The sequence below is a fragment of the Neofelis nebulosa genome, chromosome 3 (assembly GCF_028018385.1).
Source record: "Neofelis nebulosa isolate mNeoNeb1 chromosome 3, mNeoNeb1.pri, whole genome shotgun sequence".
NCBI classification, from domain to species: domain Eukaryota; kingdom Metazoa; phylum Chordata; class Mammalia; order Carnivora; family Felidae; genus Neofelis; species Neofelis nebulosa.
In genome coordinates this window covers 120,186,022-120,330,200 of record NC_080784.1, presented here as the reverse complement: position 1 = coordinate 120,330,200, position 144,179 = coordinate 120,186,022, and the positions used below count along the sequence as shown (strand labels likewise).

The 144,179-nt window shown below is 36.0% G+C and overlaps 1 protein-coding gene and 1 pseudogene across 1 annotated transcript; one reads left to right on the top strand and one right to left on the bottom strand.

The window, feature by feature from the left end:
* Window positions 1-43,091: 43,091 nt before the first annotated feature.
* On the bottom strand, window positions 43,092-138,477 carry TACR3 (tachykinin receptor 3). Its single transcript, XM_058721764.1, has 5 exons — window positions 137,173-138,477; window positions 98,746-98,934; window positions 95,979-96,129; window positions 50,252-50,448; window positions 43,092-47,627 (listed from the first exon to the last, which is right to left on the bottom strand). The coding sequence occupies exons 1-5, from the start codon at window positions 137,718-137,720 to the stop codon at window positions 47,315-47,317; spliced, it is 1,398 nt and encodes a 465-aa protein (XP_058577747.1). The 5' UTR covers window positions 137,721-138,477; the 3' UTR covers window positions 43,092-47,314.
* Window positions 138,478-141,670: 3,193 nt separating this feature from the next.
* LOC131506155 (translationally-controlled tumor protein-like) lies at window positions 141,671-142,330 on the top strand (annotated as a pseudogene).
* The last annotated feature ends 1,849 nt before the right edge of the window (window positions 142,331-144,179 follow it).

Here is a 144,179-nt window from a genome sequence, read left to right as displayed (position 1 = left end):
TCTATCCCAGTGGGATTTGCTTTGACAAATAAAGAGATAACATGTATGAAGCACTTAGCATTGTACTTGGCATATAGTAAGCACTTGTTATTTATTTTTTATGGTTTTATTTATCTCTATTTTATTCTTTATTTTTTTCAAATTTTTATTTAACTTCTAGTTAGTTAACATATAGTGTAATATTGGTTTCAAGAGTAGAATTTAGTGATTCATCACTTACATGTAACACTTGGTGCTTATCACAACTGCTTCCTTAATACCCATCACTTACTCTTGTTAAATTGGTTGGTTCTTCTCCTTCCCCATACATGCAACAATGTGCAATCACATTCGATGACCAGTTGTTCAAGTGGAAAAGAACGGCGTAATAGATTTCTGATCAATTTAATGAGTACAGTGAACAATACTAAAAGTTTAGCTACAAAGATATAGCAAAGAAGCTTGCTTTTGGCAACAACTGGGTATTTAAAAAGAATATTTTGGTAAAATCATGGAATTCCTACAGCTCAATTATGAGTAAGAAGCAAAGTATAATTTCTGTTGCTGTTTATGTATTAAAGAGGTACTCTCATATAATTAATTAAATTATAACACATATTTGTATGGTTGTACCAATGGCTTGATTTATCACAGCTTTTATTTTTGAGGGATTATCAGAACAATAAAGGCACTTTTAACTATAACTTAAACTGTTCCAGGAATACCCATTAGTAGAAATAGTGTGAGAATGAAAAGATACATTTCTTCTTACAACTCAGCCAAAGAAGCATTTTACTGTAAGACTTCATCTCAAGAATTCCTGTGGCTTCAATTTTCTTCTATATCTACCACATTCAAATGTTTATTTCTAGCTGAAATCTCTTTTCTGAGCTCTATACCTATATAACTGCATACCTAATAAACATCCTCTCCTTGAATTATTCACATGCACCTTAAACTTAATCTGTGTAAAATGGAACTCATGATCTTGCTTTTTATAGTTGCTCTTCCCTGTCTTAACAAGTTTCATGACCATTGCCATTCAGTTGCTCCAACTGGAAACTTATGAGATACCACTGACTTTCCCTCTCCTTTCGATCTGTCACTTACTTCTAATTCTTGTGTGGGTTATAAGGCTCTGCATAAAACATCCCTTTCCAATATTTCCAGGTAGAATAGACTAAACTACTCTGACAAATAGACCCATAGCCTTAAGAGTTCAAATTTATTTCTCAATCTTATAAGAGTCCAGGGTTGATGTTCCAGGTGAACAGGTGTTCTGCTCCACATTGGGACCCAGGCTGATAATCTCAGCAATCTTTAATACTTGTCTTCCAAGGCTGTTCTTGACATTGCCTGACAGTCATACTGAAGGAAGAAAAAAGAGGATAAAAGGCAGGCATGGGGTATTTTATGGGTAAGGTATCAAAGTGGAACACAATTTCACTGTCACACCAATGGAAAGAACTTAGCCACATATCACACTTCATTGCGAGGGAGGTTGGGAAATGTGATGAGCTGGACACTCACATATCCAATAACTATGGAAGAATTGGAGAAGAACTTTGGTGAATCACTAGCAGTCTCAGCTCCATTTATTGTTCTTTCCTTCTTCCTTCCCTATGGTCCAGAGACACTGAGTTTTAGTTTCTTGATTGTTCTTTTCTTCCCTGAGAGTTTTGCTCTTGCCATTCTCTCTGCTTTATATGTATTCATCATTTTCTTCACAGCTTAAAGTTATTATTCAGTCCTAAGAATATGTTATGTTCCTATGAAAAGTTGTTGTCTCCTTTGTAACACTAGGAGAACTTGTAATCACTTTAATGACTGTCTGTCACATTAGAGTATAAGTCTCAGGAGTAGAGGAACTGTCAGTCTTGTTCTTCACTGAATCCCCAGGATCTGGCACAGAGCAGATGCTTAGTAAATATTTTTTAAATGCATACATGGATGGATGAATGGATGGGTGAGTTAGTACAAATACAGGTAAACTTAGAGATGAATGGGAAATAAACTGATACAACTCCAGTGTGAGTGAAGCCTTTGGTTTTCTCTATAAATGCTATCTGTAAAAGCAGGGTAGGTATTTGCAGAAAGAAAAATTGAGGATATTGATACCATTTTGGATATATCTACAAAGAAAAATGATGAAGGGAAATTAATGAGAAAAAAAATAATTGTTGAACAATGTTGAATATTTAATTGTGATTGAAAACCATAGCTCTGTAGTGGTAACTAACCATTATTATTTTCTCTGGCATCTTTTAGTTTCAGAGAAAATGCATTTTGGTATAAGTTTAGCGCTTTACACGATAAGGAAACTGAAGATCAGAAAAATTTAAGTAAATGGCCCGAGGACGTACAATTACCAATCAGAGGAGCTTTGGTTTATACCCAGTCTGTCAGAATTCCAGGATAGGGATTGACAAAGCAGGCTGGAAGAAGTGAATGTGACAGGAAACTAACAGTGCTGGGGAGTGTCTTTGAAGTATGGTTCCTAGGGTCACTTGAGTAAAGAAGGTCTCATGGAAGTTTAATCAGAAAAGGAATAGATAGTGGTAGAGGTATAAAGATAGGTGTGCAAATTATATTTTCAAATCTCAGATCCGAAAATGAATTTGGGAAGATAATGAGACCTGGAATAGAGACTTTAAGTGTTTTGTCAAAGCGGAATGAGAGTGAGGTTTGTTAGATGGCTGTCCACAAGGATATTGTTTTTCAGAATAATGACTCTGTGGAAAGGCTATAATCCAGATACCAAAGTCCTTGATGAATGTGGCATAAAGAAGTGGCATAAATGACGGTGATAATGACAAGGAGCACAGAGCATAGTTTAATTTTCAAGGGCTCACACAAAGAGGGGTTTTTGGATGAGTATCAAATGTAGTGAGAATGAAATGTAATGAGAACAAATACTGAGGAGTAAGATGAACATACATCCTCACTATAAAATGCAGGGAGAATTAACAGTTTCTTTTAAGGACTTATTGAGCAAAATTATATCATTATAGGAGAGCCAGGTTATAGTTAGGGCTAAGAGGTGGAGGAAACTATCAAAGTCATAGAGAAGTTTCTTTGAAATGGGATGAGATTCAATGGGGTTCCAGTGAAAAGATGTAGAAGTAGAATCAGCAAGAGAATGATAGCTCTGAGAAGGAGAAGATATAAATTAGAGGGAAGGTTTGAAATGTGGATTATAGATCAAGGGCACTAGAAAGGCAAGAAATACAGAGGAAGATGGAACATACTTGAAAGTAACTAGCCTCAGGGTTCCAGCTGGGCTTTGATGGAAGTTGTATTCTTGCTGCTACATATCTGGATACAAGCATTCCTGGGAGCTGAAGAACAAGAGATGGATTGTAATATAATATTAAGGAATCCAGAATGAGAAAAAACTTGTATAAAAATGTGAATTAAATTTTAAGTGGAATTAAAATTTAAAAGGGCATGGGAAGTTTGAAGGAAAAATAAGAAAAAAACCCATCTATTTTATAAATTTATCTTTTGTGTTACTCATTGACTTTACAGTGATCAAGGTGGCCTTAATGTTCTCCTCAGCTAGGCAAAATTTAAGGCAGGGTTCTTTCTGTCTCTATGCCCCTCCCTCTCACCCCCGGCCCTTACAGAATCTACACCCTAGAGGACCTTCCCTTCCCTTTTCTTAGAGCATTCAATTTAGAACACTTGTAATTATAAATTCTTCCTCTGCTCCTTTGAGATGTAAATATTTATTATTTTTTTTTGCTATTTTTCTTCACTTTTAAAAAATTTTTACTATTGAGCTATAGTTTGACATACAATGTTATATTAGTTTTAGGTGAACAATATAGTGATTCAACTACTTTATATATTAGTACTCACTATGATAAGTGTAGTTACTGTCACCATACAATGTTAATTATAATATTATTGACAAGATTCCCTATGCTGTATTTTTCATCTCTGTGACTTACTTATTTTATAACTTGAAGATTGTACCTCTTAATCCCTTTCACCTATTTTGCCCATCCCCAACCCCTTTCTCCTCTGGCAAACACCATTTTGTTCTTTATATTTATGAGTCTGTTTCTGCTGTTTGTTTTTTTAGGTTCCACGTATAAGTGAAATCATATGGTATTTTTCTTTCTCTGACTTACTCTACTTACATTAATACCCTCCAGGTACATTCATGTTGTGTAAATGACAAGATCTCACTTTTTTTTATGGCTGAGAAATATTTCATTCTCTCTCTATATCCAATCTTCTTTATCCATTAATCTATTGATGGACACTTGGGCTGCTTTCATTATCTTGGCTATTGTAAACAATGCTGCAGTAAACACAGGGGTGCATATATCTTTTCAAATTAGTGTTTTCACTTTCTTTGGATAAATAACCTGGTAGTGGAATTACTGGATCATATGGTCATTGTGTTTTTAATTTTTTGAGGAACCTCCATACTCCTTTCTGCAATGGCTTTACATGTATATTTACATTCCCACCAACACTGCATGAGGGTTCCCTTTCCTTTACATCCTTGTCAACACTTATTTCTTCTCTTTTTGATACCAGCCATTCTGACTGGTGTGAAGTGATTCTCATTATAGTTTTGGTTTGCATTTCTCTGATGATGAGTGATGTTAAGCATATTTTCATGTGTATGTTGGCCATCTGTGTGTCTTCTTTGGAAACATGTCTGTTCAGTTCCTCTACCCATTTTTTAATTGGATTGTTGTGGGTCTTTTGGTGATAAATTGTGTCAGTTCTTTCTTTCTCCCTCCCTCCCTTCCTTCCTTTCTCTTCTAAGATTTTATTTAAATTCAAGTTAATTAACATATAATGTAATATCGGTTTCAGTACTAGAATTTAGATTCATCACTTACATATAACGCCCAGTGCTCATTACAAGGGCCCTCCTTAATACTCATCACCCTTTTAGCCCATTCCCCACCTACCTCCCCTCCAGCAACCCTCAGTTTGTTCTCTATAGTTAAGCATCTCTTATGGTTTGCCTCTCTCTCTGGTTTTATCTTTTTTTCCGTCCTTTCCTCCATGTTCATCTCTTTTGTTTCTTAAATTCCACGTAAGAGTGAAATCATGTGGTATTTGCTTTTCTCTGACTGACTTATTTCACTTAACATAATACACTTTCTAGTTCCATCTACATCATCGCAAATGGCATGATTTCTTTCTTTTTGATGGCTGAGTAATATTCCATTATATACGTATCTAATTTATCCACATCTAATTTTTCCATTCATCAGTCAGTGGATATTTGGCTTTCAATAATTTGGCTATTGTTGATAGTGCTGCTATAAACATTGGGGTGCATGTGCCCCTTGAAATCAGCATTTTTATATCCTTTGGATAAATACTAAGTCGTGTCATTGCTGGATCATAAAGTAGTTCTATTTTTAACTTTTTGAGGAAATTCCACACTATTTTCGAGTGGCTTCACCAGTTTGCATTCCCACCAACAGTGTAAGAGGGTTCCCCTTTCTCTGCTTCCTCCACAATGTCTGTTGTTACCTGAGTTGTTAATTTTAGCCATTCTGACAGGTGTAAGATGGTATTTCATTGTGGTTTTAATTTGTATTTCCCTGATGCTGAGTGATACTGAGCATTTTTTCATGAGTCTGTTAGCCATTTGTATGTAAGTTGTATAAGTTCTTTATATATTTTGGATATTAACCTCTTATCAGATATATCATTTGCAAATAACTTCTTACATTCAGTGGGTTGTCTCTTTATTTCCTTTGCTGTGCAAAAGCTTTTATTTTGGTGTAGTCACAATGCTTTATTTTTCTTTTGTTCCCCTCGCCTAAGGAGGTGTAAATCTTTTTAAATGCCTGTTGCCAGTTTTGACAGTACCAGAACTATCTTATTCAAGGACCTGGGAGCCATTTCTCTGAAATGTAATCATTACAGAAGATGGCGCCCCCATCTCCTCCTCTCTGTAGGAAGGTGGGTGCCTAATTTCAGTGCATACTTTTCTGCAAGTTATAAAACTGTCTCTTATCATGAAGAGAAGAAAAAGTTTGCTTTTTCTTTTGGTGAGATCCACTGGCAGACACCGATGACCAGTGTTTTCCCTCTCACCATGCTAAAAAATGGCCCCACCCTTTGTTTCAGGGGGTTGAGCACAGACTGACTTCTAATCTCTCATCCTTGTTACAATGCACTTAACTAAAGTCTTCCTTAGTTGTTTAATTTTGTTTGCTGGAATTTTTTCTTTGGCGGTAGCTTATAAATTGTTTCTGTCATTACTCTAAACACTGACTTTTGAAAAGTAGACAGTTTCTTAACCAAGGGCAGGGAAAAACAACTCAACATATCTTAGGAGATTTGATCGCTCAAAGAAAAGTTTCCAAGCCTGCTAGAATTTCTGGAAGCTATTTTCACAGGAAAACAGGGTATGTATGTATTCAAGTAAGCTTCTTTTCCTGGGCATGTAAGAACGCCACAGAATACTTACTTACAAAGTCAAGAATAGACGTTTGCCTTTGGATTACCAGTATTGACCTTCCACCATTCAGTGAGTCATCTAATGGGATGATTACACCTTCCCCCAAGTCGGTCTCTAAGAAATTTTGTTGCTTTGCCAGTGGACACCACTAATGATGCGTTATTTCTTTTACAAATCACCCTCACCTTTATGCTTTTCCATAAATGACAAATCAGGTATTTCGCCACTGCTTGACTGTGACAGCCTTTACCCTGTTTATAGAAGCAAAGTTTAGGGTAATGTATGTTAGAAAATTTATCAAAAGTGTGCTCAATGAGATTGGAGATGGTTACATTAGGAAGCTTCTTGGAATCCTTGTCTTGGGACTTTTGAAAGTGTGATTTCGATATTTTATAGGTCATAAGCGCTAGTAAAACAACTTTCATCAATGGATGTTAATTTTCTTCTCAAATGTTTTCTTCCATTGAGATTATATATATATATATATATATATATATATGTACTAGATATTAATTAGGGAAATGATTTAATCATCAAATATTTGTGAACATGTAAGTAGTACTATTATATTGATATGAACCTTGTCCTTAAAGAAATAATAATCATAATAACAACAATACCTATGAAAGAATGACTATACATTATGTTGTGCTAAGTGCTTTACACATATTATTTAACTTGCACAACAGATACTTGAATCACACACACACACACACACACACACACACACACACATTATATAATATATTGATATTTTTCCAGTAAGAAAGCTGAGGCTTAAAGAGGTCATGTAAGTCACCTAAGTTTACATAACTAGGAAGGAAAGGCTGAAAACACAGGTCTATTTGATGAAAAGTTGGGCTCTACATAATACTGCCTACCTGGGGTTTATATTTGAGATACAATGAATAAAGAGATAAATAAGTATTTCTGTTTCTACTTTAGAGTATGTGCTTTTGCTTTCCCAGCTTTGGATCATTAATGCTCCATCAGCCAGGTGCAGCATTACCATCATCTGACAAGTGGGAGTCCTGGAGGTCAGGGTGCTTGGGATAAGAGCATTACTCACTTGGCTCCCATGCTTCCATCGGTAAGAGTGAAGAGGAGGCCTCACAAATCCAAGATTCTAGTCTCTTCCACTGCAGACAATTGTAAACTCCATGAGTTTTTTCCCTTCTTCAATTTAGCTCGAAGAGGAGGCTAGACACCCATTGCCCTCTCGCTCAAGAGGCAACCACCATAATGCTCTCTACTTATACGGATTTTTTTCATTTTTTATGCAGCTTGAAGTTGTCAAAGGACCTGTTTGCATAGCTCTTATTACGTTTGATGTGCTTCTCATAATGATTCATCCATTTTATCCAGCTTTGAGACATCAGCTGAAATGTCAAGATAGCAGGAAAAGGTCTATTCTATATCTTAATGCACTTCAGTTGTAAATCTGTTCCACCTTCTCGTCTAAATATACAACCGTGCTTAATTTCCACTTCATTTTCTTTAAATATAAATAATTCACAAAGGGAAAAACTGGAAAAGAAAAGATAAAAAAGAGATTAGAATACAAACTCACACTAAGGCAAAACAAACCAAATTTAAAGCTAAGCCTGTCAGTCTGTATGACTAAAATGTCACAGAACTGGATAAATGTCTAAGAATAAAGGATTAGGTTATAATCTTTAAAAGCCATTGAGATATTATTTTAATTGTTTTTTAATCCTTTCTATCTTTTTCTATCTTTTGTTCTACAGGGTTGAGTTTTATAGAATTCTCCCACAAACCAGAGAGATTAATGTACTCGGAGAAGCTAAAAAATCAAACTCTGGTGTGATCTCCCTAGGAAACCATTTGGAGCAAGCTACTGGTCTGTTCTACCCTAACTGAGAGGGTTTTTTTGTTTTTTTTTGTTTTTTTTTGTTTTTTTTTTTGTAGGGAAACATGAGGGTCAATTTCTAAAGCAAGTCTGATTCAAACTTATTTGAGGGGCACCTGGGGGCTCAATCGGTTGAGCATCCGAATTTGGCTCAGGTCATGATCTCCCAGTCCGTGGGTTCCAGCCCTACCTCGGGCTCTGTGCTGACAGCTGGAGCCTGGAGCCTGCTTCAGATTCGGTGTCTCCCTCTCTCTCTGCCCCTCCCCCTCTTGCACTGTCTCTCTCTCTCTGTCAAAAATAAACATTAAAAAAATTTTAAATCTATTTGAGAACATTAGCTGCTTTTGATTCTCTTCAGACTCAAAATGAACTCAAAAAGCATTTATTTTCTCTGTAACTGCCTTTAGGTTTATAATATTTCTATTCTGGTCTTCCCAGTGTCCTGCGAGCATGACTACACAGGACAATGGGCCCCAATTAGGACTACGTGACACTGATGTCTGCATCCATTTGGGATGAGATTTTGACTACTCTGTGTGTGAGCACAAGTTTATTTCTCTTGCATAAATAGCCAGGAGTGGGATTAGTACGTGTGTTTTAACTTTTCATAAAGTTGCAAACTGTTTTCCAGAGTGGCTAAGCCTCATGCATATCCTCTGTTACTTGGATTTTTTTCTCTGTACCAGTCATATGCTGATAACCAGGACCTCCCAAGAATAAAAGAATTATGTTAATAAGGACTATGCTGGCAGTGGGATGGAATTAGGAAGAAACAGCTTTCCAGAAGTGAGTTCCTTAAGCTGCAAGCAGTATAGCTGTGGAATGTATACATCCCTGATTTTCAAGTTAGTCCAGACTTCAGGTAGGGACATAGTCACAGTGTTCAACATCCAAAAGAATGATGCGAAATTTCCTTTTATAATAATAAATAGCACAAGAAGTGTCATCAAGTTCCATGTATTGTTTTTGTTGTTATTCCTGTGTAAGAGTATATTGTTTTTTAATTTAATGCCTCAAGGCTTGGTTCAAGATCCCACCATACATATTTAGCAATAATTAGGGTTTATCTTGGGATTTATTAACCCAAAGCATTAAAAATTTGTAATTATAGAAGTATGCGTCATTTATAACAGTGTTGCTTTGCATGGAGATCCTTTCATTCAAATTAATTAACGTATGTATAATGTTCAACAGTTTTACTCAAATTAATTAACATATGTATAATGTTCAACAGTTTTACCATACAAAAAGCTGTTTGGTAATTACCTCCTCTCATAGGAGAAGAAACATTTTGGCTCAACGTTACTTCTCCCTGGGAATCCTTTAGCTCTGGAGGTCTTAAGATGCCCAACATGAGGTCTAGAGAAATGAGAACTGAGTACCAGTTGTTTGAGTTGTGCTCTCATCTATGGGAAAATGTTGATAATGATTTCTGATAATCTGCCGATTAGAGTTTAAGGCACAAACTCAAGGCCATCAGCATCCTTAAACCTTTTACTTGTTTTTACCGCAATTTTCTCCCAATTCACTATGTTTATTTGAGGCTTCAAATCACTTTGTTCTTGTTGCACTGATGCCTTCCCCCCTTCTCTCTGGTACATTCCTTATTTACCATGTTTGAGGGCAGAGCCCAAGTGAAGCTTCACAGTGAAGCTTCCAGTAGCTCCTCTGAATCATATTCGGAATAATTTATTTTGCAAACTGATCATGTGATCTAACTTTGATATCCATTTAGTGAGATTATTAAGATACTATGTAGTAAGGGCACATAAAAACTAGCCATAATGCGCATATAGAACTAAAGAAAAAATACTCGCTTCCGATAATTTTTAGTCCTTCCTTTTTTTCTGCATAACAGCACGTTATGGATTTGGCAAACACTATATTATCAATGACAAATTTGATTCTCACAGGAATACAAAAATTGTTTGTATTGGATTTGGCAAAAAAAAAAATGTTGAGGATAGGGACTATGTCAGTCCTACATTTAGGTTTTGCTGCATAATGTGGATATTTAAGTTTAACAGCTTTCCCTGTCTTGACTGTTAGACTTCGTAAATATCTCTATTCTATCCTTGAAAATCCATGATGATTCTAGAAAAGCTACTGACTGGAAATGGCATAGTATTTGGTACTTCATTCTAAGTTCAGCTTTTCTGTGGCCACTGTGGCTGCCTAATTCCCTTCCCTCTTCTTTGTGACTCTCCTAAAGGCTTTTGGCAAACTGCATCTTTACCCCAATCTCCTTAGAGTCACATTAAGTTTAAATAACATAAAGCTCTTTTCCCTAGCAACTATTTTCCCATCTCAAAATTACATCTTTTGCAGAATGAGGTTATCTAGGGAAGTATCTGTTAATACATATCAGCTGAGATCAATATGCACACTTAAGTAGTTTTCCTAAGTAATTAAAGGAATAACTTTTAACTTTCTGTGAAGAAAATAGTTGCTGAGTTAATTTGATTAAATACAGGGAAATAATTGTGTTTGCAGTTATTAAAATTTTTCCATGTAGTAAAACTATGATTCACAGATCTGCTTAAAAGTCTATCATATAGTTCTCTTAGTAGAAATTGTTTTAGTACAAACTAAGTATAATACTGATCCTAGTGATACAACATAAGTTAATCTGCAAAGATCATACATCTTAGTTCAGTTTTAGGGCATCCCTAGCAAGATGGTTTTGATTGATTAATATCAGCTCCTTGGCATTAGCTCTGGAATTTAGTGCTCTGGATTTTAAATACCAATAATTTTGTGATTTTTGAAACATCCAGTTTCTCTGCTCTTTTATTTGTTTTTCTGGGGGATAATTTACTTGGTAGAATGATAATCTGTAAATATTATTTTCCTTCAATAAAACTGCTCTCCTGCAAGAATAATTATTTTTAATTGAGGGTTATAATCCAATGCTAACATTGTTTATTTTGTTGCTCAAATTTTTTATCTTTAGTCGTTGGGAGCTTCTTCAGGTTGTCTTCTGTATATTTTTTGAAATATCAAATTTTCCAAGCTAATCTTGAATTTTCCCTGACTTCAGACTTAGCATCAGGTATTTTCCAAGGGGAAATAAATTCTTCATTTTATTGGAGAATGATATTTAGAGAGCATTATCTGGGCACTGGGTGTGCTCATTGCTGTTGGGGTGTTACTGCTACTAACGTCTCTAAATGGACAGAGTAATGACTATGTATACACATATATCTGTACTTGTTTGTCTTTGTGTTTATATAAAATAATTATGTATTTATAGTAATATATCCAACTCTCATGCAGTACCAGAGGGTTTATTCTAGCCTTCCTTCTTGCTTATTTGTAACTTTTTTTTTTCTGACAGTGAGTACCCTGACTCTCATTATCTACAGTTTATTTAATTATTATTTATATATTGATATACATACCTATACATGGCACATATATATTTGTATGTATATATATATACACACACACATACATATACATGTATATGTATACATATGTATATGTATATGTATATATGTATATGTATGTGTGTGTGTGTATGTGTGTGTGTATATATATATATATATATACACTATACCTATGTATAGTATACCTATGTAATATACCTATTACACCATATATATATATATATATATATATACACACACACACACACACATACACAGTGTAATAGGTCCAGAATTGCTAACCTGTATTCCTGTAAGAATCAAATTTGTCATTGATAATATAGTGTTGAGGGTTACCTGGGTGGCTCAGTTGGTTAAGCATCCAACTCTTGGATTTGGCTCAGGTCATGATCTCATGGTTTGTGGGATCGAGTCCCACCTCAGGCTCTCTAGTGACAGCACAGAGCCTGCTTGGGATTCTCTCTCTCCCTCTCTCTCTCTGCCTCTCCCCTGCTCATGCGTGTGTCTGTGCACATACTTTCTCTCTTTCAAAATAAATGAATAAACTTAAAAAAAAAAGAATACAGAGTTTATATGTAGTTTTTTGGGGTCTTTAGTCTTGCAGTATCCAGTCAATATGCTCTTTTCCAAAATTACTTAGATAAGCTTTTCTCCCCCACCCCAATCCCCAAATGCCCTTCAGTGACGTTACACCAGATATTTGCAATGCAGTTAGATTAATTTCACAGTCTGCTTTCTATCCTGGGATCTACCAGCAGTCTGTTAACTTTTTAAAACATTGTATATAGTAAAGTTTATTCTTTGTGGTATACTGGTTTCTTGAGGGGGGAGGGTGACAAAAATACATAAAGAGATGTGTCCACCACCACAGTGCTACACAGGACAGTTCCATTACCTTAAAATTTCCCTTGTACAGCCCTTTTATAGTGGGAATCTCCCTCTCAACCTCTAGCAATCACTGATCTGTTTTTCATTTCCATAGTTTTGCCTTTCCAGAATGTCATACAAATGGAATCATGTAATTTGTAGGTTTTGGGTTTGACTTCTTCTACTTTGCAAAATGCAGTTAAAGTTTCTCCATATTGTTGCATGAATCAATAGTTCATTTCATTTTATTGCTGAATACAGAACTCCATTGTATGGATGTACCACAGTTTTTGTTTGTTCGCTTTTACTTTTGTTTTTATTTATTTATTTACTTGTTTTTATGAATTTACCTGTTAAAGGACATCTTAGTCATTTTTAGCTTAGGGCAATTATGAATAAAGCAGCCAAAAGCATATGTGTGTAGGTTTTTGTGTGAACATAAGTTTTCAATTCACTTGAGTAAATGCCTAGGAGTGAAATTTCAGGTTGTCGGATAAAGGTTTGTTTACCTCTATAAGAAACTGTCAAATAGTTTTCCAGTTACTCTATTGGTTTGTATTTCCACCAGTAATGAATGAGAGTTCTTATTGCTCCATACTGGCTTTTAAATGAGTTAAAATTCCTTTTATTTTAAACTGTGCACAGTCTCAAAATCACACTGCAACTAAGCTGATACAATATTATTATTATTATTTTTAAAAAAAAAATTTTTTTTTTCAACATTTTTTATTTATTTTTGGGACAGAGAGAGACAGAGCATGAACGGGGGAGGGGCAGAGAGAGAGGGAGACACAGAATCGGAAACAGGCTCCAGGCTCCGAGCCATCAGCCCAGAGCCTGATGCGGGGCTCGAACTCACGGACCGCGAGATCGTGACCTGGCTGAAGTCGGACGCTTAACCGACTGCGCCACCCAGGCGCCCCCTGATATAATATTATTAAAAAAATGTTTTACTGAGTAGTGCCTGGGTGGCTTAGTTGATTAAGCATCAGACTTCGACTTCGGCTCAGATCTCATGGTTCCTGAGTTGAAGCCTCACTTTGGGCTTTGCGTTGACAGTGCAGAGCCTGATTGGGATTGTCTGTCTCCCTCTCCCTCTGCCCCTCCCCCACTTGTGCTCTCTATCATGTATGTGCTCTCTCTCTCTCTCTCAAAATAAATAAGTAAACTCAAAAAAAAAAGTTTTATTGAATAAAACGACACAAAGCAAGGTAAATTATTAATATCTATAAAGCTAAGGGAAAGGTAACTTGCATCATATTTTTGTGTTGTTATTTATAGTTTTATCCAGTTTCTTTGGAGTGGGCTGCTCTCTTTTAAAACTAATGATCCATAAGAAAAACTTGTTTTTTTAATTTTGGAATTAAATATTTTTAAATCCTAAAACAATAGCAGCTCTACATAAAATGTAAAATTTAGAAAAGTTTCCAAAAAAATTAAAAGCTATTTTTACAAAACAAGATTAGGCAGTAAACTTGCTTGTTTTATTTCTATGTAGGAAATAATAAGGAAATATGAAAAAATTTAGAGATTTAAAAGTAATGATTTACTGTGTGATAATGAAGTTATAGAGATTATGGCATGTATAATCAAAGAACATAGTAAGAATACAGTACAGGTACTGAGAAAAAAATGAGTTAAATCTGAACACGTAGACTTTTATGCCTTAAGCCATACTTTAGAAAACTCTAGAACATAACAGAATGCACAAGCATGCTTTCCGTTAGCTATCAGAGCGATGATGTCATCATACATCATTTAATCTCCAGAAAACTCTACCATACATTTATGAAGAATGGGAGTGAAATGGGCAACTTACATTTTCAGCTTATTATGAAAATAGTCATGTGTCTGTCCACTGCTACACACTGAGAACTGCTGTTTTAGGCTGTGACTAGCCACTGACAGGTTGGATTGAAGGAGAAATATAGGAAAGCATAACTAAAGGTTTAAATTCTTAGGTGTCTTAGTCATGGAACATTAGCAAAGTGAGAACATCTTAGTCTTTGTTAAAACAATTAAGAGACAAAGTCAAAACCACTTTGTATATCTGTACTATTTGTTTTTACTAATAGAGCCCATGAACTTTTTTTTCTTCCAAGATTTTATTTAACTTCAAGTTAGTTAACATATAGTGTAGCTTTGGTTTAGGAGTAGAATTTAGTGATTCATCACTTACATATAACACCCAATGCTCATAGTAACAAGTGCCCTCCTTAATACCCATCACCCATTTAGCCCACCCCCCTCAACTTCTCTCCATCAATCCTCAGTTTGTTCTCTTAACTCTCTCTTAAGAGTCTTTTATGGTTTGCTTTCCTCTGTGTTTTTATCTTATTGGCCCATGAACACTTTGATAAACATTTACTATCAAAATTTGATAATGCAATAGAGTTTTGTCATCAGTAAGCAGGTAGGCCAATAATCTGTTATCTAAACAGAATGAAAGGGGTGTTACTAATTATTATGCAGAGCCAACAGATGCAAAACAGGTTTGTCCCAGGGGACAAACCAGAATATAAAGTCATCTTACCTTTGAAACATATGTTCTGGAGCTTGTTGGATTTCTAAATCCGCGAACACTGTAGCTTATACATTTCTCACATTAAGACTCAGTAAAGTTTAAATTCCTGAGGGTTGCTGAATTTTTATAATAAATAGCAACATTTAAGCAATGATGAGATTTGAATGCTGAAATTTTGTTTGGCTCACTCAGTAACTAAGTTACTTCTGTATATCATTTTGACATAATTGAATCTATTTTATATATGATGGAATTGAATGAAATGAAATAATGAAAAGCATTATCTGGTCCTAAATTATATGTAGTTACCATTAGTATGTTCTCTTGACTGTGCAAAGGCTTCACATCAATGCCAAACATACAAAATAGGTGCATACCCTTTGTGAAAAGAAAAGACCAGAAGTAGGAGAATGAATCTTTAGCCCAATAACTTATTATTATTGATGTTATTGTTATTTTGGTTATATGTAAATGTGTTATATTAAACAGGAATAATGTTGACAGTCTTATGAAGAAAAATATTTAAGATTGTACCTTTATAAAGGTATATTTGGTGGCAGAGATAGCCAATGAAAAATGATTTGATACAGTTTATCTCTTTTTTATCTACTAGTAGCTATAGACCAGGGCAATTACCTTGAACAGAAACAACAGAATGAAATATTTATGAGGATTGGTTTAGAAAAATCTTTGGGAAGTAGTTACTGTTTTTACAATGTTTTCATCTGGGTTTTGCAATGCCGAGTGATTGTCATGTGTGATGTTTGTTCCTTTAAGAAGGAAGGAATCCTCCCCAGACAAGTGGAGAGCTGATAATGGACATGAAGGAATGGTTTCAGTGCTGCCACTGCCTTGCTTTGTGTAGTCTTGAGCCAACTAACCCACCTTTCCTTCAGTTGGTAAAGAATGGATTATAGGAATATTGCACTATTCCCCAAAAGCCATTGAAATGAGTAATTAATAGGAATTATTACAAAGCAGTAGTTTCTGTTTTGTAGCCCTCCATGGGCCTAATTATCCACTTTCCAAGTTGTCTAGGATCCTCACATTGCCTTCTTTCTTATGCTGCATGTCTTTTTGGATATTTCTTCCTGAAATAATGCTTTCAATGGAGAAAGAGAAAATTCGTTAGTCTACAGCTTTTTTTTTTTCAGTCAGTGAGGTTAATATCCAACATTTACTGAAAAACTAATTAAGGGTATTTGAAATACAATAGCCATTTCTTCCCACCCTCTTAAAAGACTGTTTTCTAGTCACATTCCCCCAAAACTCTCATCATGAAGCTCTCCATCTACAAAGTACTTTATCCTGCCAAGCTTTGGATCAGGGGGTGGTGAGCTCATTTCTTAAATCATCCTTTACCGCATCTGAATTCTTTCATAGAATGTCACATTTAAAGCCTTTATAAACAGGTTCTAGCTCTGTGGGTTTTTTTTTTTAATTGTAAAAAGTAATAAACTGTGATAGATGATTATTTCAATATACATGGCCTTTAAAAAACTTCATTAAAATTCCATTAAATTAGTTCAAAGTCTCTATAGTTTGATTGAAATCTGTGGATCTTGTCTTTCTTTTATTGACTCTTATTCTTTTTGTTTGTTTGTTTTTTTAACTGCTTTTTGTCTAAACCTTTTGAAGAAATCTTCTGCTTTCTTTGGGAGACATTTTATTAATGAATTAATTAAAAATGTTTATTTTGTGTGTGGGGGGGGGAGGGGCAGAGCGAGGGTGAGGGAGAGAGATTGAATACCAAGCAGGCTCCCTGCTGTGCAGAGCCCTAAACAGGGCTCCATCCCAGGAACCCATCCCAGAGACCATAAGATTGTGACCTGAGCCAAAATCTAGAGTCCTACACTCAACTGACCTGAGCCATCCAGGAGCCCCAGGGAGACATTACCTTTACAGTGAGGAAAGGTAGTATAGTGGTTAGGATGTGAGCTCTGGGTCCAGACTTCCTAGGTTCAAATGAGGATATTAATTGGGCCTTCCTCACAGGGAAATTACAAATATTAAATAAGTTAATTCATGTAAAATGCTTAGTATTACGACTGATATGAAATAAGTATTTAATAAAATTTATTGAGGGCCTACTATAATTCAGGGCTGGTGATGTAAACACTTAGGGATATAGCTAAACTAAAAAGAGAACACATCCTTAAGAACTGAGTTTAGAAGGTGAAGTGCACATTAAAACAAATAAATGGAATGGAATGCAAATGGAAACTGCATTGTACTGACATCATACTGGTTATAGAGGTGGTATAAACCTGGGTGGTTCTTCAGTCTTCCTAGAGGAGGAGTATTACAACTAATCTTGAACTTTGGCTGGATAATGAAGAAGAATCGGCAGGCCTCTGTGACTTTGGAAAGACAGAGCAGGTGGCATCCTGGGCAGGTGGGGTCTGTGATGCCCTTGCTGGAGTCATTCCTAGGGACTTGCCCAGGGTCCACTTCTCAAGCATTCTAATGATTTAGAAAGTTCAAGGAATTAAATTGCTTTTTGCCCAAACTAGGTAGAGTTGATTTATATACTTTTTTCAGTAGAACCCTGACCAATATAGTGACTTACATATATTTTTTTCCACATTACTTTTAAAGAAATCATACTCCTGACAACTGTCTGCTCCTAATCTTGGTCATCTGTTTGCTGTCAATCAAGTAAGGTAGGCATCACATCTATACTTCTGAAATGCCAAGTCATTTTCTGGATCATATTTTTAAAATGTATTTTAAATATACATTAGTATCTATTTGTACATTTCAAAGAACTTAACCTTAATGAAATCCAACTTGCTTAAATGTAAAATATAGACACTAATATCTATTATATATTATATATATATATATAATATGCATATTATATATGCTGTGAAGAGACAAAATAATTGTTTTCATCAAAATGCTTTGAAAACTGCAAAGGACTAATGTAAACATTAGACACTAAACCTATTTTTTTCTATGATCAAATCTTCAGGAATATTTTGTAGTGAAACACATAAAAGGTACTGTTTCTGAGATCACATAATTAGCAATAGAAACAGACACAAAAGCACATGCATTAACCTATGGAAAGGCTAATAAATATTTGACAATCTAAATGGAAATTTAATGTGCATCTATGTTATAGTTTCATTTTTCTCTGTATGTGTGTTTGGAAAAGCATATTAATGAAAGCATTAATTGAATGAATGAATTAATGAAAGCACTAAAGGGCGTGATGGCAGGCTATGTCATCCTATTTTCCTGAGTGAAGAGCTAAGGAATTATATAGATACTTCCAGTCTTTAAATACTTTGCGTTTGTTTTCTGATCACTCTAGACATTTTCTTATCTTGAATTGTTAAAGTAATTCCGCTGAATTTGTATGAATTATTTTCTTGTGTTTCTGTTGTGTGAATCATTTCTTTGGTGGTGTTAGGTTTGAGAACATTTTTATGGTCTAAGAGTCATCTTAAACATGTTTGTGTGGCTCTTTTAAGATTCTTATTGTTTTTAACATTTCGTGATGGACCAAACAGGAATATATTCAAGTCCCTTCCTGCTGAATGCAAGCAAATGATTTCACTGCTACAAGTACCTCAAAGGACTTTCCAAGTAACTTTTTAAATAAACAACTAATACAACCAATAATTGAGTTCTGACTTAGATTCAAAAATGGTATCAGTGATGTTAATATCTTTGGTATCTTTTATCTCATTTTCCAAAATGTTTTCTTTTTCTTTTTCTAATGTAGATACAGCCATATAAATCCTTATTATCTATTTTCATTCCAGTAGAAAACATATAAGCACCAAGAACAAAGTTTGGATGAAACTGGTATTGTATTGAATCCCTGTTACAATATTTAATCACATAGTCGATCACAGATTGACAAAATACTTAAGTTGTGAGTTCCTTTGAAGGAATGCTTTGGAAAGGATTTTGAATATCCTTTTACTTGGGCAGACAGCATTCAAGGAATGCAAAAACAGTATGTGACAGAGACCAGCTATTTCCTTTTATTTTTATTTATTTATTTATTTAATTTTTTTCAATATATGACGTTTATTGTCAAATTGGTTTCCATACAACACCCAGTGCTCATCCCAAAAGGTGCCCTCCTCAATACCCATCACCCACTCTCCCCTCCCTCCCACCCCCCATCAACCCTCAGTTTGTTCTCAGTTTTTAAGAGTCTGTTATGCTTTGGTTCGCTCCCTCTCTAACCTCCTTTTTTTTTTCTGTCCCTCCCCCATGGGTTTCTGTTAAGTTTCTCAGGATCCACATAAGAGTGAAACCATATGGTATCTGTCTTTCTCTGTATGGCTTATTTCACTTAGCATAACACTCTGCAGTTCCATCCATGTTGCTACAAAGGGCCATATTGCATTCTTTCTCATTGCCACGTAGTATTCCATTGTGTATATAAACCACAATTTCTTTATCCATTCATCAGTTGATGGACATTTAGGCTCTTTCCTTAATTTGGCTATTGTTGAGAGTGCTGCTATAAACATTGGGGTACAAGTGCCGCTATGCATCAGTACTCCTGTATCCCTTGGGTAAATTCCTAGCAGTGCTATTGCTGGGTCATAGGGTAGGTCTATTTTTAATTTTCTGAGGAACCTCCACACTCTTTTCCAGAGTGGCTGCACCAGTTTGCATTCCCACCAACAGTGCAAGAGGGTTCCCGTTTGTCCACATCCTCTCCAGCATCTATAGTCTCCTGATTTGTTCATTTTGGCCACTCTGACTGGCGTGAGGGGATATCTGAGTGTGGCTTTGATTTGTATTTCCCTGATGAGGAGCGACGTTGAGCATCTTTTCATGTGCCTGTTGGCCATCCGGATGTCTTCTTTAGAGAAGTGTCTATTCATGTTTTCTGCCCATTTCTTCACTGGGTTATTTGTTTTTTGGGTGTGGAGTTTGGTGAGCTCTTTATAGATTTTGGATACTAGCCCTTTGTCCGATATGTCATTTGCAAAGATCTTTTCCCATTCCGTTGGTTGCCTTTTAGTTTTGTTGGTTGTTTCCTTTGTTGTGCAGAAGCTTTTTATGTTCATAAGGTCCCAGTAGTTCATTTTTGCTTTTAATTCCCTTGCCTTTTGGGATGTGTCAAGTAAGAAATTGCTACGGCTGAGGTCAGAGAGGTCTTTTCCTGCTTTGTCCTCTAGGGTGTTGATGGTTTCCTGTCTCACATTCAGGTCCTTTATCCATTTTGAGTTTATTTTTGTGAAAGGTGTGATAAAGTGGTCTAGTTTCAACCTTCTGCATGTTGCTGTCCAGTTCTCCCAGCACCATTTGTTAGAGACGGTCTTTTTTCCATTGGATGTTCTTTCTTGCTTTGTCAAAGATTAGTTGGCCATACGTTTGTGGGTCTAGTTCTGGGGTTTCTATTCTATTCCATTGGTCTATGTGTCTGTTTTTGTGCCAATACCATGCTGTCTTGATGATGACAGCTTTGTAGTGGAGGCTAAAGTCTGGGATTGTGATGCCTCCTGCTTTGATCTTCTTCTTCAAAATTACTCTGGCTATTCGGGGTCTTTTGTGGTTCAATATGAATTTTAAGATTGCTTGTTCTAGTTTCGAGAAGAATGCTGGTGCAATTTTGATTGCGATTGCATTGAATGTGTAGATAGCTTTGGGTAGTATTGACATTTTGACAATATTTATTCTTCCAATCCATGAGCACGGAATGTTTTTCCATTTCTTTATATCTTGTTCAATTTCCTTCATAAGCTTTCTATAGTTTTCAGCATACAGATCTTGTACATCTTTGGTTAGATTTATTCCTAGGTATTTTATGCTTCTTGGTGCAATTGTGAATGGGATCAGTTTCTTTATTTGTCTTTCTGCTTATTCATTATTAGTGTATAAGAATGCAACTGATTTCTGTATATTGATTTTGTATCCTGCAACTTTGCTAAATTCATGTATCAGTTCTAGCAGACTTTTGGTGGAGTCTATCGGATTTTCCATGTATAATATCATGTCATCTGCAAAAAGCGAAAGCTTGACTTCATCTTTGCCAATTTTGATGCCTTTGATTTCCTGTTGTTGTCTGATTGCTGATGCTCGCACTTCCAACACTATGTTAAACAACAGCGGTGAGAGTGGACATCACTATCATGTTCTATTTCCTTTTAATAGAAATTATTTGTTTCCTTAAAAAAATCAATAAGACAAAGGTAAACAACCACCACTATATCTACTAGTAAACTTTTCTATAAAAAAACCACAACCTCCAATAGCTCTAAAATTAGCTTAAAATAACAATTTATTTAGCTCCCATTGCCTCTGGGTTGCTCTGATCTGGGTTAGCCTTGCTGATCACAGCTAGGTTTACTTAGGTATCTATGATCAGCTGGTGTGGTAGCTAGGTCTGACTGGTTCTGTATGGCCTCAGTTACATGTTTGCCAAATGCCTGGAATGACCAAAGAGCAGGTGGACCATATATCTCTCCACATAGGTTTTAAATGCAACAATAGGCAAGCTCTATTCTTGTTCCAAGCATTAAAAACAAATTCTTGGCAACCTTCTACTTGCATAATAATGCTTGCTAATGTTCCATTAGGTGAAGTAAGTCACATGGCTAACCCAGATTCAAGGGCTAGAGAAATGGACTCTTCCCTTTGATGGGAGGAGAAGAGTTGGTAGCCATTTATGCAGTCAGTCTCAACATCATTCAAAACTCTTTGAAAATACAATCACTCTCCAAATTTCTATACAGCTACATGCACAAAGCTGCAATGATCAAAGTATTAGTAATAAAGTAGATGACCTTCTATTGACTGAATGTGTTTCCCTAAAATTCATATGTTGAAACCCTACCCCTTAAGGTAATGGTATTAGGAGGTGGGACCTTTGCAAGGTAGTTAGGATTAGATGAAGTCATGGGGGTGAAGCCTTCATGAATGGGATTAGTACCCTTATAGGAGTCACCAGAGAGCTCACATCTGCTCTCTGTTATATGCCATGTGAGGGTACAACAAGAAGTCAGCAGTCTGCAACCCAGGAGAGAGCTCTCATCAGAGCCTGACCATGCTGGCACCCTGATTTCTGACTTCCAGCCTCCAGAACTGCAAGAAATAAATTTCTGTTGTTTATAAGGCACTTAGTTATGGTATTTTGTTATAGCAGCCTGAATTGACTAAGACGATGCCCTTACTGCTGAAAAGTACTTTTCTCTAACGTTAAGTCAAGACACTTATTGTACAGAGGCTGCTATTAAAATAAACACGTTAATGTACACACCCTGAGCAGTCATCTAAAACTTAGTTCTTTGCAGAGGTTCAGATGTGAGTTAGTTTTTCAAAAGTTAATGTAGGTTAAGTCCATAAAAAAATAAAGATACACTTCCTGAATTGTATTTTCTTCTAGAAAGAAAGTATATTCAGTGATAATAGTATAGGGAGGTCTTTGTGTGATATATTAATGTATTACATACAACATGTATAATCACATATATTTTATTTTCTCTAACAATTATTAGGATATTACATTACAGGGTTTAAAATTATTTTTTAATATCTATGTTTATTCATACTGATGGGAACATGTACAAAGTGACCATGATGGGAGAGATGGAAGTATGTCTGGGCCTAACAGTATACGTCTTGACTTATCTAGGTGGATGTATCTTTGCTACTGTTGAATGTCTAACTTTCCAACAACTGAAACCAATGTTGAGCCCCAAATATTGGAATGGCTGAATAGATTGGGCCTTTTCACTCTGAAGCTCTTTTGAGAGGAATATATACATACTGCAGGTAATGGTTTGCCTGCAGGGTCTCAGCCATCACCTTTATCTGAGAGTATAGTGTTTGATCCACTGTCATAGAATTCTCAGAATTCTTCATCATATTGGATGAAGAGACCCAATTTATAGCAAGAGTATATGGAAATACACCCATGAACAGGGAATTCACTGGTCATATGATATTTTGCACCACCCAGAAGCTGCTGCCTCGTAGAGGGTTGTAATGGATTGCTGAAGGCCCGGTGAAGTTCTGTTTAAAGACAACATTTTAGTAGCATTGGGAGTCATCCTCTAGAACTCAATATATACCATAAGTAAAAGACTTTTCTATGGTTTTCATCCTCAAAAAGGGTAGTACATGGATCTGGGAAACAAGGGGGTCTAAGCAGGACCCGTCACTTGCCATCATTCCTATTGACCACGTTGGAGAAATTTGGGTGCCTCGTTTCTAGAACTCTGGGTTATTGAATTATAAGCCATAATTCCACTTGTGCCCTCTGTCCTCCTCCTGGCAGAGGTAACTAATTCTTATGATCAGGACAGAGTATGGACATTATTACAAATTGAGGGCAGGAAGAAATATGTTTGACTAGCAAGCAATCCACTCAGTACTCCCCTTCTTAGTACTCTCCTGCCCATTTTTTTAAATAGTCAAAATAATTTATTTTGTTTATGAATATGGGTCTCAAGTCAGCCCAGGTAGGCTGTTCTCACTCAAGTTTTCTCATGCTGTTGTGTTCAGATAGTGGCTAGGGCTAGAGTCATCTCAAAGGTATCTTCACTGATGTGTTTGGGGCATAGTCTGGGGAGACTCAAATAGCTGAGGGCTGAAATAGCTGGGAGTCCTCAGGCATCTCTCTCTCTCTCAACAGCCCATTAATTTTTGTTGCTGTGTGCAAAATTGCTGTTGCTCTACTTTTTTGAATGAATATACCACAATTTATTTATCCATTCTACTGCTGATGAGCATTTGGGTTGTTTCTAGCTTGGGGCAATTATGAATAGTACTGGTATAAGCATTCTTTTTTTTTTAATGTTTATTTTTGAGAGAGAGAGTGAGTGAGAGAGGGGTAGAGAGAAGGAGACAGAGGATCTGAAGAGGGCTTTGGGCTGTCAGCATAGAGCCTGATGTGGAGCTCAAACTCACAAACTGGAGATCGTGACCTGAGCTGAAGTTGGATGCTTAACTGACGAGCCACCCAGGTGCTCTGGTATAATAAGCATTCTTAAAAAAATTTTTTTTTCATGTTTATTTATTTTTGAAAGAGAGAGAGACAGAGTGTGAATGGGGCAGGGGCAGAGAAAGAGAGATGCAGAATCTGAATCAGGCTCCAGGTTCCCAGCTGTCAGCACAGAGCCCAACATGGGGCTTAAACTCACAAACTGTGGGATCATGACCTGAGCCAAAGTTGGACGCTTAACCAACTGAGCCACCCAGGCACCCCTGGTATAAGTATTCTTGAATGCATTTCGTGGTACACATATGGGAACATTTTTAAGATATATACCTAGGACTGGAACATTACAGGTTTAAATTGAAAATTAACATCTTTCAAAAACAGTTCTAGTGTATGTTTGAACAAAGTAGTGATAAAAGTTTCAACAGCTGTTTGCTTTGCTTTCTTTCTTCCAACTGTCTCTCCTTCTACCACCAACACAAGTGTTTTTTATATCCTCTGATCTGGTGCTAACCACAGTTGTAAAATGAATCATTTGCCTTCTCGAATTTGACCATCTTTTACATATAAATAAATGAAAAGTATTTTTTCTCTGGATGAAATTGTTGATTGTGTCAACATTTTTCTGTAGTTAAAAACTTTTCTGAGTTGTGCCTGAAACTTATAAAATCTTTTTCTTGGGATGGTAGTCAATCCATCCATCATCCATCTATTCATCTATTCATTGTTTAGCTCAGTGGGCCCAGTGTAATCATAAGAATCTTATAAAAACAATAGGTTTGATAGAGACATTAGCATCATTCCCCCCTGTGATGGGAGCAAAACAAGTATGACTACTATCATTACTTCTATTCAGTATTTTACTGGAGTTCTTAGCAAGTATAAAAAAGCTAGAAATAGAAATAAATGTTAAAGAACTAGGAAAAAAAATAAAATTGTTATGGTTTGCAAGTGATATGGTGCTGTTTGTAGAATATACAAAAGAATCTGTAGACATATTTTTAGAACATATGAGTGAATTAACAAGGCTATCCAGATGCAAAATCAACATACGAATATCAATTTTATTCCTATGTACCAGAAACAAATAGGTATAAGATAAAATTAAAAATTGATACCATTAATATAGTATCTTAAGATACCTAGTATTTACGAATAATTCTAATGATTTCTACACAGAAACTTACAAATTATTATTGAGAAAAACAAAAGAAACTTAAAGGAATGGAAGTATATATGTTCATAAATTAAAAACTCAATATTGTTTAGGTGTCAATTTTCCTCTCATTTATTCTTTTTTTTTTTTTTTTCAACGTTTTTTTTTTATTTATTTTTGGGACAGAGAGAGACAGAGCATGAACGGGGGAGGGGCAGAGAGAGAGAGGGAGACACAGAATCGGAAACAGGCTCCAGGCTCCGAGCCATCAGCCCAGAGCCTGACGCGGGGCTCGAACTCACGGACCGCAAGATCGTGACCTGGCTGAAGTTGGACGCTTAACCGACTGCGCCACCCAGGCGCCCCCCCTCTCATTTATTCTTATATTCAGTGCAATCTCAACTAAAGGTGAACAATTTTCCTGTTAAAATGACAGGCTAATGCCAAACTTTAATGAACCTAGAGTAGCCAAGACTGCTGGAGGGATTTCACCTAACACATATCGACTTACTAAAAGCAATAGTATTAAGACAGTTTGAAACACAGATAAATATACCAATGGAATAGAACAGAATCCAGAATAATATGTACACATATTCATACTGCCAGAAAGTGGCATTTCAATGTGATGAGGCAGGAGAAAGATGTCTTTTTAATAAGTGGTGCTGAAGCAATTAGATATATGTAAGAAAAAAAATCTTGACACATACTTCACACCATACACAGAAATCACTCCATACAGATTCCAGATCTAAATGTCAAAAGTAAAACAAAAAAGATTCTAAAAGAAATCCAAGGAGATTATGTTCATAAATTTGAGGTAGACAACCATTTCTTTAAAGACACAGAAAGCACTAACCATAAAGGGAAAGATTGGTAAATAGTAGTATATTGAAATTAAGAACTCTTATTCATCAAAAGATATTAATCAAATCTTAGAAAATTCAAGCCACACAGTAGAAGAATATATTTAAATGCACATAACTGACAAGGTACTCATACTTAAAATGTATAGCTATCCTACAAATCAATTAGAAGAAACAAGCAATCCAATAAAAAATTGAGCAAGGGTTTCAAGTAAGCACTTCATAAAAGAATAGATTAATATTGCCAAAACATTTTTAAAAAGGTGCTCAACTTCACTGGTCCTAAGTAAAGAATTAAAACAGTAATATAACTTGTTCTGGCAGGGGCCAGGTCAGCTATTGTGAAAAAGATAACCCAAAAGTTGATGAGGGTGTGGAGCAACTAGAAACAATAGGAGAATAAGTTACTGCAACCACTTTTAAAACCTGTTTGGCAACATTTACTAAAGCTGAACATACATATGCCCTACAACCCTATGACCAATGCATCTAAAGACAAATATAAGAATACCACTTGGCATCACTGTTTGTAATGACCCAATACTGGAAACACCCCAGTGTTCAACCATACAATATAGTATGATAACTACATAGAGTGGAGTACTATACCACATTAATCTAACATACCAATTTTCAAATCTCATACAGTAAAAGAAGTTCCCAGTGACTACTTTCAAATGTTACTTAAGTTTTGCTTCCAATGTTGAATTTTATTTTTGGTCGTGCGTTATGGATTTGACATAGTCTTAGAACAAGAATAGAACAATTTCTGTCATCATATAATAGATCCTATGTTGTATGTTGGAGATAATTTGGGGGAAAATGTTCAATGTCTGTTTCTGATAAATGTTTGGTTTTAGTGTTGTACACAATTTCATAGAAAAATCATGTTTCATGATGAAATTAATCTTTCTCTTGTCAACGAAAGTTTGTTAGATACATGTCATGATCATTTCTCAATAATGTAAAATGTATAGCATTTGTAGCTCAAAAGGATGAGGGAAGTTGAATTGCGTTTCAGCTTTTTAAAACTGCGTAATAATTTTTCCACTCTTTTAATACCAAGCACCTACATAAATTTTCAGTGTAGCATTATAGCACTGTGACTTTTGTATATTTCTACACAATTGTCCTGAGGCTTAAGCATTGTTTGAGAGAGTATTTAATATAAATAATAAGATTATAATCCAGGGGCGCCTGGGTGGCGCAGTCGGTTGAGCGTCCGACTTCAGCCAGGTCACGATCTCGCTGTCCGTGAGTTCGAGCCCCGCGTCAGGCTCTGGGCTGATGGCTCGGAGCCTGGAGCCTGTTTCCGATTCTGTGTCTCCCTCTCTCTCTGCCCCTGCCCCGTTCACGCTCTGTCTCTCTCTGTCCCAAAAAAAATAAATAAAAAACGTTGAAAAAAAAAATTAAAAAAAAAAAGATTATAATCCAGTCAAATGAGCTGTAAAGGGAAGACTTTCTCTCATAAATACTTCTTATTAATAGCTTACTTATTTTGCTATTATTTGAAGGGTGGATTATAACTAGAAGCTGGCAAGGAAATTATACAACTTCTATTCAATCTTCTTAAAGAAACTGTCTAGCAATTGAGTAATCTGAATGAATTGGAGTTTGTGATTCTGATTTACTTATTTCTGTGTGTTGTCTCAAATTTTATTAGAAGCTGACTGAAGCAGATATTATTATTATTATTATTATTATTATTAATTATTATTATATTCTAGGAATTTCTTAGAAAAATAAAAGTCACCATATCTAATTTAATTCCCAGAAAACCCCTGTGAAATCGTTATCATTCCCATTGTACTGAAGAAAACTAAGATTCAGAGAGATCATACATTGGGATTTAAACAATGGCCTGTATGAATCCAAACTTTATGCTTTAACAATTGCATTCCTTTGTTTAATTCATTTATTCTTTTAACCATTAATTTTTCATTATATGTCAGTCATAGCTCTGGATCTGAGACTGCATTGGTAAATAAGCCAACCAAGATTCTTGCTCTCACCAGCTTTCAGTCTGGTAGCGGAGACAGATATAAAGGAAATGAGCAAATAAATAAACAAGAAAGATATCAGATAGTGATAAATGTATGAAGGATATTAAAAGATGATGATATGATAAGAGATTGAGAGATCAGGGAATATTTCTAAGAGGAGATACAATTGTAACTGAGATCTGATTGACAGTAATTAGCCAGTCATGACAAGATCAGAAGGAACTCTTTCCAGGCAGAAAGAGCAACTAATGTAAAAGCCCAAAGGCAAAAATCTAGTCCTAGGGACAGAGGAAGGTTAATATGGTTGAAGCAGAGTGGGTGATGTAAAGCATAAAGCAAGATGAATCAAGGAGGCAGGCAGAATACAATCATTTAAGACTTTGTAAACTAGGGAAATATTGTATATTTTAAGTGTGATGAAAAACCACTGGAGTTTCTTTAAACTGACTGTTGTGTGAATGATGAATTGTTTATGATCAGAGAAAAGGCTAAGGATCCAGCTCCGTGGTCACTGTAGTGACATAGGTGAGAGATAATGTTAGCCAAATGTAGGAAGTAATGCAGTTTTTAAGACAGAGTTGACAGGACTTTTAAACTGGTTAGTTTGGGTAGGAGGGAAAGAAAAGAATCAAAGATAGCTTACTGGCTTAAGCAACTTGTTGGATGGTAGCATCATGTATTGAGATGTAGATCAGAGGAAGAGTTAGTAGGGGGTGTTATGACCACCTCCGATTGGTCCCATTGGTGAAGGAAGGATCCTATCCCCAAAATCTAGGAGATGGTCAAACGTCCTGATACTGGATGGATGAGATTGACAGCAGTTTATTAGTCATGTATTCTTAGCCCAGGGGAAGAGGGCACTGCATGCTAGATTAGGCCATATAGGTGTTGTACTTGGGAGCTGGCTGAACCAGACGGGCAGTAGAAGGCAGGCCTTGTAGTAACAAGAGGGAGCAGGGCCCATTGGTTCCTGCAGAGGATATGATTAGCTTGTTTGAGGAATTTCATGGGCCAGCTGGGAGGTGAATCTGTTAGGTTGAAGACGAGGTGGGAGGGGTGCATTTGGTCCAGCTGATCGGAGAAGTACTAGGGGAACCTTTCCCACTGGGTAGGAGCACTTCTGGAAAGAGCAGGGGAGCTCACAGCTAGACTTTTGAGACCCTGTGAGACTTGAAGACATCAAGATAGCACTTGAAATGTTAGTTCTTATAATACAGGTGGGCATTGAGTTCTTTTGACCATATTATATTTGAGACGCCTGTGTGAAGATTCCGTTCATGTAGAAATGTCAAGTTGGATAAACACAACTAGAACTGGAGATAATGATTTAGGAGATAGAGATATGTACCTAGAGGTCAGAATTGGAGGTAATGATTTAGGATATGTAACTAGAGATCAGTATTGGAGGTGATGATTTAGGAGATAGGGATATGTTAAATGATAGGTCTGGGTGGGAGAGTATATAGACAGAGAAGAGAAAAGGGCCCAGGATTTAGCTTTGGATACATTTCCACATTGAGAGGAGTATCAAAAAGACCAAGAAGAGTAGCTGGAGAGAGAGGGAGAGGGAGAACGGAAGGGTGAATTACCATAATCCAAGAGAAGCACTCCAAGAAGGAAGTGATCATATGTGACAAATGCTCCTGAGTTGTCTTGTAAGAGAAGTAATCGTTGAATTTATAACCTGATAATCTTGAGCAGAGAGTATCTGTGGAGTTGTGGGAAATGGGGAGAAAATTGGACATTATTTGCTGGTCCCCATTTATAGTTCAGCGAAACCAGTGTTGTCTACTGGTCTCTAGCATTTTGTTATTGTTTAATTTTGACAGTAGCAACAACAAAAAATACCCGATGGAATCTGAGCCACATGCATATAGAAAATAAGCATTCATTTTTTTTGCATGGGAAGTTAGCCTTATCTCTCTTTCAGAGGCCACTGTAAGAATTTGTGAGGTGAGTATTTATCACATGAGAAATTGCAATAGGGCAGAGGTACAGCAACCACCACATGGCCCTGCTTCCTCTCATGTCACACTCCCTCAATACCTACGCCAGAGCCTTGCTCACCTTTTGGTTTCACAAGCAAGACAGGTCCCTGCTTCAAAAAATTGGATACACTTTTATCTGTGCCTGAAAAAATAATCTCCCATTTTCTTCTGGATAATCAGGATCATCCTAGGTTTCTGTTTAAATGTCTGTTTCTTGGGAAAACCTCCCTGGCCTCTCAAATTAGGTTATGTTTCCTTCCTAAGCATTCTCATTGTGATTTTTTTCCCTTTACAACTCTTCAATGGTCATAATTAAATGCATACCCAGGTAATTGTTTGAGTACCATCTCTTCACTTGTCCATAAGTTCTAGGAAGTCCTGATCTCTATTTTGTTCTTAATGATATTTGTAGTGTTAGGCACAAATCCTAGCATAGCATGAATGAACAGTACGTGTCTTGATCTTTTCTCAGTCGTAAGTAGAAGTGGAAAGGATTCATTTAACAGTAAGGATAAGAGCAAAGCCCATTTCAATTTTTTTTTTTTTTTACCTATGCCTAAGATGACTTATTGGACTAGTTTTTTTAGAATATTAGTATTGTGTATTCAACTTTGCTCTTTATAAAAATCTACTCAAAGTTTGAACTGTCATATTAACTTAATAATAATAATTCCAAACAGGGCCACCCTAATTAATATAAAATTCTGCAACAAAATAATTCTATCTATCTATCTATCTATCTATCTATCTATCTATCTATCTATCATTATTTTAATATTGCATATGTCTCTTAAACAGTAATAAATGACAATTATGGGAAGGCTTTGTTAGTAATGGAATAATGCCTCAGAGATACTTCATGCATGATCCTCACTCCAGCTTTGACTCATTCTGAACTTGATGTCACTCCATTCCAATCTCTCTATGTGTCTTTCTTCCACCTTAAGCCATTTATCTCTCCACTCAAACTTGATCCTTTTCTTTTCCTTCATCTCATCCCTGATGTTAAGAGGTTAGTGTCAGACATCGAGCGAACACATATGTTTTATTTTTTTATTTTTATTTTTTTTTTCGTTTTATTTATTTTTTTTTATTTTTTTATTTTTTTTTAATTTTTTTTTTCAACGTTTTTTTTTTTATTTATTTTGGGACAGAGAGAGACAGAGCATGAACGGGGGAGGGGCAGAGAGAGAGGGAGACACAGAATCGGAAACAGGCTCCAGGCTCCGAGCCATCAGCCCAGAGCCCGACGCGGGGCTCGAACTCACGGACCGCGAGATCGTGACCTGGCTGAAGTCGGACGCTTAACCGACTGCGCCACCCAGGCGCCCCCGTTTTATTTATTTTTGAGACAGAGAGAGACAGAGCATGAACAGGGGAGGGGCAGAGAGAGAGGGAGACACAGAATCCGAAACGGGCTCCAGGCTCTGAGCTGTCAGCACAGAGCCCGATGCAGGGCTCGAACTCACGGACCGTGAGATCATGACCTGAGCCAAAGTCGGATGCCTAACCAACTGAGCCACCCAGGCGCCCCTGAACACATATGTTTTAAATACCATGGTAATAAAACAAAGCTAAATATTTCATATTAAAGTCTTCCTGAAATAAACATAAATTATTGCATTAATGTTTCTGGGTCAAAATAAAATGTTTTGTATCCAATAAAGCCAATGGCTTATACCAATAATGTAGAAGAATAAAAAATCTATTTCATTGCTTGTAATGATTCAGAAAATTCACTTCACACTGAGTTTGATCTGAAATATTATAGACAGGAAAGGCCTTGGTCATTTGTAATCAGATTAGTGTCCATTCCTATGACTTTGATGAATGGCTGGGAGAACCTAAGGAGAATGTGAGGAAGATTTGAGCACTTCTTTGGTTGTGTGAATCTAAATTGATATTGTAAAAGGTAACTGGCTCTATCTGGCAGGAGTAATTTATTATTTGGCATATTCAAACCTCAACCCAATTTTAGTGTTGCCTAATGAAGTACCATCATCTTTACTCTTTTTTAAAAAAAATTTTAAAGTGTTTATTTTTGAGAGAGAGAGAGAGAGAGAGAGAAGAGTGAATGGGGGGGGAGACACAGAATCTGAAGCAGGCCCTAGGCTCTGAGCTCTCAGCACAGAGCCTGACGCGGGGCTCGAACCCACAAACCGTTAAGATCATGACCTGAGCCAAAGTTGGACACTCAACTGACTGAACTACTCAGGGGCCCCTATCTTTCTTTACTCTTAATTTTGAAAGTAATTTAGAGTTAGTGGGAAAAAACTTGTGGATTGTTTAGGCCTCTTTCCCTCTGTGCACTCTGATTTCCATGCTTGACTTTTTCTTCTCTTTGAGAATGCCTATTTATCCTTCAGGATCTACCTCCAGCATCACCTGTGAAAATTATTCTCTATCCATCTCTTCTTTCCTCGTAATTCTTCCAGGTAGGCAGAGGTGCTGTCCTCAGTCTGTTCCCATGGCACCTTACCATATATTTTTTAATAATTTATTTTGTTGTAGTGAAATTATTGTTCATAAATGACTGGGCTTAACGTTTTGAGGATTCAACAAGATAGATGCTACATTTATCAACAGTGTCTTAGTAGCAGATAAGAATTGCAGTCTGAGGAAAAAATAGAGAAAGCCAATAAAATAAAATGACATTATATAATAGCCTTTTTTGTGATTCTGTGTTCTTCAATTTCCTGAATAATTGTTTTTCCATGGAGGAAATTAATGCGCCATTTGGCCAATATTCTGATATTTTCTCCAGTTCCCTGTGAGTTTTGCTAAAACAACTCTCCTGATTTGGAATCAACCCTGGGATACCCTCAGCTTAGAATAAGAACCAGAACGGGAGTTTATTCATCAGGATAACTAGACCTCGTGAAATGTCTCAGCATCTTATGGATCAGCATCTTCTCTGAAACACCACATATTTTGAGAGGTTTGGAAGTAGTAGTTCATCTACTTCAAAACTGCCACATAATATTCACACTTTAAAGATTAAAATGTCAAAATGTGTCAGGGTTGTTTGTTTCCTAAGATTATTATCAGACACAGACATATACAACCTTTACTTCACCAAGGTCATGTGGCTGGATCTCACTCTACTAGTCGAAGTCATAGGTAGTTTTTGGAGTCAGACTGCCTGGGTTCAAAGTTAAGTTTTACCAGTAGCAAGCTGTGATTTGGGCAGGATGTTTAAAATTTCTGCTTTAATTTCTTTATTACTTTATAAGATAGTGTGAAAAATTAATAAGCTATTCATGATTAAAAATATAGACTAAGTGTTCTAATTGGTGATAAGGAGGGTGAGGGTGATTGAAGCTGGTGATGAACTTGATTTGCTGAAATAAACACATTAACTTAAAAATAAATCTCCTACTAAATTGGGCATGCTTTTCTCTTGCCTTCTCACAAATATTTGCTGTTCAAAACAGACAAAATAAGAGGAATAAATTGAGCATCCTCTAAGTCTACGTTGAAAGGAAATCTTCGTGGCCTCGGTAAAATATTATGGACTATTGTGAATGGTCTATACCCTAATAGTCTATATACTCACTATATTCTCTGAGGATGGTCATAATAATAAACTGAATTATTATTACATAACGTGTAATTATATTTTGCTAATTATGTAATGTTTAGATATTTTTAGTTGCTTTCACTTTTATCTATAAAGGGCTGTCCTTCATAGTCTGCTTTTCTGTTACCATATGAGGTAGGTGGGGACTACCTTTTATATTTGACCATGATCTCCATGGACTCTGACAGGCATAAAAAGGAAATAGCTGATTCATGGATGCAGAAGTTCCTTTGATTTCTGAGAGAAATCAGGAGATGAAATCTGAGAGAGGCTAAGCCAGGAGAGGAAGCAGACATATCTAAATTTAAGGTAATAGGTTTCTCAGCCTGAGGAGAACAGCTAGCATGTAGACCTTAGTTGTCATACTCAGGGTCAAAAGAACTTGCAAAGAGGTTGCTTAATTTTGGTTCACTAAGAATTTGAACCTCCAAGTCTGAAAGAAGGTTTCCCATAATCCAAGAACAAAGAGGGATACTTCCTATAAAATCTTTCTTGCATGCATACTCACAAAACTTGAAAACAATTTTTTCCTAAAATATTTAAATCTTCTAAATTAAGAGTTCCATTCTTCAATGTTCATATAAGACTGGTTAAAATATTTGTTAATCACCTAAGAAATATAGCACCTTTCAGTATTTAAGAGTAAGCGATTGAATTACAGACCAGAATATTAAGAAAAACTTACATGTAATTAGTGAAAAATTAGTGTAATGATAAATGATTTTGCATGTTTATTTGCATATAAGGAGCACTTTTACTTATTTTATGTTTTAATACCCATAGTCAATAGTAGAGGAAGCTAATGATATCTCATTTTTCCATTTGAGTATATACATATGTTTGTGGTACATGTGTTTTTATTTTATTTATTTATTTAAAAAATTTTTTTAACATTTATTTTTGAGAGATACAGGGAGACAGAGCACAAGCAAGGGAGGGGCAGAGAGAGAGGGAGACATAGAACCCAAAGCAGGCTCCAGGCTCCGAGCTGTCAGCACAGAGCCTGATGCAGGGCTCAAACCCACGAAATGTGAGATCATGACCTGAGCTGAAAGCAGACGCTTAACCACCTGGCCACCCAGGTGCCCCAGGTGCATGTGTTTTTAGATATGACAGCCATTACAATGGGATACTAAAGGAGTCCATTGCCAGGAGAAGAGGTATACCCAATACTTACCTTCTGGAATTTCATCACTGCTAAGGACCAATGCTGGCTGTGTGCTTCCCATGCTTCCCTTTTCTGAATTTGAGTTTGTAATTATGTTCATTCTGTCCCTTCTCCACCATTGTATACTGGATGTGGAGTGGGGCAGAAGGCTTGCCATTTTAGACTGTTGATTGCAGGACCATGAGTAACCCTGTCCATATCAGATGGAGAGGACTGCACATCACCAGGATATCCTGGTCTTTGAGCTGGACACAGTCAGTGGACGCCATTTTGTGATGTCTACAGTGGGGTGTGTGGGGGTATATTCTGTGTTCAGCAATAATGTTGCGCATAGATATTTGATGATCAAATGGGGGGTAATCTGCGGCAGAAGCTAGATTTCCATCAAAGAATTATGCTGCCCTGCCACAGTGCAAGGTTGTTGCTAAGAAGCAGCTGCCTAACCAAGGTCTATATTTCTCTGGCTCTCTTGCTTTAGGTGGTACCATGCGTCTAGTTCTTGTCAGTGGAATATAATTAGGAATGAGGTGTACCTAAACTTTCCCACATGCCTTGATTCAAGAAAACTCACTCACATTGGAAGCTGAGTTTAGAAAATACCAAAGCCACAGAGGAAAAGAGCTTAGTTCATTGAGAGCCACATACTCTAAAAGCAAGAGTTCTATCTTTGGACTTCATATGAAAAGTAAACTGTTTAAGGTAAAGTTTTTGGCATCATACATTTAATTGATCATTACTTAATGCAAATATGTATTTGGTATTTAAAAGTCAAATTATCAAAAGAAAAATTATTTAACTTTTATTTTCTGATGGCTTTAAGTTGACTATATGTTTGTAGAACTATTTTCAACTTTTGTCTATAAGTGAATGCCGCATCTGATTTTTAAAACTATTCTTCATTTTTTTTTTATTGAGGGAGTTGTCAACTTTAGTAAATTCATCATAGACCTATGTTTTCCATACTATAATCTTGTTCTTTAAGTTGTAGAGGACTAAGAAATCATTTGTCCCTCTGGTTCCTCTTAAAGCTTTTCGGTTTGTAGTCAACTATCTCTTTAGCATCCCACTGTAAGCATTCGCAGACCCCACCTTGGGCTAACATAAGTGTAGGAAAAAGGCAGAGCACTGACTTGGCCAGGGGTGGTATGGGACAGAGGGAATGGATGAGATGCAACTGGAAAGGAAGAGATGGAACTCCTGTGTAGCAGCAAGGTCTACCCTGGTGAGTAGGGAGGTAACGTTTCACAATTGTTTGGACCAAATAGTCTGGATGACTATACTTAAGTAAACAAACACTGTTATTCTGACCTATACTCACAAGGCCTTGAATGAAAGGGTAAAGAGTGTTGTGTAGGAAATTGATGCTCTTTTTGATCTCTTGTGCCTTTATTATGTAAGCAGAGAAAGTTTAATTTCAGCCAAATCCTTTCATTTTTTAGTAATTAGCCATATTTGTCAAGATTGTCATTTTAGCATGAATTCTTTGAATATACAAATATATTTTAAGGTATGCAAATTGTCTTTGAGATGCCAGGGTCCTTTTCCTAGTACCCAACATTCTTAAGTCAGTTTCTCTTGCTTAAAAGCCTCATTCTACTCTTCATTGATCCAGGGTCTCCATTGGAGCCCCCACTAGGTCAGTTTCACTTGGTTTCTCTTTGCTTAGTTCAGGTTCTCAGTGGCTTCTTGGGTGCTCAGAATCTGTTGGTGTCATGATTGCATATTTTGATACCAATTAGTTCAACCGTGCATCCTGCAAACTCTCTCCACCCACTGTGCTTACTTATGTAAGACTTAATGGTGCTATGTTAAATAAAGAGTCATTTACTTCTGGGGTCTGCCTTTTAGGAACACAAAGTTGAAGCTTTACATGTTTTAGTGTTTTCCTTAGCCTGGTGCATAAACATATATGCTCAGGGGATAAATTCATTAAAATACCATTTGTCCTCTCAGGCCACCTAAGACCACACACACAGATCCACTCTTGGGCTATTTGGAGGTTGGAGGCAGAAGGGACCCAGCAATTGAGATCTCTGGTACAAATGAGAGTTCTGATTTAGCACACAGAACCATATTCTGATGCCTTTTCATTTATACACAGGATCTTTTTCTGTAGCTTTTCCAATACACTTTAAAAGGAACTACAGTTGTCTTGTTATAAACTGAAAATAGCATTTTATTGGTAATAAAGTATAAATTAATCAAGAGTTCTTCACCTAGTCCTCCTGAAATCTCAGACTGGGAAGGGTTTCAAGTTCATTAGGAGGAGTTTGGGTCATTCCTCATTCCTTGTTTGTCTTGTCAGAGTCATAGAAGCTATTTTAATTAAACATATGTTTATGAAGGTGACATTATATCTAGACAGCAACTATGTTAATTTCCCCTAATGATGATGTCATCTGCCAATCAGTAGCCAAATATTCTAACCTCTAAAAACTGTATCAATTGTTCTTCATGTTCGCTAGCCACAGTAACAATAACCTTGAAAAAAGTGAAGAAATTTCCTGAGAATTCAATTAAAATAAACAGCTTCACCTTTTTCCTCAGAATAATGCTCTTGAAAATTTTGTAAAATATGGTTAACAATAGCCATAAAAATAAATAACCGAAATAAAAGGAAAATTGCAAACTGTGCTTGTAGTAAATAAGATATTTATATAACATTTAAATACATTTTCTTTCCCCAAGGCACCTGTAACAGACATCTATCATTCTTACTGAATACCTAGCGTGTGTGTTTGGGGAATTTCCACTTATAAGGCAGAGCCTGTCTCCCATGTTATAAACAGAAAATCTAATAGTCCTTTTCAACTGGGCTTGGAGCTAAGGGCAAGCACCCAGCCTAGGCTGTACCAACTGGATGCAGCCACTGTGGGCTTTGGATTGAAAGCTAGTGAAGCAAAGCAGCAGAGATGCAGGAGGACCCATTCCAGTGGAGGTGTGGCTGCGGTGGCACCGACATGCGATTAACAGAGGCTAAAGCAGCAGCAATACTAGCAGCAGCCTTGGGTTCCTGGTTTTGGTGATGAAAATTTTGCAAATGATAATGATTGTGCCCAGCAGTTCTGGTGGCAGTATTGCCACCTTAACGGCTCTGAGTTGTTCTTTTGTCTATGGCCAGTGACTGCATTGCCCCAGGCCTGATGTTCCAGCTCTCAAAGAGAGTGTGTGAGTTACCTTAATGTGTTTTACAAAATTCTTTTTGACTAAGATTACCTGAATTCATTTCTTTTTTTTCCTTAATTAAAAAATATTTTTTTAAATCTTTGTTTTTGAGAAAGAGAGAGACAGAGCACAAGCGGGGGTGGAGGTGGGGGCAGAGAGAGAGGCAGACACAGAATCCAAAGCAGGCTCCAGGCTCTGAGCTGTCAGCACAGAGCTCGATGAGGGGCTCGAACTCATGAACCTTGAGATCATGACCTGAGCTAAAGTCAGACATTCAACCGACTGAGCCACCCAGGTGCCCTTGAGTTCATTTCTATTGCTCGTAACTAAAAATACCGAATCACTGGATTACTTTTTATTATATGATTGGAAACCTATTGCAACATGCTTCTGAGTCTAGGGTAAATTTTATCTATGGGCTGGGATTCTCTGAAGGAAATACTTAAGTTCAATTTCAGGGTCTTTTGGCTTCTGGACCCAGTTCCAATGTGTGTGTGTGTGTGTGTGTGTGTGCGCGCGCAAGTGAGGTCTTCCCACACAACACCAAGCAATTCTCAGACACTAGCAGGGAGTGTCTGAGAATTCAACTCAATTCTGACACTGTCTATCTGGAGGTAGCATCAGGATCCACAGGTTAGAGGCTCGGTCCTATAAGACTGACTGCTTCCCCAACTGGCTCCACCTCATATGCCAGTCTCAAGCCAAGGTTGCTACCTGTGTTTCTTACCCTTTGGTGACAGACTGGAGTTTCCAACAACCCTCTCCAATTCAGGATGTCAATTGCAAGTCCTGGTTGTTACCTATATTTCTGACCAACTGGCTGTAGAGCAGAGGTTCCCATTACCTCCTCCTGGGGTTCAATTAATTTGCTTGAGCAGCTCACAAAACTCAGAGAAATATTTCACTTACTAGATCACTGGCTTATTATATACTTATAAAGGATATATAAGAACAGCCAGATGGAAGAGACGCATAGGGCAAGGTGTGAGGAAAGTGTGTGGAGTGTCCATGCCCTCTGCAGGTGGGCCACTCACCTAGTGGAGACTGTGTTCACCAACCTGGAAGTTCCCTGAATCTAGTGCTTTTGTGTTTTTATGGAGATTTCATTACATAGGCATGATGGATTAAATCATTGGCCATCAGCAATTGATTCAACTTCATTCCCTCTCCTCTCTCTGGAGGTAAAAGGGTGGGACTGAAAGTTTAATAATGTGGTTAGTTCTCACGGCAACCAGTCCTAATCCTTAGGTGGAGCCCAAAGTCACTGCATTAACATAACACCTCATTATTGCTCTCAGAATTTAGGAAATTCCAAGAGGTTTATAAGCTTTGTGCTAGCAATGGGACGTAGGACCAAACACATATTTCTTATTATAAATCACAATACCTCATAGGATAATGGCCATAATAAGGGCAAACATTATAAGAAATTCAGTTGCATTCATAAAAGAAGAACCAATCCTTCCACTAGTTTGTAAGGTCCTGTTAAGGTCTGTTCAACCAACAGTTTTTCTTGCTGATTTGATGGGTTTTTCCCTTTGGGCTCTTTTAATGATATAGGATATTGATATTCCCATTAGATTTGCTCCTTGAAATCCTTATTCCTTTTTGTTCAAACAGTTTTATTGATGTATAATTTATATCTGGTTAAAGCATACAATCCAATGGTTTTTAGCCTGTTTACAGAGTTGTGTAGATAACACAAAAATCTAACTTTAGAGCATTCTCATCATTCCCCAAAGAAACCTTGTACCCACTAGCAATCACTACCCTTTTCCACTCCTTTCTCTCCCCTCCAGCACAAGACAGCCAGGGAACAGCAAATCTGCTTTCTTTCTTCCTAGATATATCTATTCTGTTCATTTCATATAAGTGGAATCATACAGTTTGTGGTCCTTTGTGACTGGCTTCTTTCACTTAGTATAATGATTTTGAGTTTCACCTATGTTTGTAGCACCATTATTATTACATTTCTTTTTATAGATTGCCAAATATTTCATTTTATTGAAATATCATGTATTCTCTATTCATTTGTCAGCTAGTAGTCATGTGGATCATTTCCACTTTTTGCGAATTTGAATAATTCTGCTATGAATGTCTGTGTACAAGTTTTGCGTGGACCTGTTTTCATTTCTCTTGGGTAGATACCTAGGAGTGGAATGGCTGGAACGTATGGAAACTCTACGCTTGACGTTTTGGAGAATTACCAAGCCCTTCCACAGCAGCTGTACCATATTTCACTCAACTCAATTCCAGTATATCCACGTTTTTGCCAAACTGTGCTATTGTCTCAATTTTAATTATGGCCATCCTAAGTGGATGTGAAGTGGTATCTCACTGTGGTTTCCCTAGTGACTAACAATGTTGAACATTTTTCATATGCTTTTGTGGACATTTTTATATCTTCTTTGGAGAAATGTCAATTCAAACCCTTCAACCATTTTGTTTAAAATTTTTTTTAACGTTTTGTTTTATTTTTTGAGGGACAGAGAGAGACAGAATGTGAGTAGGGGAGAGGCAGAGAGAGAGGGAGACACAGAATCCCAAGCAGTCTCCAGACTGAGCTGTCAGCACAGAGCCTGATGTGGAGCTTGAACCCACGGATTCATGACCTGAGTTGAAGTCGGATGCTCAACCAACCTGAGCCACCCCACAAACCCTTCATCCATTTTTAAACTGGGTTTTTTTGTCTTTTTGTTGTTGAGTAGTAGGAGTTCTTTATATATTTTGAGTATGAAACCCTTATCAGACATATGATTTGCAAATATTTACTCCCATTCTGTAGGTTGTCTTTTTACCTTCTTGAGAATGTCCTTTGATGCTCAAAAGTTTTCAATTTTGCTAAAGTCCATTTTATCTATTTTTTCTTTGTTGCTCATGTGTTTGGTGTCATATCTAAGAAACCATTGCTGATTCCAGTGTCATGAAAATTTACCTCTATGTTTTCTTCTAAGAATTTAATGCTTTTAGTGCTTATCTTTAGGTTACTGATGCATTTTGGATTCAGTTTTGTATTTTGTATTGTAATTCTTTGCATCCTTATTCTTTTCTTTTTTGTGAATCCAGTTCTCCTAATTCCATTTGTTAAAGAGATTATTCTTTCCCCATTTAATGGTCTTAGCACTCTTGTCAAAAATCAATTAGCCATAGATGTACAAGTCTGTTTCTGGACTCTTAATTCTATTCCATTGGCCCAAGAATATGTCTGTTTTTGTGCCACTATTACACTGTCTTTATTACTGTAAATTTGTACTAAGTTTTGAAATTGAGAAGTGTGATTGGAGCCCTTCAACTTTATTGTTCTTTTTCAAGATTGTTTCATCAGTGTGGCTACCCTGCAATTTCATATGGATTTGAAGGTTGACTTTTCCATTTCTGCAAAAAAATGCTGTTTATAATTTTAATAGGGATTGAATTGACTCTTTAGATTGCTTTGGGTAGTACTGATGTCTTAATACTAAGTTTATTATTTGTTTGATCCATGAACATAGAATGTCTTTTCATTTATTTGTTTGTTTTTAACTTCTTTTGGCAATGTGTTGTAGTTTTCAGTGTATGAGGTTTTCACTCCCTTTAGTAATATGCTGTTGGATTCAGTTTACTAGGATTCTGTCAAGGATTTTTGTAACTATATTCATAAGGGATATTTGTAATTTTGTTTTCTTGTGATTTTTTTAAATCTGGCTTTGTTATCGGGTTAATGCTGGCCTCATAGAATGAGCTGTAAAAGTAAATCTTCCTCTTCTGGTTTTTGAAAGAATTTGAGAAGGCTTGCTGTTATTTTTTCTTTAAATGTTTGCCACCTGTTCTTAGTCTTTTTGTTTTTATTTATTTATTTATTTTTTACTAATTCCATCTTTTTACTTGTTATAGGTATTTGAGATGTTCTATTACTTCTTGATTAACCCTAGGTAATTTGTGTATATCTAGGAATTTGCATTTTAACTAGATAATCTAATCTAGTATTCTTTTATCATTTTCATTTTTGGTTTTAGTTATTTGCATATCTCTCTCTTTTTTCTATGACTGTCTAGCTAAAAGTTTGTCAAATTTGTTGACCATTTCAAAGAACTAACTGGTGGTTTTGTTGATTCTCTCTATTGTGTTTCTATTCTCTATTTCTTTTATCTCTGCTCTAATCTTTATTATCTCCTTCCCTTTAGTAGTTTAGGGTTTAGTTTGTTCTTATTCTAACTAGAAAGTGTGTAAAGTCGAGCAATTGATTTGAAATATCTCCTCTTTTTTAATGCAGCCATTTGCACCTGTAAATTTCCCTCCAAACACTACTTTCACTGCATCTCATAAGTTTGGAATATGTTTTACTTTTCATTCATCTCAAGTATTTTCTAATTTCCCTTGTGATTTCTTCTTTGATCTTTTGATTGTTTAATAGCATGTAATTTAATTTCCACATTTAATTTATGTCCTGATGCTTTGGATATGTGGTGGTCAGGTGAAAATATCCTGTTTCTTTTTTTCTCTTCTGTTTATGGCAAGTTGGTAAGATAAGGTAGGGGACACTTGTTTCTATCTGAGTGGGACAGAGGAATGGATCAGGGATAGAGGAATGGGTCACAGCAACTCTTGGAAATGGGTAGGTAATGAGGGTCATTGCTGACTCCTGACACAGAATTATCTTTGGGCATTCTTCTCAAAGCTCATGGGCGAAGGTGTTGAGAGAGCAGTCTGTGGAGCTGCCCAGGAAGCCTACAAAGAAATTTTTCTGCATTCTCAGCTATCAGCTGGTGGGACTTAGGTTTTAAACTTGTCTGTTGATTGTTAGAGCCCTGAAGTCATGGCTCTACAAAGCTATGTTATATACTCAACTTCATACTATTTCAGCTCCACATTCCAATTCACTTGCTCCTGATATCCACACCGAATATTTTTCTACATTTTGATGACTTTTCTTCCTATAGATTTTTTTTCCTGCATCAAGTTAACTTAGGAAAGCTAGATATTTTTAATGAGAAAAGATAAAGAAGGATAGTTCTGAGGGTGAGTGTGTTCAGACAAGACAGGACCTTCCATAATATATGTTTTGCTAGCCAGTAGGAAAATACTAGGGCTGCTTTCATTTTTAATCCTATTTTTAATATTTTACAGAAAAAAAGCAAAAGCAAATCTGTCAGATATTACCACATACACAAAGGGTATGAATATATTAAACCCTATTCAGTACAATTACCACAACTTAAAAATACTTTATTCACTAGTTACAAACTTTATATTCATTTATTTCTTATATATACAGAGTTTTCACCAAGCTATTTTACAACACACAATCACTGACCTTGTACAGAGAGCTGTTGTACTTTATTTTTCATTCCTGCTTGGCCCTAAGGGAAATTATTACAATATTATTCTACATGACCAGTGTCATGCTTCATTTCCTTAACTTTTGGAACACTGTTGGCAACTATTGGCACTATTGGGACCTCAACTTGTTACTGTTAAACCTGTGAGAAGTTGTAACTCTCCTGCGTTTGCATTTGATGGAATCATTTACCAGACACGAATCAGAGATTTTCTGATGAAATTCTGCATCAACAAAATTCAAGTTCAGATTAGAGCTTGCCAGCATTGATTTCTCACATTTATTTTGTGCTTCTGAGGTTTGATACTAAGCTCCCTGGCATTCTTCTATGTGCTTTGTAAGAGTGGAGGTCACTTTGAAGTTGGTCGGATCTCTGCTGATAAGAGATTGGCAGGATCTGGAAAGGAATACAGATTTGGCTGCTGGGTCAGAAATGTCACCATCATGAAATTGGGAGATGGAATAATGCAGCAGCATACTAAGCTTACTAAAAAAAATAAAAGCTGCTAGATAGGATTCTACAATAATCATGTTGCTTTAATTTTTTCCTATGCAAGTAATTTCAAAAACACTTTTTCCAGATGCAAAATAATGAAAATACAACATTAATTATTTATTTATTTTTGTCTTTTATAAGTATTTAAAATGATGCAAAGCTTCTTGATTCTCTCAGATTTTTCCCAAAATATTTTGTATTTTTCTGTCACTGATATAAATCCAAAATATCCTAGGATATTTTAACTATCTCCCTAGTATTTCTAGCCAGTTTTTACCTTCAAACAATGAAAAAGATTTGCAGTGAATTTTAACCTCAGAAGGTAGGGTGAATTTTGGAGAGAAATTATTCCAAGCCCTGACAAATGTGAAAATATCAACATAGCTTTATTTAAAGTGACCTCTACTGAAAATTATTTCCATGTGTATTATTGTATAATTGTCAGTGTCAGAATTCAGACAAAAGGGCTAAAATCTTCTCTCTTTCATACTGTTCTTGTTTTATAATTATTTTTTAAACTTTTGACCTTAAAAAGTTCCGCTTTATAAGTTTTCATTTAAGAGTCACAAACAGTGAGTAAATGATGTCAGTTTCCCCTTAAAAGTGTTAGAAAGGTACTATCTGGACCTCAGGTATTTCTGTCACACTCAAAGGATGATACTTGCTACACCGAGCAACACCAAATCTACTGAAAAAGACCAAAAAACCAAAGCCAAACCAAACCAAACCAAACAGCAGATTGAAGGACTATTTTTCCTTAGATGTTTTAGCAAATTATACTAAGTGCTCCTACTATGTGTGAAGGCCAAGAGTTATGTTTTTCAACCTATATTTGGTGGTAGCTGACTACAGTGAAACTGAAGGCCAAACTTCACATCCACATTCTGCAGCTAAAGATGGTCCTGTGTATCTAGAATGTTAATTAATGCTAGTCTCATAATCATTTGTAAATTTAAGGAGATAATGTGTGCTTTAAAATATTAGACTTTTGTTGACACTTTGACATTGTATGATAAGCATTTACATGTTTTGGAATGAACATTTAAAAACATTATATTCAACAATGAGATACTAAATAATGAAAAATTTGCTTATCCAAAGCATGCACACAAGCTTCATAGTGTATTGAACTGTTTGTGGCAACCCTGTAATAACCATTGACTATTTTAGCATTCAAGTTTGAATTTAGTTCTTTGAAGTTACATATATTGAGATGATTGTATTTGCATACTCGTGTCTTTATGTACGTGTGTCTGTTTATTGGTGTAATCAGAAGAAATCAGCTTACATACATGGTGGAGTTGTTTAGACTTTGAACACTTTGTAACAATCAAATATTTCTGGCTTTGGGTTCAAAACAGGAAAAAGGATTGGAAAATTTACTTTAGCGGTGGCAACAGACTGTCATTTCCTCTTGAATAATTGCTTTTATCTTGTTTTTCAAAACAATAGTTGATTCTATATTGATGGAGGTATAACAATCCAGTAAAGCATTACAGGTAATTATTTTAGCTGGATAGCTTTAAAAAAGACTAACTGAATATTTTAGACTTTCTGAAAAGTTTGTGTGGTACATCCACATTCTCAGAAGGTTTCTGCTTTTTTGAGGAAGATTGACAGTATCTTTAATTCAAGGAAAGATGATTTATAAGCACTGAGGTCTGGAAGATAAATTCTACACTTAAAGTAGATCTTATTTTGTTATGGCTCTCAGAAATATGTCAGTAAATTTTTGTTATAGTAAATAGATGCTTCCTCAGGACCATTAGCTCACTTCTTTCTAGGGGGCTTCTGAATTATTTAAATAGACAAAATACACCTCTCTGTGGAGTGGTGTATATCATACTCTTGTTTGCCTACTATTAGTTCACATACATCCAAAATATTGTCCTGCTTTCTATTCTAAGAGTTGATTCACCTTTCTACATATGTTTATTAGTATATACAGGTAGTACATAGACTTTCTTTTCTAAGGATTTTCATTTGAGTATATCTTCTGATACTTTTCCCTAGTCCTTACACATTTTTCAATGGGAGGAGAGAGAGGATAAGGATGCTCCAAAATTGATAAAGTTGATGTCCAGCTTCTTTGTTTCTCTTTGAGTTCTGGGGGAGAGACACTTCTTTGGTGCTGTTAGATATTCCTGTCTGCCATAATAATTATGAGTTTCTATCTTTAATTCTTGCCTACAAAAATTGGTAACCCAATTTCAGAGACAATTGGGATTCTCCCCTTCATTAGAAGGCATCTTTAATGTTTTATAATCTGCCTATTTTCTTTAAAAAATTTTTTTTAATGTTTCTTTATTTTTGAGAGAGAGACACACACAGAGCGAGAGCAGGAGAGGCGGAGAGAGAGAGAGAGAGAGAGAGAGAGAGAGAGAGAGAGAGACAAAATCTGAAGTGGACTCCAGGCTCTGAGTTGTCAGCACAGAGCTTGATGCAGGGCTCAAACTCACGAACCATGAGATCATGACCTGAGCTGAAGTCAGATGCTTAACCGACTGAGCCACCCAGGCGCCCCTATAATCTGCCTATTTTCTAAAAATTTTTAAGTATTTGTGAAAAATAAAGAGGATCATAGGAATTTGCTTTGTCCTTTTAAGATCCTAACTTTGACTATTTCTTAGCTTGGTATTTTAAAATATGTAACAGTCAAAAAGTAAAGGATTTTTTTTTCTTTTGATGCCACTTTCTCAGAAAAATAATAAAAAGAGTGACATGTACGTTGTATAATAATTTTACTAGATTTCCTTTCCAGTTACATTTCATGGAGAAAAATCTTTAAATCTTTAAAACTTTTCATTCTTCCAAATGAGTTCATTTGAGTAAAGATTTTCATTAATTCCTACTCTTTGAGGCTAATTTTCTTTTATTCTAATGAGAAAAATGAGTCATTTAACTTTTTTCTGTTTTATTAGATGAAAATGTTTAATTTATATAGATTTTGTTGTCACTCACCACAAAGCTTCTTTAATCTTTTGGAAAAATCATGTCACTTTAGTGTCACAAATACATATGCAATTTTAAAATTTCTTTTATTTTTAAAAAAGTTTATTTTGAGAGAGAGAGAAAAAAAATCATGAGTGCAAGTGGGGGAGGAGCAGACAGAGAGGGAGAGAGAGAGAGAGAGAGAGAGAATCCTAAACAGTCTCCTCACTGTCCATGCATGGCCTGACTAGGGGCTTGAACTCACCAACAGGGAGATCATGACCTGAGCGGAAATCAAGAGTCTGATGCTTTAACCGACTGAGCCATCCAGGCACCCCTGTAATTGCAACTTTTAAATGAGAAAAATGGAACATTTTAGAAGTATTTTTCAGATCTATGTTTAGTTTGTTGCATGTAATAATTTGGAATTTTCAAAGCATAAATTAAGAGCCCACTTTATTTTTGAGGGGGTAAATCTCTTAATAGTGTCTTTGTTACATTTCTCTGCTACCTTTCTCAGTTGAAGCATAGCTGCTCCAAAATTGCCCTCTGTTTCCAGAAAGTAGGTAAGACAGGACTGCTAAACAGGAGAATGGGGGCTTATGCTGGCACCATGATGCCCTAACGCTAGTCTTGCACTTCAGAAAATGGATTTAGGAATATTCATCCACGGAGGTATAGGGTGAACTTATGAAGCTTGACGTGGTGGAGGCAGATTTGGAATTCCTGCGGGAACAGCCACTGAAGCTTGGGTCTCTTGGGGTTGCTCTCTTCTTTCGACTGGCTTTGGAGTTGTCTGGGTCGCTGGGCTCAAACACCACTGTCACCGACTCCATCCTGGTCACCGTGTAAAGGCTGCTTTGCCGAGTCGGGTGAAACCTGGTGGTCTTGAGCTCCAGCTCATCATAGCTAGAAACTTCAATGAAAGGGCACCAGCGAAATGCTCTCTTGAAGCCAGCTCGAAATCTGAAGAGAAAGAAGCAGGCCACAGAGAGAAAAAGCCATGTTTTCAAGTGGAAATTTCCTTCAATTGTCACAGAAAACCCTATTTAAGGCAATTAAACACAATCAGTTTTTGAATTTGATTTTCTAGTCAAACTCTTAAAATGTATGCCGCACTATTGGCACTAATCTTTTAAGTTTTCTTCATGAATTGAGTCGTAACTTCCTATCAGTTAGAAGCAAGTCATTGAATAGTAAAGTTGTCCAGCATCAGGTAATCCATAATGCAAAGAAACAGTGTACATTTCTTCAGTAATTTTATACATCTGCATAAGTGTACTTGAATTAGGCTTGCCAGTTAAGGCACGTAAAAATGATGCATTTTAAAATAGCTTGTTTTAGAAATGATTACACATTTATAAAGTCTCGTTTAATGTTAGAATTAATTACTAACCTTGATGGTTTTTATCTAATCATATATGAAAATACAAAATCCTTTGCTTTGTAAACCATTAAGTGAAGTTGATGAAAAACAGATGTACTGCTTGTGGGCTGGCTTGAATTGATATATGGTTTATGCAGTTAATGAAAGAAAAGAAGAATTAAGTAATTAACAAACGTAAAGCACTGCATAGTGGAGGCCAACTGGAAAGAGAGCCTAGGATTTAGCTTATAGTTACTTACATGAAGTTTTGTTTCTAGTTGTGCTCAAAACACATTGGTTTATTTTTTTTTTATTTTTAAATGTTTATTTATTTATTTTTGAAAAAGAGAGAGAGAGAGAGAGAGAGAGAGACAGAGGAAGAGAGAGCACACAAGCAGGGGAGGGGCAGAGATAGGGAGACACAGAATCTGAAGCAGACTTCAGGCTGTGAGCTGTCAGTACAGAGCCCGACACGGGGCTGAAACCCGCGAACTGTGAGATTATGACCCCAGTCAAGGTCAGACGCTTAACCGACTGAGCAACCCAGGTGCCCCAGAACACACTGGTCTATTAAGGGAATTATCAATGTTCTGAAATGTAACCATGCTCTTCCATGTTCTGACCATTACAACCAAGATGATTTTATCTGGAAACCACATTTTATGATTCTTTCCAGTCTTAAATCTGACTACAGTCAAATACTGCTTTTTAAAAAGTTTACTTTAAAAGTAGCTTTTCCTGGGGCGCCTGGGTGGCTCAGTCGGTTGAGCGTCTGACTTCGGCTTAGGTCATGATCTCACACTCAGTGGATTCGAGCCCCGCATCGGGCTCTGTGCTGACAGCTCAGAGCCTGGAGCCTGTTTCGGATTCTGTGTCTCCCTTTCTCTCTGCCCCTCCCCCACTCATGCTCTGCGTCTCTCTCTCTCTCTCTCTCTGTCAAAAATAAATAAACATTGGGGCGCCTGGGTGGCGCAGTCGGTTAAGCGTCCGACTTCAGCCAGGTCACGATCTCGCGGTCCGTGAGTTCGAGCCCCGCGTCAGGCTCTGGGCTGATGGCTCAGAGCCTGGAGCCTGTTTCAGATTCTGTGTCTCCCTCTCTCTCTGTCCCTCCCCCGTTCATGCTCTGTCTCTCTCTGTCCCAAAAATAAATAAACGTTAAAAAAAAAAATAAATAAATAAACATTAAACAAATATTTTTTTTTAAGTAGATTTTCCTTAGCATCTGGGTGGCTCAGTGGGTTAAGCGACCAACTCTCTGTTTCGGCTCAGGTCATGATCTCACAGTTTCGTGAGTTTGAGCCCTGCATTGGGCTCTGTGCTGGCAGTGCCTAGCCTGCTTGGGATTCTCTCTCTTTCTCTCTCTCTCTCTGCCCCTCCCCTGCTCATGCTCTCTCTGTCTCTTTCAAAATAAACTTCTTAGAAAAAATTGAAAGTAGCTTTTCCCTGGCCACCTCAATTTCTTCAGAACTCATTTCCATGGAGGCTGCACCCTCTCTTACTCACTGACCTCATTATATAGGAAGGAGGGTTGGAATTCTCCTTGCCCTGACTGTTGCTTCTAGAACCCTTGCAGCAACATCTTCTATTTTGAAATGTATTTATAAAACATCCTTCTTAATAGAGTCCACTCACATATGCCATCATCTTTTCATCTTGTAGAAATTATCCGTACGTTTCTATGAATTATCTTCATTTCTTTGAACTGGGCATTTTTTTTTCCTGCGCAGACAAAATTCTGATGGGTTTGGAGGCAGAAATAAAAATTTCCCAGTTAGAACTTATAAGCATATTGTTTTGAGAATGTAATGGTTAAGGTGGGATACTTCATAAAGTAGGAGGAAGTCTAGAAAAAAAATCACGCTCTGTACTCCTGTCAGTGAATTTTTCAATTTTCCCTTCTTTTTGCATTAAAAATTCTTTTTAATATTTCTTTATTTTTGAGAGAGAGGGACACAGAGCACAGATGGGGAAGGGGCAGAGAGAGAGGGAGACACAGAATCATAAGCAGGCTTCAGGCTCTGAACTGTTAGTGCAGAGCCTGATGCAGGACTCGAACCCACGAACTGTGAGATCATGATGTGAGCCAAAGTCAGATGCTTAACCAACTGAACCACCCCGGCACCCCTTACTTTTGCATTTTTAATGCAAAAGGGGGAACAACATTATATGCTTTCAGCTAAGCCAGGAGTGACAAGAAACTTGCATTTAGTAATTTTGTTTTTACCTTTTATTCAAACAGCAGTAGATGATGGGGTTGTACATGGTGGAGCTCATTGCCAGCCAAAAACTAGCCAGGTAGACCTGCTGGATGTATTTCCATCTGTTCAGCTGTTGATAGATCGCTGTGAGGATGAAGTAAATATGATAAGGCAGCCAGCAGATGGCAAATGTCACCACGACAATTATCATCATTTTTACAACCTAAAAGGAAAGAAGTAAAGAGGTCAGTTTTGGAAAATTCAAAAGTCATTAAATGTACTGCAAATCATATTTTTCTGCCAATATAGTTAAATACGTGGCATGCTTAAGGCTTAGTATTAGAAAAGTAAGAGGTAATACAGGGACAGCTGCCTAAGGTAAGCCTCAAGAAAGCATGCTAATGTCACTAATCCTTCTTTACCTAGCCCACATGAATGGGTGGCACTAACTCAAACAGAAACAAATGTATCTTAACTGGCATGAAGACAATAAGTGTTCACAAAAATCCAAAGAGCTTCGGGGAGAGAGGAGCAAGATTTGGCTGTGCTAGCCTGCACAGTAAAATAGCAGAGATATTATACCTAGACAAACTGCTGCATCACTGGGGATAATTTAGGCTGTTAGGGCTGGGCTGGTTCCTCAGTATTTATTATAGCCTGACCATAGTGAAGACTATTTGGTTTTCTTTACTCTCATACCATGCTCATGAGGCAACCTTCTGAATATTAATATGGTTTCTCTTATAATCTGATATTGGGGAAGCTTTCTCTGCATAGTGATGATGAATATTCACATTAGTCTGAGGAAATATCATTAACTTTAAATTTGTAAATAGGCAATCATCTGGCTTATACATTAGGTCCTTTGGTAAGCATGAATCATTTCACACCTCTGAAACAAAATATTCTAGAAAGCCCTGGCCGCAGAAGAATATCAACCTGTATTTCTCTACCTCTAGGCCTTAAGTTCCTAAATGGCAAAGAGAATGTCTTAATTATCTTAATATCCCCAGCATCTAGCACAATCCCAAGTATATAGCTGAACATAAACAATTAGATATAGAATGAACGAAAAATGAATGACAGTGTACAATTTGCAATAGTGGGTTGAATGAGAGGATGTTTTATGTGTCCCTAAATAAAATAAAATCTGTGCATTGTCTGTGACTATAAGAAAGGTAAACTCAAAGTAGCTTGGCTTTGTGTGGAAAAGGAAATAATACTACTATCCTATGATGACCTCATTTAACATTTCTCATTAGCAATCTATCTACTAAATTTGTTCATACTTCTTTTGGCAATATGGAAATAGTAAAATGTTTAGAATAATATATGCTAAATAAACTAACTTGGGAGCTTACCCATAACAGATCAGAACACAAATCAGAGAAAGTCTTGACATAAATGACCTATGGGGCATCTTAGAACTATGGAAACACACTATTTATGACCTGGGCTTGTCATTTCTCTGCAAGTTAGGGATTCAGATGAAATGTTGGCAAAGTTAAGAGTCAGGAGAGATTCTAGAACAAGGCAAATCATGAAGTGGATGACTGTGGAAGGCAATGCTTTCCTAAGGGTCTCATCCCTCTAACATCCATATGACTAGCATTGATCTGATGGACATTGGTCATCAAAGCTGAAGATCCAGGTCAATAGCTCACAGAATGTCATCACTGGCTGCACTACCTAAAGCCTTTTTTCTCAGTGCTCTTTAAACTGCATTTCCACCCCCCCCCCGCCCCCGCCAGAAAGCTATGTTCAGATTTATGCATTTATCTCTCCTCTTTCTCATTCATGGATTTGTGGCATACAAGTTAAGAGTTATATTTTATTACAATTCACACTTATACAATGTTTCACATATTTAACAACTTATTAGTTGGTTTTCAATGTGTTTTAAGAAACTGAGGCAAAGACCAAGAGTTTTGACTGCTGTGGTTCATGCAACTAGGCTAGATTTTATTTATTTTTTAATTTTTTAAGTATATATTTTTTATTTTTTTTACTTCAAGAGAGGGAATGGGAGGGGCAGAGAGAGGGAGGGGGAGAATCCCAAGCAGGCTCCGTGCTGTCCCTGTAGAGCCCGATGCTGGGCTCGAACTCATGAACTGTGCGGTCATGACCTGAGCCGAAATCAAGAGTCAACCAACTCAGTCAACCAACTGAGCCTCCCAGGTGCCCCTAGGCTAGAGTTTTAAAACTAAGATTTTTAATTCTTTTTCCCCCCTTGCCTACAGTTAACATTTATTGAGTGTCTGGTAGGTCTCAAAAACAGTATAGAGAAAAATAATGAATAGAGGACTATTCCTTATCTTGAAGAAGCTTACAATATAATGAAAAAAATGTAAATTAAAAAAATGCATGAAAATGTGAATATAAAGATGTATATAAAATTGAAATAATATTGATAAGAACTTACTCGTTTATTTTAAGCAAGAATGACGCAGTGCATGGTAACTGTAGTCTCAGGGGATGTAAGAGGAGTGAAACGAGTTCTATTGCCTTTTTATCTTGAACATATGAACATCATACTATTCCTTGAACATGATAGGCAAGCTCCTGCCCAAAAGTATTCTCCCTCCAGAACATTCTTCCCGTGATTATTCCCGCTGGTAACACCCTCATCTCCTTCACGCCTTGGTACAGCTGTCACTTTCTCTGCTACTCCTTTTCTGACCGACCTGTTTAAAATTGCAGTCTGCCTTTCCAGTTCCCAACCCCTTAGCTTGCTCTTTCTTTTCAGTTTTTTATGTTTATTCTTTACTTTCTGTCTCCTCATGCTAGAATATAAAAGGGCAAGAATTTTCTTCTTACTTTGTTTGCAGGCACATAGGCTGGACTTCACATATAATCAGCTCAAAAATTTTTTTAAATTAATGAATGAAAATGAATACAAAATGAAAGAAACTAAAGGACATATAGTTGGTTAAGAGATGTCCATAATTTTATTCAGTCATTGATTACTGGTATCATTTGTCCTCCAAGTTTAAAATGGGCATGCATATATAAAATGAGCATGACATTTTATTGCTGTTTCATATTTCTAGGCAAACAAATTCAAGAGTACGAGCATACAAACAATATAACCAATATATTATTTGGGGTGCATGAAAGCATTAAATTTTATTCTGAATAAGTGTTAAGGGCAAAAAAAAATCTGTAACAATGTGAACAAGGTACAGTCTACTATGTTAAATATGGTAGGAACAAATATGCATAAACACTTCTTTGAATGCTTTTTTGCAGGCTGACCACAAACTCCCTATGCACGAAATTGTTTTCCAATAATAGTTAAAGACCTACAAAGGCTATCAGAGTCTTTTACATGACTTCCAACCACGTGGAAGAAGTCCATAATGGGGGAAAATTAAAGTGTAAGTGGAGAATTAAATGAAAATGCCTCTGGAAGAGAAGTTTCAGATAACTTCTAATTCACATATATAGAGCCTTATGGACCTTGATATAAAACATTTCAAAACTTATTTGACAATGTTTAGGAAAAATCTAAAAGACCCTAAAAGAAAAGATCTTTCACAGTGAAACACGGCTATAATATACTTCATTCATTTATTTCTATAAAATACATTTTGACTGTTAGCTTCAGTCTCTGCTCACAAAACCTTGTGAAATTATTTCTGATATCAAACTTTCAGGACCCAGGTTTAATGTAAATGCAAAAGTGGGGTCTTGGGTGGGAGTAATTGCATTACTTTGTGAAGTGCCAAAGTCATGAAATTGTAATCCTACTCTTTAAATTGCTAAGGAAAAGAACACTTTGAAACACAAACCATGAGCAGTGACAGCTGTGCACATGCTGTGAGCAGTTCCCCTGTGTCTCATGGTTGGACAATGGCACTAGCACATAAATACTAGGCGGGAAAGGCATTCAGTTGGTAGACTTCCTAAAAATCCTGAAATTTTTAGGCAAGATAAAGAGACTGAAATTTAGATGATTCAAATCTTTCATCATGTCCTAACAAATTTTGTTGTGACTTGATAAAAACATTGATTGATGTTGAGTATTTCATGAATCTGAGACATGCGCCTGCCTCTGAGACAAGGGGATTTGTTTTCCATGGCAACATGGACAGTTGTGGCTCCCCACCACTGTCCTTGGCACAGACATTTCCTAGCAGGAGGAAGAAGGGAGGTGTGACAAGCAAACATAGGCAGGATGGAAATGCATGTCTTGGTTAGTGAAAATGAGCTTTGGGCACCTTTTCTTAGTGTATCAAAGGGGAAAAAAAATCTTTGATTTTTGTATCCTGTACAGGTTAGACTGGAATGCCTGCAGCTGTTCTTATCTTTCATATTAAATTAGTGTAGTGTGGATGATTTTGAGGCTTAGGTCATAAAAGAAAAAACGTAAGTCTAGGAAATGAAATAAAATACTGCCAACCGTAAAAAAAATCTAGGAGTCATATTCTTCAGTGCAGGATTTATTCTTTATAAATGTCCGAACTGGAAATTACCAACTCCATGTGAGAGCAAGCTTCTTGTTTTGATTAGAACCTCTTCAGAACGTGCATTCTGGAGGACCATCCCATGGATCACACCCTAACACTGGCCCATGCCTTTTGTCTGCGCAAATGTTCTTAAATGGACCATTATATTTCTTTAAGTCAAAATTTCAGGCCTGTTCATTCTAACCACACATTAGCAAATTAAAATGATATTCTCAGGAGCAAGATATGGAAAATATTTCAATAACAGCATCAAAATTTAAGGTACCATTTCATGGGCTACTTAGGCTGAGCTTTTGCTACTTCTGTTTCAAAGACTAGTCTTAAAAAGTTCAGTCTCAAGTGAGAAAATAAGAACTAAGCAATGATAGCTGTGAAAAAAGTGCAGGGTGGTCCAGAAGCCGAGTTGAATTTTGCTAGCATGAGAATGGATGAGAATATGGGCATACTGGGTAAGTGCCATCCAAGAAATGTGACACTTGTGCCAACTCCAAGTAACATGTGCATGCAATTAACGTTAACTTAGAGTAATGCCTATAAGAAATTATGTCAAGGGGATATGTTTAGAACTTTTTATCCAAAAACAGCAGAATACACATTCTTCTCAAGTGCACATGGAACATTCTCCAAGACAGATCATATGATGGGTCAGAAAACAGCCCTCAATAAATATAAAAGAATTGATATCATACCATGCATATTTTCAGATCACAATGCTATGAAACTTGAAATCAACCACAAGAAAAAAATTGGAAAGTCTCCAAATGCATGGAGGTTAAAGAACACCCTACTAAAAAAAATGATTGGGTCAACCAGGCAATTAAAGAATAAATTTAAAAATATATGGAAGCAAATAAAAATGAAAACATGACAGTCCAAACCCTTAGGGATGCAGCAAAGGCAGTCCTAAGGGGGAAAATATATTGCAATCCAGACCTATCTCAAGAAATAAGAAAAATCACAAATGCAAAATCTAACTGCACGCCTCAAGGAACTAGAAGCAGAACAACTAAGAAACCCCAAATCCAGCAGAGGAAGAGAAATAATAAAGATTAGAGTAGAAATAAACAATATAGAATTCTCCCCACCCTGCCCAAAAAAGGAAACAAAAACAAAAACAAAACCAACCTACCAACCAAACAAAAACCCCCTCTGTAGAACAGATCAATGAATCTAAGAGCTGGTCTTTTGAAAAACTAAACAAAATTGATAACCCCCCAGCCAGACCTCTCAAAAAGAAAAGAGGGAGAATAGATAGATAAAAATCATGAATGAAAGTGGAGAGATCACAACCAACACCACAGAAATACAAACAATTATTAGAGAACACTATGAAAAATTATATACCAACAAATTAGACAACCTGGAAGAAATGGACAAATTCCTAGACACCCACACACTACCAAAACACAAATGGGAAGAAATAGAAAATTTGAAAACAACCCATAACCAGCAAAGAAATAGAATTTGTTATCAAAAATTTCCCAACAAATAGGGGCACCTGGGTGCCTCGGTTGGTTAAGCGTTTGACTTCAGCTCAGGTCATGATCTCATAGTTTGTAGGTTCAAGCCCTGCATCAGGCTCTGTGCTGACAGCTCAGAGCCTGGAGCCTGCTTCAGATTCTGTGTCTCCCTCTCCCTTTGTCCCGCCACCTCTCATGCTCTATCTCTCTCTCTGTCAAAAATAAATGAATATTTTAAAAAATTAAAAAAAAAAATCTCCCAACAAATAAAAGTCCTGGGCCAGATGGCTTCCTAGGGGAATTCTACAAGACATTTAAAGCAGAGTTAATACCTAACCTTCTTCAACTGTTCCAAAAAATAGAAATGGAAGGAAAGCTTCCAGACTCATTCTATGAAGCTAGCATTACCTTGATTCCCAAACCAGACTCCACTAAAAAGGAGAATTACAGGCCAATATCCCTGATGAACATGGATGCAAAAATTCTCAACAAGATACTAGCAAATTGAATTCAACAGTATGTTAAAAGAATTATTCACCATGATCAAGTGGGATTCATTCCTGGACTGTAGGGCTGGTTCAATACTTGCAAATCGATCAATGTGATGCATCATATTAATAAAAGAAAGGATAAGAAACATATGATCCTGTCAATAGATGCAGAAAAGGCATTTGACAAAATACAGCATCCTTTCTTAATAAAATCCCTCAAGAAAGTTGGGATCGAAGGAACATATCTTAACATCATAGAAGCCACATATGAAAAGCCCACTGTTAATATCATCCTCAATGGGGAAAAACTGAGAGCTTTCCCCCTGAGATCAGGAACACAACAGACATGTCTACTCTCACCAGTGTTGTTTAACATAGTATTGGGAGTCCTAGCTTCAGCAATTGGACAACAAAATGAAATAAAAAGCATCCAACTTGACAAAAAAGTCAAACTTTCACTTTTCGCGGCTGACTTGATACTCTACATGGAAATCCCTAAAGACTCCATGAAAAATCTGCTAGAACTGATACATGAATTCAGCAAGTCACAGGATACAAAAATCAATGTACAGAAATTGGTTGCATTTCTATACACCAATAATGAAGCAACAGAAAGAGAAATCAAGAAATTGGTCCCATTTGCAATTGCACCAAGAACCATAAAATACCTAGGAATAAACCTAACCAAAGATGTCAAAAATCTGTATACTGAAAACTATAGAAAACTTATGAAAGAAATTGGAGAAGACACACACACACAAAGGAAAGACATTCCATGCTCATGAATTGGAAGAATAAATATTGTTAAAATGTCAATACTACCCAAGGCAATCTACACATTCAATGCAATCCCAATTAAAATTGCACCCAATTAAATTTGCATTCTTCTCAAAGATAGAACAAACAATCCTAAAATTTATATGGAACCACAAAAGACCCCAAATAGCCAAAGTAATATTGAAAAAGAAAACCTCAGTGGGAGGCATTACAATCCCGGACTTTAGCTTCTACTACAAAGCTGTAATCATCAAGACCGTACGGTATTGGCACAAAAACAGACACACAGACCAATGGAACAGAATACAGAACCCAGAATTGGACTCACAAATGTATGGCCAACTAATCTTTGACAAAGCAGGAAAGAGTATACAATAGAAAAAAGACAGTCTCTTTAGCAAATGGTTCTGGGAGAACTGGACAGGAACATGCAGAAGAATGAAACCAGACCACTTTCTTACATCAAACATAAAACTAAACTCAAAATGGATGAAAGACCTAAATGTGAGACAGGAAACCATCAAAACCTTAGAGGAGAAAACAGGCAACAACTTCTTTGACCTCAGCCACAGCAACTTCTTACTCGACACGTCTCCAAAGGCAAGGGAAATAAAAGCAAAAATGAACTATTGGGACCTCAACAAGATAAAAAACTTCTGGCCTGCAAAGGAAACAATCGATAAAACTAAAAGGCAACCGATAGAATGGGAGAAGATATTTGCAAATGACATATTGAATAAAGGGTTAGTATCCAAAATCTATAAAGAACTTACCAAACACAACACCAAAAAAAAAAAAAACAAATAATCCAATGAAGAAATGGGCAGAAGACATAAATAGGCACTTTTCCAAAGAAGACATCCAGATGGCCCACAGACACATAAAAAGATGCTCAACATGACTCATCATCAGGGAAATACAAATCGAAACCATTTTGAGATACTGCCTCACACCAGTCAGAGTTGCTATAATTAAGAACTCAGGAAGTAACAGATGTTGGTGAGGATGTGGAGAAATGGGAACCTTCCTGCACTGTTGGTGGGAATGCAAACTGGTGCAGCTGCTGTGAAAAACAGCGTGGAGGTTCCTCAAAAAATTATAAATAGTACTACCATACGACCCAGCAACACCACTACTAGGAGCACTGATTCATAGGGGCACTTGTACCCCAATGTTTATAGCAGTGCTTTCAACAATAGCCAAATCATGGAAAGAGTCCAAATGTCCATCAACTGATGAATGGATAAAGAAGATGTGGTTTATATACATAATGGAATACTACTGGGCAATGAGAAAGAATGAAATCCTGCCATTTGCAACAACATGGATGGAACTGGAGGGTATTATGCTAAGTGAAATAAGTCAGTCAGAAAAAAAACAGATATCATGTTTTCACTCATATATGGAACTTGAAAAACTTAACAGAAGACCATGGAGGAAGGGAAGGGGAAAAAATAGTTTCAAACAGAGAGGGTGGCAAACCCATAAGAGACTCTTAAATACAGAGAACAAACTAAAGGTTGAATGGGGGGGGGGTAGGCAGGGGAGAGGGGAAAATGAGTGATGGGCATTGAGAAGGGCATTTGTTGGGATGAGCACTGGGTGTTGTATGTAAGTGATGAATCATAGGAATCTACTCCCGAAACCAAGAGCACACTGTATACAATGTATGTTAGCTAACTTGACAATAAATTATATTAAAAAATAAAATAAAAAGAAAGAAATTATGTCAAGGGGTGCCTGGGTGGCTCAGTCAGTTGAGTATCAGACTCTTGATTTCAGCCCAGGTCATGATCTCCCATTTTGTGAGATTGAGCGCCATGATGGGCTCTATGCTGACAGTGTGGAGCCTCTTGGGATTTTCTCTCTCCCTTTCTCTGCCCCTTCCCCATGCGCATGCACTCTCTCTTTCAAAAATAGATAAACTTAAAAAAGTACGAAATTATGTCAAGCCTAACAAATGAAAAAGAGAACTATGTGTGTATGTGTACAAATATGGAAAACATTTCTGTCTATGTGTGTGCATGTGTGTGGTATTGTGTTTGGACTCTACTTCTTTATGTGTTATTGGTCATGCTTCATTTTTAGTGTGTTTTCATTTTTTCCATTGGAAACTTAGACTTTGAGAACATTGTAAGATTTTAGGCTTATGACTATCTAAAGCCAAAGAAAATGATGCAGCCATAAAAGGGAAGATGAGATGAAATTAGAAAAGGAAGTACATTATAGCAAGAAGAATAAAGACTGATGTTATGGGATCCTGGTTAGAGATGAAAATGAATGGAGGCTTCTTATGGACCGAACTGTGATCCCCCATTTTTTAAAACATTTATAAGATATTTATTTATTTATTTATTTATTTATTGAGATATAATTGATATATACTGTGTATGTTTAAAATGTACAATGTGATGATTTGATGTATTGAGAGATGATTACCACAATAAGTTCTCTCACCTCACACGTAGTTACTGTTTTTGTATTTTTGTGCCTGGTAAGTACATTTAAGATTTACTAGCAACTTGCAAATATATAACCCAGTATAGTTAGCTACAGTCACCATGCTTTACATTAGATCCTCAGGACATATTAATTTGGTAACTGGGTCAGTGGGAGACCTGCAGGAGAGGCATTTCCAGTTGCTTGTGGATGGGCCTCCGGTGGAATCCATAATGGGTTAGTAGAATCCAAGTGCTTCTGATGATAGGTTCCGTTTACCCTGCTTGCTGTTTTTCCAATCACTCACAAGCTTCCTAGTCCTGCAGCTCGTGACCCAGTTCTCTGGATGGAGAGAGAGACGTGGGCCTTTTCGGCAGCACCTGCAGAGCTGGGGTAGTGGATACTCACTCACTCACATGCTCTCATACCCCCTCAGGAGGAATCACCTCTGAGAAAGATTCTGTTGGCATTGGCCTTGGCACTTTTAGGGAGAGGCAAATTTCTCTTAACTTACAGCCAAGGGAGCTATAGCCAAGTTCTCAAGGGTATAGAGATGTTTCTGGGTCTCTAGGTGAGACTTCGTTTCAGCCTCCTGGATGCAGGCCTGCCTTCTCAAAATGATTCTCCTCTTTCTTGGACTGCATCAGAATAATCAAGAGTGTCCTATTTGGATCCTTCAACTCCCCAAAAGGCACTTTTGCCTGTGGATAGATGCCAAATTGTTATTGAGTAAGGATATGACAAGACCTGTCTTATTTGGTCATCTTGCTGATGTCACTTTTCAAAATTCCTGTTGAAGTCCTAATCCCCAGTATGTCAGCATGTGACTATATTTGTCGATAAAGTGTTTAAAGAGCTAAGTAAGTTAAATGAGTTCATTAGGTTGAGGGCTAAATCAGTATGACTGGTGTTCTTGAAAAAAGTGACTAGAACACTGACACACAGAGGGAAGACCATGGGAAGACAGAGGTTTGCAGCAGTCTGCAAACCAAGCAGTGAAGCCTGAGAAGAAACCAACCTTGATGACACCTTCAACTCAGACTGCTCACCTCCAGAACTGTGAGAAAATGCATTTCTGTTGTTTAAGCCACCCGTCTATTGTATTTTGTTATGGCGGCCTGAAAAGACAATAATGGTGTTTGAAATGCTGAGGCTGCTAGGTAATATGGCTTCATGCCAGCAAAATAGGAGGCAAAATACTATGCAGGGTCCCAGAAAATGGAGATTTCTAAAGAGGTTTGGATTGCTTGTAGAATTGCTTTTAGCAATATAGAATTCCTTTTAGCAATATTGCTTATAGCAATATAACATATATGGCAAGATAGGCTATGATCTCTATTTACATCAGTTGATCCTCTCTTAGGTTATAGATGGTCTTCCTCATGAGCACTATTTTCCGTGATAATTCCTTTGCAGCAGAAATAATTCAAGCACATAGAAAGCTTGCTTGCTGAATGAGATGATAGATTTTTCTTGGTTTTTATACAATTCAAAATCCAATTGATTAAGGCAAAACTTCTTTGTTATCACACTTAGGTGTTCACCTCTGAAGGAGCAGGGCCGTTATGGCTTATAGGTTAGAGGAAGAGAATTAAAAGAGAAAATAGCCAGAAAACAATTTCTATAGTTTAAAAAAACAGTAGAAGTAGATTTCTTTACCAGCATTTCATGGGTATCCAAATAATCAAGAGCAATTTTAACAAAAGCTTTTTTTAAAAATTTTTTAACGTTTATTTATTTTTGAGAGAGAGAGAGTGCAAGCAGGGGAGGGGCAGAGATGATTATATTACAAAAATGTAATAAAAGTATACTGTTCACAACATACGGACAAAACACAAAAATACTAATTCATAATGGACTATGAGAAGGTGGTCTGATAACGAGAATAGAGTCTGAAATTCTTTGATCAGTATCTCGTGCTGTTACCTACCGAGAGGGGCTGGGTTGTTAACATTTTAACTGGAGTGCAGTAAAGAGCTCATTCCTGACTCTGCATTTCAAATTTCTCCCTTATATAAAACTCTAGAATATACCCCAGTATTTTCAAACTAAACTTGTGCTCTGCTTAATGACGTTTTCATCCTACCTTTCAAAACTTCTATTCCCTTATTACCTTCCTGCGCCAGTTTCTGTTGATACAGACTGTGTGCTACAGAATGCAATGCCCAGCACGAGTGCTGTAGAGTATGCATCGGCCAGGTAGTTCTAACACTCACTCTGAGACTCAACAAAGGAAAATCGTGCTGATAGCAACATTGTCCTTTGAGAGAGGCAAGGCCAGCGGATGCATTTGTGGGTAACACTGATGGATGACCCAGTGGAGTTGTGTTACAGGCTTAGTAACAGGCTTAGTGCTTTTTATACTCATTAAAAAAACAAAAAACAAAAAACCTTTCAAATGTATGAACTTATCATGATAAACCTTTGACTACATAGTTTCTTTATTTTATGAATAAGAGACTTAAAACCAAGGAGGTGGAGTGTTTTCTCAAGATCACAAAGACAGGTTCAGAGCTAGGACTCCTGGGTCTCTTAATTCTTCATTGGCTAAGGACTCATTTTGCATACATCCTGCTTCTCGAAACCTTTAGAAAAATAGCCCTTGCTTCTTTCTGCATGTACATGCTCAGAGGATGTGTAAGTAAAGGATAGTCAAACATCCATATTTTGCTGAGGATCTACCCACTTGAACTTAATGTGAGATGAGATATTTTCCTAAAGCTAGAAGATGAAAGAGTGAGAAAGAAGTTGGAATGGTGGAGTGGGCCGGGAACTAGAGGTTAGAATCCGGTTTGTCTAATGCAATGTGAATATGGACAGATTTATGTACACTAAAACTATGAAATAAGGATTCAGTACTACAAATGTTTTATGTGCTCATGTGGTACCATTTACTTCGATATATTTCATTTATGTAGAGCGTGTTTAAAGACAAATGGAAAAGAAGTATAAGTTCTTAACAATGCTGTATTCTTTACACCCCGTAGCCATAAAGTAGGTCTACTGAGAAGACTACTTTAGTCCCAAATAAATAGTTGCTGTTAGGATTTAAGACCCTTTGACATTCACAGAAGGGGAGAGAGTGAAGAGAATTTTTTCCTCAGTTACCTTTCCGGGGAAGTGAGTGTAAAAGAAAAAACAACTGCAACCAGTTGCCATAGGGCAACTCCTTTTCTGTGCCAGGAATTTCTGGGGTAGATCTGGTATCTTGGGAGCATGCCTGGCCAGGAAAAAAGGCTAGGCTGACATCATTTGCCAGACTGAGAGATTTTGTCTTCCTCTATATTGACATCACTTGTCCTTTTAAAAACACACTGTTACTAAGGGGTGCCTGGGTGAGTCAGTCAGTTAAGCATCCAACTTCACCTCAGGTCATGATCTTGCAGTTCATGAGTTCGAGCCCCATGTTGGGCTCTGTACTGACAGCTTAGAGCCTGGAGCCTGCTTTGGATTCTGTGTCTCCCTCCTCTCTGCCCCTAACCTGCTCGTATTCTGTCTCTGTCTCTCTCAAAAATAAATAACATTTTTAAAAATTAAAATCAAATAAAACACTGTTATTAATACATTGTGGTCTGAAATGTTGATCCAGCCAGTGTTTTAAGATACTTTTGCAGTTGGCTTTTTATCTTGAAGGTGTGCACACTTTAATTGCTTTTTGAAACCGTATAAATCTAGAATATTTAAAATTATGCTTTCCAATATCAAATCTAGTAGAAAATAAGATCAGCCACTGAAAATTAATATTTTTCTCTATAATATATGATAAACTAAGAAAGCATGGCTTATAAATAATGTTATTATCCTTATCTGTAGTTACCTTGAAATAAATCTTTGTGATTTGCACATGCTTATCACTTTGCCTAGAGTGCCCTGATCTGATACCTTTCCATGTAAACTTTTCTATCCATTTTTTAGGAGGTCACCTCAAGTTCACCTCTCTCAGTAGCTTCTCTCATTTCTTCATGCAAGTAGTGTTAGATGCTGTCTAATTGACTTAGCATATCATGCTTATATCTTATAACACATACATATTACAGTCAAGCATGCTTCTGTTTCCTTCAGTCCAGATATGGGCATATGCATTATACTTCTATGTGTCTCCAGAACCTAGAATAGTTCTTGACATTGAATAATTACCTGTTGACTGAAGTTATCTGATTTTCCCACTCATTTTATAAACACTTTAATTGTAAGAAGCATCATTTATCTTTGTTTTACCAGTGTTTTGCCCTATTATGCATGTAATAAGATTTCAAAAATATGTATTTTGAACATAGAAGGAACAATTTCATTTTCTTTTTTCCCCCTTATGCTGTGCTTTTTATTCCCGTGCCCTATGCTTGCCATAACTGGAAGCCTGTATCTCCCTCTCCCCTTAACCCAGTTGCCCATCTCCCTCTTCCCTCCCCTCTGACAACCATCGGTTTGTCCTTTGTAATTATAGGTCTAATTCTGCTTCAAAAATATTATTTAAGTGAATAAAACAAAAATGCATTTAAATATCTTATATCTAAATTAAAATAATTATTATTGCCCCTGACTTTTGTGTTTAGCAAGATATTTGAAAAGAATAGTTATTTGAACATGTGATGGCACAGCCTTCAGAAGGAAGTCAATTATTTTTGCTTATCTAATTTATTCTACACTTAGATTATGAATGTTGTACAACAATGCCATTTTTCTAAAGAAACCAAGGCCCCAGACTCTAGAGATACAGTGCTAAATTAAAAAAGAAAAAAAAGTGGGGTGCCTGGGTGGCTCAGTCGGTTAAGCATCGGACTTCAGCTCAGGTCATGATCTCACAGTCTGTGAGTTAGAGCCCCACATCAGGCTCTGTGCTGACAGTTTAGAGCCTGGAGCCTGCTTAGGATTCTGTGTCTCCCTCTCTCTCTGCCCCTCCCCTGCTGATGCTCTGTCTCTCTCTGTCTCAAAAATAAAAAAAATAAAATAATTAAAAAAAAAGAGAAAAAAGTTATCTATTTCCCCACCATTTACATCCTATTAATAAGACATTTATTAAACAGTAAATATAAAAATACTGTGAAATTACAAATTATGATAAGTTCTATAAAAAAAAAAAACAATCAGGGGCACCTGGGTGGCTCAGTCAGTTAAACGTCTGACCTTAGCTCAGGTCATGGTCTTGCTGTTCTCGAATTTGAGCCTCACGTTGGGCTCTGTGCTGACAGCTCAGAGCCTGGAGCCTGTTTCAGATTCTGTGTCTCCCTCTCTCTCTGTCCTTCCCCTGCTTGCACGCTTTTGCTCTCTCTCTCTCTCTCTTTCTCAAAAATAAATAAACATTAAAACAATTAAAAAAAAAAGAAAAAATAATCATGTCTAGATTTGTAGAATACTATGGAAGGTCTACTTGAGGAAGCACTATTTAAGCTGAAACCCAGAGGATGTACAGACAGATGAATAAAGGGCACATCATTTTAGGCCCTGATAATAGACTGTAAAGACCAAAACATGGTAGAAAGCTTGATGTGTTCAAACAACTAAGAGCCAGTGTGACTGGAACATGGTGTGTGATGGCAAAGTGGTACAGAACGAGGTTGGCAGAGTAAGTGACAGCAAGGTCATGTAGGACCGTATAGCTTATTTTCAGGATTTGTGATTTCCTTTATTTATTTTTTGCAATTTCCTTTATTTATTTTCTTAAGAATATTGGGAAGCGGGGTGCCTGGGTGGCGCAGTCGGTTAAGCGTCCGACTTCAGCCAGGTCACGATCTCGCGGTCCGTGAGTTCGAGCCCCGCGTCAGGCTCTGGGCTGATGGCTCGGAGCCTGGAGCCTGTTTCCGATTCTGTGTGTCTCTCTCTCTCTGCCCCTCCCCCGTTCATGCTCTGTCTCTCTCTGTCCCAAAAATAAAAAAATAAAATAAAAAAACGTTGAAAAAAAAAAAAGAATATTGGGAAGCTACTGAAAAATTGCAAGCTGATTGTTAGTTGATTTACATTTTAATGTTTATTTATTTATTTTGAGAGAGAGAGACAGTGCTCTGGGGCTTGCATGAGTGGGGGAGGGGTAGAGAGAGAAAGAAGGAGAGAATCTCAAGCAGGCTCCACACGTACAGCTTGGAGCTGAGTTGATTTATATTTTAAAAACACCATTTGTAATATACAACATAGTGGCTATAGTTACTAACACTGTATTGTATACTAACAGATGCTAAAGGAGTAGGTTTTAAAAGTAATCACAAGAAAATAAAGTATTTTTTTACAAGAAAAGAACTTTTAACTATATGTGGTGATAGATGATAACCACACTTAATGTAGTGATCATTTTGTAATACATACAAATGCCAAATCATTATGCTGTACACTTGAAACTAATAGAACGTTATATGTAAATTATATCTCATTAAAAACTCATTGTGGCTGCTGAGTGAAGAATGAATTTGGTGTGAACAAATGCAGACCTGCAGAAGTGAGTGGGAGAGACTGCTGTGGTAGACTTGTTGGCCATGATAGAATCTTGGAGAATTATTTCGATGGACACAGAGAAAAGTACAGAGATCGGAGATATCTTAGGGAGGAAAACCATTAGGATTTAGTAGTGGATCAGCTGAGGGTGAGAGAGCAAGGAGGGGGGCAGTTTAAGAATCACTCTTCTTAGGAATTAGTATCTGGGTAAATGGAGGTGTCATGCACTGGTATTTGGAAAAGTCAGACATGGAGACTCAGAGATCAGTTGTGTATCTTATATTTTTAAATACCTGAGAAATACTCAAAGCAAGGACATCAAGTATGTAACTGATCACATAAACTTAGAGTTCATAGAAGTAGTATTGATTTATAATATGCACTTCAGAGTCAGTGATCTATAGGTGATATTTAATGTCATGGGAATGAATGAACATAGGAATGAATATAGGAATATAAGAATGAATGAATTATATATATTAAACATATTCATATATATGAATTAATTATATATGTGTGTAAATATATATGTAAATATATATATTTCCTGTTGGTTCTGTTTCTCTGGAGAACACTACTACAACTACGACATCCACTGTGCTGCACAGCTCCCTAGTATATACTACATATTTCCATATTTTTGGCTTTCCTAGAAGCAGCCAATTTCTAAGCATTTTCATATAAAAATGTATTTGATCTAAGAGAGAATATACATTTTTTTTCCTGATTATCCAACCATTTGTAATCAGTTTAGCTAATGGCATTATGGCATTGCTTCATACTTAATTAATTATTTCTGCAAATATATTGAACACTTTATATGTGTGGTCTTGGTTCACACAATGAGGAAGGCTGAGTAATGCCATGATTGCCATGTGTAGGCTGGAGACCCAGGAAAGCTGGTGGAGAAAACTGATGTCTCAGGTGGTCAGGCAGAGAAAAATTCAACTATCCTCTGTTTTTTGTTTTTGTTTTTTCCAGACTCTCAACAGATTGGATATTCACCTACACTGGGGTGGGCCATCTGCTTTACTCAGTCCACCAATTCAAATGCTAATTTATTCCAGAAACACCCTCAGAGACACACCCAGATATGTTTAAGTAGATCTCTGGGCATCCTGTGGCCCTGTCAAGTTGATGCATTAAATTGACCATTACAGTAGCATAGCCTTCATATGCTCTTGGATTTGACTTTGATATGCCACAAATAGAGTAAGTTAGATACATGTCTGTGTTGTTCACTGCATTTTATTTCAATGGTGGCTACAGAAACTATTTCTACACACGAACTTATTTTTGTAGAATGTGATCTTGTGTCAGGATAGATTTATTTACACCCTAAGGCAAATATAAGTCAATAGAAGCTTGTGCTTTTGTTCTTTAATAGCAGCAATGGTAAAAAAAAAAAAAAAAAAAAAAAAAAGAAATGACTTTCCTTTGTAAGTAATTAACTCAAAAATGTAACAACATGTTGTACTTTTGGTTTTATAAGACAGTTTAGGAAAGAGGATAATACATACATACATACATACATACACACATAAGTACATATATACATACATATCTCAAAAAATAAAAGTAAAGGACAAACAGTTGTCTCCTAAGTTGAAGGGAAACTAAAATTTGTTGAGAAATTGTTATCTGAAAAGCCTACGCTACATGCACTGTGTGAGTTACTTCAGTTTCACTAATGCCAATTGGTACATATGGGAGGTGCCTGGCAGTGTTTTAATTACAGTTAAATGTCAAGTAGATATGCATTTCTTCTCTAACAGGGAGTATTGTCAAGAAGTAGAAGAAGCTGATTCTGGAGATAAAGATAAATAAAACATTCTTTTTTTTTTTTTTTTTTTTTTAAGTTTATTTATTTTGAGAGAGAGAGAGTGGGGGAGGGACAGAGAGAGAAAGAGAGAGAATCCCAAGCAGGTTCCACACTTTCAGCGCAGAGCTCAACGCGGGACTTGAACTCATGAACCATGAGAACATGACCTGAGCCAAAACCAAGAGTATGACACTCAACTGACAGACCCCAGGCACCCCAATAAAACATTCTTGTATACAGTAAGTTCTTGGTTATTCAAGTGAATGAATTCATATCGCTAACCTAGACCTCTCCTCTAACCTGTTTTTTTCCCCTCGTAATCCTTAGATGTTTTGTATATTTGTATTTTGATATATTTCTTCACTTCTCAATGGTGACATCTTTTTTAAAAGTTGGAGTTTTACATTTAAAAATCATATATTTAGTCTCATATCATAATTAAATGATCTTATCTTTTGTGTTTTAGTTCATGAAGTATAGCTTATTGTTGGTATTCTGCTTCTTGTTTCTAAGCAGCTGGGTTCCCTATGGTTTGTTTTTATTTCTTTTTTTAATTCTTAAAGATTTAAAAAAATGTAAAGTAATCTCTACACTTACCATGGGGCTCGAACTCACAACCCTCAGATCAAGAGTCACAAACATATTGTACCAACTGAGCCAGCCAGGCACCCTTGCTTTTATTTCTTTTTTCCAACTCCAGGCTCTGTTCATCCTTGCCTGTGAAGATAAACTGGAAGTGTTCTCTTCAAAAAGCAAATCTGCTTATGTGTTCTTGGAAGATGCAGAGGGTAGTCTGCCCCACGTGTACATAATGGGAGCTTTTCACGGTCTCAGCAATGATGAGGTGTATTTCACACACCCCTCTGAGCTCTGCCCACTGTCCTATCTCAGTTGCTGCTTCACTCAGGAAAATTAGCAAGTTGTAGATGAGAAGGTAGAGCTTCAGGCCACCATCTTCCCCCGGATAGATGATTCATTGGGATGTCTTAGAGACATCTCAAAATTTTATGTATAAAAAAAGCTTCCATTCTCTTCCCTTCTTCAAAGCTGGTTCTCCTGTGAATGTCCCTATCTCAGTAAGTGACACCACCGCCCATCTAGCACTGGAAGCCAGACACTCAGAAGACATGCTTGTTTCTTTGTACCCCTCATTTTTACTGCTGCATTCATTGCCGAGGCAAATCCTGTTGGCCAAGTCACCAAAATATGTTTTAAATCTCTTCATGGCTTTTCATCTCTACTGCTATAGCTTCTGCAAAAGTTACCATTATCTTTCTCCTGGTTGAATGTAACAATCACCTACACTGGTCTTTACTTCCATAGCTAGAGTGACTTAAAAAAAAAATGAAATAGATTTACTCTCTAGTTAAAATGATTTCCTCATCATATCTGGAATAAATAAAACCAAATCTTCTTACTGTTGCTTAAAATTTCTACCGCATTTTGCTTCTGCCCTGTTCTCTAGTCTTACCCATTACATATTCTCCTTGGTTCTTTATGCTCCAGCACTCGTCTTTCTCATCCTTAAACACGTCAATCTCCTGTTCCAGGTATTACTACCAGCATATCTTTTCATTATTTTGTTTATCTAGGGGGTCTCTCTGCTCTGCTTGAATGCAAATCCCATGAGGGTCTTGAACATTTTAGTTTTGTTTATCCCTATATCTCTAGAATTTAGAACAATAATACATACAAGACACGATTACGCTTTTTCAGATAAATAAATAAATCTATATGTGAATGGAATAGTATTTAATATATAAAATAAAATAAAATATAAAATAAAATAAAATATAAAGTATAACATATATATTTTAGAATTTTTTTAAAAAAATGAAATAATTGGCATTCTTATACATAGTCCAAGGCTGTGGCAGTCTGAATAAAATATACCTTTATCTTCATAGAGAGAGAGCATTATAAAGTTTCTCCTTGGATTCTCTCTATATTGCAGAACCAATTAATATTATATGGATAATTTTGCACTGTGCAAAAATAGTCTTTAACATTGTCATATTTTTAAAAGTGATAGATGGTGCTAATGCTAATGAGTCTTCACATATGCAAAGTGGTTATTATTTAGTCTCACGACATGGGTATGGAGATAGAAGAATGGATGCAGAGCCAGGAGATAAGAATTCTAGTCACACAGCATCACTAGCAAATTATCTGTGTGATTTTGTGCAAGTTATTTAATCTCCCTAAACTTCAGCTTTCTCATAGGATTGTGATGAAGATTATTTAAAATAATGCTTTTAAAGATTCCATGGGGGAAAACTGTCAAAACTACTATGATATTTTAATAGCTGATAATAAAATAATTGTGTTAGCTCACGCTGCTATAATAAAATATTGTAGACTATATGGCTCAAATCGCAGACGTTCATTTTCTCATAGTTCTAGAAGCTACGAGCCCAAGATCAGGGTACCAGTAAAGTCAGTTTCTGATGAGAGTCCACTTCCTGATTGTAGGCAGCTACCATCTTACTGTGGTCCCACAGGATTTCTTCTTTGTATGTTCACAAAGAAAGAGAGTGAGCTCTCTCGTGTGTCTTCTTATTAGGACATTAACCTTATTGAATCAAGGCCCCATCCATCCTTATGACCTCATTTAACCTTAATTATCTCCCTATTGGCCCTATCTTCAAATACAATCATATTAGGGATGGAGCTTCAAAATGTGAATTTCTGGGGGTCCGGGGGACACAATTTGGTCCTTAGCAATAATAAATGTAAGATATTATATTTTCAATTGCTCATTTATGGATGTGTTTAGTTCTTTTATTTTCTAGACTTTTCCTTTGAGTTGTTAATTATCTATTGATATTTTCTAGAAAGTAATGTTTTTCTTTTGATGTTAGTTTTAATATTTATATTAATATATCACAATTCATTGTTTGGCCTAGGAAGAATGATTTCCAAATTTGGAGAGACCCAAAACACAGAATTTATTTAAGGAGCTGCAGAGAGGAATTCTTTCCCTGATATTTTAAGGATTTATTAAGTTGGTTCTATTTAGAGTTGAGACCAAAAAATTTTAATCATTCATCAAATGGCTAATCAGTGGTGTATGTTTAAGCACAGACTCTCTGGAATAGTTACAAGGAAACGTTGAAGACTTCATTGCACAGAAATATATATGGTGTCAAGAGCACTAGACTCTAAGACTTGAGTTAAATCTAGGCCTTGTTCAGAAATAGCTATGTGGCCTTCAGAAAATTACTTAGTATTTCTTCATATAAATAGTGTTACTAGGAGGGAAAAGACAAGAACACTCATCATGCAGGGGGTTGTGATGTTTAAATGGAAATGTGGATGCCAGGCTCATAAGATACTCTGGGCATGCTGAGATATTCATTTTTATTTTATTCCCAAATCTGACTAATTTATATGTGTGTTTTTTTTTTTTTCAACGTTTTTTTTTTATTTATTTTTGGGACAGAGAGAGACAGAGCATGAACGGGGGAGGGGCAGAGAGAGAGGGAGACACAGAATCGGAAACAGGCTCCAGGCTCTGAGCCATCAGCCCAGAGCCTGACGCGGGGCTCGAACTCACGGACCGCGAGATCGTGACCTGGCTGAAGTCGGACGCTTAACCGACTGCGCCACCCAGGCGCCCCAATATGTGTGTTTTAAATCATTGATACACTGGCCTAAATTGACTATGAACATGCCTTTTTTAAAGGCAAAGAGAGGCTATGGTGGCAACAGGGGGATAATGGGTAAAATGCAGACTGAGTACTAGAGAGCCAAGAAATTTTGTCAAATTTTATAACAGAAAATGTGCAGACAATAGGAGTTTAAAAAACAACTCTTTTTTCATTATAGTCCCTGTTATTCGTGTGTGTTTGTGTGTGTGTGTGTGTGTGTGTGTGTGTGTGTGTGTGTGTGATTGTGAATGATAGAGACAGAGATATTAAGAGAGAGAATAAAAAAGTGAGAAGTGGCATCAAATCTATGTTTTCCATTACAGTGAAAGAAAATAACAAGCCTAACTATTTTATACTTAACAGTGGCTTTGTCATTTCTCCAGTGTAACATATTTCTATAAAATAACAGGATAAAACGTATCCCTTGAAAAGCTATCCTATATTAAACACTATTATATTACCAGGAAGAAAAAGATTAATAAATGTCCTGTTGTTGATACTTGTTTTAGCTTTACCACTGGAAAATTAGTAAAGTGAAACTTACTTAATAAAGTATTAATTGAACAATAAAAAGATCATAAAATTTTTAAAAAGTTAAAAAACAGTTTGACTGTAATGACCATTTAACTGTTAACCATAATACATAGAGCATAAAATCAATTCAAGGCATATAATCTCAGGATTTTTTCCTATTACTATTTGAGTTTTCAGTTGGTTTGTGAAGTTTATCTGAGAAAAAAGAACATAACCTATGTATCTACTCCTTTAGATGCATGAGTAACTTCTGGGAAAAAGTGATATTCTCTGCTCTAATGATTCCAGAAATATATTCTAAAATAGAAAATTTAAGTCTTCCTCATCATGTGTCAGGAAAATTGGAAGTGATCTAGAAAATTAAATTTTTGGGGTTCAATTAGATCAGTAATGTCAGAAACTAATGACTTGAGTTAGAGGAAACTCCTAGCTGGGATATTGGAGAATATGAAATGAAACATTAGTCCAAGTTCGTGGGTCACTACACAGCACAAAAGGTACAACCAAAGATAAAGGACAGGACATATATAAAGATGTTTCCAAAAAAACCCCCACTAATATATTATGTAACTTGTATATAATGCATACAAGTATGTATAGAGGGTATACTGTATTGCATACAGTACATAGACAGTAGCTTGTGTATGTATACACACAGGTACACATATGTATATGTGTGTACACACATAATTCATTTTCCCCCCCAAATAGTTATAAATTCTTAAAAAAATATAAACAACAGTAACAACAGCAAAACTGTTTCATAACACTGGAGAGTGATCAAAAGGAGAGTGAACATGCATATATATATATATATATATATATATATATATATATACACAAACTTTTCCTAAGTCCTTGGCCGTCCTTTACTCACATGTGCAGGACTAAGGCTATGAGCAATTTGGGAGGTAAACAATAGCTAAAAGGATGCAAGAGTGGAGAGATTTTAGCAGCCACTTCTAAAGGGGGAGACAGAATTTTAGAATTTGAGTCTCACCAAATTAGACGGTCTCAGTAAACATCTTGGGTTTTTCCAGAAGAGCTAGGCTTTAAGAGTAAATACTATACCCACAGTTAAGAGATTAACCCTAAAACTAAGGGCAAAACTAAAATAGATTTACCCTAACAAAGTATAAAACCAATTTCCACAAATTTGAATGATGCACCAGTAATTTAACTGACTGCTACAAGAAAGCACAGCAGTTTTCAGATGAAGATAGTAGCATACAGAGTCTCTTAACATCCTATCTCATGATATCCAGTATAAAACCAAAAATTATTATATAAGCACATATAAAAAATGTGATCCATAATCAAGGAAAGGAGGAGTTGATAGGTTCTGCAGTTCGCATATAAGGCCTGTAAATAACTATGATAAATATGTTAAAATAGTTACAGGAAAAGGTGATTATAATGAATTAAAAGATATAGGCTCTCAGGAGATATATCAAAACTGTTACAAATGAAAATGTTATAACAATACCTGAAATCAATACAAGGTATTAGATATCATTTCAATTATGATTATGTGAATACTGATAATTACTTGATAACACTTGGTTCGTTTTGTATTTCATATCACTTTCCAAAATTATATTCCTATAATACGATTTTTTTCTATCACTACTAGAAGAGAAGAATAATTTTCTTAGAACCTTTAAACTAGCAAAATCATTGAAGTGTTGAGTTCCCATTAATTGCTGCTATTTTTGATTAGAGTCTATTCTTGTTAGCAACTTATAAACCATGAAAATTAGTGTACAATGTCTTATCAAAAATTAAAACCAGATTTGGAGAGCCAAAATGAGTCATGATCTTTTAATATTTGAGTCATAATATTAGAAGACCATGATTCACTTGAGTAATGGCTTAAGACACATAAGCAAGCAACATATAGCAACCTTTGATTCATTTGAAATATTCTATTCTTCACATTATGTATAAACTTTCACATATGATAACAATTATTTTATTTTATTTATTTTATTTTTTTTTAATGTTTATTTCTGAGAGAGAGAGAGAGACAGAGTGTGAGCAGGGGAGGGTCAGAGAGAGAGGGAGACACGAATCCGAGGCAGGCTCCAGTCTCCAAACTGTCAGCACAGAGCCCAACGCGGGGCTTGAACCCACAAACCGTGAGATCATGACCTGAGCCAAAGTCAGACGCTTAACTGACTGAGCCACTCAGGCGCCCCAGATAACAATTATTTTTAAAGTAATGACTCACTTGAATAAAGGAATAGCAGAATTAAGCTATCATCTGTCCCCACTTTGAAAGAATTATGTTCATCAGGCATCCAGGAGAAATGGCAATTATTAAAGAAAATACACCTTGAGACCCCATGAAGCTTATAGGTAGAGAAGAAAAATGAGGAGTGAAAATCATGCAAAATATTGGAAGTTCAATGTCTACGAATTTAGAAGTATCAAATTCTCACTGTTTTTCAGTCTTCTTTCAAGGGCATTTGGTCATCAGAAAAAAAATCCAAGGAAACAGCTTCATTAGTTCATTTTAAAAGCATTTATAAGAGTTCCTGAATTATGCTAGACACTCTAAATTGTTGAATATCTAAAGATGAATAACACATGAACGTTGCTCTTCAGCTTTGTAGAGTTTGTTGGAGGAGATAGTTTAGCAAATGGATGTTTTCTATATAATGTAATGTAAGTTGCATGCTAGACTTTTCCATACGATGTTGTGAGTGTCTGAATGCAAATTGGGGTGGAGGTATCAAAGAGGCTTCCTATAAGAAGTGGTTGTGGTATAATCAAAAGACAGAAAGGAAATAGCCAAGTGAGGGGAGCAGAAAAGGAAGGGGTGAAAGAGTAGGGGAGAAGAGTGTCCTGGTCACAGAAAATAAAATATGCAAAATTTATGCCTTACTCTAGTAGTACAAATGGTTTGACCCACTTGCATATAGTGTATAATATAAGACGTGCTGATGATGAAGTTGGGAGGAGTAGATGGAAATGAGATTAGGGAGGGGCAACATGCAGTTTATAGGCCAGAGAAGCCATTAAAGGATTTTATGCAGGACATTAAAAAATTCAGATCTTAGAGAGATCACTTTGAAGACACTGGAATGGATTTTATCTGAGTGAGACTTAATGGAGGCAGGAGGTTCTTTCATAGGCAAGTATATAACCTGGGGAGAAATTATGTATATCTAAATAAGAGTAGAGCTGGAGCTTATGAAAGAAGGTAATCTGAGTGCTTTCAGAGTTAATTTGACCTTGTTATTGATTCTATTTCGGTTGATAAAAGGGAGATGTTACAGATTATTTCCAGGTTTTGTTGTTGTTGTTGTTGTTGTTTGTTTTGTTTTTTGTTCTGTTTTGTCTGGGCCATTCTACAGCTATTAGTAATATTCTATGAACTGGGGAAGAAGAATTCAGAAATAAAGATGATTATTTCATTTTGACTAGCTTATTTTGAAACATTTATTATATTACACATAGGACTGGGGTGAGAGATGATTAATAGAATTTTAGTCTGGAGCTTACAGCCTGGACCTCAGAAGAAAAGTCTAGATATGGGCATAATGTAGATGTAGAGTTGAAGTAATTTTCAAGGTTGTTGATGTAGATGAAATGATCCCAATAAGACAAAAGCTACACAAAAGCTATAAAAATAAGAAGGATGGGCCTCTGGGGTAAAGGGTAGCATTTAGAGGTGGCTAGAGGAAGAAAAGCCAGATAAAGACACTGAAGAGGAATGGCCTGAGGCAAGAAAAGAGACAAATAACACAGGAGAGACATGGCAAGTGGGAAGTGATCAGAGATATCTATTGCTTCCATCTGGTCAAGGACTGAATATATCCAATGAATTTAGCAACAAACATGGCAAAAGTAACTTTGGCAAGAATAGTTTCAGCAGAATAGTGTGTTGGAAGCCACAAAGCTTTAATGAGAGGAGTGAAAGATTGGTTAACAAGAGGAGAAAGTGGATGTAAACAAGAGATGGAAGAGATATGAGCATGCTTGAATTTTGAGGGGAGTCATAGTAAAGTGAAGGATGGTTTAATTGATGGAAGACTGCTCTCGAGAGGAAAGTGCAAAGATCAGAGCCCAAGTAATACGTGGATAAAGAACATGAGAACACTGTGGCCAGAGGAAGATTGCAGAAGCGTGATGAAGTGTGTAGACGATGAGCCTTGTGAGTAATAAGCTCCACCCTGAAGTGAATCCAAATAGAATGCCGGGAATTGTTCAGTACTGCAGAAGAGCTGTGTTGCTGTGGAGCTAAGATCAAGGAGCAATCAGACCCAGAAGTGACCATTGTTAAGGCCTTAAGGGAATGGCGTTTACCAGCTTTAAGGAGCCATACTTCCTAAAATTAAAATGAAATGCATATTGAAGTTTGAATCAGAATGAATTGGAAGACAAAAATCAGTAGAAATGCTTTAAGGTCATTTGCTGGATCTACCCATCCTCAAATTGGAGTATAGCTACAACACTCTTAGGAAAAGGATTCAAGGGGGGCACATGGGTAGTTCAGTCAGTTAATTATCCAACTCTTGATTTCGGCTGAGGTCATGATCTCATGGTCAGTGAGACTGACCCTTCCATCAGGCTCTGTGCTGACAGTGTGGAGCCTGCTTGGGATTCTGTCTCTTTCCCACTCTCTGCCCTTCCCCTGCTTACTCTCTCTCTCTCACCGCACCTCTCCTACATGTGTGTACTCTCTCTCTCTCTGAAAAATTAAATAAAAGAGAATTCAAAATGAATAGATGCATCCTTTTCTTCTTAAAATTAATATAAACAAAACTAGAAGCTAAAAAAAAAAACCTAGAAGCTTTTTTTTTTCATCCAACTAATATAACCTGGTACTTTAGTTGGATGAAAAAAGATGATTGTGTGTGAGGCAACATATTGAAGAGAGATGAGAATCTGATCTGTGTTGTTCAATCACCCAAAGACAGGGATTCTGTGACTTTTTTCCAAAACCTTTAAAAAATATTAACAACTTCACATGCTGGAAAACAGTTCCTTTTGCTTATGGCAAAATATTTTTTGGTTTGTTATATAATGGATATAATCAAACAGCCATTTGTGTATCACATATGTATTAAGAAATGAAATCACTATAGCAAAACATTCCTGAACTATGCTTCCTTTTAGGACTATGGGACTTGAGGAAGGTGTGGGTAGAAACCTTCACATCTGAATCATTTTCTCAAAGTTGCCTAAATTCTAAAATGTCTTATAGGAAGACAGGAGATCAATAGAAACTGAGTTATAAGGTCTATGGTTTCCCACTCAGTGTATTACAGGTGATCTCCAAGTAAATGCAAGTTGATTTATTAATTGTCTCCCAGCAGTGGAATTAGAGCTCCCTGTACAGAGTCCTTCCTAGTAAAAATCCTTGGTCTGGTGATGAAATGTTCTGTGAGATGTCCTATGAAATCTTATGGCTAGAATGTAGCCTGGGATTATGATGATGGGACCTGGTTTATTTTCTCAGTCAAGTGAACGAAGCAGTGTCTTCTAGTTGTCCATGAAACCTTGTTTGAAAATAAACCAGTCTGTGGGATTCAAGCTGGATTAACTGTGGTATATAAGCTTATGACCATCAATCATCAGTTTTCAATTTCCAGTGAGGTGCTGTTAATATAAAGGAAATTACTATCTCATACTTGATCTTCCGCCTTTTATTCAGTATGGATAGCATTGAAGGACCTGTTGTTTATTCTAATTAGTACTGGAATTCCTGTTCTCTTTTGGTATGCAACTGCTATTCTATCCATTGTTTTCAGTTCTTTTAAGATGCTCTTTTCCTATACAGAATTAATATGTGAAACATGTATGTGTTCCTTTAAGGTGTCCATGTGAAAATCATTCTTTTCAGCTGGGCTTAGATGGCTGTGGCAAAAGGCTTTAGAAATTCCTATTTCAGAGATTTGTATAATGCTGCCAGATCATGTTGGAGAATGATAAAATAATGAGGCAGAAATAATCTGAGGATAATACCTGAGAATGAAAACATAAGAAAAATTCACAATGTACGACTTCACCAGTTCTAAATATTTCCAAATAAAAACAGATTAAAGAGAGCTTTGGAAGGAATATAAGTGTATTTATGTATTATGTATTAAAAAATACATAAATTCAGAAATACACTGAGGAAAGCATATAGAAGTACAGAGAATCATGGTCCTTTAGCATTAGCCATCTACACAAAGGAGTAAAGTCTCTCTGAAATCTTTTCAGAGATGAAATGAAAATAAAAAAAGGAGCAGAAAGACATCTGAAAAAGTCATAGAGCAAATAATTAGAATCACATACATAAAGGGTTTATGCAACGTACTGTGACAGGAAACAATGATGCCGACAACAACAACAACATTATCTTTCTATTTGTAACCATCTCCTGTCTTGGAGGGGAGCAAAATTGAGTATAAAGAAGGATATATTGTTTGCTGAGAAGGGTAATAAACATAGATGGGAATTTGCCAGTTTGGACTTATTTGAATTATAGGAACAGTGCTACAGTTTGAACTAAATTTGGGACAGTGCTAAATTTGTCTTTAAAAATTATGGGTGCATTGGTCTTTCTGGAGCAGAGAAATGGATCAAGCAGGGGCTGCAAGAAGGAAAGGTGGAGAAAGAGAAGATAAAGAGGGAGAGAGAGATGTACATAATTACCTGGTTGCTGACTTGGGAAGACATGCCAAAGGAGTTTTATGTTTTGAGAGACAAATTCTCCCTTTCCACTAATCTACAGTCCTTGGGAAAATTTACATTTTTCATTCAGGACACACGAGAAAAAGTGATATACATGAAGTTAGTTAAAAACCAGGTCACATAACTAATGGTCAATGAAAATGGGAGATTACTGGGAACTGGCTCTCATTAACCATGTGTGGGAGGGAGGAGTAAGAGTCATAGATCACTGGGTTGGGGGGTGCAGGTATCATGCCGGGCACTTGGAATCACTGCAAAGATTGTGTAAAGATGGGAAGGTGAAATAGTTTTAAAAGGAACTGTTCCATTGAGGGTAGGGATGAAAAAAAAAAAGGGCTGGAGGATAACAGTGGTGAAAGGGCTCTCAAAAGCAAACTGCCAAATAAAGATGAAAAAGAGTAAAATGTTCAAGTCAAACAAACACAAAAATGGTTTCGACTTTTTCGGTTGACAATAAGCCTATTGAATGAAGTGGAGGGGAGCGCTAACCTAGCCACTCTCAACTTGTTAAGGAACTTACATCTTTGTAACAGCAGAAATAGAAATACTCCTTGAAGCCAGCAAGTTCCAGAACCCTGAAATGACTTAATCAGAGGATTTCTTTCTAAAAGTTATGAATAACTTCTTTGTTAAGGGCCGAATCGTGCCAGCCTCCCAAATTCATGTGTTAAAGTTATAACCCCCAGTACCTCAGAATGGGACTGAATTTAGAAACAGGGTCTTTAAAAAGCTAAATAAGGTGCAGTGAAGGTCATATGGGTGGATCCTAAGTTAATATGACTCCTGTCCTTACTTAGATACTGAGGGAACTCACCAGAAGATTCTAGAGGAAGAGGGCCATCTATAAGCCAGGGAAAGAGACCTTAAAGAAACCAAACCCTACCGACACCTTGATCTTCTGAGGCTGCAGGGTCTCGGGAAAATAAATTTCTGTTTTTAAGTCACTTAGTCTGTGGTTCTTAATTATGGCTTCTCTATCGAACTCATACATTTTCCTTGCACCTTTCTCCGCCACATCACCTCAACACTCCTAAATCATATCTGGCAGTTATTTTGAAATATAACTGATATGCATATTCTGTTACCTAACCAAGGTAGATCCACGGTGAGCTCTATACTTACACATGTGGAATTCACATAGCTGCTCCTCCAGTGGCTGAAGTGGCTAATTTAATCTGATATCTTGTACTGGTTGTCTCCAGCAGAGAGAGAGCCCTTGATTCTGTCAACTCCTGTGTCCTAGTTGTCAACCAAAGGGGCACTAAGAAAGAAAAGCTTGTTCTTCAATGTATTCTTTGGGTTTTTGGAAGGGAGTTTTCTTTCTTCTTTTTTTTTTTTTCTTTTTTCTTTTTTCTTTTTTTAGGAAAAAGACTTATAGCTGAAGTTACCAGCTGAGGGCATGGGGCAGAATGGGAAGTTTGTGGAAATGTTTGCTAGGCTAGCAAGTCTGCTATGGAGATACGAAAAACTTAAGCATGAAAGTATACCCCTGCTACCCATCATTCTGTTAACTGAACCTCTTGATTAATTATTTTACATGGCCAGACAATTTATATTTGATATTGATAAGGGCTGAATTGTGTCCCCCTCCCAAATTCATGTGTTAGAGTTCTAATCCCCAGTACCCTAGAATGGGGCTGAATTTAGAAACAGGGTCTTTAAAAAGCTGAATAAGGTGCAGGGATGTGTTTTTCTCCTTTATGAAAAGAGGCATTTTTTTTTTCTAGCATAGTTTGATACTAAAGGGATTTAGAATTGTATAATGAGTATTATATGCATGGTATAAAGTCTTTTTACTGACTAGACTTCTTAGCCTACTGGAATACTGTATCAAGAATCTGTACAATAGGGAAAGTCCTATACCATATTTTACTTGTGGCTGGGCTGAAAAATACTTTTATTTAATGAAATATGAAAACTTTTTAAGAGCAGTTTAACTCATTCAGCAATAGATAAGTAGACTTCATTTTTAGTGCTGAGGATATTAACATAGTTCTGAAGACACTGGCCCTTATTCTGCAGATTTAGACTAAAATCTTTCCTGTGTGTGCTGGGATGAGGGGCAGAATAGCAGGGTGGAGCTCAGGAAGTCTAAATTCCAGACCTCATTCTTCCCTTCAATGATTTTGACTTTTAACAAGTCACATCAGGTGACTTCACATTTTATAATCTATATAATCAGTAGGTAGCTGATTCAAAACCTTTTTCTTTCATCCATCCATCCATTCATCCAGAGGCATTATGCTAAGCACTGAGGATACAATGGTGAGTAAGGCATATCTCCTACTCAGTATTCTACAATAGATCAGAAGCTTTACCTGTGATAAAATGACCCACATTTCTTAGGAACACTACAAGCATAAGTTTAAATTAATTTTAATCTACTTTATTCTTTCAATACTCTGTTTTCTCTTCAGATCATATAGATCATTTGCCTTTTTAATCTACCTTATTCTTTCATTCTCTACTTTTTAGAATACTCTAAAAGTACTCAAACTTAAATACAGCTTAATTCTAAAATTAAATATTGTAAGTGGTTATTAAATAATATGTCATTGTTGACAAAAGTGGATATTTCATGTATGCACACATAGCCTGGCGAAAAGTTTTTAAGTTTACATTAAAAACTACTCAAGCATGTGAAATAGGAGGACATGTATAGCATTTAGAGATGGACATTAGTCTTGGGAGGGGGAAGAGACATTAATGTTTATAGAGATTTACTTTATCAGATAAGAGGTAGAAAAGATTAAAATAAATTCTAACAAGAATCTTGTCAGCCTCAAAGCTGTATGTACTGAAAGTGGAATGAAAAGTCATGAATGAAGAAGAAAATTATACATTAAAGAACAAAGACCAGTCTGTTTCCAGATAAGCGATTCCATGTAGAAATATGGAAGATTATATCAGCACTAAATTAAAAAAAATCTAACATAAAATTCCATTATGAATGGAACATTCATGGATAATTGAAAGAGGTGAGATGTACTGTGAGTTACATGGACAATAGAATAAGACTGATTTAACTTATGGAAGGAATTTGTTTTTTTAACATTTATGTATTGAGTATTCCTTGTATAAAAAGCTAAACAGTGTTAGAATGGTAACATGAATTATTTCCCTCCTTTTTAAAACCTCTTTTACTGACATTATGCATAATGTACTCTAACTGTATAAAGGGAACTAGGATAGCAGTGGGTTATTTCCTTGACTTTAGTGTTAGTTTAGGATCCAAATAAGATTCTTCTACTCACTTAATACATAATTTTAAGCAAGTTAAACTCTCTAAACCTTGGTTACATCATCCGTTAGATAGTACAGTAGAACCTCAGAGTTAGACTATTAAATGAGATCATATACGTGACTCATGAGTAGGTAGCTGATTCAAAACCTTATTCTTTCATCCATCCATCCATCCATCCATCCACCCATCAGTGCTTAAGCTTCTGATCTTATTATAATTAAAAATAGTTAACTAAAGAAACATTGAGTATCGATGTTATCAAATCTAGATTTTATAATCCTAATGGCCATTTATTTCAAAAATGAATAAAGTAACAGAGGTCCATGCTAGCTTATTTACTATGAATTTGAATGAGAGGATTTCTGTCTTCATTTGAATTGCTTAAAAAAATGGCCATCTGGTTTTATGAGCTCATTTTCTTAGGGTTTAGGTTAGCTGTATTTGCTTTAATTTTTTTTTACCACAGGTATCCCAAGTTAGCTCTTGTTCCAACAAATGGGGTCTTTTGAAATGGAAGCTGGAGAAAGTATATAAATATGAGTCAGTACCAATCAATCTGTCACCATGCTGAATAAACAGCTAGAATCATCCCCTGCTGACAAAGTGTCAGAAGCGGAAGACTACACATGACTATTAACACAGCCTGTATGACTATGATGCAAAATTAAATAGGAATAGAAGAAAACAGGTGATATTCACTCTCTTCCTTTTGGAAGCACAAAAATATCTGCATAAATGATCACTCGGCAATTCATCTCTTTCAAAGAATGTTTTACTAACCTGTTATTAAGTAGTTACCTCTAGTAAAGAGGAACAATGCTATCAATGGAATTTTCTGCATTGGTTGAAAAGTTTTTAAAAATGAATTGGAAATAATAAAAAGTTGAAATAAAATAAATGTAAATAGGAGCAGGTAGTTATGGCAGAAGGAGTTTTCTCTGCACCTCTGACTTGGGCTTCAGTAGGTTGTTGGTGTGGAGAATGGAAGGAAGGAGCAAGAGAGATGAGCAGAGGAATTTGTGCTCACGATGCTCAGTAGGTGGTTGTGCCTATATTCACTATTATTATCCTTCAGAGGATGCGATATAATGTTCTTCTTATGAAAATTTGGGGAATTTTTATGATTTGTAATGATCAGAAACACATTTTTAGTGCACATTTTTACATATCTAAAGAAGATGCCTCTTCAGTTTGGTAACTGCATGCAGTCTTAGTTTACTGATGAATTGTTTGTTAAGAATTAATTTTTAAGTTGATTGCTGGTACTAGAAATAAATTTTAAATTGGCTGCTGGTACTGGGAAATAATTATTTTTCCAAAACATTGTTATATATTTTGGTTAGTTTAATCTTCAAATGCCTTTTAACTCAGAATATGTCAATAAAAATGGGGCACCTGGCTGGCTCAGTTGGAGGAGGGTGTGACTGTTGATCTCAGGGTTGTGAGTTCAAGCCCCATGTTGGGTGTATTATTAAATAAGTAAAACTTAAAAAAAAAAAGAATGTCAGTAAATAATATAATAATGTAATTCAATTGTGTTATTGGTAATTAAACAAATCAAAAAATAAGTAAAGAACTACTTTATCTTATTTACTTCCCCCCTTGAGCAACATACAGAAATGATCAGTGTAATAGGTTAAGAACACATTCTCTAGAATAAGATTTGCTGACTTCAAATCTTTATTATTCAATAGATGAGGCAGTTCCTTAACCTATCTATTGACTGCTTCTTCATCTGTAAAATGAAATAATAATAGTTCCTTCCCCATGTGGTGGTCAGAATTAAATTGGCTAATCTATTTAAAGTACCGAAATCAAGTGTCTGGCACAGAACAAGCACAATAAATGCTTGTTGCTTTTATAAAGCTACCATAAGCATTATTCTTTTTATTGGTGATCATAATTAGGTTTATTTTTGTCTCATGAATAGATGAAAGTGAGAGCAGACTGGAATCGCATATTCATGAGCATTAGGTACCAGACACTTTAATACATACATTATCTTGATTATCCCTCATCAAAAAGTTTCTAGAAAAGAAAAAGTATTTTGGTATTTTATGAATAAGAAATGGAGGGTGAGAGATTAAGAGTCAGAGAACCAGTAGCTGACAATCCAGGAATCAAACCAGCCGATGTGACTCCACAGTTCATGTTTTGTTTTGTTTTTCCCATTAACCCTGCACAAATATGTTACATGTGTTTGTTTTAGGTATGATGTCAGAAATGCAACGAAGTCATGATGGCCCTTTTGTTACAAAGAAATCTTTACTTATGGCTTAAGAAACTTAGCAAAAATAAGTATATATGTGACACAATACAGTTGAAATACACAAGACACGTATTAAGAAACAAGAATAGAGAAAAAATATTTCAAATATCAGAATCCTATAAGCAAAATGTTAAAGGAATCTTATTTTTTCTAAGAATCTAATGGTAGAATTGCTAATTTTCTTCAATTCTTACTATATTATCACAGTAAGTGAGAATAAACACTGGTTGTATAATAATTAGTTGGTTTATTGTTCTTATGCCTTTTTAGAGCATCACTGATAAGAATATGGCAGTCACTACCCAGATGTGATGATTTAAATTTTATTTTACATTAATAAAATAAAATAAAATAATTTTAATTTCTTGTTATAGTAGCTGTATTTGGTGTTAATTCATTGGATGCATGTGGCTAATGACTACCACATTGGACATGGCAGATATGGAACCTTTCCTTCATTACAGAACTTTCCATTGGACAGCACTATTCTAGAGTAAGTTCGGATGTGTAACAGAATGGCCAGGCAGAAAACTTTAATGAGCAAAATATTGGTTAAGGGTAGCTGCCAATTCTTTGCGTTGAACGTAATGGAAGGAATGGTTATCTTGCATTCCATAGCACTAAATGGGTTCCATGTGTACAACTACCAGCTGTTTAAGTTTGGGCAACGTTCACCTTCCTAGAGCTTTAATTCCCTCATTTGTTGAATGGAAGGAAATACCTTCCATGAGCCCTACTTACTGTGGAAATTATGAAGGTCAGTACAGACAATATATAGGAATGTACCTTGTATAATACAAGTAACAGACATAAGGTATCATTCTAAAACCTGGTTCTTTCAACTAGTTCTCTAAAAGAACACAGCCCTAAAAACTTGTGTCCAGGATTCAAGTCCAAGTTCTGCCACTTACTAGTTTTATAAGTTTGAGACTTGGTTTCATTTTTTCTGTAAAGCAAGAAAAATTCATATAGCTATTATGAGAATTAAATAATATGTATGTGGAAGGAAGTCAGTGTAGGCAGGTGGACGGATGGATGATATAAATGAAGGGGATTAAGAGCACAGACACAATGTAGGTCAATATTATGTTTAAAAAGACAAATGGCCAACTTTATACCTCTTTAATTTGCTACCACGTGATGCTTTCTGATCTCTACAATACTGGCATGTATACTCATGGTAAAGTGCCTAAAGTAACAGATATCAATTACTGAGAACAGTTCTTTTTTTAAATTTTTTTTAACATTTATTTATTTTTGAGACAGAGAGAGACAGAGCATGAATGGGGGAGGGTCAGAGAGAGAGGGAGACACAGAATCTGAAACAGGCTCCAGGCTTCAAGCTGTCAGCACAGAGCCCAATGCGGGGCTCGAACTCACGAACCGCAAGATCATGACCTGAGCCGAAGTCGCACGCTTAACTGACTGAGCCACCCAGGTGCCCCACTAAGAACAGTGCTATGAGCTAGGTACTTTTTGGAGACTTAACATGTATTGCTTCATTTAATGTCTATACAACCATATGGATATTCATGCATTATTATTATTTTCACTTCATTTTATAGGGGTTGTAGCCTCTCTGGGGCTCAGGTAGTTTGTACTACCCAAGATATGCCCCAGAGTCAGCATTTGAACTTGGCACACTAAGAATCTCTGCTCCCAGTCATTACATTCAATTGTCTCAAGCAACATAAAAGAATGCCATTGGTTTATCCACTCATTAACCCTTTCTATTTCTCCTTACTAAATATTTATGGTCCAGTTCTCCCAAAGTTAATAAATGTTACCATCTAATTCCAAAAACAAAAATCATTTTTAAATAGACAAAATGTTTTTATAAAATTTTTATGTAAAAGTAAACAAGCAAAAATAGCTAGGAAGATTCTGGAAAGAAAAAAGACAAATGCAGTGGAGAGTTGCCCTGTTAGATATTAAAATACATTATAAAGTTTCATTAATTTAACCAATGTGGTGATGAGCATGAACAGCTCCATAGAACAGAATAGAAAGTTGACTGAGTCTCAAACACATTTGAGGAATTTAGAATATGATAATTGTGGCATCTTAAGTTAGTGTTGGAAACGATGGGTTATGCGTTAACACTAACGATGTTAGTGTTGGAAACGATGGGTTATAATAAATAGTGGTGGATACAACAGAGAAGCATCCAGAAAATAAAACTGGAATCTCAATCCACAACTCATATAAATAAACTTGAGCTGGATCTAAGTTTTAGATAACACACATCAGTAGATGAGTTTTATTCAATCTCATCTGTCCATATAGAGAGTGATTTTGTAAAACCTATAATAATTGATACTATGCTCATGTGTACATTTATGTGTTTGTGTGTCCTGAAGTATTGAGAATTGTAAGACAGTGGTCCAGTTTCATTTTTTTGTATGTATCTGTCTAGTTTTCCCAATATCATTTATTGAGCATGCTCTCCTTTTCTTATTTTACATTCTTGGCTCTTTTGTTGTAAAATAATCAACCATATATGTGTGAGTTAATTCTAGGCTTTCAGTTCTGTTCCATTGATTGATGTGTCTGCTTTAATGCTAATGCCATAATATTTTAATTACTATACATTTGTAATATAGTTTGAAATTAAGGATCATAATACCTCCATTTATGATACCTCCAAGTTTGCTTTAGCTGGCTATTCAGGGTTTTGTGTTTGTGTGTGTGTGTGTGTGTGTGTGTGTGTGTGTGTGTGTGGTTCCATTCATATTTTAGGATTGTTTGTTCTATTTCTGTAAAAAAAAAATCCTATTGGAGTTTTGATAGGAATTGCATTGAGTCTGTAGATTGCTTTGGGTAGTATGGACATTTTAACATATTAATTCTTCTAATCCCTGAGCCTGGACTTTCAGTTATTTGTGTTACCTTTAATTTCTTTCATCAATTCCTTATCGTTTCAGTGTACAGGTCTTTTACCTCCTTGGTTAAATTTGTTCCTAGGTATTTTCTTTCTTTTGATACAATTGCAAGTGGGATTTTCTTTATTTTTGTTTCTGATAGTTTGTTATCAGTGTATAGAAATGCAACAGATTCCTGCAGATTGATTTTGTAGCACTTGTTATAGATTTCACACACTAAACTTAATTTTCCTGTGAGAAATCCATGATTTCTGAACCTGGTCCCAATCTTCCCTGCACCTGTGATTGCAGAATGAGAAATATTAATGGGTAATCCATAGAGAAATCTTTTCTAGTGATTGCCAAGCACTGAAGGGCTGTAGGTATTTCCTCCTAAAGTGCCATCTTTTCAAAAAGGAGTAAACAATTACTCTTCTTGAGTATTACTGGAAAAGCAGAAATAAATATATAGAAACTTTTCTAGGCTTTTAAAGATGATTCCTATCCACTGCCACCCATAGAGAACAGGGAGAAGATTTAATCAAAGGTTTTAAACCAAGTGGCATTTGCAGTCAATGCAAAGCTCAGGTGCAGGAGGCACTCCTGATTGCGGGTTATAGCCCCAGGTGAGGTAAAAGTTAGTGGACTGAACAGGTATTCGTTTTCTTTAAGCTTCACTGTTTCAATTAGAAGTACTTCATGGTAATATTCTTCCTATCTACCATAAATTTCAAGTATTTTTTTACTTTGTTTTGGTCTTTGTTCTTTTTCTTGAAGACAGTAAGGTTTTTAAAGACCCAATCATATAAATATTCATCGTATCCTGATGGACTAAAATATTGAGATAATTTTCAAAGTTAAAAAAGCAGATATGTTCTAATGATTCTCATTGATCCACCAGCCAAAGCACAAACTTTTCTCAAAGTGACTGAATGAAAAATTGTTGATAAATTATCAAGAACTTCTATATAAAAGTGCTTAAAATATTTTTCTTTATGGAGGAGATATTTTGTGATACATGATGAAAACTTAAAAATATATTTTATAGTTCTTGATTTCATTTCCCTAGAAAATCCTACTATTATAATACTGATTTTGTACCTGGATGATAATATACATTTGAAAAGAAAGAACACATGAGAAGATGTATATTTCTTAAAAATGGAGATATTTGAAAAGGGATATATGGTTTTATGATTACTAATATGAATAATAATATTGTGCCAAGTTATTGGGGAAAGATGCATGGAAATACATGTAAATGTGTCATAGAGGCAGAGAAATGAAGGAGGAACACAAAGATAGGAAAATCACACTGCATTATATACAAGCTTGTACATCTACATAATGTATTAATATTTGAAGTCTAAATTATATCAAGTGTTTTTATTGCAACAAAAACATAAGGATTAAACAATTGCTTATAGAGAAAGAGTTCAGACACAAACTTCTAGTTTATTCACAAAGCCAACATTTCAGCAGATTTTCAGTTAATCTGAACATTTGCCACTGCTGACATTGCACAGTGAGTTCTCTTTTAGAAAAATGTGCACATGTTGTATTACTTTATTTGCTCCAGCTGGGTAGCTAAAGGAAGATAATTGTTAGGAAGAAGTTCAGATTAATAGCATAAAATCTGATGTAAATATTAAAACACAGAGAAGGAAATGTGCTATTAAATGATTGATTCACCTTATTTTAATGGAAATTTTCTAGGAATAAGGGGTTTATAGGGTGAATTTGAAAAGTTGAAACTAACTCTTTTTCTCCCTGTGGTTGAGCTGTTGTTGTACTTTGGTTAAATGTCATCACAGGAAATTTTCCATTTATATTTTTTGTTAAATTAATATATAGGAAAAAACAAGCAACTCTAGGCTTCTTGAAAACTGATTTTATAGTTAATGTATTTCAACTCTAAGTCTTGATAAAATCTACAGCCATCTTAAATGCAAATCACTGATTTATTAAAAGGAGTAAAATGAGAGTTGGGTGTAAATGTCCAGAATTGAATTCTGCATTCAGTTTTAGGTTCTCCATATTGAACATGATAGAAAATGGCATGAGAAGAGGGAAATACCAATAAGAATCAAGTGCTTGCTAGGTAAAAGTCATGGTGCTAGGCATTAGAATCAAAGAATTTTAATCCCAAAGGGGCCTTCTTCAAACCTCCACAGTCTTCAGTAAACAGGGCCTAATAAAGTTAAAGAGATGTGTCTAAGATCACATGTTGATAGCGCAATAACTAGAATAGAGATCAGTGACATCCAAACCCTGCTCTTTCTGGTCAGCCATGGGATCAAGACCATACAAGTGTGGACAACTTATCATGCATATGACACTGTGTTCTTGGCCTTCCTAGTTATTAATTCAGTCATCTAATATTCTGTCTCTATCTGTAGACTTATTTATCATGGCCACAGAATTGATATTCATGTTATTTATCAATTCTGAATGAGCTAGTACTAAGAGTAGATCTCTGTGGCATGCGCCTCAAAGCCTCCATTTAGACTGACTTCATTCTTTTCATCAGCACACGTGGAGCATCCAAATTCAATCAATATTAATGCGATTTGCAACAGGGCCATTTTTCTTTACCTGATTTATAAGAATATCACAAGACAAAAAAAAGAATATCACAAGACAGCTTTTTTTTTTTTTTTTTTTTCTGATATCAGACCAACTTTATCAATGGTCTTTCCACAATGGGAACTTTTAATAAATCACCTTTGATGAATGAATTAAAGTTGATCAGATATAATTCTTATCATTGGTTTTCATTCTCTATCTAGCCACATTTATTTTTCTTATAGATACATTTAATAATTATAATTAAAGTATTAAGCTATTTTTTATGTCTACCGCATATATCTATTAATAAGTATGATTTATTTTTTCCACCTTGCTGATCACTGAGCTTCTGGAATTTAAGTTGTACATGGTTACTCCAAGATGCTTTGTCATTGCAAAGAATTTAGTATCATTTATAGGAGAATGTCACATTGCCAAAAGTAGTCAATTTATGAGAATACTATGTGAGAGAGACGGATAGCAACTCTTCTCTGTTTCTAAAGTGAATGAGTTCAAATCGTAGCTGTGTAGATTTAGTTGTAGATAAGATCCTAACTCAAATAAGCATTACAATGGTTTATGAGACAGTATCTCTAGTTTTCTGACTCCTAGAAACTGAAGGAAATGGAACATTATGGACAAAGCTGAAAAAAGTCAAAGTATGTTTGATTTCTTTCACCAAAACATCCTAAATATGAGATGTTAGCACCCCCTACTCATTTCCTCCTTATACTGCATTTGATTTTAATCTAGAATAGCAGTAAGAAAGGGATTCATTAAATTTTAGCTTATGATCAGAGCTATCATTCTAGTATAGATTTTTTAAACTGCAAATGTATTTTAAATCAGCTCGTGAGTTATGCATTTGATATTTAAAAATTTTTTAATGATTATTTATATATATAGAGAGAGTGTGCGCAAGCAGGGGAGGGACAGAAAGTTGGAGATAGAATCTGTACCAGGCTCCAGGCTCTGAGCTGTCATCATCGAGGCCAACATGGGACTCGAACACACGAGCCATGAGATCATGACCTCAGCCAAAGTCAGATGCTTAACTGACTGAGCCATCCAGGTGCCCCTGCACTAGATATTTAAAATCTGACTTTTTATATTCCAACATAAAGAGATGCAGTTTCAGATTTTGGTGTATAATTGTTATGACTTCAAGTAGATTACTTTCATACATGGTATCTTAGCCAGGGTTTTAAAGGTAGCCAAAATCTGTGGCTATATCCACCTGTAAGTAGAATAAAGTAGACCAGGGTCCGTTTTTTCTTCTAGACACTAAATTATCCTCACACTGGAATGTAAGCATTAGTATAACAAGTTCAGTAAACAGGATAATGTTAGAAAAACACTGTCTTAAAACTTTGTAAAAATATTTCAAATTCAATTTTCAATTTGAATATTATAGAAACGTAATGTATGAAATAGTACACATTTCCTGAAGGAGAGCTTTGGCAAGAATATTAACCAATTACTACAAAAATAATAAAACTAATGAGAGCCAAGACTTTTGGGATTGTGTGGTTTTAATCAATACTTTATAATTTGCTACTATTTGAAAATACTCTTATTTGAAGTGCCGAGATTCTCAAAGGATACAAAAATGCTGATTCAAAGGGGCACATGCACCCCAATGTTTATCGCAGCACTATCAACAGTAGCCAGATTATGGAAAGAGCCTAAATGTTCATTGACTGACGAATGGATAAAGAAGATATATATATAATGGTGTGTGTATAATGGTGTGGTGTGTATATATATATATATATATATATATATATATATATATAATGGAATATTACTTGGCGATCAACCAGAATGAAATCTTGCCATTTGCAACAATGAAGATGGAACTAGAGTGTATAATGCTGAGTGAAGTAAGTCAGAGAAAGATAAATATCATATGATGTCGCTCATATGTGGAATTTAAGAAACAAAACAGGTGAACATAGCGGAAGGGAAGGAAAAATAAGAAGCAAAAGAGAGAGAAAGGCAAACCATAGGAGACTCTTAACCATAGAGAAGAAACTGAGGGTTGCTGGAGGGGTATTGGGTGGGGGGATGGGCTACCTGGGTGATGGGCATTAAGGAGGGCACTTGTTGGGATCAGCACTGGGTGTTATAGGTAAATAAATCACTAAATTCTACCCCTAAAATCATTACTATACTATCTTGGATTAAAATAAAATTAACTATCTTGGATTTAAATAAAATTAAAAATTAAAAAAAATAAAGTGCCAGAATTCTTAAGTTAATCACTTTATTACATTAAAGGTACATTATTATTTCAATATGCATATTTAAATAGTCTTATATTGAAAGCCAATAGGTATATAACATACAATAATTTAAAATCTAGAACATTTACTATAAATTAAGGATATCTGGTTGTGCAATGAGGTACACAATGTGCTTTGAAGTTGTAAAATACACTTATATAAGAAAGAGTTTGTTAGTGTGATTGTTACCGTTTTTTTGGAAGACTAGTTCTATATATGTGACTCAAACGTCAGACAATCCTTCTAGCGTTTAGTGAGCTTTGTAGAGTCATTGGATTTTAATAGTGATTTTCATTTTCAGCACTCCAGTTTTAATGAGGAGGTATTTCCAGAAGTATTAACTTATTTCTTAGGACTAATATTTAGTCTTTTTACCTGGTGTTGGCTAGAACTAGTAGTAGTATTTTCAAACTATATATATATATGTATATACACACACACTTAGGTAGGACGTATGTAAAGATTGAACAGGGAAGTTAATCTTCAATTATCTGAAAGTTTCATATTAGTTTAATGTTTGGATTGATACATTCTCTTTAACAAAGACATAGTAATTTATTTTACTGACTGTTCTTCAGAGAATTTAATCAATGTTTGAAATTGAGCACAATTTCTGCAGATTGGGGGAGAGAGAGAAATGAAAGCAATGTTTCTCAACAGTTGCAAAGATTTCAGTGATTTGACTAAAATTTCTTAAGCTTTCATTTATTCATGTATTTGGGGGTTCCATTACTCATTTATTACCAGGAGGCTGGCTGAGAGTTTCTTATGGAGTTGTTTCCCCCCATGGTCATGATGAATTTGCACTGTTATAACCAATACTCTCTTGTTTGATCTCTGAAATCCAATCTATATTATCAAAGATTTATTCTCCAGAAGATAGCATATAATTAAAAATGTTCATCCAGAGAAGGGTTTATATTTTCGACCTAAGTTGTCATATTAAAATATAAAAATCATATGGGGCGAGGCGCCTGGGTGGCTCAGTCGGTTGAGCGTCCGCCTTCCGCTCAGGTCATGATCTCGTGGTCTGTGAGTTCCAGCCCCACGTTGGGCTCTATGCTGACAGCTCAGAGCCTGAAGCCTGCTTCAGATTTTGTGTCTCCCTCTCTCTGCCCCTCCCCCATTCATGCTCTGTCTCTCTCTGTCAAAAATAAATAAATGTTGGGGCGCCTGGGTGGCGCAGTCGGTTAAGCGTCCGACTTCAGCCAGGTCACGATCTCGCAGTCCGTGAGTTCCAGCCCCGCGTCGGGCTCTGGGCTGATGGCTCGGAGCCTGGAGCCTGTTTCCGATTCTGTGTCTCCCTCTCTCTCTGCCCCTCCCCCGTTCATGCTCTGTCTCTCTCTGTCACAAAAATAAATAAAAAACGTTGAAAAAAAATTTAAAAAAAATAAATAAATGTTAAAAAAATTAAAAAAAAAATCATATGGGGCACCTGGGTAGCTCATTTGATTGAGCATCTGACTTTCGATCCGGTCATGATCATGGTTTGTGGGTTTCAGTCCAACATCAGGCTCTGCGCTGACAGCTCAGAGCCTGGAGCCTGCTTTGTATTCTGTATCCCTCTCTCTCTGCCCCTCCCCTGCTCATGCTGTGTCTTTCTCTCTCTCAAAAATAAACATACAGTAAAAAAACCCCAAAACATGTGATTACTAGATAAAAAACTATATTCCAAGCCATATCAGACAATATTTTAATTTTGGATACAAATAAAGAAATTAAGAGGAAAGCCAGCTCAATTTTGAAATTTTAAATTTTTAGACAAAATGAGTTTACTTCTGAGATACGGATGACCATACTAATAAATGCCTGTGAACGAAATCCAAGGACAAGTTGATTTATTATGAGAAGTTCATGGCATGAATGTCATTTTGTATTATTTTAGCCCAGAACACAATCTCAGAGAAATATGGACTGGAGCTTTTAAATGTCTGGCTTTCTTAAAATGTTCTAGAAGGGTCACTCTCTCAGTTTGAGTTGATATTCATACTTTGAAATTGAAAAGTAATGAAATAAAAATTAAATATTTATGCCTTACTTTCATCAGGTATATAAGGCCAAAGACAAAAATATTCTTTCTTGCTTTTCCTGTCCCTGGGACTCAAATAAAAAATAAAGAGGAACACTTAGATTAACTTTTCATTTCTTGCTAGAAGGTATCACATGTATATGAGAAAAAGAGAACTATAATCAACAAATACTGGGCTTATTTTAATTTGTTTAGGAGTAAACAGGGAAAAAAATGTTAAAAAAGAAAAAAAAAAGATGCCTAAGCCATAAGAAGGAAATGAAAGATGAGAAACTATGTGAGTAGTACAAAGACAGACATTATTCTGAAATCTGTATCAGTTATTTAATGTGATGAACCTGACGTATAGCTATAAGAAAATAGTACCTGCAAAGAGTATCTTGCAATATGAGCAAGATGTTAGCAAGTGAGGGTTGAAATTACAAAGTAGAAAGAGAAACTATTAATTTAAGGTCACCATGTTGTTGAAATTCTTCTAGTTTTAGAAGCTTTTTTTAAATTTTAAATTTAATTTTTTTTTAGATGCTAAAGGCATGATTTAGTTGTTTGTGTACTTCATTTTTAAGGTAATTTTTTGAAAGAGAAATAAATCCATAATATTATAGGCTGAAATGACTAAATTAATGTGAACTTCATGCTTACTCTTTTGTTTCCAAATACTAGAGACCATGATGAAATGTTAACTGAACATAAGTCTTATGTTCCACTGTTTACTGATAACAGAGGAAAAACATATCAGTACTAAAATAGAATCAAATTTCTACATTAGATTTTAAAACCTGATTGATCTTTGTTAAGTGAGTGTTTGTAGGTAAGTGGTTTTTAAATTGTTGAGTGTTTTTTAAGGGAAGTGTCCATGTAGTAGGTAGTAGTTCTACATAAATAAGTGAATCGTAAATGGAATAAATAATAATTGGCATAATCAGTATGACTCTTATCTTTGGGAAAGCATTTCTGATTTGCATTAAGAATACATCGACTGAAGAGAGCAAGATGGAATAGATGACTGTAAGATTCTTTTTAACTCCGCACATTTGTTTAAAATTTCACATATTGAGTCACATGATAGTAAAAACATCTTAATGAAAAAAATAATCCTAGTAAAATGTCAATATAATAATCTTTAGAAGCTTTTTGTTTCATGTGAATTGTTCAAAAGTAAGCTTTTTCATGCACCCAATAAGTTGTAGAAGAATATTAATGCAGCTCTCATCTCTTAATCAGACATACATGATGGCTGTGTACAGATGGGGATGAGGGAGGGGAGGGGCGGGTTGGAGGTAGGGGAGGGGCAGGAGGCGTGGGAGAGGGATAGGAAGATGGATATTAGGAAACTATAGCACATACTAAGAGAGATCCTGGGGATAAAGGAAACTGCTGGATGATTAGAGGGCATCCGAGGCATTCTGTTCAATAAAGGACAAAGATAGCTACAGCTGCAGAAATATAATCACTGGGCTTAAAGTGAAATTTCATAAGTTGCAGGTGGAGTAATTGAGAATACTCTATAAAAGGTAAATAAAAGTCCTGTAAGAAAGTGACTATTCCAGACCAATTCTGTACATGGATAGTGCTTATAGAAGACAAAAAGAAATTAAAAGAAAGAGTTGATAAAAAGAAAGAAAACAAGACAAAAAAAATAGGAGGAAAGCATTAAATCATATTATATTAAAATGTCATAACTAGGTTTTTCCCCTCTGATGAGCCGCTTACACAAATGCTGGGTAAAATTATATGAACAGTACCTTTCTTTTAGCCTTTAGCTGCTCATGGTACTTGTCGCAGGTGTCTCCTGGGATCTCTCCTCCCCAAAGAGTAATTCCAACAATGGTGTATGTGACACCCATGACGAGCAATGGAAAACAGTACACCAGTACAATGACAATAATATGGTAGCTGCAAGAAATAAAAACAAACAAACGCAAGCTGAAGATCATATTGAGATGCAATATGTGGGGAACTTTGAATTCATTTTCTTTTAAATCATAACTGAAAATTCCAAAGATTATTTCCACATTTTCTCTGAGTCCTCATTTCACAAATTTATCAAAATATCATGCTCTTGTCTACTATATTTGTCCAAATGCTACCAGCTGATCCTTGCCAATCTTTGATTCATATACAAAAAGTATAGCTGCATTGCAGTGCTAATTTAAACTGCCCATGCTCTCCTTGCCTAGAGGTTCTGGACGAATGCCATTTCTCTGCTTGGTAATTGTTGAGCTAACCTAATTAAATTTATCATCAGAGACAAAAAGATGAGACAGAATAAACAAATCAACTGACAGGTATTTTCTCATATGCAAAATTATTCTATATACCCTTGCAACATCAGTAATATTTGAAATAAATTGTTTTTATCCAAAGAAAAAAATGTAACTAGATATTCTAAACCACACTGGATCCACAAGATATATGACTATAATTTAAAAAATCAGGTAAAGACATTTACATGCATTTCTAATGTCATGACATATTTGATAGCATTATTAATTTGGTAAATAACATTTGGGTCTGTTAGTCACATCTGTTAGTGACATCTGTTAGTGTCAAGATACTATAAATTAGCAAACTAAATTCTACGTTTTTATAGATTTAAGTCAAAATGATAAGGCTGGCTCAGTCAGCCAAGCATCTGACTTTTGCTTCGGTCACGATCTCATGGTCAACACAGAGCCCACTTCGGATCCTCTGTCTCTCTCTCTCTCTGTCCCTCCCCCGTCTCTCCCTGTCTCTCAAAAGTAATAAATAAATATTTAAAAAATTGATAAGGATGCAGTTGGGGAGGAATAGAAGGGCAACTGATAATATAACCACACAATTAAAATTTGTATAAAGTTTTGTGTAGTTTCCGCTGTCTTAGGAAGGCTTTAAGGAAATTAAAGAATTCAGTATACTAGTCTTCTCAATACCTGTTTCTTTGTAAAGGGAATCTTAAACCTCCTTGCCTTCCCGTTTCCTGATAGCTTTTTAAGTATTGAGTTACAGTCAGTGGGAAGCGATTCAGTCAACAAATAACTTAATTTTATTATTATGATTACTTTTATTTTGTTATACAGCTAAGATTTATTAATATCAGATAGAATAACAGTATTCAGTTTAATAACTATTTCCTGCTTTTCCTTCAATTAAATACTTCCTAATATTTTTCTTTAAAAATCTGGACTCTGGGAAGTCAGAGAAAAACACATACCATATGATTTTACTCATATGTAGAATTTAAGAAAAAACCAAATGAGCAAAGGGGAAAAGAGAGAGAGAGAAATTAAAAAACAGACTCTTAATTAAAAAAAACCAAACTGATGGCTATTGGAAGGGAGATGGGTGAGAAGGGGTGGGTTAAAAAGGTGATGGGGATTAAGCAGTGCACTTCTCATGGTGAGCACCAGATGATGTATGGAATTGTTGAATCATTATATTGTACACCTGAAACTAATATAACAATGTATCTTAACTAACTGGAATTATAATAAAAACTTAAAAACAAATCTGGACTTTGGGTAGAGAAGTTTGATAAAGTGACTGCTTTAAAAAATGACCGTTATATTAAACATCCTATTTCAGCTCATGTCATGATCTCGTGGTTTGCGAGTTCGAGCTCCATGTCCAGCTTTGTGCTGACAACTCAGAGCCTGGAGCTTGCTTTGGATTCTGTCTCCCTCTCTCTCTGCCCCTCCCCTGCTTGTGCTTTGTCTCTCTCTCAAAAATAAATAAACATTAAAAAAATTATAAAAGATTACAATTGTATTTGCATCATTTATTTTTTAAAGAAAAAAATAGGACACTGCATTAGATTTTATTGAATTAAAATTTAAATTATCGGAATAAAAAATGCAAACAGTTGCCCAATTACTTTTTTTCCTTTTGCTTTTCTTAAGATGTGTCCAAAATATGAAATACCAAATTCTATTGTATAACATTCATAATTATTTTCCAACCTAGTGTTTATGTTTCTTTAATGCTAAAACAAAGGAGCACAACCAAGAACCTACCAGAACTGCCTTTCCCTAACCAGGACTTTAAAAGGACAATCAGCACCTTTGGGCTTCAGTTCTTCCTTTCCCATTCTTTTCTCAATTAATAACAACCCTGCTTTCCTTTGTGTATTGCTTTCATCTCCAGGGATTTTATCACTTCCTTCAGGAAACTCTCTAGAGTTTCCCCATATAAAATTCATCTCATTTTTCATGTTAGTAACCTTTGTAATTTATAAAACTTATTGACCATACCATATTGTAGTATTTTAAACTTTTTTTTTTTTAAAGATTTTAAGTGATCTCTACACCCACTGTGGGGCTCAAACCCACAACTCCGAGGTCAAGAGTTACTCTACCAACTAAGCCAACCAGGCACCCATGTATTCTAGTACTTCAATGTGTCTGTTTTCCCAAATAACATATGGACCCTTGAGGGAAATGTTTATGTTTCATTTGCTTAATTGTTGCTCCCAACCTATAGTTCTTGAAGTGTTCAATAAATTGAATTGAAAACCACAGTAGAGAATTAACTTACGTGAAATGTTGTTTAGGACCCTCTGGCCATTGCACGTAGCAAAGAGTACGGCCTGGCATGACTTTAATTTTGGAGTAAAGACACTGAGGGAAGGCAAGTAGAAATGCTAGAATCCAAATACTTCCAATGACGATCTTGGTTGCTGTGGCAGATAGTCTGGGTTTCAAGGGATCAATAATGGCCATATACCTATACAAAAACAAACAAAACCATTTTGTTGGTTCTCTTGCTAGCAGAGTTAAAAATGGAGTTTCAAAGGAGTTATCTGTCTCTGGTAAGCAAGTTGATAAGGATTTTGCTTTGTAGAGGCAGCATGGAATGATAATCATGGCATAGTCTTAGGAATCAGGCATACTGAGGTTCAAATCCTATTCTGTCACTTATTCAAACTTTTTGAACCTCAGCTTTTTTATTTTAAAAAATAGAAACAAGAACATTCACCTCATAGGGGTGAAGTCAAGATCAATAGAAATAAGGTAAGTGAAAGGTATTGATTATTTGTGCTGTGCCTTGCACATTATCAGAATTCATAAATGTCTGTTGAATGGAACTGGAAAAGTGCATGGTAAGTGCTTAAAAATATGAGTTCTGTACCTCAAGACCTCCATTTTTCTTCTGTATGTTTAACTTTTTAGAAGAAAATTCTGGAGAACTAATATAGATAAACCTATCTGACAAAAATGAGGAATCCCTTATAAAGGATGTCATCAACAACTCCATCTAAAAATATCGAGACAAGATCAGGATTCAGATAATAATAAATAAGTCAAGTTTGACTGAGGCTATCCCTTGCTGTTACCTCTAAAATTGAATGCATGGTTTACCATGAAAATCTTCATAGTGCCTGTGTAACTATGTATAACATAATAGTTATAGAAAAATATACTTGAGACTCTCAAAAACACACATATGATTTTTAGAGAGCAAAGTTTTGGGAAATTGGAAACTTTGAATCTGGTAACAAAAATCAAGTTTTATTCACTTGTTAAAATATTAATAATATGTCTGGGAGAAACAATTGACAGTTTCAAATTGGATAATATGCCTAATTGCCAAATTCTGGCTAATAGAGTAGAAAATTAATTTGAAATTATACACAAAATTAATTATATTTTTACATTTCTATCAACAAAACATTGTTGCAATTGTTTTTGCTATTGACAATTATGTGTTTCTCAAATATATTTTGATTTCTGTAAATTTTTCAAAGGCAACAATATAATCAAAGAATGACTATTACTTAAGTCCAAAACATTTTAATTTTAAAAATAAATATTTCAAGATAAGAATAATTTTTTTAAATTTGCTTATTGCCCTTTGTTTTATGACTATTAGGCAGAATTGGACCTTTAATAGATATATTGGAACTTACCTATGTACTACTCATCATATTAACTTTAGTTGAAATTTACTTAAAGGAAATATCCTTAATTTATTATGTATGACAGCTAATAGGTAAAAATGAATGTTAGGTAAAAAATTATAAAAACAGTACCATAGTTTTGGAAATAAAGTGAACCACACAATGAAAATAAAATGCCTATGTTTGTTTGTTTTTTTTCCAATATATGAAATTTATTGTCAAATTGGTTTCCATACAACACCCAGTGCTCATCCCAAAAGGTGCCCTCCTCAATACCCATCACCCACCCTCCCCTCCCTCCCACCCCCCATCAACCCTCAGTTTGTTCTCAGTTTTTAAGAGTCTCTTATGCTTTGAAAATGCCTATGTTTGAAATTGAAAATTGTTTTATAATTTACCTCTTATGCTTATGTTGGTGAATAGTAGCAACATTTTGTGACTGCCAACCATTAGCAGGCAATTTATTTATTTATTTTTTTTATGAAATATATTTATTTATTTATTTATTTCTAGTTATTTATTTATTTATTTTTTAATTTTTTTATTTTTTAATATATGAAATTTACTGTCAAATTGGTTTCCATACAACACCCAGTGCTCATCCCAAAAGGTGCCCTCCTCAATACCCATCACCCACCCTGCCCTCCCTCCCACCCCCCATCAACCCTCAGTTTGTTCTCAGTTTTTAACAGTCTCTTATGCTTTGGCTCTCTCCCACTCTAACCTCTTTTTTTTTTTTTTTAGCAGGCAATTTATTATACACATTATATATATTTAACATCCAAAACAGTCTAATCAACCAGATAATATTATTTCTATTTTACAGAAAAAGAAACTGAAGCTTAAATACATTAAGTAGATTGGTCAAAATGACCCAGATGGTAAGAGCTGGAATTCTAAAACAGTTCTGCCAGTCTCCAAAGTCCATAGGGATACAGATGAAGACTTTGAATATGGCAGTTCATATAAGGAATTGTGGAAGAGAGAGAAAAATATTCAAGGTAGATGCCGTCTAAAGAATCCTATTTTGCCTCTGAATCTGAAAGCGTTTATGTGCAATATTAAAGACAAGAGTCAAGCATAGAAAGGGAATAATTATAGTTGGGTATTTCTGTTTCCACTGCTGTTGGTTATGATTCACCACAGCATTTCTCTCATTATATTAGCTGGTTGCTTAAGGAGTGTCTAGAGTCAAGCACAGCACTTATCAATAAATTTTGTTGTACTGAACTGAATATTCCTCAACTCTATCATGATATTTTGCTTTTTTGCTTGCCTGGAAGTTTATGAATGCAATTTGGATGTTTAGAGAGTTGATTTTTTTGAGACTGAAAAGAGAATTTGACTGGCATGTGCAGGGTTAAAGTCCTGTATTACTATTACAGCACAGATAATTCAAAATAGTACAAGTTGCTTCTTGATTTTGTTGCTAAGTTACTCTATATTACAGAAATTATTTCCAAACAGGTAGAATATTGTTTTGTTGGAATTATATGAAGACAGTCAATTTATGTTCTCATTAACTAACACTTCAGTGAAGGCAGAAATTTAGGAACTTCAAGCTGACATTTTTGTCATTTTTGGTGTGATCTGTTATTCATTCAACCAAACATTTACTGAATGCCTACTGTGGTATATGAAACAATAGTAAGGAGAAATGACCTTCACAGAGCTCACAGTCTAGTGAAGTAGACAGATAATAACCAAGGAATGTAAAATAAACAAAATTACAAATATGATAAGTGTTAAAAGGCAAGGAATATATAGCCATGTGAATGTATTTACTGGGAAAAACATATTTAGGTTGTGACTCAGTCTCTCCTAAGACAAGTCATTCTGGGTTGAAATTTGGAAAGGTAACTAGGCAAGGTGGCAGAAGAGTAAGGGTTGCCAGGAAGATTTCTGGAAGAACAAATGACATGTGAAAAACTCCTGCGTAAATGGTGAGTTTTTATTGGTTGAATTGTGTCCCTCTAAAAAAAGGTATGTTTAAGTCCTAAACCCCAATACCACAGAATGTGACTTTAGTTGTAAATGGGGTTTTTATATAGGCAAGTGAGTTAAAATGAGGTCATTAGGGTGGGCCCTAACCCAATATGACTGATTTAAAAGAAATTTGGGAATAGAGAGAAACATATGGAGAATGCCACATGAAGATGGAGGTTTGACTGATGCATCTAAAAGCCAAGGAATGCCAAAGACTTCCAGCAAACCACAGAAAGCTACGAGGAGGCAAGGAAGGATTTTCTTACAGCTTTTTGAGGGAGCATGGTCCTTGTCAATCCCTTGATTTCAGACTTCCAGCTTCCAGAGCTGTTAAGACAGTAAAATCCTCTTGTTTCAAGTCACTCTGTGGCACTTTGATACAAGAGGCCCAGGAAAACAAAGCAAAGGGTAAGGATGGGGAAAGCATTGTGCACTTGAATAAAGACTACTGTAATGGAAACAGAGTGTGAAGGAGGAAGTGGTCTGAGACAGAGTTGTAGAGCAGGTCGTAGATTTTTTGTCCTATGGCGAAAAATCAAGGTGATCAGTCAAAGGAAGAGAATAATCAGACTTTAGTGAGATTTTAGTATTAATTGAAGGAAGGAAAATAATGCAAGCAGTGGGAATAAGTAAACTGACTATTGTTTTGTTTTGGGTGAGAGATGATTGCTGCTTGAAATGAGGTGTTACCAGGGAGATTGAATTATGGTAATGGTTTGAGGAAAATAAAGGAATGTTAAAACATTGTAGAAAGGGAGAGCCAGTTGGCCATAGAAGTAGGTACAGTTGCCAGGCACTGCTGACAAGATTAATTTGAAACTGGTAATTAGGAATTCATTGGGGCATCAATATTTCCTGTTCTGTGGCTCTCTCCAGCAATAATAATTTGCTCAAAAGTAGGCATGAAAAAAATGGATCCTTAGGCTCATCCAAATAAATATCCTCTGGACCTTGAGAAGAAATAATCCAATCTGCGATATAATATCACTCAAATGATTGTTAGCACTTTATTTCTCCTTTAAAGAAATATGTATCTTTGATATGATCACATTAGCGTTTCCCAGGTTTTTGTCTGAGCTTCTCACTACCATTCTTACCTTTACTAAACAGATTCTCAAATACATTAGTGCCCTTAGTATGATCATTTGATATGTAATCGCTAAGATTGGATTCTTCACTCTTTCAATTAGCATATCACTCAGACAAGTTTAAAATTTTGTCTTATTATTTTTTATAGAGTCTGTAATTCTCAGAAGCATCCACTGAAAGCTCCTATTTTAAATGCCATCTTTTATCAATTTTCCTTTCCATTCTAAGACAAGGCCACATTCTTTTACCACTTACTTTTCTGATATAATTGAAGGGTCTTTTCTGGTTCTTTGATATCTAAACAGAATATTTCGACATACCGTTACTTACTTTCAATAAGCAAGCCTTTTCCATTTGCGATTGTTCTTGATATCTGGTATGATTCTTCCTTTTGTTAGCATTTTTAGTAAGCTCTGTTTCTGGATTTTTATATGCCTCTACACATTTTAAAATTTTGGTATGAAAGGCAGTGTACAGCCTTCAGATATGCACTTGATTAACAATGCAAAGAATATTTGCCTCTAATGATGTGGATTTTGCTGTTTTCCAGTTTGCTTCCAGTCACGGTAGGCAATGTTTTAGGCTGTAAAGCCCATATATATAATGTTGTCTGCCTATTGTCTGTACAAAATAAAGATTCGTTGTAGCAGCTGTTCATGACCCATACTGTTTCAACTTCTGGCCTTTGGTGCTAAGGCATTTTCTGCTTTAAAAAATCACTAGAGAGAAATATAATCTTTTCTGAAATGGCATTTTGCAGACAAATTTTATTTATGCTTTTTCATAAGTATTTTAAATAAGAGTGAGCCAGTTAATTAATTTGTCATAACTATTGTCTTAGTGAATTTTGGAGGGAACAAATATTTATTAAAATAAGCTTGTATATCCATACATTCAAATATATGTACACATATAATAGGAACTTCAAAATATTATCAAGCAAGAAACAAATAACTTGCTTATTTACCCAGATTTTTTGATTTTTATAAGTAAAATTTATAGACTGGCACTTGAGGAAAATTAGATTTAAAAAATAAAGTTTCAGGGGTGCCTGGGTCAGTTGGTTAAGTGTCGAATGCCTGATTTTGGCTCAGGTCATGATTTCAGGTTTCCTGAGATTAAGCCCTGCCTTGGGCTCTATGCTGACAGTGCAGAGCCTACTTGGGATTCTCTCTCTCCCTCCCTCTCTGCTCCTCCCCCGCTTGAATGCATGCATGTGTGCTCACTCACTCCCTCTCTCTCAAAATAAATAAATAAAACTTAAAAAAATTTAAAAAATAAAAATAAAGTTTCAGAATAGTGAAAGTACTTGACTTTCATTTTATATACTTTTGGTTTAAATTCAGCAATTAGATTTACCTATTCATTTATTAATTGAATATCAGCTATTTGTTTTCAATTATTTCTTGAATGCTTTTTTCCCAAGATTTTATTACATTCTTTGACCATATTGATAAATAAGATAGATATGGTTCCTGCTCTTGTAGAATTCAGAGTCTAACACAGAAGAAAGACATTATTCAAATAATCACAAAATATGTACGAAATTACTACCTAAATGTTCTTTGGGAAACATCGCCTCTTGGATATTTGGTTAAACTTTCCATGGAGCTTTACTGTAATGGCCTGTGTGAGTTCAGCACCTTCCCCCATGATTTCTAAGTGAAATACAATCTAACCTATTTGGTACCCTCTGTTTCCATTCTTGAATCTGTATAAAATACTTTCATGTCACCCATTATGAACCTGAATGCAAACTTGTACTGTCATATGATTTCCACAACAAATCCAATTATATAAAGCATTTCAGATTTCAAAATTTTATTGGATTTAGGAATTTAGGGGAGGGGAGAATACACCACCACTTTTTATCCTATGATTCTAAACTTGACTTTTCTTCTCTTTGTTATACTCATTTTATATTCTGCAATTTTAAAAGAACTCTACATGTACCGTGGGTGACCCTGTCATTTACAACCCCTTGACAAGTTTAGCCCAGTTTTGCATTTCTGTCAGTAGGCTAGTTTATCTAGCCCGATCCTTTAGGAAGTCTGCAAAATTATCTCCACTGTGTACACAGTGTTAAGAAGACATGTACTAGTAATCATAAAGCGTAAAATAGGCAATTTGACCTAGTCTGGGGTGTGGGTTGAAATGATGGTAGAGATATTAGTAGGCTTCTCCGAGGAAGCAACATTGGTTTAGAACACTAAATAGGAGTTAATTAGAATTGGGATTTGAAGAAAAAGTGGAACAGCAAGTACTGAGGTTGGAGGAAGCAAGAGGTATTTGAGAAACTAGAAAGGCCAGATTCTCTACAGCACAGAGGAGGGAAAGGCAAAGATGTCAAATAAAGCTGGAGAGGTATTTTAATCATGACTTCACTGATATATATCCAATATATATTTAGGTTTTCTTTTTTAACAATAAAAGCAATAATTGCTAACACCTGTACTAGACTCTATTCTAAGAGCTTTATATATAAATCAGGTAATCTTTAAATTCTAATTATTTATAATAATTACAAAGTGATTTATAATAAAATGCTACCTCATTAGTGAGTACCACATAAAACAATTTCTCCTCAAAATTTCAGACCTCAATTTAGAAGTAGTTTTCTATATTAACAATATAAAATTTACTGTTGAAAATTATTTTATGCTATTTACATTATCTCTGATGATAAATAATTTAAAAATCAGAAAATAATAGGTTATTTCATCTATGAAATACCATAAATACTGTAAAACTATAAACCCTTTTTTTAAAGTCCAATTTACTAATATTTTGTGTCATCTCTATATTGTCTCAGAAAATTAATGGGAACATATATAACCACTTCTATATATCACTTTGAAAGTGCTGCTTTCACAAAGTCATCTTTATGTTATCAATCATATATTGAAAAGTTAACTTTGTTAAGAAACTAGTTCCTGGGGTGCCTGGGTGGCTCAGTTGGTTAAGCATCTGACTTCAGCTAGGTCATAACTTCACAGTTTATGAGTTCCAACCCTACATCGCGCTCTCTGCTGACAGTGTGGAGCCCGATTCGGATCCTGTGCCTCCTTCTCTCTCTCTGCCCCTCCCCCACTAATGCTCTCTCTTTCTTTCTGTCTCTTAAAAAATAAACATTAAATAAATTATATATATAATATATATAGAAACTAATTCCCCATGAAAATAGTTTTGAACTCTTGGCAGATTATTTTCTTGAAAGCAATGCTTTCATTAAAATATATTTGAAGCTGAAAAGGACTTATATTTTTAGTATTCAATATTTTATACAGATAACACAAAACACTAGATGTAATTGTGTATAGTATAATTATACATGGTATTCTATTTATACTATAAGGTAATATGCTTCCTAAAATGCATCCAAAGCCCTTTTTCAGGTCAATAAGAAAAAAAAATTCAATCCAATATTATTTCATTCTATAAGGAAAAGAGTTTTTAGATGAAGAGAGAATTCAAAAGTTTGCCCCAAAATGGAGGAGTTAGAATAAGAGCTAAAGAAACTCCTAGGTAAGGGCAATAGACAGGTCATATTATAGTCAATGGGTAAAGGAAATGAAATTTCTTAACCAGAAAAGACTTGAGACACTTGCAAGCTTTGGTCAAATGTTGGGGCACCTGGGTGGCTCAGTCGGTTAAACATGTGACTCCTGATTTCAGCTTAGGTCATGATCTCATTGTGATATTGAGCCCCAAGTTGGGCTCCACGTTGGGCATGGAGCCTGCTTAAGAGTCTCTCTCTCCCTTTCCCTCTACCTCTCTCTTTCTCTCTCTCAAAAAGAATATATACAATATATAATACATAAAATATGTTATATAAGTATATAATTATTAAAATATATAAATATAAAATAGATAATACACATATTATATATATGTGTTTATATATTTATATTAATTTACATTAATATAAATATAAGTATTAATACACATAAATGAAGAGCTATAGTGTAGATAGTAGAGCAGTTTTAGACTGCTACACGAGGTAGAGCTCAGACCACATTTTCTGGAGAAAGATGAATCACAACTCTGTAGGGCACAATGGACTGTCTCCAGTGGTAATACTTTTTTTTTTTCCTGTTGTTGAAGGCACTGAAGAATCAGGAATAGAATGAATCACCACTTATTGAGTGAATTAAGAGATTATAAACTTCAGGTGAATTGTTGAAATAGATGAAAGTAGTCTCCCGCATAACTTTGAGATTATAATTTTAATCAGAGGGAGGTTGTCTGAAAACTAATTATGGTTCCAGGCCCTTATAATCAGAACTATGACAGGGAGCAGATTGTTGGGACAACTGAGTGAAGTAACTTAGTTTGTGTAATTTGCAGAGTACTACAGTATGACTTATATATCAAATAGTATTGAGCCAAAATTTCCTTCCATCTATTAGCTTCCCCTTAAAATTACTTGGCTTTCCTTTTATATGTCTTTTATATACATGTGATTAAGTAAAGCCACATATTATAACTGGTACTGCAAGTCCATAGTTCTGGCAGACAGTTTTCTTTTTTTAAAAAAAAATTTAACATTTATTTATTTTTGAGACACAGAGAGAGACAAAGCATGAACAAGGGAGGGACAGAAAGAGAGGGAGACACAGATCTGAAGCAGGCTCCAGAATCTGAGCTGTCAGCACTCAAACTCACAGACTGCGAGATCGTGACCTGAGCCGAAGTCTATCTAATGCTTAACCAACTGAGCCACCCAGGCCCCCCTGGCAGACATTTTTTTTTTAACCAACACTGACATTAAGAGCTTTATGAGAATGGATGGAAATGATTTTATATATACCCTTTTACAGTGTGAATATCTTCAGAAAAAACATGAATATTACTATGCATATATGAAAAAAAGTTTATGTTTCAATAATAGGTTTTTCATTTTTGGAAAATGAATACTTTTTTGAGTATACTCATTATAAATATTATTTGTATATATGTATGAGTTACTCTGAACCTCTTCTTTTTCTCATTTCCTTTGCACAATCATAAATCTTATCAGTCCACCTTCTGACATCACCAAATCTGTTCTGTTCCTCTCTTCGAACTCTCAATGCCTGGATTATTGCAACATCACCATAATGGGTTTCCTGGATGCTACTCTTTCTTAGCTTTCTTCACAATGTCTTTCAAGTTATCTTTCTAAATAATTTCACTGTTTCTTCACTTTTGACAGGATTAGCTGCAATTCTGCACACACTTTACTACAGTGGAACTAAATATCTTAACTTTTGCTCAGACTTGCTATGTTGTATAAGTCAGAGCTCCAGGAAAAACAATGGCACACTCAAGTGGGAAAACTGAAGAGAGTTTAATAAAGAGGTCATTTACAAAATTAAATAAATAAGCCATTTACAAACCCCATTTTACAAAGTTGTTAAAGGAAATCAACTTGAAATGAATATTCCTGGGACTAGCAACAGCAAGGAGTTGGGAGGCATGGGTGTCCTCCTGCCCAGGTCTCAAGGATGAAAGGATGCTATAATCTGACCTGAGGAGATGAACACTTGGGGGAGTAGCACTTGACAAGAGATAAGGATATTGTTTTGGGCTTAGCCAATTTGCAGCAATCCTGAATGGAAGGAGAGTGGATACATTCCAAAGTCGCTCTCCTCTCTTCCTCCCATCTCCTTCAAGTACCTCCCACTAGGCAAAGCCAAAGAAGAGGCCAGAGAGCAAGAGACCCTTTCGATGCATATAGTCCACAGAAATATTCAGCCTGGGAGGAGGGGACAGAAAAAAGAATAGAATAAGTAGAGAGAAGATCTGACTTGAAAAATAAAAATTGTCCAGCTTACATATCCTTTGACAATTTCATGTTTCTCACATGGTAGTTTCTTTGCTGGAATGATTTCCCTCTCACTCATACATACATTATTGTAAAGTTCTATGACTGCTAAACTTCTAGGCATCCTTCAGTTTCCACTCAGATTACAGAATGATCACTGTGGATTTCTTCCCTTCCCTCTGTCCAGAGTTAGTTTTTAACCTTCTCAGTGCTCCAACAGTATTATGCTCATACTTTGATTTGAACTCATTGGAGATTCTGATTTATTCACCTCTGTGTTCTGTAGCACCTAACAAAATATCTATATGGGAGTCAAATGAGAGCTGAATACTGACTGCAAATGGCTATTGCATATTTGGACAGTTGAATATTTGACTACTTCTACGGTTGTTGAATATTTGGATAGAGTGAATAACTGTTTACAAAAGGAGACTTCAGCATGTATGCATATTTTTAAAGGAATAGTTTCCTTAACTTTACTAAAAATGGGAATAATACAGTATGATCATGAGGTTAAAATGTCATTAAATAACACAGTATATACAAAGAGATGTAGATAATGTCAGGCACAGTAGACACTCAATCTAAATCATCCCAAACTATGTTGAATAAAATGAAATTAACACTTAGGACAAAAACAAAAATAAAAAACCAGGTAAAGAGGTAAGTTTGAGATAAAAGCAAACAAAAAAAATTAACGTGGTTCTTAAAACTCGTGATTGGCATGGAAAGAAAAATAAGTTTATGCAAAATTCTAATCTAAAGATTGGAAAATCTTTTGATATTGTCCCTAGCTCTCTAATACAAACTTATCCCATCAGGGTGGTACAGTATATCAGTTATTTCTTTTCTAAATCTCCATCTGAAACAAATTTCTATACAGAGAGTAATGCAATTTTCTACACAACTTCAATAAGAACAACTCCTGCTCAATGATTCAATGATTAAATGGAAACATTCAGTGTTACACTTGGAGATTGTTAAATTTCTTTGCGTGTACTAGGAATTAATTCCCACCAGTTTTGTCTAATGTGGATCTACACCACATCAGACTGCTTTCTGAAGTAAATACTGGCATGTAGCAGCTCCACTAGATTATCCTTAAAATATAGGGATGATGACACTCATCAAGCAGGAGGATTTCCAAATCTGTGAGTATTTACATTGTGATGATGTAAAGGCTTATTTAACTGTGCAAATGGAAGAAAAACAGGCAATGGATAACCTTTAAACTTGGGTAATAAAGATGGAAAATGAAGGCTTTTTCATATCTTATTTTTCTTTTTAATTATATTTTCATTATATCTCATTAAGGTAAATTATGCCCACATTATTCAATGGTAGGAAGTGATAGGAGAGCAATTTAAAAATGTCTTCTGTTCATCCATTCAGCCAGTCATACAAGAAATATGTAGAGTGCCAACTATATGTAGTCAGTATCCTAGATGCTATGAATATAGTAGGAAACAAAATAGCAGTAAACATTGTGAAGGAAAATAAATTAGAAAACGTGGATAGAAAGTAACATGAGGCTACTCTTTAGATGATCACTCAGTTCACACATGAGATACACTGAGAAAATGAAAACGTAGTTATTCACTTTTTTGTAAGAGTTGCTTCTTTCTCCTCTTACAATGCACCTGTAAATATAAGATAATTTTATCTTAATAGTCTTTCTTCCTTGTGGGCCATAACTGTAACAAGTCTTCCTGAACAACAATATGCCAACAAATTAGGAAACTTAGGTAATATTGAAGAATTCTTTTTTTAATTTTATTTTTTAATGTTTATTTATTTTTGAGAGAGAGAGACAGAGACAGAACACAAGCAGGGGAGGGGTAGAGAGAAAGAGGGAGACACAGAATCTGAAACAGGCTCCAGGCTCTGAGCTATCAGCACAAAGCTCAACGTGGGGCTCGAACTCGGGAACAGCAAGATCATTCCTGAGCCAAAGTCGGACACTTAACTGACTGAGCCACCCAGGTGCCCCCAAATTGAAGAATTCTTAAAAGGAAACAAAAGACTGTATACTCAAAAGTCTTCCAGTAAACAGAGGAGGAAACACTTCCCCCTCTCATTATGTAAGGTTAGTATTACCATGATACCAGAACCAAAGGGTGCATAAAGGTACAAACTTCTAGTTATAAAATAAGTAAGTCATGAGGATGTAGCGTATAGCATGGCTACTATAGTTTATACTGTTTACATAGTTGAAATTTGCTAACAGAATAGATCTTAAAAGTACTCATCACAAGAAAACTATTTTAACTGTGTGGTGATGGATGTTAACTAGACTATAGTTAATATAATTTTATACAATAAAATTTTATATTTTATACAATATTATAAATATTGTATACTTTATAATTTTATAATTTATACAAATGTCAAATTGTTATATTGTATACTCAAAACTAATATAAGGTTATATGTCAGTTATTTCAGAAACATACGAAAAGTATTATCCATCGTGGAAAAGTGGGTATTATTTTGGAAATTCAAGTTTGATCTGAAAATTGATTAATGTAATATACTATAGTAATAGGATAAAGAACAATGACCACATGATCATGACAACAGATGCAGAAAAGAATTTACCAAAATCCCAAATCTTTTCAGAATAATAACTCTCCACATACGGGGAATATAAAGAAACTTCTTCAACTTGATAAAATGCATTGATGAAAAAATCTACAATTAACATAATACTTAATTGTTAAAAATTTAATTCTTTCTCCCTATAATCTGGAAAAAGGCAAGGATGTCCCATTTCATCAGTTCCATTAAAAGTTGTACTGGAGGTTCTAGCCAGGGTAATCAATCAGGCAGAAGCCAAACAAACAAAAATAAAAGAAAAAATAAAGAAAAGAAAAAAAGGAAATAAAAGTCACCCATATTGAAAAGGAGAAAGTAATGTCTTTATTAGCAGATGGCATGATCTTCCATGGTGAAAATCCTCAGGAATCCACAAAAAACAAAACTCATTAGAATTAATCAGTAAGTGCAGCAAGGTCACAGGATACAAGTTCAATCAATTGGATTTCTACATACTAGCTATGCACAATCTGAAAATGAACTGAAAAATTCCATTCAGTAGCACCAAAAATGAAACCATTATTACATTATATGTTAACTAACTTGGATTTAAATAAAATTAAAATAAATAAAAAGCCGATCTTAAAAAAATTTGGAAATGCAAATCTCCTAGAATAGTCAAAACAATTTTGAAAAATAAGGACAAAGTTGAAGGACTTACACTTCCATATTCTAAAACCTATTATAAGGCTACAGTAATCAAGATAGTATAGTACTGGCAGAAAAATAGACATATAGATCAATGAACTAGAAATACCAAGGATCCAGAAATAAACACTTACATTTATTGCTTGATTTTTGACACATGTGCTAAAGCAACTCAATGGGGGGAACTGTAGTCTTTTCAACAAACAGTACTGGGACAATTGGATATTCACACAAGAAAAGATGACTTGTCCTGTTATCTCACACTATACACAAAAATCATCTCCGAATGGATATCATATACAAATGTAAGATCTAAAACTATAAAACTATCAAGAAAACACATAGAACTGAATCTTCACTATCTTGAAGTAACTAACGATTTCTTATAATTGACCACAAAATCACAATGAAGGGAAAAATGATATACTGTACTTCAGCAAAATTAAAAATTTTTGCTCTTCAAATACACCATGAAGGAAGGGAAAAGACAAGCCAAAGACAGGGAGAAAATATGTGTAAATAATATGTCCAATTAAGGACTTGTGTCCAAAATACACCAATACTCTTACAATTTAATAAGAAGACATATAACCCAATTTAAAAACAGAGAAAACAGGGGCGCCCTGGTGGCTCAGTTGGTTAATTGTCTCACTCTTGATTTCAGCTTGGGTGGTGATCTCATGGTTGGTGAGTTTGAGCCCCGCGTAGGGCTCTGCACTGACAGTGTAGAACATACTTGGGATTCTGTCTGTCTCCCTCTTGCTGCCCCTCCCCTGCTTTCTCTCTAAACAAACAAACAAATAAATAAATAAAACTTAAAAAATAAAAACAGAGAAAACAATTTGAAGTATACACAAAAAACTAGATATTGTATGATTCCGTTTATACCGAATTCCAGAAAAGAAAATCTGTAGCAGGAGAAAATAGCATAGTAGTTGTCTAGGTATGGGTGTGGATCAGGCAGTGACTACAGTTACAGTGAGGTTTTTCTTTGGGGTAATGAAAATGTTCTAAAATTAGATTGTGTTAATGGTTATATAACTAAAAACTTATGAATAATTATTGAATTGTGTACTTAAATGACTGTATTTTATGGAATGTAAATTATGATTCAATAAGGCTATTAAAAATAGTATCTCAACTATAAGAAAACAATCCAATTGAAAAATGGGCAAATGGTTTGAACTTCACCAATGAAGAAATAAATATTAGTGAGAAGCACATGAAGATGTCCAACATAATTATCCATTAATGAAATGTGAATTCAAACCACACTGGGATACAACTGTACACACACTACAATTGCTAAAATCAAAACAAAAATTCTGACAACATCAATTGCTGATGAAGATCTGCAATAAGTAGAACTCTCATATACTGCTGGTATGAATACACAATGGTACAGCCACTGTGGAAGACGGTTTCATAGTTTGTTTCTCTTTTTCATTGAAGTATAGTTGACATACAATATTATATTAATTTCAGGTGTACGTCACAGTGATTTCAATTTATATACATTGCAAAATGCTTACCAAGATGAGGGTAGTTACTATCTGTCACCATACAACGTTATTATAGTATTATTGACTGTATTTCCTATACTGTGCTTTACATCCTCATAACTTATTTATTTTACAACTGGAAGTTTGTACATCTTAATCCCCTTCATCTATCTCGCTCATCCACCCACCCACCTCCCCTTTGGCAACCACCAGTTTGTTCTCTATTTATGAGTCTGTTTCTGTTTTGTTTGTTTTATCTTTTAGATTCCACATATAAGTGAAGTAATATGATATTTGTCTTTCTCTGTTTGACTATTTCACATAGCATAATACCCTCTAGGTCCATCCATGTTGTCACAAATGGTATGTTTCCATTCTTTTCTTTTCCTTTTCCTTTTCCTTTTCCTTTTCCTTTTCCTTTTTTTTTTTTTTTTTTTTTTTTACAGCTGAGTAATATACCATTGTATACATATACCACATCTTCTTTATCCATTCATCTACTGATGGACATACAGGTTACTTTCATATCTTGGCTATTATAAATAATGCTGCAACGAACATAAAGGTACATTTTTTTCATATTAGTGTTTTTGTTTTCTTTGGGTAAATACCCAGAAATGGAATTGCTGGATCATATGGGAGTTCTATTTTTAATTTTTTGAGACATTTCCATACTGTTTTCTATAGTGGCTGTTCACCAACAGTGCACAAGGGTTCCCTTTTCTCTACATCCTCACCAACACTTGTTATTTCTTGTGTTTTTGATGACAGCCGTTCTAACAGGAATGAGGCGATAGCACAACTTTATACCTTTATGATAGGGTGCAGCAATCTCACTCTTTGTTATTTACCCTAGAGAAATGAAAGCTTTTGTTCACATGTAATTCTGTGCATGGGTGTTTGTAGCAGCTGTATTCACAATTGCTCAAAACTAGAAACAACCCAAATATTTTCCCAGGGGGGATGAACAAACTTTGGTACATCCACACAATGCAATATCCTCAGCAATAAAAAGGACCAGGCTTTTGAAGCACTCAAAAACTTAGATAAATCTCAGAGATGGTAGTGAAAGTATCCAGTGTCAAAGCATATATATTATATGATTATGACCAAACTACAGTGGTGGATGATAAATCAGTGATTACAGGAACTTAGGCCAGGGAGAGGGTATGAATACAAAGGTATAGCATGAGGGGAAAAATTGTTTTGTGTTCTGTTGGTGGTGGCTGTTAAAGGAATCTATACGTGCATTAAAAGTCCTATATTTGCATATCAATTAAAATCAGTTTTACTGCATGTGAATTTTGAAATGAAATGAAGTTATATAGTTGGAACTTAGATTCCCACACATCACTGAAATCAAATTTGTGATTTCTAATAATATTAGATATTCTTGGTATAAAAACATTTGCACGGTGGAGGTTATCATGTAAACATTAACTCCCCCAGGAAAGATTGGCTGTGTAAGTATCACAAACATTAGACTTTAAGGCATGAAGTGATACTAAATAGAAGAATGGACATTTAATAATGATAAAAAGATATATTTAACAGGAAAGCATAACAAATCCTAGAATTGTATTAACATTGCTATAAAATATGCAGAGCAAAATGGACAGAACTAAAATGAAAAATACATTCTCATAGTTGGACTATCACATACTTCTCTCAGTAGCTGATAGAACAGAAAACAAAACAATGACTATAACAAAACCTACTAAAGATGAGGAAGATTTGAAGATGATTAATGAACTTCATAAAACTACAGAGGAAAGTTCATCATATCAGACAATGTCAACAATTTTCTCCATCTCCATTTATTTTGAATCTTTATATATGTGGTGCTTGTAGGATTTTCTTTAAACAACCTATCAGAGTGTTTTTCCCTGAAAATTAACAAATCAAATAGTTGAACTGTATCCAAATAGCACACAAATGGGAAATACTGTACAAAGGGTCATTAGATATCCTCTTTTATATAACTCCAGAGATTTGCAGAAACAGGTACATGTAAAGAAACTCAGGATGAGTTCTAAGGAACTGGTTATAGCAAAGGCAGAACCATTGTCCAGGCTTCTATGGAATAAATCAACAAAATAACAGAGTAATGAGAAAGCATATGAACATTCAGGTCTCACTACAAAATGAAATTCTGGAAAAATAATCTTATCCTGCTTTAGAGAAAGTTACAGTTTTTCCCCAGATCCTAGGGTATGCGAAGAAAATACAAATTCCCCACAATCTTCCTACTGAAAGACAACATTGCTATATATCCTGGTTCATTTCTCATTTCCTTTTTGCGATTTTATTTTTGTATATGTGTATTTATTCATATATCATTATATATTTTTTATCTATTTAAATAATTACCTACATTCTCTTTAATTAATATTTTATTGCATGCTCTTTAAACATGCATAAGAAAGTCTGTTTCTGACCTATTGTAATGTGAAAAAATTACAAACAATGAATCATTCTTTGCAACTTTATTTTTTATGGATAGATACCTAGAGGTAAAATTGTTGTGTTTAAAGTAATGAGCAATTTCAGTATATACATTACCAAATTGATTTCTTGAAAGGTTGTTCTGATTTCTATTTCTACCTGCTTCTTTCTTTAGCACTGTATTAATATAAAATATTTTTAGGTGTATGTGCATTTATTTCATTATTGTGAAGATAAATATTTTTCATTTATTTATGTAATAGTTTTATTTTTAAAAATTTTCATGTTTTGCATTTTGCATTAATATTATCTTATTGATCTATAGGAGTTCATTATAAGTTAAAGTTATTAACCCTATGTCTCTCACTTATATTGAAAATAATGAAAGCAGTTTGCTTGCTATTTAATAATGCTTTTGATTTTGTGGTTAAACTGTATAATGATTTGGTTACACAGTTTCTTACAGTCAAATCAACTGATATCTTTCTCTATATTCTTCTGCTGCCCTATTGCTTAGGAATTTTTTCCTAGCTAAGATTATTTAATGATAATATTTTGTTTTTTCTTCATGGTTTAATTGTTATATTTTAAATATTTAGTCTATCTGATATTTATATTAGCACATAGTGTAAAGTGAAGCTCTAACTTGTTTTTTCCTAATTAGATAAATTCTGAATTTCTTATTTTTTTTTACTAATTATGCTTTTTTTATTGCCTACTGGTATTTTCTTTGTATAATCTTACATGTCTAGGAATTTCATTATATATACTGTCAACCCTCCTTGGTTCTTGTTCAAGTTCCAAATTTTCTCTTTTATTATAATTTATAGTATTTTCTCATTCTTATTGGCAATTTCCTTTATTATTCTTTTTATTATTAACAAACATTTCTTGATTAATCTAAGCAACTCCTTCTCAAAAATTTTTATTAGACTATTTTAGATTCTATTCAACTTCCACTGTGATTTTACTAGAATTACATTGAACCTTAAAACAATAGATATATTATTACTATTTAGTTATTTTTTACTATGTATCTTCTGTTTTCAAGCGTGTGTGTGTGTGTGTGTGTGTGTGTGTGTGTGTGTAAAGTTTATTTCATGTAATTCTGACATACTGTGTTTGGGGATAAATATTTGGTTATCATGTTAAGAAAATATCATATATTGTAATTCACCAAAAATTGTATTAGGAATGTGTATTGAGTTATCTTGCATGCATTTCAAAATCTATTTAGATGATCACTGGCTTTATTTTGACATCATATATACATAGTTTCTGGTATTCGGCTGTTCTTACTTGTCTGGGTTGTCTTTCCTTGCAGATGTTTCCTTTCTCCCATTTCCCTTGCAAAGCTATATAATTTGTACTTTTTTAAAGTTTGCATTTAAATTCTATTAGTTAACATGCAGAGTAATATTAGTCTCATGTGTACAATATAGTGACACAACACTTCCGTACAACACTTGGTGCTCGTCACAAGTGCACTCCTTAATCCCCATGACCTATTTAACCCAACCCCCCACTCACCACCTCTCTGGTACTGTTCTTTACAATTAAGAGACTGTTTCTTAGTTTGCCTCTCTTTTCCTTTTGCTTGCTTGTTTTGTTTCTTAAATTCCACAGATGAGTGAAATCATATGGTAATTGTCTTTCTCCGACTGAATTATTTCACTTAGCATAATACATTCTAGCTCTATCCATATCATTGTGAATGGCCACATTTCATTCCTTTTTATGGGTGAGTAATACATTAGTTATATTTGGTGAATAGAATGGTCTATATGTGCCAACTAGCAAAATAGTGTGCAAATGTCTCAGAGAAAAGTATCTATTTATTACCAAACTTAGGCAATTAGGTTGTGATATTTGACATACAATCAATTCTCACTTTGGAAAGTATTAGGGGAACATCATATTGACCATGCAAGTTGAAACTGCAAAGTCATCTTAATAATCAATGAGAAAAATGACAAATTTTCTGTGACCTTTAAAAATTTCTGTCAAAAAATTTAAAACTCTTACTTTCAGTTACATATACATAAGGAAATTAAAAAATAGTAAAACTAATATTGAATACAGTATAATTTGAAACATTAGAAATGTTAAAAAATTAACTTTTTTATAGAAAATAAGCATCATGGGACTTCTGGTTTCTGGTTCTGTATGTAGGGAGATTGGAACTTGTTACTCCATCCTAACAAGTAAAATGGTGCACAGACTGAAAAATCAACAACTTTTCTTGGGTCTGTAAGAGAGGGGAGGATGCACTGCCCCGAAGCTTGGTAAGATAGAAAAGCAAATACCTGAGCAAAGGCTCACATGCAAAACCTCTGTTGGAACTAGTGTCGAGGTAGGAAAACCTGAGCTGTAGTAGATGAATTGCTGGAGGCCCAGAGTGGACATGACTGGAAGTTAAAGACTTCCTCTATGCTTGGGTCCCCCACAGTATCATCAGATTTATCTCCAGGAATTTGACCGTGTTACCACATTAATTATTGGAGGAACAACCCCTCATGCTCTGGCAGGGAGAGGGGAAAAGGGACCATTTTGAAATGTATCAAAGACTGTTCTTCTTAGCAAGGCCTGCCCTCAGAGGAAATTAGCCAGAGCCTAATCAGACAGTGTACTATCAGAGTCCAACTGTCCTAGGGGAAGCATATAGCCAAGTCCAGCCCCATATAGCATTTCCAAGTAGAAGAAGGGAAGTATCCCACTCTAACACACTCTAGCCATCCTGGCCCATCTAAGGGGGTAGTAAACAAAAATTAAAAAAATAAAAAATTAAAAAATTAAAAAAAATAAAATAAATAAAAAAAAGGAAAAACACTTATGAAGTTCACAGGCCAGAGGCATATGCTCACTCACACTGAGACCATGACAGGACTCTAGAACACCCACTCTTTCTTCACACTTCACCAGTACATTGCAGTTAATATGGCTTAGTAACTGAAATTTTAGCTATGTTCTTGAGAGGACTGATATTATATAACTAAATCTGGTAACTGAAATTTATGCAAAGTATAAAATTGGTAAACTATTTATACAAATATTTATTTATTTAATCTTTAGCATGTGTATTCTGTTTGTGAGCTGCTAAAGCTATAAAATTGGGATCTATTTATATGTTTCTAAGCAGATCTGTTTCACTCCTGGTCATTGAAGATATTTATCAGCAATGGTTCTGTGACTGGTGAATGAGGATTGCCAGTAATTTCTTGGATAGGAAAGATATTTTAATCTATTATTTTTACTTTTTACTTTTTAATTTTATTTATTTTCTTTTGTTTTTGAGAGAGAGAGGGCACAAGTGAGCAAGGGGCAGAGAGAGGGAGAGAGAGAGAATCCCATGAGGGGCAGAGAAAAATGGAGAGAGAGAGAAGCAGGGGTCACCTGAAGCAGGACTCATGCTCACCCAAAGCAAGACTCGAGCTCACCAAGTGCAGTTCAAACTCACCTGATGTGGGGCTGGAACTCAAACTGTGAGATCATGACCCGGGCTGAAGTCAGATGCTTAACCAACTGAGCCACGCATGTGCCCAAAATCTATTATTCTGTTTTTAATAATATTGGATTATACTTGTTTTTTTGGATTCTGAAATGCTAGAGCCTGCAACATGAAATTAGGATTATGTAAATCTTTGTTGAAAAGATCTTGAAAGTATTTTGATTTAAGGAGTAAAATATTTTAAGCTAATGAAAACATGATGCATAGTTTAAGAATTTTGAGGTCATCCTGGGAAGATGGCGGCGTAGGAGGACGCTAGGCTCACTGTGCGTCCTGCTGATCACTTAGATTCCACCTACACCTGTCTAAATAACCCAGAAAACCGCCAGAAGACTAGCAGAACGGAGTCTCTGGAGCCAAGCGCAGACAAGAGGCTCATGGAAGAGGGGCCCATCCCGAAGCGGATCTCTGAAGAAAAAGCGAGCTAAGCCTGCCCCTCCTGCCCCTGTGCACCTTGCCGATCCACCCCAGCTAATACGCCAGATCCCCAGCACCACAAGCCTGGCAGTGTGCAAGTAGCCCAGACGGGCCACGCCACCCCACAGTGAATCCCGTCCCTAGGAGAGGGGAAGAGAAGGCACACACCAGTCTGACTGTGGCCCCAGCGGTGGGCTGGGGGCAGACATCAGGTCAGACTGCGGCCCCACCCACCAACTCCAGTTATACACCACAGCACAGGGGAAGTGCCCTGCAGTCCTGCACCAGTTCAGGGACTATCCAAAATGACGAAACGGAAGAATTCCCCTCAGAAAAACGCCCAGGAAATAACAACAGCTAATGAACTGATCAAAAATGATTTAAACAATATAACAGAAAGTGAATTTAGAATAATAGTCATAAAATTAATTGCTGGGCTTGAAAACAGTATAAAGTACAGCAGAGAATCTCTTGCTACAGAGATCAAGGGACTAAGGAACATCCAGGAGGAGCTAAAAAATGCTATCAATGAGTTGCAAATAAAATGGAGACAACTACGGCTCGGATTGAAGAGGCAGAGGAGAGAATAGGTGAACTAGAAGATAAAATTATGGAAAAAGAAGAAGCTGAGAAAAAGAGATAAACAAAAATCCAGGAGTATGAGGGGAAAATTAGAGAACTAAGTGATGTAGTAAAGAGAAATAATCTATGCATAATTGGTATTCCAGAGGATGAAGAGAGGAAAAGGTGCTGAAGATGTACTTCAAGAAATAATAGCTGAGAACTTCCCTGATCTGGGGAAGGAAAAAGGCATTGAAATCCAAGAGATACAGAGAACTCCCTTCAGACATAACTTGAATCGATCTTCTGCACGACATATCATACTGAAACTGGCAAAATACAAGATTAAGAGAAAATTCTGAAAGCAGCTAGATATAAACGTGCTCTAACATATAAAGGGAGACCTATAAGACTCGTGACCTATCTCTCTACTGAAACTTGGCAGGCCAGAAAGGAATGGCAGGAGATCTTCAATGTGATGAACAGAAAAAATATGCAGCTGAGAATCCTTTATCCAGCAAGTCTGTCATTTAGAATAGAAGGAGAAATAAAGATCTTCCCAAACAAACAAAAACTGAAGGAATTCATCACCACTAAACCAGCCCTACAAGAGATCCTCATTTTAGACCTGAGGACACCTTCAGATTGAGAGTGAGGGGATGGAGAACTATTTATCATGCCACTGAAAGTCAAAAGAAAGCTGGAGTAGCCATACTTATATCAGACAAACTAGACTTTAAATTAAGGCTGTAACAAGAGATGAAGAAGGGCATTATATAATAATCACAGGGTCTATCCATCAGGAAGAGCTAACAATTATAAATGTCTATACGTCGAATACAGGAGCCCCCAAATATATAAAACAATTACTCACAAACATAAGCAACCTTATTGATAAGAATGTGGTCATTGCAGGGGACTTTAACACTCCACTTACAGAAATGGATAGATCATCTAGACACACAGTCAATAAAGAAACAAGGGCCCTGAATTATACATTGGATCAGATGGACTTGACAGATATATTTAGAACTCTGCATCCCAAAGCAACAGAATATACTTTCTTCTCGAGTGCACATGGAACATTCTCCAAGATAGATCACATACTGGGTCACAAAACAGCCCTTCATAAGTATACAAGAATAGAAATTATACCATGCATACTTACAGACCACAATGCTATGAAGCTTGAAATCAACCACAGGAAAAAGTCTGGAAAGCCTCCAAAAGCATGGAGGTTAAAGAACACCCTACTAAAGAATGAGTGGGTCAACCAGGCAATTAGAGAAGAAATTTAAAAATATATGGAAACAAATGAAAATGAAAATACAACAATCCAAATGCTGTGGGATACAGCAAAGGCAGTCCTGAGAGGAAAATACATTGCAATCCAGGCCTATCTCAAGGAACAAGAAAAATCCCAAATACAAAATCTAACAGCACACCTAAGGGAAATAGAAGCAGAACAGCAAAGACAGCCTAAACCCAGCAGAAGAAGAGAAATAATAAAGATCAGAGCAGAAATAAACAATATAGAATCTAAAAAAACTGTAGAGCAGATCAACGAAACCAAGAGTTGGTTTTTTGAAAAGATAAACAAAATTGACAAACCTCTAGCCAGGCTTCTCAAAAAGAAAAGGGAGATGACCCAAATAGATAAAACCATGAATGAAAATGGAATTATTACAACCAATCCCTCAGAGATACAAGCAATTATTAGGGAATACTATGAAAAATTATATGCCAACAAATTGGACAACCTGGAAGAAATGGACAAATTCCTAAACACCCACACTCTTCCAAAACTCAATCAGGAGGAAATAGAAAGCTTGAACAGACCCATAACCAGCGAAGAAATTGAATCGGTTATCAAAAATCTCCCAACAAATAAGAGTCCAGGACCAGATGGCTTCCCAGGGGAGTTCTACCAGACGTTTAAAGCAGAGATAATACCTATCCTTCTCAAGCTATTCCAAGAAATAGAAAGGGAAGGAAAACTTCCAAACTCATTCTATGAAGCCAGTATTACTTTGATTCCTAAACCAGACAGAGACCCAGTAAAAGAAGAGAACTACAGGCCAAGATCCCTGATGACTATGGATGCAAAAATTCTCAATAAGATACTAGCAAATCGAATTCAACGGCATATAAAAAGAATTATTCACCATGATCAAGTGGGATTCATTCCTGGGATGCAGGGCTGGTTCAACATTCGCAAATCAATCAATGTGATACATCACATTAATAAAAGAAAAGAGAAGAACTATATGATCCTGTCAATCGATGCAGAAAAGGCATTTGACAAAATCCAGCACCGTTTCTTAATAAAAACCCTTGAGAAAGTCGGGATAGAAGGAACATACTTAAACATCATAAAAGCCAGGGCGCCTGGGTGGCGCAGTCGGTTAAGCGTCCGACTTCAGCCAGGTCACGATCTCGCGGTCCGTGAGTTCGAGCCCCGCGTCGGGCTCTGGGCTGATGGCTCGGAGCCTGGAGCCTGTTTCCGGTTCTGTGTCTCCCTCTCTCTCTGCCCCTCCCCCGTTCATGCTATGTCTCTCTCTGTCCCAAAAATAAATAAAAAACGTTGAAAAAAAAAAAATTAAAAAAAAAAAAAAAAAACATCATAAAAGCCATTTATGAAAAGCCCACAGCTAACATCATCCTCAACGGGGAAAAACTGAGAGCTTTTTCCCTGAGATCAGGAACACGACAGGGATGCTCCCTCTCACCGCTGTTGTTTAACATAGTATTGGAAGTTCTAGCATCAACAATCAGACAACAAAAGGAAATCAAAGGCATCAAAATTGGCAAAGATGAAGTCAAGCTTTCACTTTTTGCAGGTGACATGATACCATACATGGAAAATCCGATGGACTCCACCTGCAGTGTGCAAGAACTGATACATGAATTCAGCAAAGTCGCAGGATACAAAATCAATGTACAGAAATCAGTTGCATTCTTATACACTAATAATGAATAAGCAGAAAGACAAATAAAGAAACTGATCCCATTCACAATTGCACCAAGAAGCATAAAATACCTAGGGATAAATCTAACCAAAGATGTAAAAGATCTGTATGCTGAAAACTATAGAAAGCTTATGAAGGAAATTGAACAAGATATAAAGAAATGGAAAAACATTCCATGCTCATGGACTGGAAGAATAAATATTGTCAAAATGTCAATACTACCCAAAGCTATCTACACATTCAATGCAATCCCAATCAAAATTGCACCAGCATTCTTCTCAAAACTAGAACAAACAATCCTAAAATTCATATGGAATCACAAAAGGCCCCGAATAGCCAAAGTAATTTTGAAGAAGACCAAAACAGGAGGCATCACAATCCCAGACTTTAGCCTCTACTACAAAGCTGTCATCATCAAGACAGCATGGTATTGGCACAAAAACAGACACATAGACCAATGGAATAGAATAGAAACCCCAGAACTAGACCCACAAACATATGGCCAACTAATCTTTGACAAAGCAAGAAAGAACATCCAATGGAAAAAAGACAGTCTCTTTAACAAATGGTGCTGGGAGAACTGGACAGCAACATGCTGAAGGTTGAAACTGGACCACTTTCTCACACCATTCACAAAAATAAACTCAAAATGGATAAAGGACCTGAATGTGAGACAGGAAACCCTCAAAACCCTAGAGGAGAAAGCAGGAAAAGACCTCTCTGACCTCAGCCGTAGCAATTTCTTACTTGACACATCCCCAAAGGCAAGGGAATTAAAAGCAAAAATGAACTACTGGGACCTTATGAACATAAAAAGCTTGTGCACAGCAAAGGAAACAACCAACAAAACTAAAAGGCAACCAACGGAATGGGAAAAGATATTTGCAAATGACATATTGGACAAAGGGCTAGTATCCAAAATCTATAAAGAGCTCACCAAACTCCACACCCGAAAAACAAATAACCCAGTGAAGAAATGGGCAGAAAACATGAATAGACACTTCTCTAAAGAAGACATCCATATGGCCAACAGGCACATGAAAAGATGCTGAACGTCGCTCCTCATCAGGGAAATACAAATCAAAACCACACTCAGATATCACCTCACACCAGTCAGAGTGGCCAAAATGAACAAATCAGGAGACTATAGATGCTGGAGAGGATGTGGAGAAACGGGAATCCTCTTGCACTGTTGGTGGGAATGCAAATTGGTGCAGCCACTCTGGAAAAGAGTGTGAAGGTTCCTCAAAAAATTAAAAATAGACCTACCCTATGACCCAGCAATAGCACTGCAAGGAATTTACCCAAGGGATACAGGAGTACTGATGCATAGCAGCACTTGTACCCCAATGTTTATAGCAGCACTCTCAACAATAGCCAAATTATGGAAAGAGCCTAAATGTCCATTAACGGATGAATGGATAAAGAAATTGTGGTTTATATACACAATGGAGTACTACATGGCAATGAGAAAGAATGAAATATGGCCCTTTGTAGCAACGTGGATGGAACTGGAGAGTGTGATGCTAAGTGAAATAAGCCATACAGAGAAAGACAGATACCATATGTTTTCACTCTTATGTGGATCCTGAGAAACTTTACAGAAACCCATGGGGGAGGGGAAGAAAAAAAAAAAGAGGTTAGAGTGGGAGAGAGCCAAAGCATAAGAGACTGTTAAAAACTGAGAACAAACTGAGGGTTGATGGGGGGTGGGAGGGAGGGCAAGGTGGGTGATGGGCATTGAAGAGGGCACCTTTTAGGATGAGCACTGGGTGTTGTATGGAAACCAATTTGACAATAAACTTCATATATTGAAAAAAAAAGAATTTTGAATTTATTTTCTACCACGTAGTTAGCTTATTGGGAGAACCTACCTACAAATATCCATTCAATTGAAGGTATAAAAATCAGTACACATGGCAGTATGCCATCTTTTAAACTCAACAGGTTAATTCATTTGGGAATTCTGAACTGTGATTAATAGTGTTTATCCAACATAAAGACTCAATTTTGTGAGTATTTCATTTTCTTCAAAACTGTTCCATATGCCTATTTGAAAATCTCCAAGTCTTTTTCTTCATAGATAATTCAGCTTAATGTTATAATCATGCATTAGGTTGGTAGAGTATTTAAAATGTTTTGTTTTTATTTAAATGCTAACTACTCGTAGTCAATTTATTAGAGATATTTTCTATTCCTTTTTACAGTGAACTTTAAAAATGCTTCTACAATTTCGATTATTTTCTGCTCTAACACTCTACATGTGCTTTCTCCTGTGATGTGTTCTCATGGTTACCACGAACTTTATTATCCATTCATTCAGTTGAAATACAGATCTAACCTAGTCCTCATGGAACTTACAACCCAGTAGGACAGATAGACAAAAACCAATAGGCAATAAAGATGAGCTAATTATATGGTATTTTAGAAGGTGATGCATGTGATTAAGAAAGAATAAAGCAATTTTAAGTACCTTATTCATGGTTCAAAAGCAGTGCAGGGAATGGGCAATATGGCTATCTGAAAAAAGCATGTTTCACATAAAATGTAAGATCCTGGTGGCACCTGGGTGGTTCAGTTAGTTAAGAGTCACACTCTTGATTTCAGCTCAGAGAACCATGATCTCATGTTTGTGGGATTGAGCCCCGTGTTAGTTTTTACACTAGCAGTGCAGAGCCTGCTAGGAATTCTCTCTCTTGCTCTCTCTCAAAAATAAAGAAAATAAACTTAAAAGAAAAAGAGTGTAAGATCCTGAAGTAGAAATATGCCTTGTATGTTGCTGAAACAGTGAAAACTAGTGATAGTGGAGCAGTAAGTAAAAGAGATAAGATCAGAGAGTGACAAAGGACTAGGTACTTATAGACCACTGTAAGAACTTTGATTTCTACCCTGAGAGAACTGGGGAACCACTGGAGAATTTATTGAAGGGGAAATGATCAGATTCATTATTAACAGGATCGCTCTGGTGGTTGCATTTAGAACAGACCAGAGGAACAAGAGGGAGAGTAGGAAAGTGGGTTAGGTGAGACATGAATTGACTCAGACTAGGGAGGCAGCAGTAGACATCTTAAGAAGTGATTAGGTTCTACGTATATTTGGAAAATAAAGGTGCTAGATTTGCTGATGGATTGGATATGGAGTATGAAAGAAGAGATGAGGCAAGATTACTTCCAAGAGTTTTGGCCTGAGGCTCAGATTTTGACCTCAGAAGAGTGCAGGGGTAAGTTTGGAGGAATATCAGGAACTCAGTTTGGATATAAACTCTGGGGCTATCTCAGTCTCAGTAAAGTCTGAGCTGCCTGTTAGACATCTGAATGGCGAAGTTGAATAGGTTGTTGGATTTAAAATTCTGAAATAGAGCTGAAGGGTTCAAGATAGATATATTAATTCAGCGTTTCATTAGGGTATGGGCCATATCTAACTTGTTTATTCCAATGTGCACCATACCTACGTTTAGTAGTTGGAAGGTACTCGAGAAGTATCTGTTAAGAGAGTAACTACAAATATAGTGAGTTATGTGCTGGTAAATGTTTAACTACAAGAACTCTGAGGGGAAAAAAAAATCAAACAGAAAACAAAACTTCTGGTTTCTAGTGTCTTCCGATTTTCAAAGTGTAAACTCTAACCATGATTTCAAGCTACAAAAGTAATATCACTAAATTCTGAGTTGGGAAGAAATGCATGCAATTGATTCCCTCTAGCCAGCTCTAGAACACTGAGACCACTTGCTTGCTTAGTGATATAGTCATATACATATTTTCCTTACTTTACAGGTATGCATAAAAGATAATTTTAAATAATCTTGATACTTGAGCAGATGGGAAGAAAGATATCTGATAGATGATAAAAAAGTTCAAAATGGGGGATTTAAGCAAATATTTAAAAACCTATGTCACCCACCGGGATACAAGTGTGCTGTTTCGAAGGGACACATGCACCTCCATGTTTACAGCAGCACTATCAACAATAGCCAAAGTATGGAAAGAGCCCAAATGTCCATCAATGGGTGAATGGATAAAGAAAAAGTGTTATATATATATACAATGGAGTATTACTTGGCAATCAAAAAGAATGAAATCTTGCCATTTGCAACTATGTGGATGGAACTGGAGGGTATTATGCTAAGTGAAATTAGTCAGTCAGAGAAAGACAAAAATCATATGACTTCACTCATATGAGGACTTTAAGAGACAAAACAGATGAACATAAGGGAAGGGAAACAAAAATAATATAAAAACAGGGAGGGGGACAAAACAGAAGAGACTCATAAATATGGAGAACAAACAGGGTTGCTGGAGGGCTTGTGGGAGGGCGGGATGGGCTAAATGGGTAAGGGGCATAAATCATTGTTTCACTATATGCTAACTAATTTGGATGTAAATTTTTAAAAATTAAAAATAAAATAAAAAAAAAAAAACCTATGTCACATACCAAACTAAATTTATCCTTGTACCTTTAGCCAGGCTTTTAAATTATTCCACACAGCTGAGATATTGTTATACAATTCCTGGGAAAAAGACTTCACAGCCTATAAAATAATCTGTTATAATGTTAATAGTACTGTCTTGCCAGAGATTTCTTCATAAATTTGAATTCAACTTAGAAACTGTGTTTAATAATGTTGCCATAACACATCTACCACAAAAATGTCTGTACAAAGGTTAATCAAGTTGTTCTATTCTGGAGTCCAAACTGTTTGGCATATACCTTAGAGTCACTATTGGTTCTTTAAAAATATGTATTTTAATTAATATTTAAAAAATTTGTATTGTGGCAAAATATAAATAAAATTACCATTTTAACAATTTTTTAAAAGTTTATTTTTTTTTTATTTTGAGGTAGAGAGAGAGATAGATAGAGAGAGAGAGATAACTGGGAAGGGGCAGAGAGAGAGGGAGAGAGAATCCCAAGCAGGCTCCATGCTATTAGAGCAAAGCCCTATGTGGGGCTTGAACTCACCAGCCATGAGATTATGACCTGAGCTGAAATCAAGAGTCAGATGCTTAACCGACTAAGCCACTCAGGCACCCCTGTTTTCTCTGTTTTTAAGTGTACATCTCAGGTATTAAGTATATTCATATTGTTGTGCAGCCTTCACCATCAATCTCCAGAACTTTAATTATTTGTTTCATGTAAAAGAAGTGCATTTTGTTATAGATAATTAAAAAAGTACAAAGCAAAATAAAATTACTGAGAAAGTCTCACCAATCAGAGCAAGTCAATCTTATTGCACGTATAGAATTATATTAGACTGTTAATCCATAGTCTAAAAATTCTTCATGTGTTAGAGATCCTGCTGAGTCTCAATGGGATTCAAACTCTGTGTCTAATGAAGTGGTAGGTCTGCCAATCCCAATTTTATATTTTGCAGAATTTATTTAATGTACCAGTGATCAAACCTCAATAAAAATGATTTATGTTCAGAGTGATGAGGCATGGGGGAGAGGAGGTATGGACAATTCCTCATCCTGGACATGCCATTTATTGTTGAGCCCCAGGGAGAGAAAGTTGCAAGTAGAAGATGAAGGAATATTAGTCATTAAGAAATTGTTAATGGAGCAAAGATTAGGGACAAGATCATTCTTCCAAAGTCTCTTTCAACACAAATAATCGTAACAAAAATTTCAAGCCGAGGGCAAAGTTTGTGACTTACGAGTTTTGCAGATTTAGATGAAATTTGCCCGAAACAACAATCTGGAGTAGGACTTGGCTTCCCCATCCAGAGAAACTGTCATGCTCTGGACCAATGTAAGGATGCTGATTTTCTTTTCTTTTCTTTTTTTCGCTAGTGTGGGATGGGGGAAATAGAAATGCTAAAGAGGACTACTGATGAACTGTTTGTCAGACCTCCCTAGGGACTCTGAAATCATAGGAGACTAGTAAGAAGGGGTTTATAAGTAAAGGTTATAACATTTTAAAAATTTTGGATATTTATGCTAATGTTACCACATTAATACATGTGTACCTGGAGACTTGAGAGGACCTATGTTGTATTCAAATGTGATTTAAAAACTGAGAACAAACTGAGGGTTGATGGGGGGTGGGAGGGAGGGGAGGGTGGATGATGGCTATTGAGGAGGGCACCTTTTGGGATGAGCACTGGGTGTTGTATGGAAACCAATTTGACAATAAATTTCATATATTAAAAAAATAAAATAAAATAAAAAAATGAAAAAAAAATAAAATAAATTTCTACATGGAATTCCATTTTTTAGATGCCTCATTATTTACTCTATCATTTTCTTTTGTTGGAATTTTTAATGTTTTCAGTTCTTTGAATTTTAGTTTGAAAAATATCCTTGAATATATTGGCAAATTGAACTCCTGAAAAATTTTGACAAAATATACACAACTGTTAGGCTAAACCATATGAAATAGTAATTGACATTTTAAATGATAAAAAATGGCAGTTGCATAAGGTTCAACCTAAAAGTTTGTGTAAAAATGCCCTTTTCACTACATACGTGCCAATGTCTGATAATTTTAATAGATAAAGATTTATATCTCATTATTTTAATTTCCATTTGTTTAATTACTCTTCTGATTCATTTATTCAGCAGTCTGGACTGTGTGCTTATCATGTGCAAACCGGTATGACAGGCATAAGGATAAAAAGAGCACTCAGATCAGAATGAAACCTGTGTTCATGGTGTTTACAAATCTATTAGAGGAAATTATTAATCACATAGTCTTAAATATAAATATGAATTTTAATATGTGAAAAATGCCATGACAGACATGTGCTAAGAGAGTTGATAAAGGGACATCTATTTAAATTAGGAGGCTCATAGAAGGTTTCCCTGTGAAAGTGACATTTTTGCTCTTATCTAATAGAAGAGTACACTTAACTTATGAAGAATTGGCAGAGGGGAATTTGAAATGGTGTACTGTGTTCAAAGATTTTGTGGCAAAAATATAGCATCATACATTCAGGGACTTGCAAGAGGATAGGAGTGGCTGGAACAGAGCTTAGGCAGCTGAGTTATCGTATGAGATTAAATTGGACAGGTCAAGAAATCAGTCATTATTGTCTGGCTTAAGAATATTCTTTTTCTCACATGAGCAGTGGGAAAACATGGTAGGAGTTTTAAGCAGGGGTGAAGAATCATGTTCTTAGATATGTTTTGAAAGCATCATTCTTTTTTTACAATAGGACCATGATGGTAGCTTGGACTTGGGAAGTGGAGACAGAGACAGAGAAAAGGTAATAGACTTGGGAGCTATTTGAACAAGTGAATGGATCCTTGTGCTGTGTCTTGAAATGGGGAACAGTGGAAGAGGACAATGTTTAGGGGTAAGATAACATGTTTGGTGGAGTTTAAGGAGCTTTTCAGACATCCAGGTGGAAATCTCAAGTAGATCATTGAATATACATGACCAGAGCTTGAAGAAGGTTTAGATACAGGACTTTCAATTGTGAGCCAGTTACTTTTTGAGTTTTAAACCAAATATATGTATTATCTATTAAAAATTAAAGAACATTATAGAGTAAGATAAATTTCTAATTCTCATATCAAATAATGTCTAAGATTTATAATTTGTTCAATAAATGTTTAGTAGTTTGTTAAATTAAAAATGACATAATAATTTTGGGCACCTGGGTGGTTCAGTCATTTAAGTGTCTGACTTCTGTTCAGGTCATGATCTCACGGCTTGTGGGTTCTAGCCCCACATCAGGCTCTGTGCTGACAGCTGGGAGCCTGGAGCCTGTTTCAGATTCTGTCTCCCTCTCTCTCTGACCCTCCCCCACTTGTGCTCTGTCTCTCTCTCAAAAATAAATAAACATTAAAAATTGTTTTAAGTGACATAATAATGTGACATTATTTTAGTAATTTAAGGAAAGAAATCTATATTTATGCATGTGTATAATTTACTGTGCACCAGAGTGTGTGTATATATATCATACATATATGTGAGATATATATAAATATATCACGAAAATGAGAGTTGGATATTTGGAATTTTTGCACTGTGCATATATGCCCCTTAAAATGAATGAGTGACAAAATACATTGCAGTAAAAGACTGGTATAGAGGATATATAAGGATCAGAGATTAGGGGCTGGAATAAAGATGATTTGGAGAGTTTTAGTTGTGTATTACAACTTTGAGTTACCTGCTTCCCAAGGTATATCCAAAGTTCAGGTGAGGAAAATACTTCTAGCAGAAATGTACTTTATCCTTTCTTATAATTTCTTCAGTGCATCAAATCTGGCCACCTGGAAACTGTCCAAATAGAGATTTGGTTCCCTGGAGACTTCATTCACTGAATTCTGCTTTGGCACATGCCTCTAGCTCACCCAGAGGAACACTTAACAAACATCTGTAGGAAACCTGCTTTTGCATTGTGACAGTGTGGTTGAGGACAGTGTCCTCTTTATTACCCATACAAAGAATTTCTTGAAACTCAATACTAGAAATCCTTTAGCCCTTAAGGAATGTGTATGTATTGTTTTTATAGATAGTGTAAACTATATTACTAATTGTATTCTTTTGCATGTATATTAAGAGTCTCAGACATATTTCAAGTTCACCTTTCATAAACGATTAGGACTCTTTCTTTCATAAATGATAGGACTCTATCCATGTTACAACTTCACCCTGATTTTGTTTGTATTTTCTCTCTTTATTTTCTCCAGTCTTAATTTTTAATTCATTTATATTTATCTACTGTATAGATTGTTATGCATTTTTATAATCCAAAAGAAAACCAATTTGATAATAGAAAAAAAATGGTAACTCTTTATTCAAAAGTGAAAAATAAAGCCATGGGTTTAGATGAGTTTACTTGGGGAGAGAGAATAAAGTTAGGACAAAATCAGGCCCAGGATTTAGCATTGAGGAACCTATTTCTTTAATCACTACATAGAGGCAGAGAATCAGAAATACAAGCATGGAAGACAGGCCAAAGAAGAAGGAGGGGACCAGGGAAATTGGAAGCCGAGAAACAGTAGCCACGTGATAGGTGGTAGGCACTACTGAAAAACCAAGGAAGTTGAGGACTGAAATGCCCCCTGGATTTCACAACAAGCCTCTCTAGATAGAGTGTTGGGAGATGAAATCAGATTTAAGTAGCTTGAGGAGAAAATAGCAGGTGAAGAAAGGGAGATACAGAATGTAGGCAACCCATAAATTTATGTTTGTTAGACATTTTAATTTTTCTTCTATCAACTCTTTATGACTTTGGTTCTTTTCATACAGTACTATATGTTCTTATTAGTGTGTAAGAATGTGTTATATATTTTAAAGGTTTTGTTTTTACACTAGGTCTGTTAAATATGCTGCAAACTCTTTTTCAATATATTCTTTCCCATTATGGTGAATATAACCTTAATATCAACTGGAGTTCTGCTAGTTATATAAGAGCACTTGTGATGACATATGCTGTGATGATCTGATGTTTTACCCATTCGATTAATGTATATTTATTGCTTTCACCATGTGCTCATGACTAATTTTGTAAGAATTTGCAGTATAGGAGTGCCTGAGTGGATCAGTAGGTTAAGTTTCTGACTTTGCCTAAGGTCATGATCTCACTGTTGGTCAGTTTGATCCCTGCGTAGGGCTCTGTGCTAACAGTTTGGAGCCTGGAGCCTGCTTCAGATTCTGTCTGTCTGTCTGTCTCTCTCTCTCTCTGCCCCTCCCACACTCCACACTCATGCTGTGTCACTGTCTCTGTCTCTCTCTCAAAAATAAATAAACATTAAAAAACTTCAAAAAAATAATAATTATCCATACTTGGTGTGTCCCTGGATTTCAAGAATATAAGGTATTTTTTGTTATTTTGTTAATGTTTTTGGACTATTAAATAAAATATACTGAATTAGTTCCTTAAGGTTTCCAGGTAAGAAACAGTGAATGTCATTTTAAAAATTCTTTAATTAAATATTCCAATTAATACTGGCCTATGAGCTTGGAAATTGTCCTTCACTATATATTAATAAACCTTCCTAGAGCTTCTAACTTGATCTCAAAAATGCACTTAGAAAATGGAAGAAAATATTTTCTGTTTTTTAATATTCCCATATATCAAGTAGTATATGCCATAAATGAATCAAATGACAATATTTTTATATATTTCCAATATCTACATACTTAATTAAAACAAAGGTTATATATATATATATATATATGATGTGTTTATTACACATGTAAGAGATATAATATATATATAGTTATATAGTTTATGTACTATAAATAAGCACTGAATTCTAATTTAAATGAAAGTAATAATTTTTGTCTAATTAAACTCTTCAATCATCAGAATTCCTTAGGAGCCATAATAGCGTAAAGGCTGAGAATAGCACAGGCCCTTGAGTGGATTACAGTGGTTTGAATCTCGGCTTTATTGTATGATCTTGGGAAAGCTTAGCATCTTTTAGATAAATGTTATATTTAAATGTTAAAATTCAAAATGGCAAATTTGGGAAGGATGGTGAAGAGAAACGGTGACCTTGTTGGCAAAGAATTCCAGTATGTGTGTGTGTGTGCATGTGTGTGTGTATTATGGGTGTGTAGGGATGCTGAAGTAGCCTTCCAGGCAAAAGGAAACTTTGTAGAACTGAAAGATGGTTTCTAAGCCAATAAAAACTGTTTTGCAGATTCCGAATAAAGCAGAAGGTAATGTGTCTCAGGATGAGACCAGAACCTGTGATCTCACATTCAGATCGTTAGTACAGATACTAATATTATACAAAAAAAAAAAAAAAAAAAAAAAAGTCGAAGTAGAAAGCAAGCAATTCTCTCAGTGCAGAATGAGTACCAAACACTTAAAGAAATACGCAGTGCCTTTATTCAACAAAATGTGTGACCGTTACCGTAAGGTTCTCCATTTATGAAATACAGGTGTTCATTAAGGGATTATCTACAATCAGGTCTAAAATTTCCAAGTTCATAGGAGATTGCAAGCATTTTGCTGCAGCTGAAGAAAATCCATTTGTGCCTGTGTCAAAGCTGAAATAGTTTTTAAGCTCAGAAGATCTTTTGATTTTATGCAGAGGGACAGAGTGAGTTAAATATGTTTTCTATTGAGGCTGGGAGGATAAAATTCAGTTTATATTAAATGAGGGTAGAAAATAGAATTCAATAAGACAAGTGTTCACACTGCAGTTTAAATGATGTATTCCTTTCTCAATAAGAACTAATTAGGGAACTAATAACCTTTGTGATTATTTCAAGAAAGCATTAATTATACAGGAAAATATGATTTCTGTGAGTACATACTGTTACCTTTGTTCTATATGAAGTGGAGAGTCTATGCAGCCATAACCAAAGGCGCCACGACTCACCTGAAATATCTCAGAGGAGTTCAAGCATGTAAACTTGAATCTATAAAGTAATTGTAAATATCACAGGACTACTTTTCCAGTTCATGTTTGATAAGACACTAGTGCAGAAAGATTCTGTGGAACGGTAAACTTTGGAAAATCTAATAACTTATATGTCCTATTTTATTCTAAAAATTTTCTTAATGAGGTTTTTCTGTATTTCTGTATTTCTTTTCATCAGTGGTCTACCCAAAGTCTTACTATAAATTACAGTTTTTAAAAGATTTTCAGAATCTGAGCTGAGCATGCTTCAAATTTTGTTGCAAATTTCATGCTCCATAAATTTTGTATTGTTTTGGTGATTAAATAATGTTTCTACTAAAGAAATAGTAATGAATAGTAAAATATTCATTAATTTCAAGCCAGTGACTGAAATAACATTACATTATTAATTAAAGTAATTCCAAGACCACTTCAGATTTTGTATAAATGGAAAAATACCCCTTTTGACCCCTTAGGCTTGAAACATCAATTTCACACACACTAAATTTTCATCAAATTTCATAATGAATTATTAATATCTCAAGAAGAATATTCAAGAGAATTTTATAACATGATATGCTAATGTCCCTCCTGATCACATTAAAAGTCACATGCTTACACGTAATGGATTAGAAAGGAACCCAAAACAAAACAAAAAGGCAGATGCTCAAACCAAAGGAACATTCATTTATATCTTGGTAGAGCAAGGTCAGAGGCAATTTCTCCTGTTCCTCAACTTGGAGCTGATTTTTTCAGTTCCTTCTTTATATTCACTTCTGACCCCACAAAAGTGAAAGGGTGAGATACATGTAGACGACCAGGGATAAAGGGAAGATTAGCAGTTTCAGAGGCTTTTGAAAAATGTGATTTTGTGCTTATTTATCCTCATTAGTGGCAACTAACCATTGCTCTTTCAGTTTAATCCTCTAAGCCTAGCATGTGAAAGTAGTTTGTGCTCACTGTTTCAAAATGGTAAATGCAGAGGATGGATTTACGGAAAGAATTGGTTTTGTCTTATTTTTTCTCATAGTAGTGGCTTCATGTAGTGAGAATATTCTCTCATTTTCTTTTGAAACAGTTTTGTTGCTATAGAAAGAAGCTCACTTTTCTTTTCAAAGTTGAGGGCATTGAGTCTTGAAGTTAAAGTCACTTCACCCCCACACATCCCCCGTGAAGCTGCCAATCACAAAACAGGGACGGGATCAACTGTTATTGATTTTTTAGAATAATATTGAATTAGAGTATAAACAGCTTTCGATAATAGGTAAGGGTTTACCATTGTCTTGACACAAGTATGCATAGTTCATAATGTTCAACAGGAGAGAGCAAATACAAACAGAAACTTTAAAAATTTAGATACCAGAAAAGTATTGGAGCTTCTTTTAATTGCTTAAGAACCACAGAATCCTCACTGTAGATCGGGGAACATTCTAAAAAATTACCTTAAATAGCTATGTATAAAGTGGTGTGTATTGTTTTGTAACCATTTATGATTTGGGATTTTGTTGTTGTTGTTGCCCATTATCTGAAGCATTAGATTGTATGTAATCTTCCAGGCACAGGGTGTATCCAGTTTATAGCCTCCCCAGATAATTAAAAGTGAAATCTAACCCAAGACCCTGTAGAAACTTATAGCATACAGCAATCTTTCAGAGAGGTATTATTACCTCTGATGGATGTTCCATGACTGGGAGGCCAAACCACTATTGGCTTTGGAGCAAGGATAGAGAATAGGATGGGTGGGGATGAGGACCAGCAGACCACAGAGAGGAAGGAAGGATGGAGGGTGACTCATTGTCCATTTCTCTGACAGAATAGTGACTAACAGAGAGAAGGAAGACCAAAAAATACATTTTACAGAGAACGTTAAGTTTTGCAGCAATTGTTTGCATCCATTTGGGAAAGCTCGTATTAAGTGTTTCTAGCTGAGTTTGTCCTACTTGGAATGACAGACTTTCCCTATCTCTCTCATTGGTCTTCTCAGTCCCTCCGATGTCATTAATAGAGATCAGGGGGCATTGAGGGAGAATGGGGGAAGCCATGGAAGCAGAAACTGGTTCAGCCAGTTGGGGCATTATCAATGTGTTCGTGACTTCTTTTTCCAAGAGCTCTTTCCTAGTCCCTTTCCTTTTATCAAATCCATCTTGTCACCTTGTCATTGGTAACATTGTCCCACTGCCCAGCTTTTCTCTCTCCCTTCTCCCTCCTTCCTCCCTATTCTCTCCTCACCTGTCCACGGCAATGGCCGTCATAGAGTAGATGCTGGCGAACACCGCTGTGATGGGAAAGAAGTTCTGGAAGCGACAATAGTTGGCGCCGAAGTACCACTCGCTGTGAAGCGCATAGATGAAGTTGACCAAGGTGTTGAAGGCAGCCATAGAGGCGTCGGAGAAAGCCAGGTTCACGAGGAAGTAGTTGGTAACGGTCCTCATGCGCTTGTGGGCCAGGATGATCCAGATGACGATGAGGTTCCCGAACACCGCCACCGCCACAACCACGCCGTATGCCAGGGACCAGAGCGCGATGCGCCAGGACGGCTGCACGAACTGGTTGGTGAGGTTGGCCCGGGGTTGCGAAGGCGCCAGGGAGGCCGCGGGCAGTCCTAGGGCAGAGGTCGAGGCCGAGAGGTTGCCAGCTTGGACTAGCAGGTGCAGCCACTCAGCCTCAGCCGCCCCCGGAGCGGCCCCTGCCGCGAGCGCAGCGCTCAGGTTCCCGGGATCCGCGCCCGCCGTGCTCGCGCGGTCGGTCCAGTTCGCGGCTGCGGGGAGAGAACCCATCGAAGCTAGTCTGCAGCCCCGATCTCCCCACTCACGGACGCCAGCCGAAGGTCTTCTCTGCTTCCTGGTCCCTTTGCTGGTGGGCAGACCTCAGCTCCGCCTGGAAGCAAGGTAGAGAGGCTACCGCAGCCCTTGATGGTTAAGAAATGCTTTGAGCCAGCAGGTGATGGGTAACGGGGGAAGCACTTTTTCCGAGGAGTTTGCGTCTCTAGCCGGCAGGAAGGATGAGACAGTCGAGAAGCGAGTTGTTAGGAGCTGTCACCTGCGGGGAACTCCGGGATCGCCCCTGCGCGAGTTCCCGGGCACCGGCTGGATCACTGAGGTTCAGGCGCTGCAGCGGGCTTTATAGTCTCTTACAGTCCCGGCTTTGGTGACGTTGTGGGGCCGCGGAGCTGACGAACCCCTTCGAGGGCTACGATTGCACTCCTTTCCTCCGTCGCCCCTTTGGCATTTCATTCATTCGCTACTGGTAGCCGCGCAGCAGGCGCTCGGCGCGGTGAGATGCTCTGGAAAGACTGCACTTTCTCAGCTGTAATTAAAATCTGTACGAGATTGTTTTTCCTCTTTTAACTTCAAGATATTTTTACTGAGGTCTGTGTTCTCAGACATCTATTATGGGCTGCTCGTTTCTAAACCAATTAAACTATTCACCTCTAGGGCGAAGGCACGATGCGGAGAGATTTGTCAGAAAGAGCTTGTGTGGCTATTACCTGCCGCAAGCTGGGGGCACAGCTAGACGCGCATTTTGTTAGGTGTCACTGGCTCTTGGAATTTCTCCCCACTTGCTGCTTGTTTATGTTCTCACGTACCAGATCCCTTTTCCTCTCGCTCCCATTTGCAAAGTCTACCCGTTTCTCCTCTTCTAATCTCCGTCACCAGAAACCAGTCTCCTCCGCCTTCCTCCCTGGCAGAGACTATGGATTCTCCTGGAGGATTCTGCTTCCGTTGGAATGCAGTTACCCACCGAGGATAGATCATCGATTTTCTTGAAATACGATGAGGAGACTTGCATCTTTTCATTTCCCTGGCGTGAACATATCTTGTAAGCAACTTAAACACGTTCATTTGGTTATAGGGCTTTGGACATTTGGCGCCTTGGTTTTCGGGCCTGACGTGAGGACACATTGATAAGGATGCATGACTGTAACCTTAGTGTCCTGTGCAGACCAGAGGGCCTGACTTCTGAGCTTTGGCTGGCAACATGTGAGCAGCAGGGCTCTGTAGGGTACAAGCAAGAAGAAGTAGCCTGTGCTTAGATGGATGTTACAGGCAATTTATTAGTATGTTCCAGAGCAGAAACTCTTCTTTATTATTTTCTTGGGGTCAGGAATAAAGGGATTTAGGGCTAAACATATTAGCAACTCCCCCAAAACATTGAACTCTTTGAAACTCAGTTTTCTCATTTGAAAATGAATATTAAAAAAAAAATCAAATTTACATAGTTATAATTATATGGAGCAAGTAGTCTCAACAACAGGAGGCAAGAGGGAGACCTTAATAAATGTTAGCACCCTTTGCTGTTGTTATCATTGCTCATTGTATCTGAACATTTTCAAGTAAGATAGACTAGCATAGCAAGTTTTACTTGCTTCAAGAAAATGTAGTGTGTGATTTGTGAACATTCTGTCTTCTTTAGTTTCCTGGTGTTAGAACATATTTCTCAAAAACTGCAGTGATTATTGTTCTCTTTTTATTTTTTTGATGCTTATTTTTTAAGAGAGAGACAGAGTGTGAGTGGGGGAGGGGCAGAGAGAGAGGGAGACACAGAATCTGAAGCAGGCTCCAAGCTGTCAGCACAGAGCCAGATGCAGGGCTCGAACCCATGAACTGAGAGATCATGACAGGAGCGGAAGTTGGAAACCTAACAGACTGAGCCACCCAGGCACCCCACTGCAGTGACTATTGTACAAATAGACTTAGGATGATTGGTAATGATACTGTTTTCCTTATTGTAATTTTTATGATAAGGTACTATATAGAAATAAGTTTGAAGCAACCTGATAATAAATATATTATACAACTCTGCTTCAAAATAAATGCATGCTGAAAATGATAATTATCAAGTTATTATTTACTATTTCTTCTCAGTGAGGCCTATGAAAATATGTGATAAATCATAAGTGAATTTGATAGAGATTCCACATGTCTTGCTTACTAATTCTAAACCATTTTCTTTTGAAAGGCAGATTATTTCTTTCTGCCAATTCACCATTTAGAAATTACTTGAGTTACAACTGAAAACTTCTTTCTTCTCTAATGAAATCAAGGAAGAATTAAAAAAAATTTTTTTTGTATGACATGCACCATTCATCAAATGAGTCATGTGGTGACTTGGTAATAATTATGCATATTTTGATCAAATATTTAAAGTTGTGAAATTGCCTACTTGTGTAGAAATCCATTCAGTTTACTCTGTTGCTTTACTTATCATGTCTGTGATTTTGCCTTTATTGGACTTTGCCATGAGTGGAAATGATATGAAAAAAAAGTGATAATGATGGAATTAGAAGTACTTAACAATAAAAGGGGTTTAATGAGTTCTTTCAGAGGAAGAGAGGAATCCAGGACATGGCTTTCCTTTTAGAGCTACCTTCTACAGAATCTATCTGTTTCCCCATAGAGGACTTATTGTTCATTCATTGCTTCAGTCATTCCCCTCATCGGTATTGAGTATATTTCCTTCCAAGAGCTGTGCCAAGTCCTAGGAATGTAGCAGGTAAAAATAAAGATATAAGCCAGATATGAACCCTATCCTCACTGAGCTTGTAGTCCAACAGTATTTTTAACATTAGAGCAAATATTATGAATAGTGGAATAGGAAGGTATAGAGAAAAATGGGAGTGTGCAACTGAACAAGAGGATGTGTTCATTGAATTCTGGATTCTGTCAACTTCTCTTAAAGAATTTCTTTGTGAGGAAAAGATATTTGTACCCCTCTGTTTACTGTAGCATTATTTACAGTAGTCAAGATATGGAAGCAACCTAAGTGTCCATAGATAGAAGAACGGATAAAGGAGATGTGGTATATACACACACTGGACTATTACTCAGCCATAAAAAAAAAATGATATCTTGCTATTTGTGACAACATGGATGGCCCTAGAGTGTATTATGACAAGTGAAATGAGTCAGAGAAAGACAACTACCATATGATTTCACTTAAACATGGAATCTAAAAAACAAAATAAAACAACAAAAAAGCAAGAGCAGACCCATAAATATAGAGAACAAATTGTTGGTTGCCAGTGGGGAAAGGGGAAGGATGGGCAAAATGGGTGAATGGTAGTGAGAGACACAGGCTTCCAGTTATGGAATGAGTAAGCCATGCAGGGATGAAAGGTACAGCTTTGAGAATATAATCAGTGGTATTGTAAGAGTGTAATATGGTGGCAGATGGTAGCCACACCTGTGGTGAGCATAACATAATATATAGAGTTGTTGAATCACTATGTTGTACACATTGTATGTCACCTACACTTCAGGGAATAAAAATTTCTTTGTGAGGATGAAATGAAATGCCAAATAATAGACTTATCAGAAGAGTATGCCTTGAAAAGTGGGAAGGCTTAGAAGATAATGGCTAAGAAACATTTCTTAGCCTTCTTCCTAAGACAATTTGATGAATAATCTGCTCGTTATAGCTCCAGAATCTGAATCCTGCCCCTACGTGAATACAGTCTAGTGGTTTCCTAATTCCTTTTTCTCTTACTATAAGAAAGCCAAAAGTTTTCGTCTTGGACTCCTGAGGGAAGGGGAAGGGGCAGAGGAAATGTTAACATAGCAGAAGGCATCTCTTAAGATCCTATACTCCTACATTCAAAACTTGGGAGTGTGGCTTTTTTGTCCCCTTTCCCCTCCTCCCCAGTGCTGCTCAGGCTGCATCATGCTAGTTCAGACCTGTGGGTGCCTGCTGAACTAACACCACGATGGCTCCTCTCCAGCTACCATCTATGATCATCCACCAGGACTTCATCAGTCACGATGAGATGTTCTCTGACATCTACAAGATTCAGGAGATTGCGGACCCACTGTGTCTGGAGGTGGAGGGGAAGATGGTCAGGAGGACAGTGAATAACATTGATGACTCACTTACTGGTGGAAGTGCATCCACTGCAAGGCCCTAAGGGTGAAGGTACTGGAAGTTCAGTAATCACTGGTGTTGATATCGCCATGAACTATCACTTGTAGGAATCCAGCTTCACAAAAGAAGCCTACAAGAAGTTTATCAAAGATTATATGAAATCAATCCAAGGCACACTTTAACAATGGAAGCCAGAAAAAGTAAAATCTTTTATGACAGGGGCTGCAGAACAGGTCAAGCATATCCTAGCTAATTTCAAAAGCTACCAGTTCTTTATTGGTGAAAACATGGATCCAGATGGCATGCTTGCCCTGCTGGACTACCACAAAGATGGTGTGACCCCATATGTGGTCTTCTTTAAGGATGGTTTAGAAATGGAAAAATGTTAATGAATTTGGCTGTAACTTTGGATGTATTACCCATTGTCATAACTGGCTAATCCTCTTCCTCCACACAACACTAGAACTTAGATGAATGGGACTGATGTCATCTGGAGCTCTTCAGTTATTTTGACCTTGACTTATTTGGAATGGAGCCATTGTTTTTAGGAAAATAAAAAAACAACATTTTGTGTGGGTTGTCTAAAAAATGCATTTAAACCAATTTGAGAGAAAGGCTCTTAGTTTAATACATATTTAAATCCATTCTGTGTAGTGTCCTGGAGAAGCTAGAGCCTGGTTGTAGACTACTGCTAGAAAGCATAAGACTGCCTGAAGAAGTGAAAACTACTTCTGGGGCTGGAATATTAAAAAACAAAAACAAAAAACAAACCAAGAACCAAAAGTCTTAATTCTGAGTTCAAGTAAAGGGAAAGACCGTGCTCATAGCTGGGTGAACATTTGAAGTGGATTCCTTATACATGTCATAATCAACAAACAGAAGTAGTTAACCCTAGAAGAGATTTCCAAAAGAATAAAAAGAGACTAATATAGTAAGAAAAAAAAAAACCTCAGGAGTGTGTTTGAGCACATTTAAAACCTATGCAAATGCATGAAGATGCCAGGAAATAAGCCAAGCATGGTATCATGGGAGATGTTAATAGATTTTACATAATAGTGATTAAATCTTGATTTGCCTGCATAAATGTTAATACAAAGTATGATCTTTTATGTGAATGTTATTTATTCCTAATGACAAAGAAATATTTACCTATTTTACTATGCTAATAGATTACATTTCTTTCAAATTTTATTTGTTCTCCATATTTTTGCTTAGAAGACATATTGGTAATGGGCCCTAGTACTTTGCTAACAACTTATAATAATAGAATGGAAACTGATGACCTGCTTATTCCCTCTCTTTTCTCCTTTTTTACTCTTACAACTTAAGGAAACAGTATGGCATATTTCATACTTGTATTTTTATTTTAACAGTCCTCTTAAAAACAAGCACGATAAGGTGGAATTTCAGGTATTAGTGCTGGCCGGTGGAGAAGTTATTTTCAGAAAGAGGAGCTGGTCAGAATTTCAGATTTCTCTGACATCAACCTTCTCTTTGACAGTTCTCTCATGCTTTTGGTTTCAGTATGTTCAGCGTTCCCACTGTGTTGAGATTTCTTTTTTCTTATGAATTTCAGATCTGATAGTCCACACTTTGACTCCTGCTTTGCAATTTTTTCTTTGTTATTTCATCATAGCTGCTTTACAATTACATTGGGTCATTTTCACTCTCTGAGTTGTGGGCTCTTACAATCAGTTTACTGAGTATTGCTGGTAATCAATGAATAATCAACAATCAATACAACTCCACTCAATTGTGTAGACAGGTGCTACTTGAAAATTCTTGCTCTCTACCAGATACCCTTTCATGTGGGTTTGTCTGTGATCAGTTCCTTTTTCCTGAATCCCAACTTGCCTTCAGTGTTCTTTCTCCATCATCCTTATTCTGCTCAGCAAGTTGTCTCCACTTTATCTGAAAAAAATTAAGAACATCAATCAAGAATTTCACATTTCCATGTATTTCAACCATCTTTTCATCATTTGTTATCATTTTGGTGAAAGTGGTTTATCTTCTCCTAAGACCCATTCTTTCATCTGTGCTACCTGTTCTTTCAACATGTTTCCCTCTTTTTTTTTTCCTTTAGGGTTGAAACATCTGTAAGAATCTACATTAAAGTAGCCCTTTTCTGACCACAATTCCTGTTGCTACTTTTCTCTCTCTTCTTCTATTCCCACATGACCTTCTTTACCAAAATATCTAAACTCAATATTTTCACTTCCTCACTCACAATAATATTCTTAAGTATTAAATCTTAATACTCTTCTGTCAATGCACTGTCCTATCAATTACCTGCACGTTAAACCAAACTGTCACTTTCCGCCCTTAACTTCCTTGACCTCTCTGTAGTATTAGCATTTGACATTTATGTTAGTTTCCTA

What these genes read in the sequence shown, in the direction of transcription:
- TACR3 (XM_058721764.1), bottom strand. Translation starts at nt 137,720, where the DNA reads ATGGGTTCTCTCCCCGCAGCCGCGAACTGGACCGACCGCGCGAGCACG. An exon ending in GGTCCTAAACAACATTTCAC is followed by an intron (nt 96,130 to 98,745) that starts GTAAGTTAATTC and finishes TATTTCTTGCAG; the next exon opens with CTACCATATTATTGTCATTG. An exon ending in TACTGCTGTTTGAATAAAAG is followed by an intron (nt 47,628 to 50,251) that starts GTAAAAACAAAA and finishes CTTTCTCTTCAG; the next exon opens with ATTTCGAGCTGGCTTCAAGA.